The sequence below is a fragment of the Pogoniulus pusillus genome, chromosome 25 (genome assembly GCF_015220805.1).
Source record: "Pogoniulus pusillus isolate bPogPus1 chromosome 25, bPogPus1.pri, whole genome shotgun sequence".
NCBI lineage: Eukaryota > Metazoa > Chordata > Aves > Piciformes > Lybiidae > Pogoniulus > Pogoniulus pusillus.
Window position 1 is genome coordinate 16,547,765 of NC_087288.1, and position 121,896 is coordinate 16,669,660.

The window sequence follows — 121,896 nt, forward strand, 5'->3', positions numbered from 1 at the left end:
CAGATAGCCGAACCTCCAGACATTTCTCTTGTCCCTAGAAGCACTCACAAATCTAATCCCTACATTTCACTTTAAACTGATGGAGAAATCCTTCAACCAAGAAATACTAGTAAAACAAATACATGAAATGCAAACAGTCTTCAGTTGGTAACTGCCATTGTACTCAGCTTTTGAAGTGCCAAACCTGGCTCTCAGTTTCATAAAGACTGAAGGGGGATGGGGAGGGGGCATAAAATACAACAAAATTGAAGCAACAATTAGATGCACAAGTAGTTTTGGGACAAAAGTACTTACAGAGATATTGCTGTTACCCACAAACCCAGGTACTCAGGGTTAAAACAAGGCATTCAGGAAAAAAAGTAAGGGGAAAATACACATGTAAGGCAGCAGCACAACCTGAAGTTCACTGTGCTATTCTGTACTTCAGCTAAATGATTTTAGTGGCTTTGATCCCAGCTGACATTAAAGTGATTTAAAGATGCATGAGAAGTTTGCCCTCTTTCATCATTGGCGAGGAATGCATGAGCAAGCCCAGCAGTCAGCCAAGCCCGGCATCAGCTGTGTCTGCAGGTGGATTTTGTTTGTATTCAGCCTTTGTTCCTGAGGATGATGCTTCCCCAACTCTGCTCTTCCACGAGCAGAGTGGGAGTGCTTTGATCACAACCAAGCTCTCTTCTTATGTCACCAAAACATACACTTTCCTTTCACTTACACATCCTTACTTGTAACATCCCAACAAAGCCCCAGGCGTCCGGAGTGCTCATCACTGCTGTCCTGCATGCATCACAAAGCATAAGTTGAAGATCAGCATCACACCAAGAGTGCAGAGGAGCAAGTTCTGCTGCCTTGCAGCTGCAGAAGCAAACAGTCAGCCTGATGCTGTTAGAAAGTGGCTTTTATACGCCCTCCCTGTCCCACTCCTCCCTTCTTTCCATACAAAAGAGCATCTTAGTGAGCAAGGCTTTGTGAGCTGTTCTATTGCTTCTGAAACATCAGAACAAAGTAATTTAAAAGGAAAAAGAGAAAGACTATCAGATACCTCCTCTCATTCCCACAAATCCTAGGAGAAACTATTACAGCCAATGCAGAGGTATCCTATCTGCTGCTTTTTGCAGCTCCCTACTTACTGCATTACCACCCTTGGACACAGGCAGAGCAGGGAACAGGAAGCTGCAGGGATAATCTCACACATAGGCATGCTTCTGCTCATAGAAAACTCATCTGTCTTTCCCCACACGTCATTATTTCCTTAGAGGATTTCACTGCATGTGGCTCATGGAGAAGCCAAAAGCTCCCAGCCCTAACTTCTCAATAAAACCATGAGTGTAACATGACAGCTGAGAATTCCTTGCAGCTATATGGATCTCCTCAGAGTCTTTACTGGGAAATGGTTGTTGTCAAAAAAATACCCCCCCCACACACACACCAAACTCCCCCCACAAACAGAAAAACAAAACAACCAAGCACCAAACAATCTCCAGTTTTTTTAGAGTCTTAGAGGTCCTTTCCAACCAAAACACTTCTAAGATCATAGAGTCTGATCATCAGCCTAGGACCACCATGGCCATTAAACCATACCCCAAAGTGCCATGTCCACAAATTTCTTCAACACCTCCAGGGATGATGACTCCACCACCTCTCTGGGCAGTCTGTTTCAATGCCTGGACACTCTTGCAGGAAAGAAAGTTTTCCTAACATCCAAACTACAGCTCCCTTGCCACAGTTTCAGTCCATTTCCCCTCACTCTATCACCTTATATTAGAGAGGAGACTCATCTGAACCTCACTCCAACCTCCTTTCAGGTAGTTGTATAGAGAAATGAAATCTACCCTCAGCCTCCTCTTCTCTAGACTAAACAATTCCATTTCCCTCAGCTGCTCCTCAAAACTTGTTCTCCAGACCCTTCATCAGCTTTGTTGCCCTTCTCTGAACACACTTCAGCACCTCAATATCTTTCTTGTAGTGAGGGCCCCAAAACTGAACCCAGCATTCAAGATGTGACCTCAACAATGCTGAGTACAGGGTCAAGATCACTTCTCCTGCACTTGTTTTGCCATGGCTCTAACTTGGGGTACCTTGGCCATCCAGCAGCTTGCCAATAAACATATCTGTTTGGCTCTCAATGAACTGGAAATGTGCCAGTTGCTAGAGTCAGCAGTATCAGAGGATCACAGGATTTTAGGAGTTGGAAGGGACCCGAGAAGATCGAGTCCAACTCCCCTGCCAGAGCAGGAGATGAGATAAAAGACTTTAAATCCAAGTACTTAAATCTGCTGAACTATCATTTTCCCTCAGTTATTCCTCCCAAACATTGTGGACAAGCACAGAAATTAGGGCATTACTTGGCAATTAGCCTTACCTTGAATCCACAAGCAGCAGGGGTATGGGGATACCAGCACACTCTGCATTTCTACCTACTGTCCTCTTGATTCCTTAGCCTTTTCTGAGCTCTTTAGGGTAAAACTATCTACCACTAAGATGCCTCTCTCCCTTTCCTAGAAACATAACCACTTTGCAGGCAAAACCACAGAGTATTTACTGACACTTCAGCTCAGGAAACAAGGACACTCCTTGTTGCCCTCTGATGAGGACAGAAAAGCTTGAGTAGCTTCACTTGTTTTCAGCCTAGGAGAGAGTACACAACCTCCCACAGAGCTTACTGCTCACTTTCCCCAAGGACTCAGCAGTGGACAGTCTGGGTTATTTTGCCCAACACACCACCCTCAAATGCAGCACATAAGGCAGAGAAGAACCTTCCATTAACCACTGCAGGTGAGAACACCACTCACAGAAAGCCATGAAGAGCTGTAAATTCGAGCCAGTACACAACACATCAATCCTCCAGTTCTGCAGGACTGCTCCAAGGGGAAGGTATGGGCTTGTTCACTGATAATGGTATGCTTATGCTGCTCTGAAAGCTAAACCAAGTCCTGCTAAGGCTTCCAGAATGAGAGAGCTGCTCAGAATACAGAGAACCTGGTGTGGAAAACTAAGAACACACAGGGTCAACACACTTTAAGGAGCTGAGACTTCATTACTCCTGTTCAAGAAAAGGAAATTAAAGATTTTCACAATAGGAAAGCACAAGAAAGAGCATCAAAAACATGACTCTAAGAACAGAGAAAGCAAAAGGTAAAGCTGAAGTGATTTGTAGTTGTGCTAGGTTTTAACATTAATAACACCAGAACAAGAGGTGAAATAGCAGAGTCACGGAATCATTGAGGCTGGAAAAGACCTCCCAGATTAAGTCCAGCTTATGACCCAACACCACAACATCAACTAAACCATGCCACCAAGTGCCACATCCAATCTTCTCTTAAAGACACCCAGGGATGGTGACTCCACCTCCATGAGCAGTCCATTCCAGTGCCTAATCACTCTTTCTGTGAGGAAGTGTTTCCTAACCTAAACCTCCCCTGGTGCAGCTTCAGACTGTGCCCTCTTATCCTGTCTCTAGTTGCCTGGGAAACTGCCTTCCCTTTAGGCAGTTGTAGAGAGTAATAAGGTCCCCTCTAAGTCTCCTCTTCTCCAGGCTGAATAATCCTAGCTCTCTCAGCCTCTCCTCATTAAGACTTTCCCTCCAGTCCCTTTCCCAGTCTTGTCACTCTCCTCTGGACCTGCTCCAGAACCTCGATATCCTTCTTGCCCTGAGGGGCCCAGAACTGCACACAGTGCTCAAGGTGAAGCCTTGCCAGTGCCAAATACAGAGGCAAAATCACTTCCCTAGTGCTGCTGGCCACACTACTCTTGATACAAGCCAAGATCCATTTGCCTTCTGTGCCCCCTGGGCACACTGCTGGCTCATGTTCAGTCATTGTCACCCAGCACCCCCAGGTCCCTCTCTGCCAGGTCACTCTCCAGCCACTCATCCCCCAGGCTGTAGAGTGCATGGGGTTACTGTGACCAAATTGCAGGACCCTGCATTTGGGCCTGTTGAATCTCATACCATTGGCCTCAGCCCATTGACCCAGCCTGTCCAGGTCTCTCTGGAACACTGCAGATTCCAACTTTCAGGCAAGACTACAAAAAGATCCCAGAAAAATCTCTTCCACCAGACAGAAGCTCTGAGTAGTTGTGCTTTTGCTCTCGCTACAGCAACCTCTCACTCTCCTACCAACAGCATGAAAGCAACCCCTCAGACGGACACACAGACACCAAGTGTGGCATGTGGAAACACTGTCTTTGGTTGCTGTTGAAGTGCATCATCCAATTAAATGAGCTGCAGTAGATCCTCACAGGTTGTAATTTTTCTCAATACAAAATGTAAACCCATGTCTTGGTTCTAATTTAAATTCCCAGAGACTCAAATATATTTGATAGAACCAAGAACAATTTTTTTAGAGTGCCCTTCCCTCTTCCTCCTTCTTTCCCAAAAGAAAGGAATTAGATGCAGAGAGGAGAAGCTAAGCACACCCAAATAGATAATCTCACTCTGATTTGGAAGTTAGAAAGAAGAAAAGTTTAACAATAAAATAAAATAAAATAAAAAGGTATCTGAGGTAGGGAAGTTACAGAGGTATAGGGAAGGGAAAACAGATACAAAATGTGTAAATACAACCAGATTTTGGTGGTGATAGCTTTGTCCACCTCATGGGTGATGGCCACGTGGTAGAACCAGGAACAGGATGGTGATGCTGGTAAGCAGGGAGGCAGAGAGCACAGAGAGAGAGAACAGGAAGCTCCCCTTGCTTTTATAGACCTTTAGACAGGAGTGGGCTAACCATCACCTGGTGGTGTTCTGACCCTCCCCTGGGGAGAGGTCAAGACCAACTAGGGTCAGGTTCAAGGTCACTCCCCCTGGAGAGTTAACCCTGTACAAACCATGACACATGCCTCTCCATCTTCCACATTCCAGTGTAAGCAGCAAGCTGTGTACCCTTTACAGGTTTGGAATGCATTTTCACAGTGCACCACAAACTGCTCCTAGATTAAGACACAACACCTCTTATGAATGCCACTACAAGTCCTGAATGGATTTTCAACTAACTCCCAGCAGTCATTTAAATCACTACTGACATCTACACACGAGGAGAAACAACCCTACAATACCATCAGTACAGAACTTCCACAGTATAATACTAAGTATTTCTCCAAGGTGTGTCTGAAATCTGCCTGCATGTCACACAGAAACATGAGACTGGTATAAAAGACAATCTTCACTCTTATCAGTTGATTTATATTCATTTCATTACAAAACAAAAACCAAGCAAACCATTGTTACAGAAATGTATAAAAGAGTCTAGTCCTAAGTGAAATGGCTTAGCCTAGAAGTTTTACAAGAAGGATGTGGAGATGCTGGAGTGTGACCAGAGAAGGGCCACTGGGATGCTCAGAGGGCTGGAGCAGCTCTGCTGTGAGCACAGACTGAAAGAGTTGGGGCTGTGCAGTCTGCAGAAGAGGAGGCTCCCAGGTGACCTTCTTGTGGCCTTCCAGGATCTGAAGGGGGCTACAAAAAAGCTGGGGAGGGACTTTTCAGGATATCAGGAAGTGACAGGACTGGGGGGAATGGAGCAAAGCTGGAGATGGGTAGGCTTAGACTGGCAGTAAGGAGGAAGTTGTTCACCATGAGAGTGGTGAGAGGCTGGAATGGGTTGCCCAGGGAGGTGGTTGAGGCCACATCCCTGGAGGTGTTTAAGGCCAGGCTGGATGGGGCTCTGGCCAGCCTGCTCTAGGGTAGGGTGTCCTTGCCCATGGCAGGGGGGTTGGAACTTGAGGATCCTTGTGGTCCCTTCCAACCCTGACTGATTCTATGATTTTAAGACTTGCACCAACACAGGAGCCAGTTTCACAGAGAGGAAGAAGTACAGCAAGAACCTTTATGGATGCCTTCTAAATCAAGGTTGTACAGAGGAATCTGATAGATCAGATATTCTCATGCAGATATGATTGTGTTTATTCACAAATCTCTTCAGCACCCGGAACCTCTTCACCTGTGCTTTGCAGCCTTGGTGTGACACGTGTTTAAAGTACTTGCAACCTAAGCAAACAAAAAGATAAACAAAATACTAAGTTAGACCACGAGAGAAGCAAACACAAAATGCTTTAAGTAACATGCAAAGATCTAAGAAAACTTTCAGTAATGAAAGGTAGTAAAAAAATCCAAGACATCAAAGACACAACCACAGCATTAAATCTGACTTCATTTGACACAGCAAATGTTCTACACGGTATTACTGTGTCTTGCAAAACGTTTCTCTCTTTTGTTTTCCCTCCTCAAACAGACCAGGAAGCAAAATGTCTAGAGTATAAAGCAGCACTGATTTCAGGAATTAACTTACTGCACTGGATAAGGAAAAGAGATGCTCATGCTGACACCAATAAGCACTTAAAAGTCATTAAAAATAACATTCAGAGCTGGAACAATTTTAGCCAGGTGGGGATTGGTCTCTTCTCCCATACAACCAGTAATAGAACAAGGGGACACAGTCTCAAGTTGTGCCAGGGGAGGTCTAGGCTGGATGTTAGGAGGAAGTTGTTGCCAGAGAGAGTGATTGGCATTGGAATGGGCTGCCCAGGGAGGTGCTGGAGTCACCGTCCCTGGAGGTGTTCAAGAAAAGCCTGGATGAGGCCCTTAGTGCCATGGTCTAGTTGACTGGCTAGGGCTGGGTGCTAGGTTGGCCTGGATGATCTTGGAGGTCTCTTCCAACCTGGTTGATTCTATGATTCTATTTGCCATCTGGAAATAAAAGCTGGAAGACATTTGATAACATCTGACTGAATCAAAAAAAGATAAATTGTTTTATGAAGCCCAGAAGATAAAGTTAGAGAAAAATTGATGACACAAGTTGCCTAGCAACCAGTAGTCCAAACCAGTGCAAATCAGCATCTCCACATTATATTCTCATTCTCAATTTAGCAGCTGCTTCTTGGCCTAATATTGCACTTGAGTTTGGTAGTATCTCAAAGAATAGGTCATGACAGGACCTGAAGAGGTCATTGTCATCAGTTTCTTACAAAACTGCTGATGGTTTCTGCTCAATACCCACTTGTGCTGGTTTGAAGCTAGCTAGAATGTTTTAGTGAGAAGAATCAGATTACAGGCTGTGAAAAGGAAACAATGGTGATGTCTGCTGCACTCATAGGCTTGCTGAGATGGATAAAAACAAGAACATAAATATAGATAACAGAGTCTCTCTCTGGGCTTTGTGGGCTGCACCTCTCTCTCTAACTGTATGATTAATCCATCTGCTTCCTAATCCCCCTGGCTGACCCTCCAAGCTACCTTGAGCATAAGACAAAGTCTTGGGTAAGGTAGATGGGTGGAAAGAAGGTAGAAGGGTGGTTGGGAGCCCCTCCTGGGGACTCAGGTTTCTGGGAGGGCTGTTGTGTTTCTGTATTACTTTTTAACTTGTATATTTCTATATACATACTGTAAATCTCTGCTTGTATCTTGTGCTAAGCTGTAAATAATAAGCTTCATTCAAATTCCAGAGCTGCTAAGTCTAGCCTGGGTGATTTTACAAAGGGAGGGGGGCAGGGAACACCCAAAGCATCACACAACTCCCCTCCTCCTCTTTCACATAGAACGGTCTGGGTTGCAAGAGACCTCCAAAGGTCATCTAGTCCAACCCCCTCTGCATTAATCAGGGGCATCCTCGACTAGATCACATTGCCCAGAGCCCTGCATTACCACCAGCTGCTCCCAGGTTATTTGCTGAGACACTGCCTAGGCTGGCATCCAGCAAGCAAATTCTCTGTAGTCCTCACAAGGTTCACTCAGGAGCATGCTGTGCGTTTTGAAAATGGGAGTTTGAAGGTTAAACAAGAAAAACAGTATTGTGACTGCTCAACAAGGCAGGATAAAACAGAATTCTAAAGCAGGGTAAGACAAGCTATGTAAAATAGATCTCCACTTCCAAAAGCAAACAAATGTAAGCATTTTTCTACTGTTCAGCTTCAAAGACAATCTTTCATAGAAGAAAGAAACTGTGCTTGTTCCAAAGTGTAGATCAGCTGGATCCTGTTTAATTCAAGCTAAAACCAGACAGTTGTTGTTCTATATGGTGCAAAGGAAAGAACATTCAGTATTACCCTTTCCCAGCAAGATTCCAGCCACCACAGCTTTTTCATAGGAAAGGCTCTCATTTTCCTGCCAATTCCTTTTTGCTAAGTAACGGCTGAAATGGAAGGCTGGCCACCAGTCCTTTCTGGAGTTCCACTCTTCTTTGATCCACTCCAGATGCTTCTCAGAGCTGGAAGGGGGAAAGAAGATACAGAAAAGCTTATGTAAAGGGTTAACCCTCCTGGGGTTGGATCTGAACCTGATCCCAGGTCCTCCTGATTCTTCTCTGGGGTTGGATATGAACCTGACCCTGCTTCCTGTCTAGGGCCCCTATAAAAACACAGCAACTTCATGCTTCTTGCTCTCTTGCCCTCCCTGCCTGCCAGGTAGCAGCACCCTTGTTCCAGCTGCTCCTGTTTTACCACATGGTCATCCCACGGTAGACAACCCCTTCCTGACTCTACCTCCATTCATTGCCATCAATCTGGTTGTATATATCTATTTTTGCATCTTGTTTCCCTTCCCTGTATCTCTTTGTAACTGCCCTGTCACAGCCTAGCAATTCTCACACCAGCTTCAGGCAATGCATGCACAGTGACAGAGCAGAAGACCCAACAGCTTTTGTTTCCTCTGCCACCCCTCAAAGAGGGGGATCAGTGATGAGCAGTAAATGCTACTCAAACATCTGAATAACTCTTCCTGATGAAGCAGGTAACTTAGTTCAGAAAACAAAACCACACACACAAAAGAACAGCCCAAAACAACAACAACAACCACCCCACAACACTGCCCCTGAAACAACTCACACACATGCCTCAAATCAAGAAACATTTTTTCCAGACAACTACAAAAATGAAAGTTGGAGTTCTCAATGATTTCTGCTTTCCTCCCAGTGAAAGCACTCCCCAGACAAGCGCGGCCACAGGGCAGGGCAGATAATTCTTCCATTGCCCAGCATGAAGAAATAAAGGCTACAACGTAGCAGCAAGAGCAGCATGGCCAGCAGGAAAAAGGAGAGGATTCTCCCCATCTATGCTGCTTTGACCTCACCTGGAGTCCCGAGTACAGTTCTGGAGCCTGCAGCACAAAAAGGATTTCAAACTATTGGAACGAGTTCAGAGGAGGGCCACAAAGATGCTCAGAGGGCTGCAGCAGCTCTGCTATGAGGACAGGCTACAAGAGTTGGGGCTCTGCAGCCTGGAGAAGGCTTTGAGGAGAGCTTATAGTGGCCTTCCAGTATCTGTAGGGGACCTACGGGAAGCCTGGGGAGGGACTATTGACAATGTCTTGTAATGACAGGATGAGGAGGATTGGGTTTAAACTGGCAGAGGGGAGATTCAAACTAGATGCTAGGAAAAAGTTCTTTCCAGGGAGGGTAGTGAGACACTGGCACAGGTTGCCCAGAGAGGTTGTGGATGCTCCCTCCCTGGAGGTGTTCAAGGCCAGGTTAGATGAGGCCTTGAATGACCTGTTGTAGTGGGAGGTGTCCCTGCCTGTGGCAGGGGGTTGGAACTGGATGATCTTTCAGGTCACTTCCAACCTAACCCAGTCTATGATTCTATAGTGTCAGTTGCCCAAAGGTGGAGACTGGACACATTTGTTTTTAGCACAGTTCATCATTGATACTTACATGATAATTTGTTTCACCTGCCTGGCCAAACAGCTCCAGGCTTTCACATTCTCCTTCCAGGCAGCGTAATCCAAGGCTGCAAAAATAACTTCAAGTCCCAGACGCTGATTTTTTCTTTTCTCTGGGAAAAAAAGATTAGGCTGCTAAATATCTTAGATTAGGCTGAACTCCTCAGTAAGCAACAAGACAGTTTTCCATCCTGCCAAACACTGTTCCTTTCCATATTACTGAGGGCTTCTCTCACTGCCTTCTGCCTCTTCCAAGAGATATGGGTCCCTGGCTCCAGAGCACAACTCATACCAGAAACACTTTCCCTACTCCCACCCTGCTCAAGAACTGCTGGCTTGAGAAGCACATACAGGACTGCTCTCTTATCCCACACTGCCATGCTTACAGTAGCTGCTGTTTCCAGAGATCACTAATCAATACTTCTAATTGGCTGTACTGATCAACATGCTCTTCCCACAGGAAGGGCACACAGTGCCTCTGGAGCACTTCAAATCCTGAGATGCTACCAAAGAAAAAGAGAAAAGAATCAAATCTGGGACTGATAGGAACAAAATAGACATTTCAAGTCAGCAGTTACCTGTCAGCAGGCTTCTGCAAATAATTGCTTTTTCTCCTTCACAAGATTGTCCTCATTAGCTAAAAACTGTTCACAAGTGCCATGCATGAACAGAAAAAAGAAGCTCTCAGCCAAGAGGTTGTTTCCCCCTCCCCCCCAAAGAGAGTAAGCAAGAGAGGACAGTCTTGTTTCAAAGACATTTCACCATCTGCTGATTTGCTGGAACATATCAGGTCACAGGAAGAAAGACAGCTTGGAATGGAATTGATTAGCACAGGGAAAAGAGTCTCCAAATTGGAAGATGTTACCAGCTTGAGGACAAAACTGCCTCCAACAACAGGAAGTTGTTCTTTGGTTAGTAACAATGAAGTAAAAGCACAGACCCATCTCCATTCTTCCAGAAGAGGAAGACTAAATAACAACAGACCCCAAAATGGGAATGGGGACTCATAGGTTGGACTCAATCTTAGAGGTCTGTTCCAACCTGATTAATTCTGTGGCATTCAGAGTAGGATATCTTGTAACAACACATTATGTTTGAGATCCTGGCTGTGCCTTACACCAGTTTGCTTTGATAAGCCTTTAAAATGAGAATGAGATTTGTTTCTAGAAGTTTGTAAATGGCTGCTCACACATCCAGGTTAAAGGTTCCTGTGACAGGGGCTGTTGGGCTTTTTCATTCACAAAAATCACTTTCAAAAGCCTCAAGAATGCTGAAGAACAATTTGAGAATATTATTCTAGAACAACAAAGAGCAAAGATATTTAAAGACTTACTTGATTTTTGAAGCATAGCACTAAAATCTATCATCAGTTGATGAGAAGGAACAATATCATGCAAGATCTGAAATAATAAAGATTAAAAATAAACCCACAAACTCCACATGGTTTTAATTTAAAACACTTCCTGAAGACTTCTGCCTGATCAAGAGCAGCACAGGCTGCAGAGGTTTCAGGGCTTTAGTTTGGAAGGTTAAGCAATCTGGTACTAAGGTGCCTTAATAGTGACTATTTAGGTCCATTTTGCACATCTGCCACTCTACTCTGTGGCACAATGGGTGAAATACCTTCATGGCTGCTGAGAAACACTGCTTGGGACAAATAAGACATTCCCAAGGAGCAGCTCAAATCCATATTCAGTGTCCCTTGTTAAGATGGCAACACTGTTTTCTTTCTAGGCCAGTTCTAGCTCCCATCTGCACAGTGAATCTTGGTTTCTGGACACAAACCAGTTCTTTGAGTCATCACTATCTTGTAAGTGGCTAGAGCCTAAAGCTACTGCTAAAAAGCACTGATAAGATGGAATCTTATACATATAAGCTACACTTTAAGCCTAAACTCTAGGAAGCACACAACTTGCAAGCACATGAGTGCCATCAAGTGGCAAAATAGACTGCAAAACATCGATCTTGGTATCTTCCTGTAAAGGTGTGCTAGTCTGAAGCTAGCTAGAATGTTTTGGTGAGAAGGAATAGCTCACAGGCTGTGAAAGAGACACAATGGTGATGTCTGCTTCACTCACAGGCTTGCTGAGATGTATAAGAACAAGAGTATAAACATTGATAAGGCAGTTCGGGCACTGCCTGAGCTCTGGGCTGCATTTCTCTCTAACCTCACATTCCATCCCTCTGATTAATCCACCTGCTTCCTAACCCCCCTGGCTGACCCTCCATTACTTTAAGAGTGGCAGAGAACTGGAATAGGCTCCCTTAGAGGCAGAGGTGTCCCAAGACTCTGAAGACTTTCAAGGCCTGTGTGGATGCGTTGTTACGTGATCTTGCTCTGGCAGAGGGGATGGAGTTAATGATCTTCAGAGGTCCCTTTCAATCCCTACTGTTCTGTGACAAAAATCTGTTTGCCTCTCATTCACATCCCTCCCACTAACTTTCCTCTAATCCTCTGCTTTCCTCAAGGAATACAATAGGGTATATAATATTAAGAGCAGAGTGCAGGCGACCCAAATTGTCTGACCACCACACAACATGAATGACCACAGACTGTATTGACTATAAACTGTGTACCTTCAGTGCAGATATGAGTGATTTCTTGGATGCACCATGTCTCTTCAGGAACTGGTAGAGGTAAACATGAGCATTTGGATTTGCAGGAAACTTTGAGTTGTAGGCATATTCATTTAAGACTTGGCGGGCTTCATTATGGTCTCCATAGAACTCCAACAACTAAGAGAATTTAAGCCTGACATTAGTATCCCACATACTGGCAATCAAAGCCTTACAATTCATTATGGGCTGCCACAGAACTATCCAATAGTACAGGCTGTTATCTTAGAGTGCACCATATTGGCCAAGACTAAGCTGCCAATATTTTCCTGGCCACTCTCATCACAGATAGGCAAAAAAATCACACATACAAGCTGCTACAGGAAAAAAAAACCTTAACAATTGTCAAAGAGCTACCAGCACTTGCTCACTGGAAAAAGACACCATCAGGTCTTTCAAAGGAGAGGCTTCATGAAGGAATTGGGTGGTGCTGATTGATACCCACCTGAACATGAGCCAGCAGTGTGCCCAGGTGGCCAAGAGAGCCAGTGGCATCCTGGCCTGCATCAAGAATGGTGTGGTCAGCAGGAGCAGGGAGGTCATTCTGCCCCTGTACTCTGCACTGCTTAGACCACACCTTGAGTCCTGTGTTCAGTTCTGGGCCCCCCAGTTTAGGAGGGACATTGAGATGCTTGAGCGTGTCCAGAGAAGGGCGACGAGGCTGGGGAGAGGCCTTGAGCACAGCCCTACGAGGAGAGGCTGAGGGAGCTGGGATTGGTTAGCCTGGAGAAGAGGAGGCTCAGGGCAGACCTTATTGCTGTCTACAACTACCTGAGGGGTGGTTGTGGCCAGGAGGAGGTTGCTCTCTTCTCTCAGGTGGCCAGCACCAGAACAAGAGGACACAGCCTCAGGCTGCACCAGGGGAAATTTAGGCTGGAGATGAGGAGAAAGTTCTTCACTGAGAGAGTCATTGGACACTGGAATGGGCTGCCCGGGGAGGTGGTGGAGTTGCCGTCCCTGGAGCTGTTCAAGGCAGGATTGGACGTGGCACTTGGTGCCATGGTCTGGCCTTGAGCTCTGTGGTAAAGGGTTGGACTTGATGATCTGTGAGATCTTTTCCAACCCTGATGATACTGTGTGATACTGTGTAACTTGGCAGCTGTCAACACCAAAAACCCATAAAGGTGTACATAGAGAAGTCAGCACTTATAGAAGCAAATCACTGAAAAACTGTTTTAAGAAATACAAGTTTCTGAACTCAATTATAAATTCTAAGCAGATGTTAAAAACAAATAACACACAACACAAAAGCCAACCAAACAAAAGCACCAAACCATCAGAACAGAGGGGCTGCCTATGCGGTACCTTGAGCCTTATCCTTGCCAAAAAGAGAAATGGTTTTCAGGAATTTAAGCAAAGCAGCTGTGCTCCAATTTCTGTCCTATCTCCATGAAAACAAAACATACAAGCTGTTTGTCCAGCTCATTTCCTTCGTGATGCACAAAGAAGTCTGGTTTTGTGCTCTGTGCAGGCTCTTTAGTTCTACCGGGAGCAAAAGTGTGCCTGTGAGACACACACATAGGTGTTGTTTTAACAGTACTTTGTTGTCACCCAGAGAGAGATAAAAAAAACCCTGCAGACAGACATCTCAATGAAAATTAGACAGGTGAACACAAGAGAAAGGTGTCTGTAAAACATGCCCTTACATCCACATAGCATTTCACAAAGCTGTCCCAGACTCCAGGTATTTTAATGATCTCCTGTAAGTTCACTGCTGCCTTCCGAAAGCAACTGTGCATTTCTTGCTCAACAGACAAGTCTTCAAAGCCAGCCTGGCCTACCAAAACATGAAACACAGACACAAAATTAGCTACAAGTGGCACATCCAAGAGCAGATCATGTTTTACTAAGCAAGGAACTCAGTCAGCAGACAAGCTTGTAAAAAGAGAGGCCTTGGTTTCCTCAGTACTGGAACCACTCCTGTTTAGATTTATCATCATACAATTTCAACTGAGAGAATGGGGCCAGTCCTGTTCAACATCTTCACCAATGACACTGATGAGGGCACAGAGCCTGCTCAGCAAGTTTGCTGATGACACCAAGCTGGGAGGCTTGGCTGAGACAGCTGCAGGCTGTGCTGCCATCCACAGAGACCTGGACAGACAGAGAGCTGGGCACAGAGGAACCAGAGGAGGTTCAACAAGGACAAGTGCAGAGTCCTGCATCTGGGGAGGAATAATAAACTGCAGCAGTACAGGCTGGGAGGTGATCTGCTGGAGAGCAGCCCTGTGGAGAGGGAGCTGGGGGTCCTGGTGGCTAACAAGTTCCCCATGGCACAGCAATGTGCCCTTGTGGCCAAGAAGGCCAATGGGATCCTGGGGTGTATTAGGAGGAGTGTGTCCAGCAGATCAAGGGAGGTTCTCCTCCCCCTCTACTCTGCCCTGCTGAGACCTCATCCTGAATACTGTGTTCAGTTTTGGGCTCCCCAGTTGAAGAGGGACAGGGATCTGCTGGAGAGGGTTCAGTGGAGGGCTAGGAGGATGATGAGGGGACAGGAGGACATGGCTTATGAGAAGAGGCTGAGGGACCTGGGACTTTTTACCCTGGGGAAAAGAAGACTGAGAGGGGATTTGATAAAATATTTAAAAATATCTGAGGGCTGCCAGGAGTGGGGGGACAGGCTCTGCTCACTGCTCCCTGGGATAGGACAAGGAGCAATGGGTGTAAGTTGCAGCACAGGAGGTTCTGCCTCAACACAAGGGGGAACTTCTTTACTGTAAGGGTCACAGAGCACTGGAACAAGCTCCCCAGGGAGGTTGTGGAGTCTCCTTCTCTGGAGGCTTTCAAGGCCTGTCTGGATGTGTTCCTGTGTGATCTGTGTTAGATAGGATTGTCCTGCTCTGGCAGGGGAGTTGGACTCGATGATATCCTTGCGTCCCTTCCAATCCCTAACATCCTGTGAGCCTTAGAGAAGATGCTACCAGCACAAGGTTGAGTTTTAATCTCCTGCTATTCATACCAGCCTGCCTCATCTCAGCTTCAAAATGGAAGCACTGGCTGGAGCAAAGTATTATGGGGCTTGAAGTTCAAATTTTACCATGGAAGTCTTCCTGTTCTGGTAACAGCTTTTGTATTCTGGGATTTTGGGTGTTGGCTCTTTTCTGCTGAGATGGCAGTGGAGTATGGAGTAGTTCCCTGGTTCAGGTTGTTATCTCTCTTGGTTCCGAGTGCTAGTTTCTAGCTAGCTAGAATGTTTTGGTGAGAAGTACACTACAGGCTGTGAAAAGGAGACAACAGTGATGGCTACTGCACTCATAGGCTTGCTGAGATGTGTAAGAAGAAGAACATAGATAACACAGTCACTGTCTGGGCTTTGACCTAACTTCTCTCTTCTCTCTAACCTAACCTGCCATCTGTGAGGCTAATCCACCTGCTTCCTAACCCCCCTGGCCGTCCCTCCATACTAACTTAGATGCAAGGCAAGATCTGGAGTAAGGTAGAGGGGTGGTAGAAGGGTGGTTGAGAGCCTCTCCTGGGGACTCAGGTTTCTGAGAGGGCTGTTGTGTTTCTGTGTTACCTTTTACCTTGTATATTTCTGTATCTATTGTACATCTCTGCTTGTACCTTGTGCTTAGCTGTAAACATAAAGCTTCATTCAATTTCCAGAGCCACTGAGTCTAGTCTGGGTGATTTTCCAAAGTGTGGGGGGTGGAGAACACCCAAACCATCACATTCTGCTTGCTGATGCTTTCTGCCCCACTTTTCCTGCAAATAATCTAAGGTAATTGTGCACTGTATTATTATGACCATCATCTCATTGATCCATTAAACTTTTATTTCAACCATGAGTTCCTTTGTGTGTTACTTCTCCCTCACTTGTGGTGTTGTAAGGAAAAGGCTGTGTTAAATTAGTACAGTCCCTAAAACAAATTCTGTAAGTTTTCACAGAAACAAGGAGAGATCCAAGCTAGCTGAAAGCACAGCCAGAGAGTATATGCAGAAGTAGATGCCACACACAAGCAGCAACTTACCTATTAGTAATTATGGCATTGTCAGGCCTGGAAGGCACCCGATGGATCATGTAGCTCCACCTCCCAGCTCAATCACCCTGCCATGTCTACCTGACACTAGATCAGGTTGTTCAGAGCCACATCCAGCCTGGCCTTAAAAACTTCCAGGGATGGGGCTTCTACCACCTCTCTTGGCAACCTGTGCCAGTGTCTCACCACCCTCACAATGCAGAGCTTCTTCCCAACATCCAATCTGAATCTACCCACTTCTAGTTTTGTTTCATTCTCCCTGTCACTGCCTGACATCCTAAAAAGTCCCTCATCAGCTTTCTTGTAGGCCCCCTTCAGATACTGGAAGGCCACAATAAGGTCTCCTCAGAGCCTTCTGTTTTCCAGACTGAACAACCCCAACTCTCCCAGTCTATCTTCAGAGGAGAGGTGCTCCAGCCTCTGATAATCCTTGTGGCCCTTCTCTGGACACATTCCAGCATGTCCATATCCTTCCTGTAATAGCAGTTCCAGAATGGGATGCAGTACTGCAGGTGGGATCTCACCAGAGTGGAATGAAGAGAGAGAATCACTTGCCTTGACCTGCTGGCCACAATTCTTTTCCTGCATCCCAGGACACAGTTGGCTTTCTGGGCTGCAAGTGCACGCTGACAGCTCCTATGGAGCTTCACATCCACCAGCACCACCAAGTCCCTTTCCTCAGGGCTGCTCTCAAGACAATTGCTGCCCAGTCTATATTGATGCCTGAGATTTCCCCAGTCCAGATGCAGGACCTTGCACTTGGTCTTGTTGAACCTCATGAGGCTGGCTTGTGCCCATCTCTCCAGCCTGTCCATGTCCTTCTGGATGGCATCCTTTCACTCCAGCATGTCAGCCACACCACAGAGCTTGGTGTCACTGGGGAACTTGCTGACAGTACACTCAATGCCACTGTCCATAGCAGAGCTTACATCAGAACAAAACTGGTTAAACCAAGCCAGCAAGATAACCTATTTTCCCAACACAGAAGTGCAGGAGAAGTAACACACAAGAACTTGGAATTGAGAGGGGAAAAAAAAGAGTGCTCTAAGAATAGTGTTTACTGAGCAAATTCAGTCTAGTTGACTGGATAGGGCTGGGGGATAGGTTGGACTGGATGACCTTGGAGGTCTCTTCCAATCTGGTTGACTCTATGATTCTGTGAAATATAGTACAAAATGCACAATTACCTTAGCCTATTTGCATAAAAAGCACAGCACAAAGTAGCAGCAAGCAGAAGCATGCAAGGCAAAAGCCCATGCCAGAAACTACTTCCCCATCCCTACTTGTCCTACCCAGTGGAAGAGACAACAGCCAAAAAAAACAGAACCAGCAATTGGAACAGGAAGCCTCTCATGTTGCAATCTGAACTTCAAGCCCCATAATACTTTGCTCCAGTTAGCACTTTAATTTTTGAAGCTGTCATGACTGCAACATGGTATGAATAACAGAAGCAGATTCAACTCAATCCAAGACACTATCTTTAAAGAAACTGAAATGAAACAAGTTTTGGAGGGCTTTTGCCACCTCCCCAAATTCTGGCAGCAGTCAAATGCTTCCACACTGCTTAAGTCATTGCTGTAAGTGAATAAATTCCTTTGATCATTATTTCAGCTGTTGCAGGCTGGATAGAAGAAATGTTTCATTAAGAGGATCTCAGGTCACTTTGAAGAGCTGCTGGTCAGTGTGCTATTCTGGCACCACCACTGCTGTTGATACAGACCTTTGTACCACCTGTATCATCAAATCCTGAGAGTAAAGGTGTCATTGCAAACCATGGTATCTGCAGAAGCAAGCTGGAGTCTGCAACTCCATACAAATCACTTACCATGCTCTAATAGGATGTTCTTCTGCTTACACCAGCTGTAGTAGTCCAACAGTCCCCTGTAAGCCTGAATCAGTTTCTTTTCTTTATCCTGAACAGCTGAGTATTCTCCAAACCTCCAACTTTCTGCCATGGACAGGTTTTGGTAAGCTTCATCTATTAGTCCATTACACAGGAGATGAAAGGTGTGCTCCAGGCAAATCTGCAGTTCAAATAGTCCAGACCACAGAGTTTCAGATCACAAATGAAGAGATGTGCAGCAATATAGGAGAGATTCACTACTCAGATGCATATGAAATACAGCCAACAGTTACTAGAGCATTTAAAGTACAAGTGTAAAATGCCCTTTTTTTATCCAACCAGTATCTGTACAAGGAATTTTGGAGACAAATTCAGGACTGCACAGGGAGGTGTCACTGTCCCTAGAGGAGTGTTCAAGGAACACAGGGACATGGCTTAATGGCCATGGTGGTCTTAAGTTTAAATGATCTTAAAGGTGTCTGACAACTGAAACAATTCTGTGACTGGTAGAACACAAGGGGCAGAGAGATGAGCCACAAATCTAAGTATTTTTTCCCTGACTGAAGATGCTGGAGACCTTGGTAATTAAAAGCATACATAAAGAAGCATCCCTGGGAAGGAAAAGGGGATCTTGGAATACATGGAACAGAAAGTCACACATCCAGTGTTAGCCTGTATCTGTATATACAGATTAGCTACTGGAAAAGTGAGCAGGTAATGAGGACAATATTTAATTACAACTCTGCACCACAACAGAGTCCCTCTTTTGCTTTCTTTGCTCCTGAGTACTGGATCTATTCACTGCTCTCTAAGCTTTCCACTGACCTTGGCTAACAGATAACAAGTAGGCTATGCTACTTGTTTTATTTCCTCTCTGGGAAAGAAAGAGAGGGAGGGAGGGTGGCTTTGAGTCCCTTCTGGGCAGTTTCTTTGTCCAGGAGGCAATCTGGATTTATGTATTATTTCTGATTTGGCTATAACTGTAAATACATGTAAACTTGGCCACAATAACCCCAAGCAGCACTATAGGCTGGGGACTGAGTGGCTGGAGAGCAGCCAGGAGGAAAGGGACCTGGGGGTACTGATAGACAGTAAGCTGAAGATGAGCCAGCAGTGTGCCCAGGTGGCCAAGAGAGCCAATGGCATCCTGGCCTGCATCAGGAACAGTGTGGCTAGTAGGACAAGGGAGGTTATTCTGCCCCTGTACTCAGCACTGGTCAGACCACACCTTGAGTACTGTGTCCAGTTCTGGGCCCCTCAATTCAAGAAGGATGTTGAGGTGCTGGAACATGTCCAGAGAAGGGCAACAAAGCTGGTGAGGGGCCTGGAGCACAAATCCTATGAGAAGAGGTTGAGGGAGCTGGGCCTGTTTAGCCTGGAGAAGAGGAGGCTCAGGGGTGATCTTATTACTGTCTGCAACTACCTGAAGGGGCATTGTAGCCAGGTGGGGGGTGGCCTCTTCTCCCAGTTAACCAGCAATAGAACAAGGGGACACAGTCTCAAGTTGTGCCAGGGTAGGTATAGGCTGGATATTAGGAAGAAGTTCTTCACAGAGAGAGTGATTTCCCATTGGAATGGGCTGCCCAGGGAGGTGGTGGAGGCACCGTCCCTGGGGGTCTTCAAGAAAAGACTGGATGAGGCACTTAGTGCCATGGTCTAGTTGATTGGTTAGGGCTGGGTGCTAGGTTGGACTGGATGATCTTGGAGGTCTCTTCCAACCTGGTTGATTCTATGATTCTATGAAATATATTGTGTATCTATGCTGGTAAATTTAGCTTTGCTGTAAATAAAGCTTTATCTTCCTTCCAATCTGTCTGAGCTGGTCTGGTAAATGTCAATAGTGGGAGGGTAGTTCCCTAACCCACCACATATGCAATCCCTAACTCAGATGTTTTGGGGTTTTTTTTACATCCCTTTCAGTAAAGCATTTCAGAAAAAAATAAGAAGCTAGTCCTTAAGGAAGCATTCAGGTAAACATGGATAATCATCAAGACTGCATTAAGTACACTCACCTTCAAATACCTTTTTAATCCTAAAGTTTTCATCTGTTCTATGAAAGAGTTGAACTCTTTAATGTTGCTCTGGGGATGATGGCTCAAAATTTCAGCTCCCATTCTCCAAATAATCTGTTCACAGGGAGAAAGGTTAAAAAATAACCTTAATACAAAACCAGCAAGTCACCACACATGCAGTTTTATCAAACTTACTGCAACATATGAAATAAACCCACAATTGAATTGCCAATCAAAAACTAATAATAAGTGTTACCTACTACTATTGCAATCGACATGATCACCAAGACTTTCACAGTCAGTGGGCACTTCATAGTTACTTTGCACTCCAGCAAAGCTTGTGACAACTGCATTTGTCAAAAGGTTCCTCCTCCTTGTACTGATGAAATGTTTTCCTTTGCTATGCTCTCACTGAGACACAAGGTACATATAATTCTTTCTGAAGAATTAACTTAGTAATGAAGACTACTTCCAACGAGATCTACATACACTTGTTGTCAAGATCTGCCTACACTGTGTGACCAAATATTCCAGCAGGCTAAGCCATGGTCAAGCTCTCCATTTAACAGTTCTGACCCCTTCCTCCTGCTTCTAGCTTAGTACCTGCCAGGAGTTTTTGCAAGTACTGAAGGAGCTGGTAAAAAAAATAAACAGGCCACTAACTTTCAAACAGGATCTGAGTGATGGGAGGCCACTAACAAATCATTACAGCTCTTCCATTTCAGTAAATTACTTCACAATGACTTTTCACAGATGTAACTCTTACACTAAGCCAAGTGTTCATTTGCTGTGTTGTGCTAGTTTGAAGCTAGCTGGAATGTTTTGATGAGAAGAATTAGATTATAGGCTGTGAGAAGGAGACAATGGTGATGTCTACTTGATTCATAGGCTTGCTGAGATGCATAAAAACAAGAACATAAATATAAACACAGTTGCTCTCTCTGGCTCTGGCTGCCTCCCTTCTCTCCCTAACCTGCTGTATAACTAACCCATCTGCTTCCTAACCCCCCTGACCAATTTTCCAAACTCACCTTGAACGTAAGGCAAAGTCTGGGATAAGGTAGAGGGGTGGAAAGGAGGTGGAAGGGTGGTTGGGAGCCCCTCCTGGGGACTCTGGTTTCTGTATCATAGAATCATAGAATCAACCAGGTTGGAAGAGACCTCCAAGATTATCCAGTCCAACCTATCCCCCAGCCCTAGCCAGTCAACTACACCATGGCACCAAGTGCCTCATGCAGTCTTTTCTTGAACACCTCCAGGGACAGTGACTCCATCACCTCCCTGGGCAGCCCATTCCAATGCCAATCACTCTCTCTGTGAAGAACTTCATCCTAACATCCAGCCTATACTTTCCCCAGCACAACTTGAGCTGTGTCCCCCCTGTATTACTTTTTACCTTGCATATTTCTGATATAGCTGTATATATTGTAAATACCTGCTTGTATAATGTGCTAAGCTATAAATATAAAGCTTCATTCTAATTTCCAGCTCAGCTGAATCTAGTCTGAGTGATTTTCATAGGAGTAGAGGGGTTGGTAACACCCAAACCATCCCATGTGTCAAGGGCCTATGTAGAAAACAAATCAGCAAAACAACAACAATGTAACACCAACAAAACTAACAAGCAAACAAAAACATACACCCACAACATACCAGACAACCAAACAAAACAAACCCCCACCACAAGAACAGCCTGCAAGACCAGAGAACCTTTCAGGAGCACTGAACGCTGTCAGGAGAAACAGCAGACAACACTGCAGTTTCCCAGCATCCCTGAAAGCAAGATCTCAGCAGAACCCAAGCTCTGTCAAGACTTAAACCCAAGGAAAGGCAAACTTTTGTTGCATACTTGGATAGTGTGCTGCCTTAAGCACTACTACTTATAAGGTCTGGTGTATTTTCTGTAGCCTGCCATTCAAAGGGTTTTTACATCAGCACCTGAGCAGCTGCCTGTTTGCTTTGGAAGTGTCAATCTCTTAGGTTTTTTTTTTTAATGAAAGTAATTTAAGAAAGTTACTTAACATTTCAGGTCTTAGCTCTGACTTCTTTTTTATAACTGGAAAAAAATAAGTCATGGCTGTAATTAAGACAAATCATAGAACGGTCTAGGTTGAAAGGGACCTCAAAGACCATCCAGTTCCAAACCCCTGCCACAGGCAGGGACACCTCCTACTAGAGCAGGTTGCTCAAGGCCTCATCCAACCTGGCCTTAAACATCTCACAGAATCACAGAATCAATCAGGTTGGAAGAGACCTCCAAGATCATCCAGGCCAACCTAGCACCCAGCCCTATCCAATCAACCAGATCATGGCACTAAGGGCCTCATCCAGGCTTTTCTTGAACACCTCCAGGGATGATGCTTCCACCACCTCCCTGGGCAGCCCATTCCAATGCCAATCACTCTCTCTGTGAAGAACTTCCTCCTAACATCCAGCCTATACCTACCGTGGCACAACTTGAGACCTCCAGGGAGAAAGCAATCACAACCTCCCCGGGCAACCCATTCCAGTGTCTCACCACCTTCACTGGTAAGAGCTTCCTCCTAACATCTAGTCTAAATCTACCCTCTACCAGTTTAAACCCATTACGCCTTGTTCTGTCCTTACAAGACTTTGTAAATAGTCCCTTCATGTTGCTCATGAAGAATTATACTTCTCGGAAGTAACTTTTTCAACTACAAAATAATTCTTTAAGGGACATTGGCTTACCTCTGATGGACCCACAGATTTTCTGGAAAAGTCTTTCTCTAGTGACTCAACATAGCAGGCCAGGAACTCTGCAGCCCTTTCCCACTGCTTCTGTAGCATGGCATCTTGAATGTAACTCAAACACGCCTCCTTGCTCTTGCTGAAGTCTAACTTCTGTTTCTCAGAAGACACTAGACAAACAAAACAAAAGGCCACATCTGTCACAGCCCTTATTCAGATTATGTGCCTATTATTTCAGTATCTCTCTTGCATGGTCTTCCTCAGGCACTGTGGAAAGTGATGTTAAGCTATATGGGTTTGAAGTTAAACACCCTACTGCCCTGTAGGGAAGCAAAGCTGTGGAAACAGCTGGAAATATAATATGAAATAGTGTTTTCCACAAGGAGTACACAGATGCAGACATTTGAAACAGTGAAAAAAACCCACCATTATACACTATTGCTCTACAACAATTAGACCAGGGTGCTTTGGTCACTTCACAGTACATTGTTACATTTCGAGGACAGCTCTCTTGCCTTATTAATCATCATCCAAGGCTGTGTAACTGTTATGGTGAAGATCTGCAAACATACAAACAGGCTATTCCAGTATGAAAGCAATCCCTGCTATGAACAAGGATAAAGGTGACCTTATTGTGGCCTTTAAGTATCTGAAGAGGGACTACAAAAAAGCTGAAGAAGGACTTTTCAGGATATCAGGGAGTGACAGGACTGGGGGGAAAGGGAGCAAAGTTGGAGATGGGTAGGTTCAGGCTGGACGTGAGGAGGAAGTTGTTGAGCATGAGAGTGGTGAGAGCCTGGAATAGGTTGCCCAGGGAGGTGGTTGAGGCCTCCTCCCTGGAGGTGTTTAAGGCCAGGCTGGATGATGCTCTGGGTAGTCTGATCTAGGGAGGTGTCCCTGCCCATGGCAGGGGGGTTGGAACTGGCTGATCCTTGTGGTTCCTTCCAACTCTGACTGATTCTATGAAACATAGGGAATTATTCTAAGCACATGACTGGAGAGCCACTTACCCTTCCAACATGGATACTGGTTCAGCTCCTGTTAGAGCACAGATGTGAAGCCTCATTTCCACGTTTGTTTAAAGCTGACCATTATATGCCATTGCCACAGCATCAGGGAATTTTAGTTGGAGACCTCTGCGCTCATCGAGTCCAACCCTCAAACTCGTCCCTACAATGCCCATAAGAGCCCTCTGCAAAGGACATGCAGACCTCACCAAACCACCTCCTACCTGACTGCAGCAGGCAAAGTAACAACTCAATTAGTAGTTTGGAAGCAATTTTATTACAGCACATTCTATAAAGTTACCTCTAACCAGTCTACTTACAGTCTAACCTCAGGGCTAGATCCAGTATGAAAACCAAACTCCCAGTGAACACGAGCTTAAACAAAAGGGACATGGCTAAATGTAGTTAACTCACAGGATGTTAGGGGTTGGAAGGGACCCAAGGAGATCATCGAGTTCAACCCCCCTGACACAGCAGGACAATCCTATCTAACACAGATCACACAGGAACACATCCAGAGAGGCCTTCGAAGTCTCCACAGAAAGAGACTCCACAACCTCCCTGGGGAGCCTGTGCCAGTGCTCTGGGACCCTTACAGTAAAGAAGTTCCCCCTTGTGTTGAGGCAGAACCTCCTGTGCTGCAACTTACACCCATTGCTGCTTGTCCTATCCCAGGGAGCGGTGAGCAGAGCCTGTCCCCCACTCCTGGCAGCCTTCAGATACTTAGAAACATTTATCAAATCCCTTCTCAGTCTTCTCTTCTCCAGACTAAGCAGCCCCAGGTCCCTCAGCCTCTCCTCATCAGCCATGCCCTCCAGTCCCCTCATCATCCTCCTAGCCCTCCACTGGACCCTCTCCAGCAAATCCCTGTCCCTCTGCAACTGGGGAGCCCAAAACTGAACACAGTATTCAAGATGAGGTCTCAGCAGGGCAGAGTAGAGGGGGAGGAGAACCTCCCTTGATCTGCTGGACACACTCCTCCTAAGACACCCCAGGACCCCATTGGCCTTCTTGGCCACAAGGGCACATTGCTGTGCCATGGGGAACTAGTTAGCCACCAGGACCCCCACGTCCCTCTGCACAGGGCTGCTCTCCAGCAGGTCACCTCCCAAAGTCCTCTCAAGTCATACTAAGCAAGTTACTGATAAGTTATCTGACATGGCCAGCGCGTTTCGCTGTGAAGCTGTTTTGAAGCGGCTTCACCAGAGCGTTTCCAGTCACCCTCACCCACAGCGCCTTCGCTGCCGGCCGCCTCATGGGCCCTTACTTGACGCGCACCAGCCGCCTCCAGACTCCTCACACGCTGCCGGGCGGCCCCCACACTGCAGGGATGTGGCACCGGGACCCCAACCACCCCAACTCGGAGGCAGACAGGCGGCGAAGCGCGAAAGGAAGGGGGAGGCCAGGCAGGCAGCGGCCGAGAACAGAGGAACGGCGCCGCCAGGAGCCCCGGTAACGGAGCGAGAGCGAGCAGGAAGGGCCCGAGCCGGACCCGCCGGGCCGATGTACTCTTACCCACTTGGCTGAGGTGCGGCGGTAGGAACGGCAGGTACATGGCTGGAAGCAGGGCGCTCCTCGCCCGAGCAGCAGGACTCTTCCCCGCCGTCGGCGCCGCCGCCACTTCCTCCTCCTCCTCCTCCATAGAGCTGTCCATCGCGCTACGAACCCGCACTAATGGTGCCTCACCGCCCGGCTTCGGCGGGCAGCGCGCCTCTCTGGCTCCGGGAGGCGATTCTGCTGCAGGGAGTCCTCACGAACCAACGGCCGCGCCAAGCTAATCCAGCTCAACTCTACTTCGGCATCAGTCTGCGCCGTGAACGGCAGCGGAGACGGTTCGGGGAGAGCCGAGTCCAGGAACAACCGACTCCCGCAGCGCGGCGGCAAGCGCATGCGTGCTGGGAAACGTGGCGCGGCCGTGCCACGCTGGGGGCATGGGAGGCAGAGGACGCCCGTGGGCATGCGGGCTGGGGAAGGGGACGCCGCCGCCACGCTGGGGGCGTGGGAAGCAGAGGACTCCCGTGGGCATGCGGGCTGGGGAAGGGGACGCCGCCGCACGCTGGGGGCGTGGGAGGCAGAGGACGCCCGTGGGCATGCGGGCTGGGGAAGGGGGCGCCGCCGCCACGCTGGGGGCGTGGGAGGCAGAGGACGCCCGTGGGCATGCGGGCTGCGGAAGGGGACGACGCCGCGTCGCCATCATGGGAGAGGCAACTGGCCCGCACGCCTGCGCGGTGAGCGGGCGGGGACGAGAACTGGCAGGCTTGGGGGCGTCGGTGGGGTCGCGTTGGCTGAGGCCGGGCCAGGCGAGGTGGTGCTCCCGCCTCTGCTTTGAATTCATCCTGTGCAAGCGTCCGTTTCCCGGGGTGCTCGGCATTCCTCAGCTACGGGCGCCGGGAGCTGCCCGGAAAGCGGTGCAGGCCTCGGGGGAATCCCTGGTGCCAGCGACCCTGCGCCCGGACCGACAATTGCCCGGGCGCTGTCAGGTTCGGTGGTGAGCCGAGCGGCTGGCCAAGCTGGGGTTTGCTTCCACCCGAAATAAACCCGAAATTAATAGAGAATACGGATCTATAGGCTAGAGCAGGGGGTGCAAGGATGGTATACGGATCTATAGGCTGGAGCAAGGGGTGCAAGGATGGTATACGGATGTATAGGCTGGAGCAGGGGATGCAAGGATGGTATACGGATCTATAGGCTAGAGCAGGGGGTGCAAGGATGGTATACGGATGTATAGGCTAGAGCAGGGGGTGCAAGGATGATATACGGATGTATAGGCTGGAGCAGGGGATGCAAGGATGGTATACGGATCTATAGGCTAGAGCAGGGGGTGCAAGGATGGTATACGGATCTATAGGCTGGAGCAGGGGATGCAAGGATGGTATACGGATCTATAGGCTAGAGCAGGGGGTGCAAGGATGGTATACGGATCTATAGGCTGGAGCAGGGGATGCAAGGATGGTATACGGATCTATAGGCTAGAGCAGGGGGTGCAAGGATGGTATACGGATCTATAGGCTGGAGCAGGGGATGCAAGGATGGTATACGGATCTATAGGCTGGAGCAGGGGATGCAAGAATGGTATACGGATCTATAGGCTGGAGCAGGGGGTACAAGGATGGTATAAACCGTGGAGATGCAGAGGTCAGGGCGCTGCCAGTGCAGCGGGTCGTGGCAGGGTTGCCAGCAGATCAAGGCTTCCCGAGGCCTTGCCAAGAAAGGGCAGCAGGCAGCCCAGGAGCCAGCCGCACGGTCTGTGCAGCTGCCCAGGCATGGCATGCTGGCTTTATTCTGCTTGGAGCCAGAGAAGGAGGAGCAGGAGGGATCCGAAGGAGCATGGGAGGCTGCCTCGGTGTGTTCAGTCGTGTGGCAGAGGGATGTTTAGATCTACGGGTAGCACATTCAGTTCATTAATGCAGCTGGGGCTAATTCAGTGGTTACTCTGAAAACTGCAAATAACTAGATCCTGTTGTCGCTTTGTCCATTAGCTGTGCTGGTACTTTTTCTGTTAGTTTATCATTTAAAACATCGTGTTATAGAGAAGAAAATGATTTCAATTCATAATCTTTTTCTATTGCAGAGCACTAATGTTGTCTGTGCTCCTGTAGAGTACCTGGATTCTAGAAATCTTCCTGCCTCAACCACAGAATCTCCTTTGTACACATTTTTACTGGGCCTTGTTTCTTTATATCACTTTTGCCAGCTGACATTGCCATGGAGTGTTTTGATGTGTGTAAAGTCCAGTCCTCCGAGTAAGAATTTGCAGATCTTTTTCAGAAGGGCTTTGCCATGTGAAGGTGAGTAAATAATAAACTGGCTCAGATTAAAGGTCCATGTCATTCAGTACCCTGGTTCAGCCGTGGTCAACAACAAAGTGTCAAGGCAATAGCACAAGGCAGAACAGTTGTTTGTAGCATTTGAACGTGAAACCTCAATGTGACATTTTATAAATCCATGTGAGGATAACAGAAGTCTCAGTTCTTTTTTAGCCCTGTATTCTTCTAAGATGTGACCAGCATTTCAGTTCCTAAGTATTCTGTATTATTGATAGTTAGCTCACTCGAGTAGCTTGACAATAATCTCTTATTTAGCACCACTTCTTTAACAGTGTCTACTACTTTATCTTTTATAATTTGTGCCTCGTGTGAATGTCTCATTGATTATTTGCATTCTTCAAGTGTGGTATCACTTTCTGCAACGTTTCTGAACTTCTGTTATGTCAGTGCCCTAATTTCACTGTCCAACTTGCTACATTTCTCTTTACTATAAAACTCCACTTTTAGTTCTTAACATTCTTAGCTTTAGAAGCATGTTCACATTTTGCTTGTTACTTTTATCTTCCTGTGTTGTACATGAGTGAGAATCTTTGCTGATTCTTATGTAAACTTAACCAACTGATCTTGCTAATGGATATTAGTTACTCTATAGATACGTCAGTGCAGGAGAGGTGGGAGAACTGTTTTGTAACTGTAGACACACATAAACTGTTAGCTTTCTCATGTACAGCAGGACTGTTCTCACACTTCAGTTTAGATATTTGGAATCATTAAGGTTGGAAAAGACCTCTTAAGACCAAGACCAACCTTTTAGCAGAGAAAGGTGACAAGGCTGGTGAGAGGCCTTGAGCACAGGCCCTACGAGGAGAGGCTGAGGGAGCTGGGATTGGTTAGCCTGGAGAAGAGGAGGCTCAGGGGAGACCTTATTGCTGTCTACAACTACCTGAGGGGTGGTTGTGGCCAAGAGGAGGTTGCTCTCTTCTCTCAGGTGGCCAGCACCAGAACAAGAGGACACAGCCTCAGGCTGTGCCAGGGGAAATTTAGGCTGGAGGTGAGGAGAAAGTTCTTCCCTGAGAGAGTCATTGGACACTGGAATGGGCTGCCCGGGGAGGTGGTGGAGTCGCCGTCCCTGGAGCTGTTCAAGGCAGGACTGGACGTGGCACTTAGTGCCATGGTCTAGCCTTGAGCTCTGTGGTAATGGGTTGGACTTGATGATCTATGAGGTCTCTTCCAACCTTGATGATACTTTGATACTGTGATTTCTATGACCACTAGACCATGTCCTGAAGTGCCACATGTGCTGATTTTTTAATACTTCCAAAATACTCTTTTGTCTTTAACCCTAAGTGAAATATTTCTCCTTTCTGTCATATTCTCCTTTCTGTATGTTACTAAGTGGGTAGATTAGCTCTATGAAATACTTGCAATTCTAGGGAATGCTAGACAGTTGCAGTGGTAAACTTGAGTATACATATTGGCTGCAGGCGACTTACTACCACCCAATAAGGGCAATGACGTATGCAAGAAGTGTGTGATATTGTTTCTCTTCACATCTCCCTCTCTTGCCTTTGTTTTTATGACCATAGTCACTGTTACCTTTTATGTTGGTCTTCTAATAAATATAACCTTGATGACCTTGTAGTGATGATAAATTACCAAGCAGCTTTGTCTTCACAAACACCTGGACTACTGTGTGCAGTTCTGGAACCCCCAGCACAAGAAGGACATCGAACTGTTGGAGCCAGTCCAGAGGAGGGCCACGAAGATGCTCAGAAGGCTGCAGCAGCTTTGCTATGAGGACAGGCTGCAAGAGTTGGGGGTCTTCAGCCTGGAGAAGAGAAGGCTTTGAGGAGACCTTATAGTGGCCTTCCAGTATCTGAAAGGGGCCTACAGGAGGGCTGGGGAGGAACTATTCACAAGGTCTTGTAATGAGAGGATAAGAGGTAATGGGTTTAAACTGGCAGAGGGGAGATTCAAAGTAGATGTTAGGAAAGGGTTCTTTGCAGTGAGGGTGGTGAGACACTGGCACAGGTTGCCCAGGGAAGCTGTGACTGCTCCCTCCCCGGAGGTGTTGAAGACCTTGAGCAACCTGTTCTAGTGGGAGGTGTCCCTGCCTGTGGCTTGGGGGTGGAACTGGATGATCGTTGAGGTCCCTTCCAACCTAAACCATTCTATAAATCAGTGCACAATGGATGGATGTTTTCTCAACCTCAGGATGGACTGGACTGTAAGAACTTATAAGATATCCAAGGTATGTTGGGCAAAGAGATGCCAAAGCTGTTCATTGCAGTACTATGGAAGAAGCCTGTTTCTGACCTGATGTCCTTTCATAATGTGATGAAAATATTAAACTGCTCTAGATTGGGGCTGAAAGTTAAAAGCTTGCATATTTTTCAGAGATTACTCATCAGTAACTAAGCTTGGATCTCAGGCCTGATATGATGAGGCTGTGGAAACGAGGATACAGAGAGTAAAAGTCAGTAATCATGAAGATATGATAATATAATCAATGCCTCTAATGCAGCTAGCAGTGATGATTGCTAACTCTTGTGATATATCAATTAAAAGAGGTCTTTAAAAGAAATCTCAGCTATCCAGAGTTGTCCTTTGACATGCACAAAAATAGCAAAGTCCTTCCCCTTGACTGTTGGTTCTACAAGGCACCTATTCATTTTGGGAGCAGCTTCAGTATTTTCCCCCCTTTAAAAAATCAAAACTAAAAAAAAAAAAAGGCCATTTGCTAAACCAACAAGAAGACTCTCTTATGTTACCTATCCCTTCTTAACTGCATATTTTGTCTTTTATCACTGAGAGGCTGTGCTGAACAAATAAGGTGGGTCTGAAAAGCAGAAGAGAGAAAAGTTCTATTTGCATTTCTCCTGTACATGATCATTGTGACTTCTGCTGTTACTCTGCCATTTAGATCTCTGAAACTATAAACGTGATGGATGTGAAGAAGGGGCAATACTAAGTGCAAGGCAGGCTTCTGAGCAGGGCATAGTTTGCTTTGCAGACAGCTGTAGTTAAAATGTAGCAGCAAGTGAAAGCTGAAGGTATGGAAGAGCATGAATAGGCTACATTTTTAGCAGTTTGGTGTGAAACTCCTGATTTGCCTGTGCTTTCCTTAGCGGGACTATGGGTGAGCGAGCTTACCGCAGGTTCAACCTCAAACTCTCAGGAGGTCACAGAAATGACAGGCTCGCTTGGTGACATTCACTTCTCCCAAGTAGAGATGTGAATTTAGTGGGGCAGGAGGCAGAGCAGCAAGGTGGAGGTTCGGATTTGTTACATCCTCACCCATATCGGGGTGTGGGAGTTGATAACACGGTCAATTACACCTTTTGTGCGCTGTGGTACAATCGTTTGCTAGGGAAAACAACCACTTAATAAGCACAGAGTACTGGGTCCAGCTCTGGAGTTCTCAGCACAAGAGAGACGTTGACCTGTTGGAGCTGGTACAGAAGAAGGCCACAAAAACGATCAGGTTAGAATATGAAGATGGGCTGACAGTTTTGGAGTTCAGCCTGGATAAAAGAAGACACTGTGGAGATCTTAATATGATTTTCCAGTCCTTAAAGATGAGGACAGACTTTTAGGCAGGGGCCGTTGTAACAAGACAACGGGTAAAGGTTTTAAACTAAAATACGGCAGACTTAGAGATATAGATATAGATATATTTACAACGGGGGTGGTGAAACACTGGGATGGGTTGCCCAAAGAGGTGGTGGAGGCCCTATCCCTGGAAACGTTCAAGGTCAGACCGGATAGGGCTTTCGGCAGTCCGGTTTAGTTGAAGATGCCCCTGCACACTGCAGGGGAATTGGACTAGATGACCTTCCAGCTCAGGACGTTCTATGAAATAAGGAGCAGGGACCTCCCGTCTTACCCCTCCAGGACGGAGGGAGGCCACTCTTAAGAGGGAGCCGGAAAGGAGCCGAACTCGCAGCCGGCTGGGGGTCTCCTGTGCGCGGGGACGGGATGGGGATCAGGCTTAGGATCGGGATGCCGCCGGGAGAGAGGGAGGGTCCGGGCGCTGCTCTCCTCCCGCCGCCGCGGCGGGGCCGGGCTCGACCGGTCCCTCCCCCGCCACATCGCCCTCCCGCCGGCGCTGCTGACGTGTCTGCTCCCTCCCCGCCGCCGGCGCCCGCCAACATGGCCGCAGCCCCGCCGCCGGACCCCCGGCTGCTCCTTGCCCTGCTGCTGCTCCTGCCCCCGCCGCCCTCCCTCCTATCCGCCGCCGCCGGGCCCGACTTGAGCCGCCGCTTCGCCGAGCGCAAGCGCTGCGCCGACCCCGACTGCAGCAGTGAGTGGGGGGCGGCGGGGCCGTGCCGAGCCCCGCCCGGGGAGCTGAGGGTGGCGAGAGACCCCTGCCAGGGAGTTGGGCTGGGTGCGCGGGGAAACCCGCCCGTCCTCCGGCCTTCGGCACAGTCGGGAGGCCGCCTAGCTGCTGCGGGAAGTTGCTGCGGGAAGATGCAGGCGCCGCATGTCTCACGGGCGCATTTCCCGAAGTCCTCCCCGCACCCCGGGCTCTGGCACCGAACCCGGGCAGGATCGGCAAAACGGGAACCCGGCGCCGGCCTGCGTCGCTCCCAGCTTCTCGACCAAGTTTTCGGAGCTCCCACAGCTCCTCCGGGATTTTCTGTCCTTCAAAAATCCTCCCGTAATCCACCCGCTCTCCGGGTGCTGTTTGTTCGTTAGCGTGCGGTGTCATCTCCTCGGCTCGCTTAATGCCCACGATTAGCTTCATAGCATACTTCGGAACTGTAATTGGCGAGGGCTTTGCCGAACGCTCGCCGTGATCCCTGAGCTTGGGATTTGTTTCGGTTTGTTTTCTTCTTAAATACTTCATTTTTTTTCTTTTTGGTTATACTTTCACTTAAAGTTACTATCTCTTGACTCGATCAGCAAAATAAGCTGATGCGCAGCCGGGGTGAAGGTGTTGGGTTTTTTCGCTGCCGGTTAGTAAGGATTCCTTTCGTGAACCGGTTTTATTATCTCTTTTTAAAGCGATAATGGTTTTGTTCTCTTTGGACAGTGTTGATGTGCCGGGGGAAGGCGATGCGGGACTTTAAGGGTCCTGATTGTCGCTTTGTGAATTTCAAGAAGGGAGAAGCGGTGTACGTATATCACAAACTAATAGGAAAATCAACCGAGCTCTGGGCTGGAAGTGTAAGTACTGCGAAGCGTTTCTTCTGCTTGCTCTTCTTAGTGTTTTCTGTCGGTAAGCTTTTCTCTTCCCTTTTGCCTCCTAGGAGAATGCTTAAGGGTTTGAACATAGCTAAGTAGCATGCTGAATGCCATTTTGTCCTCCTGAGATCAGCTGGAAATGGGATGTGGTTCGATCAAACCTAAGGCATTATTAAGTGCTGTGCAAAAAAAGGCAGTGCTAATGTGTGCTTGAACTGTTAGAAAACTGCCTTTCTCATGCCAACCTCCAGTTGCTGCACTGGGAGTGCTGGCCTGTGAGCCTGCCTGGAAGCCGAACTTCCTTTCCCCATCTAGGGAGGCTTAAGTTTACCCTTTACGTGCCCCTACGTTTACTCCTGACATGGTCTCCTCCTGCACTCTGTGTAATCCCACGGAAGATTGATTCATGTATCTGTTTTAAGTGCATTTCCTTGCTCAATATTCAGTTGTTGTCTTCCCCTTTTTATCTGAGATGCATGCAGAATTGAAAGGGGGAAAAATGAAAAAAGAATGAAGGCATTTTTTTTTAAGGGTCCATCTCTCTTTGAGCTGTAGTGACATGCTGGAGCAGCCTGTGGAGTAGTGACCTTCTCCAAGTTGTTGTCTGCTTTGGGCAATCAAAGAGGGTGAGAAAAGAAGGTTCCCATAATTGCAGTTGTTTGACAGAAGACTCTTAGTGCCTTTCATGATAAACCCCTTGTTTGCCTGACAGAAGAACTCAGATACCCTAGAGGATGAGCAATTTTTGTGCACCTCCCCTTGAAAATGTGGGCAGTGTGTAGATTGCTTAGAACTGAGCCCTGTGGCCCATGCTTTCCCTACGTACCTTTTTATGTCCAAATAATCAACACCATTTCTTACTCTGGGGATAGACAACTGCCTTCCACAGTGGTCTAGGCTAGTTGATGCAACACCTGGGTGTTGGCTGTGGGACTAGTGGTTGAAGTGAAAAGCAGGATGCATCACTTTCTCTAACCTGTTCAGGCTGGGTGTGGACAATCAAGCTTTCAGAAGGAGCTGAATCCAATTAGAACAATACAGAACAGAGCAGAAAACTGCAGCACGTGGTTAAAGAGGAGTTCATAAATGTGTCACGCTGGTAATTCCCTTAGAATCATAGAATCAACCAGGTTGGAAGAGACCTCCAAGATCATCCAGTCCAACCTAGCACCCAGCCCTATCCAATCAACTAGACCATGGCACTAAGTGCCTCATCCAGTCTTTTCTTGAAGACCCCCAGGGACGGTGCCTCCACCACCTCCCTGGGCAGCCCATTCCAATGCCAATCACTCTCTCTGTGAAGAACTTCTTCCTAACATCCAGCCTAGACCTACCCTGGCACAACTTGAGACTGTGTCCCCTTGTTCTATTGCTGGTTACCTGGGAGAAGAGGCCAACCCCCCACCTGGCTACAATGCCCCTTCAGGTAGTTGTAGACAGTAATAAGATCACCCCTGAGCCTCCTCTTCTCCAGGCTAAACAGGCCCAGCTCCCTCAACCTCTCCTCATAGGATTTGTGCTCCAGGCCCCTCACCAGCTTTGTTGCCCTTCTCTGGACATATTCCAGCACCTCAACATCCTTCTTGAATTGAGGGGCCCAGAACTGGACACAGCACTCAAGGTGTGGTCTGACCAGTGCTGAGTACAGGGGCAGAATAACCTCCCTTGTCCTACTGGCCACACTGTTCCTGATGCAGGCCAGGATGCCATTGGCTCTCTTGGCCACCTGGGCACACCGCTGGCTCATCTTCAGCTTACTGTCTATCTTCTGACATGTATTGTGCCATAAATAATCTGGTTCATTAGCCAGTACAGGTTTCCAGGGCTGCCAGTTGTTGGGACACAGAGTAGCAGCGTGGGGCCAGTTTTGCATCTTGTAACAAAGCGTAACGCAGGCTGCAAGATGAGACAGCAGGTGTAAGGTAATTGCTGAGTTAATATTCAGTTTATTCTCTGATAGGAAGCTCATGCAACAGTTAGGTGTGTCTTGAAGTTAAAAGGATGTTTGCTTTGAGTTTAATAAGTTGGCAGGTCTGAAAGAACTACAAAACTCCATGTTATTTGCTGTCGTTTTAAAACCCTGTTACACTGTTTTCTGTGTCCCTTTTAAGGCAGTGATGACACACTGACTCGGTGCCCCCAAGTTTGATTTGCTGCTTCTGCATTAATTGTAACACTGCAGCACCCAGTGTGCCAACACTGCAGCAGGGTCAGAGGTGCACACCCTTGTGTGTTGAGCAGGGCACTAGCACGTCTGACCCTATCTGTGCTGGGGGCTCTCCTGCAGTGTGACTTCCCACTCATGCCAGTGAGTTGATTTATGCAGAGCAGCCGTGCCTGCTGCGTGCAGCTGTGGAGCTAGTGGGAGGCTGCTGCTTGCTAATTAAAACCAGGCTACCTAGTGAGGTCTGTGAGCAAGCAGATTCCAGTGCAAAGCTTGTTACCTTCTGCCCCAGCCCTTTTGGGACCTTGTAGTGTGACTGTGTGTGCTCATGTGTAGCGACTGATCCTGTGCATCTACCCAACAGACTTGTTCCATTCTCCAGAGTTTTGGGCCAAAGTATTTATTAGGGCAGAATGGAAACTTAACAACTCAAGGGGTAATTGATGTTCTGATCTTCAGGTGTGGGCAGAGGTTAGAGGAATGAGGGACTGAGGAGGAGATCTCATAGATGCTTGTAAATACTTAAAGGGCGGATATCAGGAGGATGGAACCAGTCTTTTTTCAGTAGTGCCCAGTGACAGGACAAGGGGTGACAGGCACAAATCCATTCAAACTTGAGGAGGAAATTCTTTAAGGGTGGCAGAGCACTGGAACAGGCTGCCCAGAGAAGTGGTGCAGTCTCATCTCTGGAGACATTAAAAACCTGCCTGGATGTGTTGCTGTGTAACCTTCTTTAGATGAATCTGTCTTGGCAGGGGTGTTTCGACTTGATGATCTCCAAAGCTTCCTTCCAACCCCTACTATTCTGCGTGGTTCTGTGTATGAGAAGCTTCAACTACAGCAACCTGGGGCTTATTTCAAACAAGTTGTACATGCAGGCTCTAATGCTGAAATCAATTTTGAGGAAAAATACAATAGCATTTCTCACCTGAAGGGAGATGATCTGATAGGGAAGGAGCTAAGAAAAATTCATAGCAGTTTGGTCCTGTTTTTATTTGCCTTTGCTTTTCCAATTCACTCCACCTTCTTAAAGCTATTGTTGATTTTTATTTCCCTGTGCCAACAGATGTGCTGTATTTTAACAGATATTTTTTTTTATAACCCCAGTCTTGTATTCTGCATTGCTTGCAGAGCTCCCATGGAGCTGAGTAAGCATTCAGCACATGAATAAAAATCTAGATTTGAGTAATAATATATATTTCATCTATTATATGGCATGTAGGTTTTAGCAGAGCTTCGAAACTTCAGTAATAAAGCAAAGCCAAATGCTTGGACAGTATGCTGTGATCATGATTTAGTAGTGATTTTCTGTTGTGAATTTCACAAATACATCAATTTCAGGAAAATACTTGGTTGGTTTTTTTTCTCCTCCCCCCTCCAAACCAAAAAGTGCAGCAGACCTGGTACTCTCACAGTCCACTGCACTGTGTCTTGCTATAAAAGTTGTCTCTCCTGCATCTACATCACATTGTTTACACCATCAAGTTGTGTTATGTAGACTTCCCTGCTATGCATTTCTCCTGCCTTCATCTTTAGCAGGGCCCAGAACTCTAAAACTGCTTCAGATAATCCAGGAAAAAGCCTGCTGCTTTTAGCATTATGTTCCAGCAAAGCCACTTTAAATTATTGCTGCAGGAGACTGTTGCTTTATTGTATGGCTTCATTCAAGGCTGGGAAGACTACTTCTGGCCTCACGTTACAAGAAATGGACTTGGCTGCTGTTTGAATCATGGCTGCTTTGGCTTTATTGTTTTGTTGGGTTTTTTTTTTTGGGGGGGTTTAAAAAAGAATCTTAGGGTAATAACAGAGAAGATATGAAGGGTAAAATAAAGGGATAAGATAGAAGACAGGGTATATCTAGAAGACCCAGAAGATCAGGGATTTTTTTTCCCCCCCATTGTTTCTTAACAGTGCTTTCAGCAAGAACAGACCAAACCAACTCTTTTTTTGATCACAGATTCATAGAATGGTTTAGGTTGGAAGGTTCTGTAAAGATCATCTACTCTGCCCTGGTGAGACCCCCATCTTGAGTACTGTGTTCAGCTTTGGGCTCCCCAGTTGAAGAGGGACAGGGATCTGCTGGAGAGGGTCCAGCAGAGGGCTAAAAGGATGGTTAGGGGACTGGAGCACTGCCTGATGAGGAGAGGCTGAGGGACCTGGGGCTTTTTAGTCTGGAGAAAAGAAGACTGAGAGGGGATTTAATAAATGGTTATAAATATCTGAGGACTGGGAGTCAGGAGGAGGGGGACAGGCTCTGCTCACTTGCTCCCTGTGATAGGACAAGGAGCAATAGATGCAAGCTGCAGCACAGGAGGTTCCACCTCAACACAAGGGGGAACTTCTTTACTGCAAAGGTCACAGAGCACAGAAATGGGGTCCCCAGAGGTGGTGTGGAGTCTCCTTCTCTGGAGACTTTCAAGGCCCATCTGGATGCATTCCGCTGTGATCTATACTAGATTGTATGGTCCTGCCCATGGTAGGGTGGTTGGACTACATGATCTCTTTGGGTCCCTTCCAACCCTTGACATCCTGTGATCTAGTTCCAACCCCCCTGCCATGGGCAGGGACACTCCACTATACCAGGTCACTCAAGGCTTCATCCAACCTGGCCCTGAACACCTCCAGGGAGGGAGCATCCACAGCCTCCCTGGGCAACCTGTTCCAGCATCTCACCACCCTCACTGTAAAGAATCTTGCCTCAAGCTTAAATACATTCCCACTCTTGTAAAAAGTCCCACCCCAGATTTCTTGTAGGCCCCCTTCAGGTACTGGAAGGCTGTTCTAAGGCCTCCGTGAAGCCTTCTCTAGGCTGAACAGCCCAAACTCTTGCAGCCTGTCTCCATAGGGGAGGTGCTCCAGCCCTCTGATCATCTTTGTGATCTTCTTCTGGACTGGTTCTGGCAGTTCCAGGTCCTTCTTATGCTGCAGGCCCCAGAAATGAACACAATACTCCAGGTGGGGTCTTAGAGAGGCAGAATAGCCTCTCTTGTTCTGCTGGTCAGACTTTTGATCCAGCCCAGGACACAGGCTGTATTCTTTGTTCTACAGTTTTAGGTACCTGTGGATGAGGGCTTTACGATCAAAAACATTTGAACATCTTTCCTAGCTATGAGTTTTCTGACACTGAACCAGGTTGTATGAAGGTCTGACTTCTCAGTCAGTAGTGGTTGTCACGTATGCCTCAGCTGGCTGCCACACTGGTGGGGAAAGATGCTGTACACGTGGCTACATGTTTCATCCTCCTACAGCATTTTGGCTAGGGAGGGAGTAAAAATGAAAGATGTATGTTTTCTCTCTTATTTACTTGGCATTTGTAGTGCCTTTCCTCTGTTGTGTCTGTAGAGACTGAAGAATGTTTCCTTTATTTGCACAATTAGGCATTTTCTCCCTTACAAGAGAGGAACTGCAGGGAGAGGAGCAGAAGAAATTTTGGGCATGCAGATCCCATATGGCTCATAAACCACCTAAGTGGCAAACTGGGTCACTGCAGAGGACTTGTACAGTCAGCAAGTTGGACTGCACTAAGTGACTTTCAAATTGTGATGTAGAATTATAATAGGAGTCACAGAGATTAATGTCTGTAAGGATGCTACCTGGAAGCTGTGGCTTTTGGTTTTGTTTTCATTTACAACCGAGATCGAAATGTGTAGAGAGAAAGAGGCCAACTTAGAATAAAACTGCAGTACACAGAACAAGGACAAGATAGGAATTGGTCTAGTTTAATTTGCCATTCCTAATAACAAACCTGCTTACATATCTCTTTTCCATATGACTCTGTCTCTGTGTTTACAAAAGGTGAGGCGGAAATAGATTGGTTTTTGTTTTATACCAACTTCAGAGATCCCAACTATGGAAGGTAACATTTGAATGAGAAAGAGTTTAAAAAAAGGAAACCCTATCATGTACTTCTAAAAAGTTATTTACTGGGTACAATTTTCTTTTTCTATGCCATTGTAAATCCAGAAAGCTTCTGCTCAGGTTAACTTGTGGCAGTGACATCAGTATAAGAATACATATAAAGATATGTCCTTAATTGTTTTGCCATAACTGGTTTCCTTTTTAATTTGTTCTTGGAATGCTCTTTCCAAACCAACTCTTCAAGAAAACTGGCAGCTGTCATCTTCCTCTTAGAAGAATACATTGAGGAAATGACAACACTTTTTTGGTTGTCTAGGAAGTCTCTACCTTTCTAGGTGTGTCCACCAGGTCTAATTGCCTGGATTATCTAATCTGCATAGTGATAGCATGCTAATAATATTGGCTTCTTGACAGCTGCTGTCACAATTCATGAGCAAAAGCATTACTATGTAGATCTTACCTGGTGAATGATAAGAGATTCTTGTCTTCTGCTGTTTGGCTTGGCTTAGCACCTTGACTTGCTTGAAAACAGCAACTGATTTTTTGCTTGTACTAATCACTGAAGTGCAACAGTGCATTTGCAGAGGGGGGTATACTTGCCACACAGGTTTTAAAATAGATCATTACCTCAGGTACAGTCTTCCTTTTCCTAAAATCTGCTCTAAGATATTTTTTCCTTAAGTGCATTTCAGGGTACAATCCCTGTGCAGGGATGTAAATCTTATTAGTGAAAGATCCTCTTCTGCTCACTACTTGAGGAAACGTTTGAAGCATAAGTGGTGCCAACAAGAGTGTACAGTAGTTAAAGCAGATGAGCCACAATACCTGGGCTTCACTCCCAACCTTCCTGATAATTCTTTGCAAATCAGGCTTTGAAACATGAAGACAAAAACTTAGCAACTTCACAGATGTGTTGTGAAGTCTTAAGCACAAAACCTCAATGAAAACTCCTGAGTAAACAAGGTATTGCTATTATTTTTCTTCTATTCACGGTGTTAGCCTTAATTAAGAAATCCTTTGTGTTATGTCTGTAGTTAGGATTTTAACAGTCACATGATTTTAAAAGCTTATTTACTGTCTTTTGTTTGCTTGTGTTTGTTTTCTGGCAGGTTGGAAGTGATTTTGGATATTTTCCAAAGGATTTACTAGAAATAAATCATAATTATTCCAATGAGGAGCTAGAATTACCAACAGATGTAAGTCTTGTTTGTTAGTTTTTAATTGGGCTTCTTAGTGTTTCTTACCTCAGCATTCAGTGAAATCCCTGAGGTGGAGAATGGGACTATCAGGGATCCTTAGTTACCTTTTGTTAGTAAGCAGCTGCGTATGTGTAGAGATACACATGCATGTTGGGGAGTGGAGTGTTTGTACAGCTGCATATGTGGATGGGTGTGTGATCATCACTGCAAAGTGTGAGCATCTATCTTTCTTTTCTTGAGTATTATGCTTTTCTTCTAACCAAACCTGTTTGGCTTGAGCTCTAGAAATGCTGCTAGCCAGTTTGCACATAAACTGTTCGGTATGTATTCAGAATTGTTTCATTTCCTAAACTTTTTGAAGTTTCAAGCATTATCAGTAACAATCAAAACCTGATACATTTAGCCCTGTGATTCTAGAACTGGCCCTTCAACCCTTACACATACACACGGCTTTAACATGCACTAGGAGCTGGTAACCTCAGCGGTGTGAGTGAGGTCTGTTTGTGGATGCAGCTTTCAGAACCCTATAGAATTTTCATTTGGAAAAGACCTTTAAGGTCATTGAGTCCAACCATTCTCTAACTCCACCAAGTCTAGTGCTAAACCGTGTCACTTAGCACCACATCTCTATGTCTTTGAAGCCCTTCAGGGATGGGGATTCAGCTGGGGACCCTCTTGCAGAGTTTGAGAACCCTTTCAGTGAAAAATTTCTTCTAATATCCAACCTAAACCTCTAGTGCAACTTGAGGCCATTTCCTCTCATAATTTGTTACTAAGGAGAAGAGACCAATACCCACCTTGCTACACCCTCCTTTCAGGTAGTTACACAGCGTGAGAAGGTCTCTCCTCAGTTCCTTTTTTTCTAGACTAAAGAACCCTTCACTGTCCTTCTCTGGACCTCCGTAGTAAGGGGCCCAAAAGCAAACACAGTACTGAAGGTGTGGCTTCACCAGTGCTGAGTAGAGGGGGACAATTGCTTCCCTTCACCTTCTGGCCACACCATTCCTGATATGAGCCAGGGTGCTGTTGTCTTTGTTGACCACCTGGGCACACTGCTGGCTCACGTTCAGCTGCTGTCAGCCAGCACCCACGGGTCCTTTTCTGCTGCACAGCTTTGCAGCCATTCTGCCCCAGGCCTGGAGCACTGCATGGGGTCGTTGTGACCCAAGTACAACACCCAGCACCTGGCCTTCTTAAACCTCAAACAATTCACCTTTGCCCATTGATCTATCCTGTCCAAGTCCCTCTCTACAGCACTTCATCCCAACTTAGGGTCACCTGCAAACTTAGGGTCACCAGTAAACTCAGTCTTCTAGTCCAGATCATATCAGATGATATCATTATCAATAACAGATAAAGATATTGAAGAGAACTGGCTCAAATACTGAGCCCTGAGGAAAACAAAGTGGCTTGTGCTACTGTTTATTTTTTGGCAGGCACCTCCTGCTTGGAAGACTTGATCACTTGAGGACAGACAATCACAGATTGTGCCAGACAAGCTTAGTGATTGTTTTCACTAGCATTCAGCAATAGCCTTGTTCTTAACTCGGTATATGTGATGAGTAAACTGTAATACTGTCAACTCCAATGCTGACTTCCAGTTTGTTCCTTATTAGAAGATCTTTGATGGGGCTAAGTCATAAACTTTTTATTCGGGTTTCTAAGAGTCATTGGGTAAAACTTCCACTAAAGAACCAGAGGTTTAATTCTGCACAATTAACAGAATTTACTTTGCTGTTCCAACTAAATGGATTAGGTCTCCTCACTGTAATCAAGAAAACAGTATTTGTGACTATATGCTTGTTTTTATTTCAGGACACAGACTTTGTTTGCTTTGATGGTGGAAGGGATGATTTTGATAACTATAACGTGGATGACCTTTTGAAGCCATTGCAAGAGACAATAGCAAATGAAGGGGAAACTGAGTCAAGTGATTCAGGGACGAAACCAGCTGAAGCAACTGAAAGGAGTAAGGAGATTGAACAGGCTGATGCAGTGGAGATGGACAATCTTGAGCTAAGCACAGAGGACAAGGAAGTCCTCACCGTGACAGAGGAAGCTGACAGTTCTCTTGAAAAAGGAACTGAAAATACTGGGGGAGACCCCACTGTCAGTAGTCACGAAGAAAACTCTCAGGGAGATGAAATTGCACATGAGCACTTGAAAGGAACGCTACATGGGAAACTAAAAGGGCTAGAAAGTGAAAATACCAAAAACACTAGTGTTCCTCAGGGTGAAACCAGTCAACTTGACCACGAGAATGAAGAAGTGGATGCCTATACACTTTTAAATAGAGAACTCTCTGTGAACTTGAAAACAAAGTTTGGCTCAACTGCTGATGCCGTTGTATCAGATGACGAAGTGACTCGCCTTGTTACGTCACTGGAAGATGATCTGAATGAAGGTTTGAGCATTGATGCTCATGATGCAGAGGAAGAGACAGACTTTGCAGATCAGTCTGCAGAAATTCCTTTGCTGTCTTTTACAGCAGAGGAAGATGTTACATCCCCAGTGGGTTTAGAAGATGATGAGAACGATGACACTGAGTCACAAAGTTATGAACCTGATAAATATGCAAAGGGTGCTACAGAGCTAAAGAACCAAAGAGACAATGAGGAAGAACGTGATTCAGATGCATTAATTCCTAAGGATGCCTTCAGTAAGAGCAAGAAGTCCACTGATGGTTTAAATGTGGACAGGTCAGAATCTAAACAAACAAAAGAGAATAGGGATGATGTGAAACTAATTAGTAAAAGAGAAGAATTAGCAACAACTCAACCTGAAGAACTCCTTAGAAAGGAACTTGTAGGTACAGGAGATCTGGGTTCAAAAGAAAAAACAAACAGAACTGAACAGTTTGAAGGGCAGCTCAGAACTGAATCACTTACTGAAGAGCAGAAGAGTACAGCTGTGCCTGATCCTCACACTTTGCCTCCTCCAGGAGATGATCTGGAGTCCAAATCATTTATTCAAAGCAGGCAAGATGCTTTAAGACAATCTGTTGGTGATATCAACAGAACTCCAGAAAAAGTGCCACCTTCTCAAATAGAAAAATATGAGAAAAAGTTGGAGGATGACATCTTGGAAGAGGTCTTGGAAAGTGATTTAAAACACAAAAAACCATGGGAGAAAACAAAGGAGAAAAGAAGAGCTGTGAACAATCCTTCTGTTGATGTTCCAGCTAAACCAGTGGAAGAGGTAAAAAATGCATCTCAGAGTGACTTAGGAGATAATGACCTCTTGAAAGAGAAACTGGAGCGTGGAATTCCTGCTGTGGAGAAAGAAATGCTAAGACATGAAGAAGATTTGAAACAAACAGGGGAGATCAATCATGAAAATCAAAACCCTACCTCTCTTAGCAAGGAACCTGAAATGGAAATGAAAAACATGAAAAAAACCCCCACAGGGGAGGCACACTTGAGCCATAGAGGAGCTATTGAGCAACCTGGGCCATGGGAAAATGCGACTGAGTATTCAGAGGCAGATGTGAATGAAGAGCTTTCAAGAAATCTTGGCAAGGTGACAGCATTTGATGAAAACACTGAAAAAAGTTCCTCAGAAGAAAAATCGAAAAGCACTAAGCAGAATACTGGTACAGAGAATCTTACTCTGCAAGGAACTGAGGATGCAGATCCAGACAGAAATCTTGGCACAAGTTTACTGAAAGAAAGAACATTAAGAGCAGAATTGTCATCTGAAGAGCCAGAAGATGACCCTGGCTTGAAACAAGCAGAGGAAGAGCTGCTGGAAGATGAGAACGCTGCAAGTGCAAAGCTGTCACAAGCAAGGGCTGCAAATGTACTGGGTGACACCCTAAATGTTAAAAGGTCAAACCCTGAATTAGAAGCACTAAGTGAAGCTGTTCCCAGAGCTGCAAATCCTACTTATGAAACAGGAGAAGAAACAAACTCATTTTCCAAGGAGGCTAAAAAAATCATCCACATGCAAGATGCAAATGAGACTGGGAACAAAGAAGTTGAGGTACCAGTGAGAAAAGATGCTGAAGAGGATGAGATAGAACATGTCATGGAAAATGAAGATGATGATGATGATGAGTCTTCTGAAGCTGAGGAACCACCAGCTGTGGAAGAATATATCCACTCTCCTGACACACAATCTCCTGACACAAAACCCAATGATCTTAACCAAAGGGAGGATCATCTTCCAGAGGGGGTTTCACAGAAAGACTCAAAAGAGGTGCAAATCTTAGAGCATACAAGAAATGACCACGGGCAATCTGCCCATTCCCCCAGTCCTGCAGACAGCTCAGCAGCCACCAATGACACTGTAACAGACTTCAGCGAGTCTGTGAAGCGGCTTGCAATCATGAGAGAGTTTCTGGATGAAAAACGTGTGACACGCTTGCAGAAATACCTTGGGCTTCAGCATACACAAAGGATAGAAGCCATGATCCATGACATGAAGGTAGAGATGGAGCTTGCTCGGAAGGCAAGCCATAATAACGAAGAGATAGAGAAAGCTTTGGACCAGATACTTGAGTTTTCAGAATCCAGCATTATGGATGTTGTAGGAAAAGTTCTGGATTCCAGAGTGGCAGAAAATAAAGAGGAGGTGGTGAAAGAAATGGATTTGTATGATGAGGAGAGTGCCCTGATGGATGACATTCAAGAATTAATATATACTTTAAGGAGTAAATACTCATCTGCAAGTGAGAGTGTCCCACTTGCATCTATTCCAGAACAGGAAGACGATGAGCTGCATGTTCAAGGTAGGATGTTAAATTCAATAAGAAGATGAAGAGGTAGTAAAACCCTCTCCTAGATAATACTGTGCAAACCAGAGAAGCTTTACTGAAAGAAGCCCTGTGGAATCTGCTAGGATTTTTACTTATTTTCAAGGCATGTTTGTGGCATTGTGATGGGTGGGCCCAGGGACAAATCCTGAGAGAAAACGTTGAGCTCAGCATGTCTGTTCTTATGGGCCATGCTTTGTGTAAGGTGGGATCTGTGCATGGATATGGATAGAAAGAGCCTTACTCAGGTCATTCCTTCTCAAGATACACTAATGTCAGCACTGAATTTTCTGGAGGGTTCAGAGCAGTCTTCTTTGCTGAACTAGCTAGCACCTAATTAGGAGAGACCAATGATGCATGCAAAATTCAGGCACTAAATCCACACACCTAAAATCTCAAGTGTCCCTGTTGTATATTTGCCCACATTCATAGAAGTGCATAAGTAGAAATACTGAACTGACAGATCTTTTGATGGGGGAAGAACCAGTGGCAGAGTCTGCTAAAAGCTTCCTATTTTTTTTTCTAATTAATGTGAGAAAAGCCTGGATGAGGCACTTAGTGCCATGGTCTAGTTGACTAGCTAGGCCTGGGGGATAGGTTGGACTGGATGAGCTTGGAGGTCTCTTCCAACCTGGTTGATTCTATGATTCTAAGGGGGTAAGATGCAGTCTCACCAAGGCTCTTTTCACAGTAGTAAATGTCAACTCTGCCATTTTTTGATAGCTGTGGAAGATGACAATACTTCTCAATGTTTCACTGCAAGGTCAGCTGTTGCTACTTTGCATGAATTCCATATAAACACTTAATTACTTGTTATTAAAAGGTGATTTGAGAATATACTGGAAACAATACACCAGGTGAAGTGCTGAAAAAAGTTATCAAGAAATTTGTGTGAAATGCAGTGTAAATGCTGTAAAAAACACACCTTAGCTCAGTGTTTCGTTCATGTATTCCTGTCTGTCACAGATGGTGCAAAAGAAGCTGAATATAATAGAGTATCTGTCACAAATTCAAATGCCATTGGTGAGAGCAATGAGGAATTTCAGCAGCTTGAAGATAAAAGGCCAGAACAGCCTATTCAGGAGGAGGAAGAGGAAGAAGAGGCTGATGACATTTCACCTGAACATGAAGAGGTCAACTTACCAGACATTAGAGAAGCTGAAGAACAGTATGACAGCGGAAAAGAATCATTGCTGGGAAATACTGCCTCTGGGTCAGTGAATTCAGGACAGAGCGCCAGCGAAGATACTGCTGCAGGTAACCTTTTGGAATTGGGTTGTACTGTTCCCTGAAAGGGGAGCACGCTTGAATGCCAAGGCTTGTCACTAACAGTCACTGTATGTTGCTGTAGTGCCAATGGCTTCCACTCACCCGTGACAATCCCTCTAGTGGCAGTGTTGTCTCACTACCACTCATCTCCCAAGAGTGTTTCTTCTGCTACCTCTTTGCACTCTGTAGAAGTGAGAATCATGTGCTCTCTCCTCTTGCCCTTTTTAACCTGTGCCTTTGGGCTATATTCCTCTCCAAGAAAAATGGAGCATAGCTTCTCTCAAGCAGTTCATTAATTTCTGGCTAAGGTGTTTGTTGGAGTAGGAGCAATGCATGACTCTGCTCTGTGCTCTGCTGAGGTCTCCCTCTGGAGCAAGTGTGCTGAGCTGTGCCAACTGCTGATTGTGTCAAGGAAGAAACCTATTACCATCATCTTCACCAGCTTTTGTTTTTATATCAATCTACCTTTTACTTCATTCTCAGAGCTAAGCTCAGCTTTTTTTATCTCAGATTACACTTCAATTTTCCTTACCCTTCCCAGAACCAAGCACTTACGAGCAGCTTCTAAGTTTTAAGGGAAACTCTTTAAGTTGAATGCAAAAGTACCTAATGGATTTTAAATGTCTGGTGGATTACTTACGTGGTTAAGCAGTTCAGTTGTGCTTTAGACCATCTTCCATTCCTTCCTTAATGATGGATAGATATTGTCTGCCAGGAATTCCCACGAGGACTGCTCAAAGTGCTGAGAAGAAACAGGGTAGAGGCTTGTAGAACCACTGGTCACAGGAGTTGTTCCACAGTGTAACAACAGACTGGGCAGGCAACACTAATAGAGAGCAGAGGCAGCAGGCCTCAGAGCAAGGTAGAAAGAGAGCTGGTTCAAAGCTTACGTTGTATCACTACTCATGCTGTAAAATTATCAGATGATGCAGATTTATTGATTAGGAATCGATTTGCTGTTGATTAGGAATTGCTTTGCTGTGGACTTGCTGCTGAAGTTCTACGTGCGCTGTCTGAGGCAGGCTTGACAGAGTGGCTTTGTCTATCTGCAGGCCTTTTTCCAACATCAGTGTCCTTTCTAAGGGCTTTTGCCTCTGTCTAAGGCACCAGTGTCCTTTCTAAGGGCTTTTGCCTCTGTCTAAGGCACCAGTGTCCTTTCTAAGGGCTTTTGCCTCTGTCTAAGGCACCAGTGTCCTTTCTGAGGGCTTTTGCCTCTTTCTAAGGCACCAGTGTCCTTTCTGAGGGCTTTTGCCTCTGTCTAAGGCACCAGTGTCCTTTCTGAGGGCTTTTGCCTCTTTCTAAGGCACCAGTGTCCTTTCTAAGGGCTTTTGCCTCTGTCTAAGGCACCAGTGTCCTTTCTAAGGGCTTTTGCCTCTTTCTAAGGCACCAGTGTCCTTTCTAAGGGCTTTTGCCTCTTTCTAAGGCATCAGCGTCCTTTCTAAGGGCTTTTGCCTCTTTCTAAGGCATCAGCGTCCTTTCTGAGGGCTTTTGCCTCTTTCTAAGGCATCAGCGTCCTTTCTGAGGGCTTTTGCCTCTTTCTAAGGCACCAGCGTCCTTTCTGAGGGCTTTTGCCTCTTTCTAAGGCACCAGCGTCCTTTCTGAGGGCTTTTGCCTCTTTCTAAGGCATCAGTGTCCTTTCTGAGGGCTTTTGCCTCTTTCTAAGGCATCAGCGTCCTTTTTAAGGACTTTGCCTCTTAAAGTATCAAGACGCTGCCCAAACTGGGTGTGTGTGGGCTGCCCGCAGCAGCTCTTCCCCGCCTGCTGGCGACGACTGCGGGCGCGGCCCCCCCATGAGGTAACATCTCTCTCCTCTCCTCTCCAGACTCCGCCGAAGGCGCCAGGCGGCGCGCAGGACGCGGGCCCGAGGCAGGCACCGCCGCTTCTCCACAGGGCAGGCTCGGCGAGGCGCTGCCCGCAGCGCGCCAGCTCCTGCGGCAGGTGAGCGGCGGCGAGGGCGGCTGCGCGGGCGGGCGGCGGGCGGAGCGCGGCGGCGCTCGGCGGCGCTCGGCGATGACGCGGGAGGGCGGGCCGGGGTCCCGGAGGGCTGACGTGTGCCGGGAAGTTGGGCTGGCGCCGCCATGGAGCCCGCGGGCGGCGGCGGTGCCGGTAGCGGTGCGCGCCCCGTGGAGCCCCCCGCGCGGCCGCTGCCGCAGGTGCGAGGGGAACGGGTGGGGAGGAGGAGGAGGAGGAGGGAGCGGCGGTGCAGTGGCCCCCGCCGGGCAGGGCCGCCCCCCGCAGCCCTCGCCGGCTGGTTGGCGGGCAACGGGCGAGTGCCACACGGCGGAGGGGCTCTGCCGTTCCAAACCGCCGCGGCGGGTGGGGGTGTCAGCGCTCCGAGTGCGGTCCCGGGGAGGATGGGCTGAGGCGGTTGTCGTTCCGCGTCCCCGCGGGGGTCACCTCTGCGTCCCCCTGCCCCGCTCCCTTCGTGGAGGGGCTGCTTTCCCTCGCCCCCGCTCTGACGTGTGGGGCAAGCCTGCGGGAGGGCGCGGAGGCGTCTGCTGGCGTCAACGCGAGCAGGGATCCCTGCTTTGCTCCCGGCGCTCGCTGAGGGGAGAGGGTGTCTCGGCCCGGGGTGGGCTGTACAGGGGCAGGTGCGTGCTTGTGTCACCTGGGGACAGGCAAATGGCAGCGATTGCGGTGCGGCTAGGGCCGGCTGTTCTCCGAGCGCCATGTCAGCCCTGTGCAGAGCTGTACCAGGTACTCGCACCTTTCTCAGCCAGTCGGTGCTCTCTGGCCTTCGAGATAGGCAGGCGTATGACGAGACACATGACCCCGTGGCCAGCGTGATAGCGGGGAAGAGGTCTGAGCTGTTGCTGTTGGACTGTTAGGTCCAGATGCAAAGCTAGGAGGCTCTCTCTATTTTCTCATCCTCGTAGCACTGTTTGGAAATGGATCGAGTAGCTCCTAGTGCTCTGTCATGCAGAATCTGTGCACCAGCTCATTCTGGAGTAGCAGGTTTTCCCCAGCAGGTTGTCACTGCCAGGTGTCCTCTAGATGCTTGCACTTCTGAACTGAAACGCAGCTGTCAAACTACTCTGTGGTTTTCTTCGTTTTCAGTTCACAGAAGAACTGCAAGAAAGCTCTAGATGGTTCTCTGGCTTTGTGAGAGGAATAAAAGCATTTGGCAGGTGGCTTATTTTGCCTGGTTAATGATAACATATTCATAGTTGTCCATGCTGTCGGTTTGCAGTTGGTTGCTACCCTGCCTGAGGAAATTCGCCCTGGGCCTGATTTCCATGGACTTCCATGGGAGCCTGTTATCATCACTGCCTTAGTGGGAATTGCCACACTTGCTATAATTTTCTGGAGAACCTGCCTTTCAGTGAGTATACTTCACATCTGCAAGCCTGCTGCTGTCTTGTTTGCTGCTCGGTCTCTTGTATGGGTAAACTCTTTCAGCATTACTGAGATCAAAGCAATATGCAGTCTTTTGTGTCTTTACCTTTTCCATTTAGAGCAGTAATATGAAGGCTCAATAGCTAAAGTAAGTTGTACTTTTCTTCAAGCTAAGAAGTGTTTCCTTTAAGCTGTTTATTGATACCCGCCTGAACATGAGCCAGCAGTGTGCCCAGGTGGCCAAGAGAGCCAGTGGCATCCTGGCCTGCATCAGGAATGGTGTGGCCAGCAGGAGCAGGGAGGTCATTCTGCCCCTGTACTCTGCACTGCTTAGACCACACCTCGAGTACTGTGTTCAGTTCTGGGCCCCCCAGTTTAGGAGGGACATTGAGATGCTTGAGCGTGTCCAGAGAAGGGCGACGAGGCTGGGGAGAGGCCTTGAGCACAGCCCTACGAGGAGAGGCTGAGGGAGCTGGGATTGGTTAGCCTGGAGAAGAGGAGGCTCAGGGGAGACCTTATTGCTGTCTACAACTACCTGAGGGGTGGTTGTGGCCAGGAGGAGGTTGCTCTCTTCTCTCAGGTGGCCAGCACCAGAACAAGAGGACACAGCCTAAGGCTGCGCCAGGGGAAATTTAGGCTGGAGGTGAGGAGAAAGTTCTTCCCTGAGAGAGTCATTGGACACTGGAATGGGCTGCCCGGGGAGGTGGTGGAGTCGCCGTCCCTGGAGCTGTTCAAGGCAGGATTGGACGTGGCACTTGGTGCCATGGTCTGGCCTTGAGCTCTGTGGTAAAGGGTTGGGCTTGATGATCTGTGAGATCTCTTCCAACCCTGATAATACTGTGATACTGTGAAGTTGTTTTTTCAGTAACAGACAGTTTCAAAGGCAAAATAGGGGAGTATTATATAAGTCAAGAAGGCTGAGGAAAGGGTCAGCATATCTTTGAAGTGAGAAGCCTTCTATGTGCTTGAGCCTGTTGGTGGCTATTTCTGAAACAAGCAGTTAATCCCCTCTTCTTCATCTTGCCCAACTGCTTGCAAGCACTGTGTTTAGCAATGTAAACACCTGATCCTAATTCTCACTGGAGAGCCCCTTCCTCACTTTCCTCCTCACTTGGCATTTGTCCTCCTCTTTTCCTACATGGGTAATTTTCTGTGCAAGAGAAGTGCACTCAAGTATACCAGTACATCTCCTTGGGAAAACCAAAGAGGGTAGTTTGTTTCAAGCTGTCTAGTTCAGTGATGATGCACTCTGGAAGTCTGTGGAATACTTTACATGACAAAAGGAAATAAAAAGTGACTGTTAGCAGTGTTAGTACTTTTTTTTCCTTGCTTAGTTTTGGTACTGAGTACACTAGGTCAGTTTCAAATACAAAATAGTCTTAATAGGGGAGCATAAGAATCATAGAATCAACCAGGTTGGAAGAGAGACCTCCAACATCATCCAGTCTAACCTAGCCCTAGCCAGTCAGCTAGACCATGGCACTAAATGCCTCATCCAGGCTTTTCCTGAACACCTCCAGGGACAGTGACTCCACCACCTCTCTGGGCAGCCCATTCCAATGGCAAATGAAAGCTTCTAAATTCTTCTTTAATGGTGTTAATTTTCAAGTGAGCAACTGTCACATAAAAACAACATTGCTTTAAAAGGATCAGAACGGGGATGTAAATTTGTTTGTGTGTTTGCAAGTTTATGACTGGTGTTTTATGCAAAATGGCTTCACTCCTTCTGTTGCAAATTGGATGTGGGCAATTTCTGCTATCCTTTTAGTGACTGAGTAAACAGGCATTTACTAAGGCTCTAGGACCAGGGCATTAACCTAGGAGCTTTTATTAGAAAACAGCTTAAGCTTGTTTGTAGTGTTATTCAACACTCTTCTTGGCAGTGATAGATGTACTTTCCATGTGCTTCTTTAATCTGCATGTAAGTGGTGGCCTTTTTCTTAAGGGAAAATGATACAGTTTTTCACTTTTTTAATGGCTGTTTTTTCTTCTGTAGGTAAAAAGTAGAATATATCAAGGTAAGTTTCTCTATGCTTTTCAGTGTACTTAATACTTAAGCATTTAAAAGTTCTGAAGGTTTCTTCAGAGGACCAAGTACTTACTATTCATCTTCACTCCCTTTCAAAGGGAACAGTAAGTTTAAGGATATGGTGTAAGCTGTGGGCATCTTCACTCCTTTTCAAAGAGAACACTAAGTTTAAGGTTATGGTGTAAGCTGTGGGCATCTTCACTCCTTTTCAAAGAGAACACTAAGGTTATGGTGCAAACTGTGGGTATCTTCACTCTTTTTCAAAGAGAACACTAAGGTTATGGTGCAAACTGTGGGTATCTTCACTCCTTTTCAAAGAGAACACTAAATTTAAGGTTATGGAGTAAGCTGTAGGCATCTTCACTCCTTTTCAAAGAGAACACTAAGTTGAAGGTTATGGTGTAAGCTGTGGGTATCTTCACTCCTTTTCAAAGAGAACACTAAGGTTATGGTGTAAACTGTGGGTATCTTCACTCCTTTTCAAAGAGAACACTAAATTTAAGGTTATGGAGTAAGCTGTAGGCATCTTCACTCCTTTTCAAAGAGAACACTAAGTTGAAGGTTATGGTGTAAGCTGTGGGTATCTTCACTCCTTTTCAAAGAGCACACTAAGTTTAAGGTTATGGTGTAAGCTGTGGGCCAGTAGCTGGTATTTACTTGAATCTGAAGATGTCAGTTTTGCTTTTGGTAGTCTGATTAGGAGAAACACTGTAGCCTACACCTGCAAATTAAAGGGTAAAGAAAAGTTCCACTTTGTTCAATGTAAATATGATCCATTGGCCTGCTGGTGAGATAGCAATGAGGCAGAGTTTGGTTTTGTTTTCTAACTGGCGGTGGAGTTGCTTTTGCTTGTCATGTCTCACAAAAAGCAGCAGTTTAGTTCCTCTTGCCTGTTTGGATTAAGGGGAGTCTGAATCTCCTGTGGAGTTGCAAAGAGACCTTCTCTATGTAGAGCTAAACATGCAGATAGGATATTTCTGTGACCAGCACCTTGCTTTTTGCAAGAGCATTTCTCCAGCTTCGAGCCTATAAAATCTAAGTTTACTTAATGGGAAATAAATAGAGATGATAAATGAAATTAATAATTGTATACAAAACAAAAATAGAAAGTAATTAGCTTCACATGAACTCTCTACTTCTTTCTTTCTCAAACTACCAGTGATTAATCATTCCTCACTGGTTTCTTCGTCGCTACGCTGCAGTTTCCTTCTATACAATTAATGCAGAATTGATAAGCTGAAAAAGATCCATCTTAGATCTGCAAGGTGATTCCTATAATTGGAGGGGAGAAAACACTGGTGTTGGCAGGGTAGAAATATCTTAGCCTCCCACTCTGGGGGAAAAAACAGGAGCATAGATCTAATTTTTCATTCTTTTTTTCTTTCCCCCATCTCCTCCCAAAATAGGGTTATTTTTGGGTGACAGCATATAGAAACAAGCTAAGAACAATAGATGTTCTTCAAGCATGGTGAAGGTCATGTTGCTATTAAAATCTTTATCCAAAATAGAGGAAAAATAAGAGTGACCAAAATGCTTTGGAAGGTGGATTGCATTTGAAGTTCCAAAGATAAAATCTATTATTTGTTCTTCATGACAGTATTAAAATTGGAAGAGATAGCTAATGAGGGATTCTTGCCCTCTTTAGACTGCTGAGGGCTGCCTTGGACCTCAGCACTCCTTGTTGGCTCTCCTCAACAGAGCAGGACTCTGTGGCCTGGAATTCTGCATGTGGGTGGGGAAGGAGGAGTGAGCAGTTGCCACTGCACCCTGTGGGATGAGATTAGAGCAACCAGTGCTTCCTGTTTGTGCCGCAGGATTTGCTGAGAGGCAATTGGGGCTTGAGGTGGTTCAGGATTTGAAAAAGAAGGGCAATTGGACACTCTTTAATTTGCAGTAGAATAAGTATGTCTTGGTTGAATCCTAAGAGTTAGTTAGCTGTTTGGGTTGATAAATAAATGCATGCCTAAAGAACTGTCACAGCCCTTTGGAGGTCTGTTAGAAAGTAGTGCAGTTCCCTGAGGCTTTCTGATGCTGTCTCCTAGCTGACAGTTTCTTTCCTGTTCCCTGTAGGTCTTCCAGGGCTTTCAGCCTATTGTCTTTGCTAACTAAATACTTGGTTTCAACATAGTAGAAAATGGTGGTTGTTAAGGAAGGTGTTGCATTTCCCCCTGATTGTTAGAGCAGCAGTATGAGCTTGCTCTGGCATCCTCGCTGCCACTTCTTCCCCTGAACTCCTTCCTCTGCTCCACTGTGTGTTCCAGGTACGGCTTCTGTGAAATGGACTCAAGAGCTGTATGCTTTGTGTCTGTGTCCCACTTTTAAATGAAGCCTGAAGATACTTAGACTCCTGCAAAAAGGGCTGCCTGCCAGGGAATTGGCACTGCCCTGATTTATGCTTTAGTCCTTACTCAGAAATGTTCCCTGAAGCTGTAGTAATGGTAGCGCTGATTCCCTGCCACCCGCCTGCATGTGAACTGCAGTCACTGTAAGCTTGCCTTTTCTTTTTCCCTAGTGACTGAGAAGCAACTTGCTGAAAAGATTAAAAACCTTCTGCAGGAAAAAACAGAAATCTTAGAGAAGATCTCAGAATATGATCAAAAGGTATCATCCTAGCCTTTGTTTCCTAATTTTCTGTTTCTCATTTAGCAACACGGTCACAGCAACAGCTACTATTGTTGTTTTCTGTGCTGGCTGAGTATTATGTTGACAGTTTTCTCAATTCTGTTGGGTTATTTCTGTGCTCAGATAAAGGAAGCAAAGGAATCTGTGAAAGTGGCCCAAGAACAAAAAGACATTCTCTCTGATGAAACTGCAGGGCTTAAGGTAAGAAACAGTTACTTGTCTATAATGAAAGCAAAAACATCAGTGAACTGATTTGCTTTAATTGATCTTGAAGCCTTGAGCTTCCTGGTCTAGGTGAGGCCTTGAGCAACTTGGTCTAGGGAATGATACCCCTGCCCATGGCATGGGGGTTGGAACCAGATGATCTTCAAGGTCCCTTTCAACCTAAACCATCTGCGAATCTTTTATGCTTTCTGGTTTGTTTGTTTGTTTTCAAGGACACTGTCAAAGAACTGGAAGAAGCAAATCATCACCTAGATGACAAAGTAAAAAATCTGCACAAAATGCTTGAAACAGAGAGAAAAAAGAATGAGAAGAAACAGAACAAAGTAAGTGCAATCACACTTATGTCCTGTAATGTTCTTAATGTCCCCTAAAAGCTGGTTGGTCTCTTCTCCCAGGCAACCAGCAACAGAACAAGAGGACACAGTCTCAAGTTGTGCCAGGGGAGGTCTAGGCTGGATGTTAGGAGGAAGCTGTTGGCAGAGAGAGTGATTGGCATTGGAATGGGCTGCCCAGGGAGGTGGTGGAGTGGCTGTGGCTGGAGGTGTTGAAGCCGTGGCTGGAGGTGTTGAAGCCAAGCCTGGCTGGGGCACTTAGTGCCATGGTCTGGTTGACTGGATAGGGCTGGGTGCTAGGTTGGCCTGGATGATCTTGGAGGTCTTTTCCAACCTGGTTGATTCTATGATACATAATCTGATGGTAACCAGATAGAAACAGAACAAATTAGATGAACTGATGTGAAATTTCAGGTTCATCCCAAGCTTGAAGAGGGGAATCTCTTTGTATTTTGTTGTTGATAATGGTAGATTATTTTGATGGACTTGTATGGTTATGTGCTTTCACACACAAACCAATGCATTCAAGTCATGGACTAGTATAGTATGTCCTAGCTGGAGCCAGGAAGTTCCCTGATGTCTCAGTTCTAATTTAAATTCCCAGAGACTCAAATATATTTCATAGAGCCAATAACAATTTATAGAGTGTCCTTCCCTCTCCCCCCTTCTTTCCCAAAAGAAAGGAATTAGATGTAGAGAGAGGAGAAGCTAAGCACATCCAAATAAATAATCTCACTCTGCTTTGGAAGTTAAAAAGAAGAAAAGTTTAACAACAAAATAAAAAGATATCTGAGGTAGGGAAGTTACAGAGGTATAGGGAAGGGAAAACAAATAAAAATTGTGTAAATACAACCAGATTTTGATGGTAATGGCTTTGTCCACCTCGAGGGTGATGGCCACGTGGTGAAAACCAGGAACATGATGATGATGATGGTAAGCAGGGAGCACAGAGAGAGAGAACAGGAAGCTCCCCCTGCTTTTACGGATCTTTGGACAGGCAGGGGGAGTGGGATAACCATGAATCCCCTGGTGGTGTTCAGACCCACCCCTGGGGAGGGGTCAAGACCACCTAGGGTCAGGTTCAGAGTCACTCCCCCTGGAGGGTTAACCGTGTACACCTAACAATATGAGCTTGTACGTGAAGGAAGGATTTAGTTCTACAGTGAGTGTGAGGATCTTTAATTCTTGAGGTACTTAGGATTTTTTTCTTTCTTTTGTTTGTTTTAATTCCCTCTCTCCTTTGTAAAGCCTGATTTTCTGTATTAGTGGTAAGCTCTAGCAAGGCCTTTGGTCTTGTTTTGATCCAGACAGCAGCACGTGTTGCTTTCATTCTAGACTGTTGCAGGTGCACAGGGAAGTTTCTTAGCCACAAATGGGCAAAGTCATGGGAGATACTGATTCCAACATGCTGTGTGTTTCATTTTCTTACCTTGCTGACAAGGTAGCACTGTGTTGCTCCTAGTTTAAATGACTGCTTTAAGTGGAAATGCATTGGTGGTTTCCATGTATCAAAGGGAACTTCAGTTACACAGGTAAAATAATGAGACTATGCCATGTGTGAGGCTAACACAAAGTCGTGGCTTATCATTTTCTTGTTTAGATCTCTGAAACCCAGAAGTCCTTGGAGAAACTTCAAGAGGCTGTCAGTGTACATTCTGCAGAGCTTTCAGAGGTAAAGCATTCCCTACACCCTCTCTTGCAGTCACACTTCATACCTAGGGTGTAACAGAAAATGGTAGCTTATGCACATAGTCCTTTTAATATGTAGCTCTTGCTCCATTACAGTTTGACTTCACATCTTTCTGTTCCTTTTTGCTTCCTATGTAGGTGCAGGTAGCCCTTAATGAAGCTAAACTAAGTGAAGAAAAGGTGAAGGCTGAGCTTCATCGTGTGCAGGAAGAGAATGCTCAGCTGAAAAAGAGCAAGGAGCAAGTAAGTTATGCTCAGGCTATCCAACTTTGGTTTTTGTGTGAAGAAAATATGAAGGCTTTGTTCCTAGTTTTCTTGAGTACAGTTTCAACATGTATCTGTTTAATTTATGTCAGAATTTCACATTTTGTACTATCAAGATAAAATTCAAACCCATTACACCTGCCTGCAGAGGCTTTTTTATGCAGGTGAGCCACATCTCTTCAGTAGGAAGGCTTTTCCAGTTCCTGTGCTCTGAGTTTTTGTCAGCAGCTTCACAGAAAGTCTGTACAGATGTGGCAGTCGTTGCATGATCAGCACTAAAGGAAGTCATGATGAAGAACTGGCAGAAAGCAATTCTGAAGCTAAGCTAAATGAGGAGGGCCTTTAGCCCTGAAATGTCACAACAGTTCTTTTACAAATCATTGCAAATATCTGTGTGCTTTCTTTGTATATTAAGCAGATGGCCTTTTAAGGAGTGTGGTTTGATTACCCCTGCACTGCAATTACTTCCTTCTGTTTTGAAGTATATGAGCAGTTAGGTTGTGATATGGGCTGAGAAAATACCAAACTAGTAAAACCATATAATAATACAGAGAGATTCCCAGCATCCAGTTCTACCAATGGACTAATTCCTTTCTTTTGGGAAAGGGGGAGAGGGAAGGGCACTCTAAAAAAATTGTAATTGGCTCTAACCTCTGGGGACAGAGTGGCTGGAAAGCAGCCAGGAAGAAAGGGACCTGGGGATACTGATAGATAGTAGGCTGAAGATGAGGCAGCAGTGTGCCCAGGTGGCCAAGAGAGCCAATGGCATCCTGGCCTGTATCAGGAACAGTGAGGCCAGCAGGACAAGGGAGGTTATTCTGGCCCTGTACTCAGCACTGGTGAGGCCACACCTTGAGTACTGTGTCCAGTTCTGGGCCCCTCAATTCAAGGGAGATGTTGAGGTACTGGAATGTGTCCAGAGAAGGGTGACAAAGCTGGTGAGGGGCCTGGAACACAAAGCCTATGAGGAGAGGCTGAGGGAGCTGGGGGTGTTTAGCCTGGAGAAGAGGAGGCTCAGGGGTGACCTCATTGCTGTCTACAACTCCCTGAAGGGAGGCTGTAGCCAGGTGGGGTTGGTCTCTTCTGCCAGGCAACCAGCAATAGAACAAGGGGACACAGTCTCAAGTTGTGCTGGGGGAAGTACAGGCTGGATGTTAGGAGGAAGTTCTTCACAGAGTGAGTGATTGACATTGGAATGGGCTGCCCAGGGAGGTGGTGGAGTCACTGTCCCTGGAGGTGTTCAAGAAGAGACTGGATGAGGCACTTAGTGCCATGGTCTGGTTGACTGGATAGGGCTGGGTGCTAGGTTGGACTGGATGATGTTGGAGGTCTCTTCCAACCTGGTTGATCCTATGACTAGTGCTGGCTGTGGTAACTGTAAAACTGACCCTTTATCTGAGACCTGTGGTGATCAGTTCTCACCAGAGCTGCCAATGAAGTAGATTTTTGTTACATATACCCTGTCCTAAAAATAAATGATCTTCTTGCCTTGGTGCTTTGTACAGCTGCTGAAAGAAGCTGAAGGTTGGAGTGAGAGGCATACTGAGCTCAGTGAGCAGATCAAACTGTATCAGAAAACTCAGAAAGACATAGAAGAAGCACTTGCCTACAAGGAAAATGAAATTGAAGTAGGTTCACACTACTACAAGCTTGCTTTTGAATATAAAATGCTTACAAAGACTTGACAAAACATAGAGCAGTTCTGCCTCAGTGAACCTTTTATTTCATTCCCAGGTTTTAACTAACTGCATTATGCAACTGAAACAGCTTGACATGGATTCAGCAGCTGAGGCCAGGAAGGAGGAGGAAGGGCGTGAGTGGAGCCCAGGAGAAGATCTGGCCAATGGAGAGTTGCCAGGTACAATAATCCCACCTGCTGCTGCTAGGCCAGTGGCTGAAGCATGTGCAGTGCAATGTTTCTGTCCTGTCATATGGGGAACAGGAGGAGTCCTTGCCTGTAGCTGCCTGTGAGTTCAGAGACTACCAGCTTGAACCCTCGAACACAAAATACCTCCTGACTGAAGGGAGAAACCATTAAGAGGTCCAATGACTGCTTTTAGGTTACCTTTTAGAAATATCATAGATGTAATGAGACAGTTTTAAAGATGGAGTATAAAGGTTAGTAACTAAGAAGGTAACAAAAGCTGAGTATCTCAGCTTTGTTCTTATGCCACATTTCTTTTGCATATGAATCACATTGTAGCCAGGTAGGGGGTGGCCTCTTCTCCCAGGCAACCAGCAATAGAACAAGGGGACACAGTCTCAAGTTGTGCCAGGGAAAGTATAGGCTGGAATGTTAGGAGGAAGTTTTTCACAGAGAGAGTGATTGGCATTGGAATGGGCTGCCCAGGGAGGTGGTGGAGTCACCATCCCTGGAGGTGTTGAAGAAAAGACTGGATGAGGCACTCGGTGCCATGGTCTGGTTGACTGGCGAGGGCTGGGTGATAGGTTGGACTGGATGATGTTGGAGGTCTCTTCCAACCTGGTTGATTCTAAGATTCACATTGAGCATTGTGCTTACCTCTAGATAGATAACTACCTCAGGTAATCACACATTTTACATCTGAAAGATCAAAATAGACCTTTCCAAAACCACTCAGGCAGTTTGCCATTCCTTGTGTTGCATAGGTATTTGCTGCATGCCTTTGGAGCTTTTATTGTCCTCTCTCTTTTTCTTTGGCCCCCTTTTTTTCCAGCCATATGGTATATGTGGGCTGGAAATGTCCACTTTTTGTGTTTTCAGATAGTATGTCCAATAACAGCTCTGCATTCACATTAACACTAGCATGGTGGCTTGCAGAACTGACTAGAAGGAACCTTCTGAAAGCCTTTTGGAATAAATCTAGCAGATTTTTTGTGCTGGTCATGAAATTGGTGTTGAATTTTTCCCCCACCTCCCCCTCTTGTGTTACTGTTTGGGTTTTGTTCTTGTTGTGGGGTTTTCTTTCTTTGTTGTAGTGGGAGTTGGGTTTTTTTTGTTTGTGTTAAAAATCTTTTTGGTGCTTTTGTTTGGCAGTTTTGTTTTGTTATTTTGGGGTGGTTTTGGTGTTTTGTTGCTTAGGCTCTTTTTACCATTTAAGAAGATGGGAAGAGTATTATTTTTAACAGCTATAAAGTCCAGGGACTTGAGGTTAAAGACAGAGGGAAAACAACTGTATTTTTCTCTTCTAGACAATGAGAGTGAGAAGATGAAGACTCAGATTAAGCAGATGATGGATGTCTCCAGGGTATGCTACACAATGTATCTAATAAGTGCCACCACATGACTGCTCTGCCTAAGATCATAAACATTCTGCTCTTCTTTTCAGGTAAAAACCATGTTATCCTTAGTGGAGGAAGACAGAAACGTCCTGCAATCCAAACTGAGTGATGAAGTAGCAGCAAGACATGAACTGGAAGGTAAGCTTGGCAAAAGAATTGCTTAGGATGAATTTGAATTTGGTTCCAAACCAGAGCATTTAAGTGTCATTACAGTTTTCATCACAGCTTCTTACAACTTCCTCACCTACCTTTGCTTCTCCAACAGAGCAAATCAAAAAATTAGAGCACGACTCTGGTTCGCTTCAGTCGGCCAAAGCTCGGCTGGAAAATGAATGCAAAACTCTACAGCAGAAAGTGGAGATTCTTGGTGAACTTTACCAACAGAAGGAGATGGCACTGCAGAAGTAAGCCTTCCTTTGCCTTGCTTTTTGACAGCACAGCATACTGTATCATAGGCACTGGCCAAATGCTCTTTGCTCAGGAGGATCAAGTAATTTGAAGATGTATTTGGAATGAGAGTTGGTGACTGCTGGTTTAGTATGGCTGAAGCTAGCAACTTTGGTTCTTTAGTATTTCCATCATTCACAGACCCTAAAGAGACTCTCACCAGGCACAATGTTGCATTATATGAAATATGATATTTAGTTATTATTAATTAGTAAATAATCTTAAAAGATAAAAACCAAATGAGTGACTTTTGGAGGAGGGAGATAGATGGCTTTCAGAGAATCATAGAATCAACCAGGTTGGAAGAGACCTCCAAGATCATCCAGTCCAACCTATTCCCCAGCCGTATCCAGTCAACTAGACCATGGCACTAAGTGCCTCAGCCAGTCTTTTCTTGAAGACCTCCAGGGACAGTGACTCTACCACCTCCCTGGGCAGCCCATTCCAATGCCAATCACTCTCTCTGTGAAGAACTTCCTCCTAACATCCAGCCTAGATCTTGATATCACTGTGGGTAGGAGAGGAACTTTGTATTTGAGTTGTAGGTGGAGAATGGTACATGCTGCTTCTTTTTTTTCCTGATGCAGAAAACTAACCCAGGAGGAATATGAGCGCCAGGAGAAGGAGCAGAAGTTGTCTGCAGCAGATGAAAAAGCTGTGCTGGCCATCGAGGAAGTCAAAGTTTACAAGTAACCTCGGTTTCTGAAGGCTGTTGCTTTCCTTTATTTCAGTTATTGAACAATATTCATTTAAACTTCTCTCTTTCCCCTCTTTTCTTTGTTTTGGTACAGGCAAAGGATCCAAGAAATGGAAGAAGAATTGCAAAAAACAGAGAGATCTTACAAAAACCAGGTACACTTCTTGCTTGCTGCTCCTTGTGTCACCTACTGCGCCCTGCTGCTGCTGGGTAGTGATTACTGGAGACACACAAAACACACTAACCTGCTCCTTTTCTTCTCAGATTGCTGCTCATGAGAAAAAGGCACATGACAATTGGGTAAGAATGCTCTTCCTTTTCTGAAGCAAAGAGTTGGTATTTGACCTCAGGTTGGTGCAGCTAATGCAGTTGGCAAACTTTTCCCTGACAGCTCATTGCCCGCTCTGCTGAGAGAGCTCTGGCTGAAGAAAAACGAGAAGCAGCCAACTTGAGACAGAAGTGAGTGTGGTACAGACTGGTTTTATGGCTTTGAATGTGCTGTGTGATGACTGGAATGGTGTGGTCAGCAGGAGCAGGGAGGTCATTCTGCCCCTGTACTCTGCACTGGTTAGACCACACCTCGAGTACTGTGTTCAGTTCTGGGCCCCCCAGTTTAGGAGGGACATTGAGATGCTTGAGCGTGTCCAGAGAAGGGCAATGAGGCTGGGGAGAGGCCTTGAGCACAGCCCTACGAGGAGAGGCTGAGGGAGCTGGGATTGGTTAGCCTGGAGAAGAGGAGGCTCAGGGGAGACCTTATTGCTGTCTACAACTACCTGAGGGGTGGTTGTAGCCAGAGGGAGGTTGCTGTCTTCTCTCAGGTGGCCAGCACCAGAACAAGAGGACACAGCCTCAAGCTGTGCCAGGGGAAATTCAGGCTTGAGGTGAGGAGAAAGTTCTTCCCTGAGAGAGTCATTGGACACTGGAATGGGCTGCCCGGGGAGGTGGTGGAGTCGCTGTCCCTGGAGCTGTTCAAGGCAGGATTGGATGTGGCACTTGGTGCCATGGTCTGGCCTTGAGCTCTGTGGTAAAGGGTTGGACTTGATGATCTGTGAGGTCTCTTCCCACCTTGGTGATACTGTGATACTGTGTGACTGGAAGAGAAGGAGCTGAAGTGGGGTGAGCCTGTGTGCTCTAAGTCATAGTATGGTCTGGGTTGGAAGAGACCTCTAAGATCATCAAGTCGTCAACCTAAGACTGCCATGGCCATTAAACCATGTCCCAAAGTGTTCACACGTTTCTTGAACACCTCCAGGGATGGTGACTCCTCCACCTCCCTGGGCAGCCTGTTCCAATGCCTGACCACTCTTCCAGTCAGAAAATGTTTCCTAATATCCAATCTAAACCTCCCCTGGCACAATTTCTGGCCATTTCCTCTTCGTTTGATGTGCAGGATGTGTGCCAGTTAGGGGTTTTAAACTCCTATTAAACAGTTTTGATGATTAAAATGAGATTTCTTGGTGAAAGCTGCAAAGTTTTATAATGCACTTTGCATTATTGCATTTTTATAACCAATGTAACTTACATGTATGATATGAATGATGAAAAAACCCAAACCTTTTTCTTTTTTTCATTAGATTAATAGAAGTAAACCAAAAAATTGCTATGCTTCAAAGACCATTAATTGTAAAGCCAACTCCAGGCAGACCCAATCGCCAAGTCCCACCCCGACGAGGTAAGTGCTGCCTTTTCTCTCAGATCTTTGGTCTTTGAGTCAGTAAATCCTGAAAAAAAAATAAGGCTTTGATAAATTGTAGATAACTAAATCAAGTGCTTTTTCCTCCTTGGCACAGGGCCCTTGAGCAGGGATGGCTCTTTTGGCCCCTCACCTGTGAGCGGAGGAAATCCATCACCCACGCAGATGATAGAAGCTCCTGCTCGGCCCCTTTCTGCTCCTCGAAGGGAAGGCTCAAGAGGTGAATTTGGTAAGCAGCAAAGCTTCCCTTCTGTGATGACCATCTCTTATGCTCTTCACTGACAGAGTCATTGGACACTGGAATGGGCTGCCCGGGGAGGTGGTGGAGTCGCCGTCCCTGGAGCTGTTCAAGGCAGGATTGGACGTGGCACTTGGTGCCATGGTCTAGCCTTGAGCTCTGTGGTAAAGGGTTGGACTTGATGATCTGTGAGGTCTCTTCCAACCTTGGTGATACTGTGATACTGTGAAACCCAGGAGCACTGAGCTTCTAAGGACAGTGCTAGGTATTGATAGCAGCTTTATTAATACACAGGGGTGTCACTGTTCTTAAGAAAACTAGGGATAGCTCAGGCCTGTGTTGATGGGAGTCTGTGGGGTTCTTGTTTTCCCCTAGGTTCAGTGGTAGATGGTCCCCCTGCTCCACGAAGGCCACCAGAGTTACCTGGAAGGATGTCTGTCCCTGGTAAGTTATGTGGACTGCAGCCTGCTGCAGCTTACTCAGTTTTGCTTTCACTTCAGCAATGCAACGCAAAAGCCATCTTCCATACCCTGGGCATGGCTAAGACTTGGCATTTGTGGCTCTCTTTCCAGACCTGGGGCCTGCTGTAGCATCCCTGATTGTGCCAAGAACCTCCTCCCCTTCCACAGCAGTGGATGGAGCGGTAAGCTGAGAAAACCCCAACCTTCAGGAATCATTTAGAGTACATGATTCACTGTATTTCCACTTGCTTCTTTAACTGTATCGTGTTCTGTCTTGTCTACATCCTCTCACTACCCTTATTTGCTGTCAAAAAAACCAACCCCCAAACCAAAGCAGCCCTCCCCCCAAGAGTCTGAAGCCTCTTGTGTAGCCACTGCTGCTTCACCTTCTGTTGAACCAGCTACAGTGAGTATTCAGAGGCTGCGTATGGTGTTAGTCTGCTTTGATGGAGCGGAGTAACAAGCTGGGTGCTCTGAGCTGCTAAGTAACAAACTGCAACACTAACCAAGGACTTGGACCTTTGCCTCGCAAGGGTTCTCTAACAGTTGCTGTCTGGGTTTTGTGGAACTAAGGAAACAAGATCTTTTGGGTTAAGGACTGCAGGCAAAGAGCTTTGAGCAACTACAGCGCTAATCCCCAGATGCTGCCTTACCTGTGGTGTTACAGCACAATTCCATCTGCAACTCAGGGTGCCAGACCCTTTACCAAAGGGGTGGTTCACTCCTGGCTACTGCAGGTGGTGCTCTGGGTGACAGTGCAGTAACTTTTCCCTTTTCTCCCTGGGTGAGCTGTTTTTGAAGGTATTGTTGCATCTTGGGTGTGTGGTTTTTGACTCTTCCACCTCTTGGTCTTTGGGTGAGTGGTTGTGACGTGCAGCAGTGTCAGTACTTCTCTGATGCAGTGAGTAACACTGAAAATAACCTATCTCCCACAGGCTAATGCTATTCCCAAAGGCCCTCCTTCTTTCCCTGGAACACCTATCATGACCTCCCCAGCAATGGGACCTCCACCTCCACCACCACTTCGCTACGGTCCGCCGCCAGCTGCTCTCCGTGGGCACTTTGGGCCTCGACCTCTTCCTGTGCCCCTAGGTACAGTTGCATTGCCGTGTGCTGAATCTGCCCCCCTGTGGTTCTCATCAGCCTGCTGCAGAAACAAGATCTGCCACCTGTTAGCATGGCAGATGCTTCCCCAGGCTTCCTGGCGTCTGTCTTGCTCAGTAAGCTTGGACAGGTGGCATTTTTCAAGCCTCTTTCATGCTAAGCTATTTAGGAGGCATTTTTCCTTGTTTAGTCTAAACGAACCCAGCAGCCAAGACTGAGGCCTGTATGTGACACTGACCTACACCAGGGCTGCTCCAAAAAATGAAGAACATGTCTTCACCATTTAGGTTGAAGCAATATTTCCTTTAACTCCCTGTTTTCCTTTCCTTCTAGTTCGTGGTGCTCCCTTGCCACCTCCAGCCGCAAGAGATTTCTTACCCGGCCCACCCTTAGGAATGAGAGATCTGCCTCCTGGCCCACTGCCACCTCCTCCAGATCCAAGAGGCTATGGACGTGGGCACCCACCTTTTCAACCCCTAGGTCCTCCTGGCCCAAGAGATTATCCTCCAGGCCCACGGCTACCCCCACCTGGTGCCAGAGACTATACACCTTCTCCTAACAGAGACTTGCCTCCATCAGGCCCTAGGGACTACCCCCCAGGCCCACCACCGCCAGCCTCAAAGGACTACACACAGCCACCCGTGCAGAAACCCTAACTGCAGCCTCTGGTCAGCAGCTCAAGGGAATGGACCTCAGTGCACTTCCTGCAGTCAGGATTGTAGGAAATGGCTCTCTCCTTGAAGCCACTTGTCTCATTTCAGTATATTTCAGCTTTTGCAGGATTAATTTTTACCCAGTTGCTACAGACATCTTATGTGCATTTATGAATCACCTTAAACTCATCCATCCTCTTGGGCTGCAAGAACCTCCTTCTTGGGATGGACTTGAACCTTCTCTAAACGTGCAATAGAAAGGAAGTACCTGTGTGGCTAGTTTTAATTCAATGTAGCCTCTGTAACCAGTTGGTGAATGAAACTAATTTCGTGGAAAAAAATGTAAATCAAATCATTTCCTGTGGAAATAATTTTTAAGTAAAATGTTCTCTTACTTGCCTTCTCCATCACATCATTGAGCTGCAGTGACTGTAGGCCAGGGCTTTGGGTGAGGACTGGGAGGTAGTTTGGTCTTTGGTTTGGTTTTTTAAAGGTCTGGTCAAGAGATCAGGAGCACAAAGGACACTGTACTCAAAGGAGACTTAGAATAAAAAGCAAACCTCCTTTTGCACAACCCTGAAGGCTTTGCTTCAGTTGTCACCTCTTGTTCAGAAAGGACAGGGGTTGGGTGACTGCATCAGGGAAAGCCAGGGCCAGGCCTGAGGATGGGAATTGAGGTTAACTTGCAACATCAGGTTACCTTCATGCTTCACATCATGAGGATGAGGGGGGGTGGATGTAGAGAGCCTTTGAGAAGTGAATGCCTTGGGAATCTGAGGTCTAAGACATTGCATCATCTGTTTCTTGCAGCATGAACTAAGGTTTAAGAGCTGTTTGTCTCAGCCTTGAAGACTGGTTTAGCTTCCTTAGCAGTAAGGAAGCTGTATTGTGACAACCTGTGTCACCTGGAAGCAGAGCAGGGGTGTGTATCCCCTATAAACCAGTAGTGCTTTAACTCCCTTTGCAGACACAAGACCGCAGGGAGTTTTAGAAGCAGCTCTGCCCTCAGCTGCTCGGGGAAGGCTGAGTGCAAGTGCTGGCACAGGGCATTGGCAGAGCAGGCCCCTGACCTAGACAAAGCTTTTCCAGAAGTGCTCTGTACACTGAGTGAAAGAAAAAAGGGATAATTAGGACTAATTAAAAAAAAACCTACAGCAAGGCCATTACAGCTTTACTGCCAGAGGACAAGCAGCCATGAAACTCGCCCTCTAGGTGTTACAGTCTCGCAGTGCAAGCATCAAGCTTTAGCTTTTAGAGGAAAGACAAAGATGGAACATCACTGAAGCATGAAACAATACATTGAGCTTCTGGTGGGGAAAACAGTCCAGTGAAAGAGAGAGCACATTAAAAAACAGCAAAGGAGAGAAGCAACTTTAAAAATGGTATTTCACACTCCACAGACATTGAGGCACAATTTGTTAAATACAAAGCTCCACTTGCATATTTAACCAAAACTACTCCAAAGTTGACATTTCATAGCACTGGAGTTCAGAGAGACAGGGACAGGCTGGGGAGGAGGCAAAGCAGCTGACACAATGGGACTGTAGTTGATGTGGAAGTGTTCCATTTGGGTAGCAACCAATGACATACACAACAAGGAACATTCGAGTTCTCCAAGCTCAGGTTTTTCCCCAGCACCAGGCTCTGCAATGTTTGGTGTCTTCTCCCTCCCCACCCCTGCAGCCAGCATTTTAACAACTTGAAGCCAGCTAAGCTAGCAGGACCAGGCAGAGGGCTTGAGTGCCATGAGGCACAGGGGCCACGTTGATGCCAGCACACACAGGAGGATGGCAGAGCTGGTGCAAGGCCCCAACACTGTCTTCTGCTGATCAAAGCCAGCTGCTGCAGTGGTGCTGGGTACTATGGATTTTAAGATCAGCCAGACTTGCACCAACTAGGGACCACCAGCAGCTGACAACTATTGACTCAGCTTGGATTGATTAGCAGCTGTAAAGCTTTGCTCCATCCTTTGGCACAGGTCAAAGGATGGTTGATTTAAGAATGTGTGTGTTTGTCCTCTTTTGGTCTGGCAGCCAGAAGGCTGCATTCCAAGGTATTCCCCTAACTTGCAGTGATACCTTTTCAGGCTTGATATTGACTGTAGCAGATGTAATACCCCCAGGGTAGCAAAAAGATCTGTAAACAGGAAAATTGCACTTTTCCCTCCTCCCCTTCCAACAGGTAGTGCAATTTGAGGAAGTGATGTGGTAACACTTAAGTAATATCATCTCCAGTTGCACCAGAACAGAGGGAAGGTGTGCAGATTAGGACATTCCAAAACAGCTTATCCTAATCAGTGTGGGAAAGCCAACAATGCTGAACTCCTGCCTCTGGACAGACAAATATCATGAGGAACAGTAGCCTTCCCCTTCCCTTAAAGCCTAAATTAACATCTTGGGGTTACACTACAGAAAAGAGGAACTGGTGATAAGCTGTACCCAGCCTGCTTAAAATAAACCTAACATTGACACTATTTTGGGAGCTGGGTCTTGTTATTTAGGCACTAGTTTAGATATGCAAGAAGTGTTCTCAAACTTACTGTATTAAATAGCCACACAAATATAGGAAAGATTTGACTGGGTTCTATTTCTGTCCCTTTATTAGGTCAAAAGATGAATGCAAGTGTGTCATAAGCCAATGTCCTGCAGCTTATTACACACCAAATAAAAAAACATAGAAAATAAAGGATAATCCTATCTACTTACATAAAAAAGAAGTAATTTTTAGAGTAAGTTTCCAGACTTGCACAAAACATGCAGAGAACTGCAGACAATCAGTTTCCCTAAGAACAGCAGTTTCATGTGAAAGGTGGGTCCAACCTGCTAGCCAGATGTACTTGACCAAAAGCTCTGGAAAATTGATGCTTAAATGCTGAGGGGTGTGCCCCTTTGCTGTCACTAAAATGGCACAGCATCCTTCATGGATGAAGCCCTGAAGGAAGCCTCTCTTGCATCCCCCTCCCACCCTTGCAAATCACTCTGGGACAAGGTACAGGAAACCAATCAGCTCTATTGAGGAATAACAGGACTGTAACAGGCATTGTGTCCAACACTCAGTACGAGTGGATCAGGCAAGGCTGTTAAAAGCATAGTTCAAGGTTCTCATCTGCACTTGTCCTCCTCCTGGCCTGACCAAAGCAGAACAGCTGACTGAGGAGCTCTTCTGTGGCCATCCTACTTGACCCAGCACCCCACTCCCTTCTCTCTCTTTAAATCACTTGCAGCTCTTCAAGCTTCTTCTCATCCCACTTCATCTTTCTTCTGCTACCCTGCCCACTGGAGAGGACTCTGAAAGGCAGATGAGAGGAACTAGACTAGCACAGCAAGCATAGAGACCTAGTAGGCCTGCCATGTCTTTATTGCTACAGGTCTGGCAAAGGGGCAGTCTCCATCCTTGGGTGAAGCCCAAGGCAAAAGGGTAGGAACAGTTAAGAGAAAAACAAGTGATGAACAGCAAAACTAGGAAAAGCAGTCAACATATTTCAGGGCTCTCAGAAAAAAACCTCTAGCTGGAAGGTACTGAAACAATCTTGCACTTGACTACTAAGAGGCTTGCCTCTGACCCCGGAGCAGTGTGATGGTCGCGTCTGACCTACTGGCACCAATGCAGATGTTCTCCCGTCCCTCGAAGGCTAAGGCTGCTACACACAGCTACCATGAGTGGTGGTTCAGTTCACAGACAACTCACAGCTAGGGTCATTCCTTGTGCAGCGTTTGATGGAGGTGAAGGTAAAGTGGTTTCTTGGTCAAGAGCTGCAGTTTCTTCCTTTTGAAGTCGGTGGGTTTTTTGTACCTGGAACCAGCAGACAGTAAGTTACTCTGCATGCCAGCTAACGGTGGAGCAGGAAGATGGAAGCCAGCTACAAAGCTTGTCCTGATGGCCATCCTCTTTAGAATACTTCTGCCAAGACTCACTGGAGACAACAATAATGAGCAGCTCAAGAGGAAGAAAGTCAACCCCCTGCTTTCTCTGGATTGTTATTTTAACAAAGGTTTGCATTTACACATGCATGCAGGGTTTCTGCAAGGAGAATTCCCAGTACTATGCTCTGGATTGCAGGAAAGGCACTACCAGCTACTCACTACTCCAGAAACACTCCAGCTAGCACAGACTGAGCATTCTTCCTAGTGATGCCCAGAACTGCAAGGTTCACCCTCGTCCTGAAAACAAAACCTCACAAGCCTCACTCATAGCTTCAGCCTCACAGCGAGGGTAGGTGCACATCATAACCACTGCAGTGTGACTGCCTCAGCAATTTCAAGCAGTAAAACCCACAACCACCCAACAGCACTTGGAAATGTTCACAACATCCAGCTGCAGATCAGTACCCATGGGTAGCTTCAGACTGGAGGTGAGGAGGAAGTTCTTCACTATGAGAGTGGTGAGGGCCTGAATGGGTTGCTCAGGGAGGCAGTGGAGGCCTCATCCCTGGAGGTGTTTAAGGCCAGGCTGGATGGGGCTCTGGCCAGCCTGCTCTAGGGTAGGGTGTCCCGTGCCTATGGCAGGGAGGTTGGAACTGGCTGATCCTTGTGGTCCCTTCCAACCCTGCATGATTCTATGATTTCCTCTGCCACTGACATAATTGCAAGTCACTTACAGTTCTATGACAATTGCCCCAGGTTTAATTTCATCCATCTCCATGAAAGCAAAGCACTTGGTGCTAGTAAACCTCTTCTTAGGCTTGTAGTGTTTGAATTCAAAGAAAATAGCTGCACCTAGAGCAGAAAATGGTTTAGCAGAAACGTTAGCAATGACAGGCAGCAGTTATCTGAAAACTTCTCTGCCATTAAGATGCTCTACAGACTTAGGAGGGAATTGTCTCCATCACATCCTGGTAGGAAGTTCAGGAAGTGTGGGTTAGATGAGCAGACAGTGAGGTGGATTGAGAACTGGCTGAAAAACAGGGCTCAGAGGGTTGTGATCAGCAGGGCACTTTAGTTGGAGCCCTGTAGCTAGTGATACTCCCAGGGGTCAGTACTGGATCCAGTCTTGTTCAACATACTCATCAGTGACCTGTGTGAGGGACTGAGTGTCCCCTCTGCAAGTTTGCTGATGACACACAACTGAGAGGAGAGGCTGACACAGCAGAAGGCTGTGCTGCCACTCAGTGAGACCTGGATAGGCTGGAGAGTGGGGTGATCCCCACAAAGATCAACAAGGGCAGCTGTAGAGTCCTGCACCTGGGGAGGAGTAGCCTCATGCACCAGTACAGGTTAGGAGACCATCTGCTGGCAAACAAATCAGAGAACAGCCTGGGAGGAAGTTCTAGCGGGCAACAAGATCACCACGAGCTAGCAATGTGCTCTTGTGGCCACCAAGGCCACTAGGTCTCCTGTGGTGTGTTCAGAAGTGTGGCCAGCAAGCCAAGGGAGGTTTTCCTCCTCTTCTACTTTGCCCTAGTGAGACCACATGTGGAATATCGTGTCCATTTCTAAATTCCCTAGTTCAAGAGACCAGGAATCACTGGAGAAAGTCTAATGGAAGACCACAAAGTTGATTAGGGGACTTGGAGCATCTCTCTTATGAGGAGAGGCTGAGACCTAGGGCTGTTTAACCTGGAGGAGACTGAGAGGATCATACCAATGCTTATGAATCTCCAAATGGTAGAGGTAAGGAGGATGGGGCCAGACTCTTTTTACTGCTCCCCAGTGACAGGACCAAGGGCAGTGGGTACAAACTACAACACAGGAGGTTTCACTTGAACTTTAGGAAACATTTCTTTACTGTGAGGGTGCCAGAGCACTGGTCCAGGCTGTCCAGAAAGGTTGTGCAGTCTCCTTCTCTGAAGACTTGCAATACTTGTCTGAATGTTCTCCTGTGCAACCTGCTTTGGCAGGGAGGCTGGACTCGATTTCTGGGGGTCCCTTCCAGCCCCTACCATTCAGTGACTGTGATCTCCAGCGTGTCTGTTACTCAAAAGCTACACCACGTTCTTACAATGCTCACCACACTCAGAGGAGCTTGTAGCCTTCACTCAATTATTCACATGCAGGTAACAGTTTGCCCAGTGACTATGAAGGTGATAAAGCAGCTCAGTACCTCTGTAGTAGACCAAACTGCTGCATTTTTCTCTCTCTTCACTCCTCTCTTGTCTGCAAGTCATTGTAATGACTGATTTGAGGGACACAGGGTGCAAGCCTTCTTTTTAATCCTTGTCTAGATCTTGAGCCCTGCAGCAGCAGCTCAGGCACAGCCCATTTCTTAGATGAGGAGCAGCCTAGTGCTGACACTTGCAAAGCTCCTGGGCCCTGCTTCAGGTCTTTGCCACCACATACCTTTAGTTAGTTTTTCAATGTGTTTCTGAATCTCAATGTCCACATTAAAATGGACATATGTGTCCTCCTTCCTCAAAGCCACAGGAGTATCTTGCACAGGAGTCAGATCTATTCCATTCAAATCTGCAGGCAAACAAACAAACAAATCACATGAGAAGGGCAAAAGCTTCTTTAAGGGATTTATGGCACACTCCTAACACTGCCCCAACACCAAGTATTTTATCTCTGTGTTAGGTATCCAGTAGCACATGGGCAAGGGCTCTGTCATACCTGAAAGCCACTGAAGGCTGTTGGCTCAGCTATACATTTTCATCTGACAAACAACACAAACACCACATACCCCAAAAGACTGCAAAAGCAGATTAAGAGTAAGAAATTCTGACTACAAGAGCCTCCTGCTAAGACATGAAAGGTGAGGGAGAGGCAGATGCTCCCACCAGAAAGTCTGAATACCAAAAATCTCTGCCTCAAGCCATCTGAAAGGAGAAATCCTGGACTGACCAGCAAAGAGGTTCTTACAGATCCATGGAGGCTTTCAGAGGGCAAGGCTCACAGCCCACCAGCCTTTGGCAGAAATATTTCATTACCAAGGCTAGAACATGTTTTATTTTACTTGCAAGCTTTACTATCCAGCTTCATACCCATTCTTCTAAAGAGTAATCCCTGGTAAAATGATCTTTTAGTAAAACCTTAGTTTAGTGATAGGACAAGAATGGAGTCAGTGGACTGTGGCTCATCTCCAGAAAGTCCAGAGACTGCTCTGTTAGGGAGTCCAGACAGATCTGTACCCTCTACAGCTGAAGCAGCTGGAATAGAGAAGTGCAGTCCTTCAAGTCACAGGTACTCAGCTCCCAGCATGTCTTCTCCAGTGATTCACTTCCCAATTACCTCCCAGACACAGAATTTTCCCAGCCTTGATTAAAGCAGAAGCCTTAAATCCACCACAGGAAATGCAAGTAGCAACAAGGATTTTTAGGCAGCAGGTTGGAGAAGAAAAAGAATCAATAAAGTTTTCAGAGAACACACTCTCTCCACCGATTAGAAGTGAGGAGCCAGGAAGAGAAAGCATTACCCTTTACACTGACTGTGATGTAAGGATCAATGCACTGCCCAGCATCTTTCAGACCAATTTTCTCTATGGTGATGGTGAGTAATGTCATCCCGGGTTCAGATGGCAATCTGGGTAATAAAGTACCTGGAAGAAGTAAAGCACATGGTTCAGCCCTTGTGTCACCTTGCAGCAGTATCCCACATCAGCTCTCAAAGATGTGGATCTCCTCAGGATGTTCAAAGCCCAAGGACTCCTATCCCAGCAGCCCACGAGGAAGTCTGTGTGCACAGACACCACTTGACACATTTCAAAGCCCACACCAAAAAATAAACCCAGAAGTGCCTCAAGAGAAGTGAATCCCTAAGGAAAAAAAAGAAGCCATAAGAAAAGAGCTTTGTTTAAAGGGCTCTTTCTTGCTCTCATGCAGAGTAACTCACTCAAGGAACTCACTTTATATCAGTTTTAAGGATTAAAGTTGGAAGGCTGGATTCAATCTGCAGCTGCAAGACATTCAGATACTTTCAGGAGTCCCACCCCATTGAACATGACTTGGCTTCATGTTGAACATTTAGACAGAGAGAATAGGGAGGAAAAGAGCATTGCTGTTAATCCCAGTGGACATCAGGGAACCAGAAGAGAGATTTTTAAGTATCTAAGTTCTACTTGACCTCTATGTAAAGGGAAAAGAAATAAATAGTGTTTGCATCCCCTAAATTCCTTTCTGCATTAAGGAAGGAGTTCCCAGCTCTATATCAATGCTACCTTTAGCATTGAAAGCTCACTGTCAGTGTGAATAAACGAATCCTCACAGTGCTGAGGAAGACAGTGCAGCAAGAAATCCAAGAGAAAGCTAAACTGTTCAAATTCTGCATCCAGTTCTGGAGCCCCCATTACAAGAAGGATGTGGAGATGCTGGAGCATATCCAGAGAAAGGCCACTGGGATGCTCAGAGGGCTGCAGCAGCTCTGCTGTGAGCACAGACTGAAAGAGTTGAGGCTGTGCAGTCTGGAATAGAGGAGGCTCCCAGGTGACCTTCCAGTATCTAAAAGGGGCCTACAAAACAGCTGGGGAGGGACTTTTCAGGCTCTCAGAGAGTGACAGGGCTCAGGGGAATGGAGCAAAGCTGGAGATGGGTAGGTTCAGAGTGGAGGTGAGGAGGAAGTTGTTGAGCATTAGAGTGGTGAAGGGCTGGAATGGGTTGCCCAGGGAGGTGGTTGAGGCTCCATCCCTGGAGGTGTTTAAGGCCAGGCTGGCTGAGGCTGTGGACAGCCTGCTCTGGGGTAGGGTGTCCCTGCCCATGGCAGGGGGATTGGAACTGGCTGATCCTTGCGGTCCCTTTCAACCCTGACTGATCCTATTCTATAAATTCACTAAACTCATGAGATTCTGTCACCAACAATGGAGTAGGCTTCCTCATGCTGATTTCAGTGAAAACTTGGAGGCTTCAAGCCTCTTTCCAGCATTAGATGACTAAGCACCAAGACAGAAAATGTTTAGACCCAGGGGCAGGTTTGATTTAAAGCTTTGATTTTCTAGTTTAAAAACAGAAGATGTTGTTCCAACGCTCGAGGTGCAAACAAAGTAACTCTTTAATTGCACAAGTCCAGTATAGGTGCTCCTCAATATGTTTTTTCCTCTTGATCTGCTTGAGGAGCTGGAGAACCAGGATGGTTCTGTCCTATTGGAGAATCTGGGTTTGCAAGAGGCAACCACACACTGTGCTCTTGGAGCTAGAGCCACAGCTCCAGCAAGATTTCATGAGCATTCTCACACCCAGTCCCTCTTTCAGGACCATCAGCAAGACTGAATTCACATCTATGATGCAGTATGCTTCTGGACTCCCTGTCCTGGCTGCTAGCAGACTCGTGGCCTCCCATGTGCTCATCTGCAGACACTTCACAACGTGGCACAGCAGACCTCGACCCACCATTCTGCAGTAATGGCTTCTGAGCGTGGGGTGAGCAATGTTGCCAGCACTCATTTCTGCAGAGCAGCACACATGCTCTACACAACCTTGCTGTCTCTTGAGCAGACATCCAAAGAGAGTTCTTATTTTGCTCCAAGCCACGTTAGAAGCATGCCTGCCTCCTCTTTGGCACAAAACCTTAGCTCTGCCATCTTTCAGTTCCCTGCCAAAGCAGCAGGGTGCTCAAGAGCAAAGAACAACTCTGAAGTCCATGGGTCAGAAGGACTAAGTGAGAGCACACTTGACAGGAAAAGAAGATCTCAAAGAGGAGCTTTTCTCTTCTTGGAAAACACTTTCCAGAACGCATGCAATTGCAGACTTGCAATGACAGAAAAGTCAGCAGGGAAGTAGGGCAGATGGGCTCCAAGAACACTGTTTCCTTTCTGCCTCAGCAGGAGTAACAGCCAAGCCAGTGGACTAAAGCAGCTGACTGTAACTGTTTAGTGTGAGCCAGAGCCATCCAAGCATGTCTGTTGCTGAAGCCTCAGTAGTTGGTTCACAGAGAAGCCACCAGCTGACAGAAACATCTCTAGGGTGTAACTTAACTAGAGCTGGGCATCACACTGCCAGTCCACAGCCACACCTTGGGCCTGTCAGCCTTCAGCAGGCTCACACTGAGGCTTTTCATGAGAAAACTGCCAGTCATTTCAGACACAACCACAGGACATCCTTGCCAGAGGGGGAAGGGAGCATCTACAAGTAAAATAAGTGTCCTCCTACAAGCACAATTCAGACATTCAAAGGCAAACCAACCCAACAGCTTACTGCTACCAAGACACAGGCATTCAGTCTCTCCATTCCCAAACTCCAGTTCAGAGGAAGGGGGAAAAGTGACACATCTTCAGCTGGGTTCACAAGTGGAAATGGTTCACAGAAGAACCCACTGCCAACACATCACTGGAATAAAGTAGTATATGACCAGGAGAAAGGCAGGAAACTTTTGGTATTAGCAGCAACAAGGCACTGGTTAGTTCAGCTCCATGCAGCAGAGAAGTCTAACTACAGAAGTGCTTTTTCTATAAGTTTTTTTCCCATAAAGTCTGTATTTTACTGAAGAAAATCTATCTACACCTGCCTTTGGCTACGCTACAAGCCAGCATGTCCTCACTAGCACAGCAGAACTTCTACAAAGCTATTTAAGGTACATCACCAAATACAGCCTCCTGTTTTCCTGGTACTGAAGGTCAATGAAGACCAACCCAGAGATGCCCAGGACTAGGATTGTTACCAGAGGTTGTTATTTTGAGGACTGAAACTAGAAGCTGAATGAAGAACATCACAGTCATGTGAATATGATCAAAGAAGTAACAGTACATACTTAAAGGTTCTCATACCTTCATTGGCTCCTGGGTTAGATGAATGGTGCAATGTGATAACGATGAAGCCATGCATGTAGAAGACAAGACCATGATCAGTTAGACAACACAGTTAAGCACTACAGATTAAAGGCATACAGAAGAAAGAGTGCAACACAGTACTATCAATTCAATAGGGAAAGTCCACTTGACTTAGGATGCACACTCAAGAAGGCTGCAAGCTGCTTTCCTTTAAGCCTTGTTGCCCAGAGAAAGACCACCAGGACCAACCTCCAAGCAAGTAAGACACACCACACTAATTTACACTCAATGGGGAAACAACATGTGTCTTCCAGTAGCACAACAACACCTTGAGGGCTTACACTATTGTAGCTGTGGGGAAGTTTAACTGACTGCAAAAACTCCAATCAGAAAAGTCAGATATGCTGTTTATTAAATAGATGGCAGTGTAAAGCATCAGTAAGCTCAGGAGTGGCTCTCACCTCCTCTTAAAAGCAAGGTCTTACTGAGGAATAACTCTATAAGAAAGTTTATGTCCCAAACTTTTACATTTTCCACTTCCTTACAAGTGATTTAACTGCAAGTTCCAACTGTTTGTCATCAGCCTGGGTTCTTTCCTAAGCACATACACAGCTTCTATGTCCACTATGTGCACACAGCTCTGGGGGCTGCACAGAGGCCACTTAGCACTATGGCCATGGCCTTACTGATTCACCATCATACCAAGAGCTACTCCCTTCAGGTAGTTGTAGACAGCAATGAGGTCACCCCTGAGCCTCCTCTTCTCCAGGCTGCACACCCCCAGCTCCCTCAGCCTCTCCTTATAAGCTTTGTGTTCCAGGCCCCTCACCAGCTTTGTCACCCTTCTCTGGACACCTTCCAGTACCTCAACATCTCTCTTGAATTGAGGGGCCCAGAACTGGACACAGCACTCAAGGTGTGCCCTGACCAGTGCTGAGTACAGGGGTAGAATAACCTCCCTTGTCCTACTGGCCACACTGCTCCTGAGTCAGCCCAGGATGCCATTGGCTCTCTTGGCCACCTGGGCACACTGCTGGCTGATGTTCAACCTACTACCTACCAGCACCCCCTGGTATGTAATGCCCCAGCTTTTTTGACCTATGGACTACTATTGACTACTCCAGGACTAGTAGCTCCGATTGCCATTTCCTTCTTGAAATACCAAGTTTGCCAACCTGCTCTGAAACTAGGAACTTATGTCTTCCACAAAGAAATTACACCAGGAACCAAAAGATCCTCTGTTGGAGCATCCTATTCCTTTACCAGTGAATTGTCACATGCTGACATCCCCAGTAGGCCTGTTTAGAACCTGTAGGTACATCCAGTTCTGCTAGTGCTTTCACATAAGACAGGGAATTCACCTATCAAAACCAAAGCTACTCCTTTATGCTCTCAGAGCTGGACTTGTGTCTATGCCATCATCTCACTAGACAATGCAATACATACAAAAATCACCAGCAGCAACTTCTCACATCTCTAGGAGGATATTAATGCTCCCTGCAGGAGAAACATTGCCACAATTTACTTATGAATGTGTTTGAGACACTTCAGGTAGTAAAGAAAGTGCAAGGAATGAAGCTACTGAGTTTGAACAAGAAATAAAGGTTAATTATTTGAGGTAAGTGGTACCACCCTCACAGGTTATCCAAACAACTCTTTTGCAGTAAGATACAGTTCACTGACAAAAATAATCTACTGGTCACCCCTTTGGTTCTCCAGTACAGCATCAGAGTTTGTGTTAGCCTGTTGCTTCCCACCCAAACCTTTCAAATCACAGAGGAAGTGGCTTCTCAGAGGCAGAATTTACACAAGCTACATAGGCTGGCATGGCAAGGCCAGTGTCCCCACCTGGAACTCTAGCAGGAAAAGAGTCTGGAGACCCTGCTCCAGCTCCTCCTTCCTCATCATCCTCCTCAAACTCCAAATGTTCCTCTTCTCCAGGTGCTAAAATCTTCCTGAAAAACATGAGAAAGAAGAATGAAGCAAAAAAGCATTCATCACGTGGCTTTCAACTTGCATGTCATCATCTGGAGTACAGAGCAGGGTCAACATGCCTCAATGCCATTTCATACTTCCCAGTAACTACTACCACCTGTAGCTATAGACTCTGACAGAGATTGCAGGAGCTCAGGCCAATAGAAAGCAGAAAGCCCCAAACCAGGAGACAATACTGGCACTTCCAGAGAGATGCAGGGATGCATCAAGCTCCAATTTTAACAGAATTGATTTTTTAGTGGTACCTAGACAGCAAAACCTCAAAAGTTCTTATTAAGCAGTTTACTCAAATCAGTACAGCAAATGTTTAGTGTGAGGAGTACTCTAGGTCCCAGACTACACTTGCTTCCAGATGCCTATCTACAAACCAGTCTCAGACTGACCACAAGCACTAACTCACACTTGAAAAATCTTGTGTTTAAATCAATGAGGAGATTGCCTGTTAGTTGATAATTTATGCATATCAAATGGTCAGCCACTGCCTTCCACCCTCCTTTTTCTTGCCACTCTAAAGTTTTCAGTCATTTCCTTTCATTACTGCTCTTAGTGACAGGAATGTCTCTTCAAGGACACACCAGCACATGCAGACAACATCTCCAGAATGAGAATAAAGTTATGTCACATGAAACTAGATCTGTTCCCCTTGTGAACTACACAGTGATGCTTTTTCCTGTCTCTTCCCCACTGTGTCCCTTCTCAGCTGTAAACCAGTGATGTCTGAGCCATCTCTCCACTCCCAGGCAGAAGCAAAGGAGCAGGAGAGATGGTGGCAAGACATAACCCTCATTGCCTTCCCCAGCCACCTGTGTTCTGCTCTACAGCACAACTGGCTCATCAGCATCCTTGTCCTTAACATATTTTTGATCTAGACAAATATGGACTGATTTAATGTTAATTTTTAATGAAATTATCAACTCCCATTAGATCATTCACTTGCCCTGTTTACTTCAGCAGGGTCAGACTAGATGACTTTTAAAGGCTCCTTCCAACCCAATGATTTTATAGATGAAGCAACCCAGCTCTCTCTCTTACCTGAGTGGGACAGGCTGAACATCAAAGGGGAACTCCTTATTGTAAGTGAGGATATTCTTTAAGACTGCAGAGAAAGGAAAAACAGTAAGCATCCAAACCCATAAACACTTAAGCATGAATTCTACTGCTTTGCACAGCTATGTCCATTCTCACACAAATAAGAGCAACACTGAAAAACTGAGCAGAGCATACAAAAAAACCCAGCTCTCCTCTCATTGTAAACACCAGTGCAGTCCTGACCAGAGTCTGAAGAAGAGAAGATTCCAGGGAGCCTTTCAGTACTTAAAGGAGGCCTACAAGAAGGCTGGAGAGGGACTGTTTAGAAAAGTCTGTAGGGATAGGACATGTGGGAGATGGTTTGAAATTAGAGAAGATTTAGGCTGGCCATTAAAAGGAAGTTCTTTACTCTGAGGGTGGTGGAACACTGGAACAGGTTGCCCAGGAAGGTGGCTGAGGGCCCATCCTTGGAGATATTTAAGGTCAGGCTCAACAGGACTCTGGGCAACCTGATCTAATGCAGGGTGTTCCCTGCAGGGGGGCTGGACTAGACCTTTGGAGGTTCCTTCCAACCCAAACTATTCTGTGATTCCATATCACTGTAACAATCAGACAGGCTAACTGCAACTCCAGCATATAATGACCACCACACTTATGTGGAGACAGGGAAGATCAACATGGCAATAACCAAAAGTATCATGAGACAAAGCTACAGGACCTGAGTAACCACAGCAATCTTTGGTGGCTATTGGGTAGTGCTGTTACTGCCATCAGAAACAGCACTACCCATAGTAACTAAATAGTAACAGCACTACCCAATAGTAATTAAAGTCTCTAGAATCATAGAATGGTTTAGGTTGGAAGGGACCTCAAGGGACACCTTTCATTAGAACTGTTTGCCTCATCCAACCTGGCCTTGAACACCTTCATGGGAGGGGTATCCACAAACTCCCATGGCAACCTGTTCCAGTGTCTCACCACCTTCACTGGAAAAGAATTTCTTCCCAGTAGCCTGTCTAAATCTACCCTCCTCAAGCTTCAATCCATTCCCCTCTTGTCCTATCACTACAAGTCCTTGTAAAAAGTCCCCTCACAGATTTCTTGCAGGCTCCTCTCAGGTACTGCTCTGTCACTGGAGATGTGACAGACAAAACTGATGCCAAGTCTCTCTCTCTCTCCAAAGACTTCTGCTCTGAGCCCTCAGTAATGCTGATCCTAACGTGGTGGCAAAGAATGGCAGCCACTTCCCAAGGGAAAAGCAGCTGATTCATACCAGTCACCTCCCAGCACAGCAGAGGCTTGGGAAAGGAAGGGGTTTTTTATCACTCTCAGAACTCCCCAGCCCTTTGGAGAGCTGCATCATCCTGGAGACAGAAAGTGAAAGTGACCCAGGCAGGAGAATCTCAGTGCAGTGAGATTTTTTGGGATCACAGGCACGTCATGCAGAAGCCATGGGGATTACAGGAGTTCTCCTCCCATCGTCCAAAGGATGGCAAGCACTAGTTTTCTCCCTTTCCCCAGCAACCTCTTTCTTTCACTAGGTGGAGGAACGACCCCTGCACAAAACCCTTCTAGCATTGCATTTCAGCCATCACTAGAGGGCACAAAACGGTCCACTGGCACAAGCGCAGGGAGAAGGCACTTCACAGGGCCTGAAATCGTGGTGCAGAGCTGAGCAGGCAGCCTCCTGCCACAGAGCAGCAGCCACACGCACAGGCGTTGGTACCAGACCTGCCCAGGGCAGTCCTCTGCTTTCAGACACATCCTGGCAGGGCAGGTGGCAAAGTTGATGCTGAACGTTTAGCTCAGGAAGCCTTCCAGAAACACCATTCACAGTATCCTGCTTTTTGCCACCTAAATTTGTCATAGAATTTCTCGTAGAATTAACCAGGTTGGAAGAGACCTCCAAGATCATCCAGGCCAACCTAGCACCCAGTCCTAGCCAGTCAACCAGACCATGGCACTAAGTGCCTCAGCCAGGCTTTGCTTGAACACCTCCAGGGATGGTGACTCCACCACCTCCCTGGGCAGCCCATTCCAATGCCAATCACTCTCTCTGCCAACAACTTCCTCCTAACATCCAGCCTGTACTTCCCCCAGCACAACTTGAGACTGTGTCCCCTTGTTCTGTTGCTGATTGCCTGGCAAAAGAGGCCACCCCCCACCTGGCTACCCTTCAGGTAGTTGTAGACAGCAATGAGGTCACCCCTGAGCCTCCTCTTCTCCATTTGTATTTCAAAGGCCTCTGTCTCATCACTGAGAGCAACTCATCTTGTGAAGTTGTAACAGGCCAACTGGCACAAATGCTCCTCTGAATATCCTCAGGATAAGAAGTGGATACTTATCCAGAGTCACTAGGAATCACAGAATCACAGAATCGAGCAGGTTGGAAGAGACCTCCAAGATCATCCAGGCCAACCTAGCACCCAGCCCTAGCCAGTCAACCAGACCATGGCACTAAGTGCCTCAGCCAGGCTTTTACTGAACTGAGGTTGAGAGAACTGGGCCTGTTTAGCCTGGAGAAGAGGAGGCTCAGGGGTGATCTTATTACTGTCTACAACTACCTGAAGGGACATTGTAGCCAGGTGGGGGTTGGCCTCTTCTCCCAGTTAACCAGCAATAGAACAAGGGGACACAGTCTCAAGTTGTGCCAGGGTAGGTATAGGCTGGATGTTAGGAAGAAGTTTTTCACAGAGAGAGTGATTTCCCATTGGAATGGGCTGCCCAGGGAGGTGGTGGAGGCACCGTCCCTGGGGGTCTTCAAGAAAAGACTGGATGAGGCACTCAGTGCCATGGTCTAGTTGACTGGCTAGGGCTGGGTGATAGGTTGGACTGGATGATCTTTGAGGTCTCTTCCAACCTGGTTGATTCTATGATAACACTTCTATGATGAAGTTCTATGATAACCTCCAGGGATGGTGACTCCACCACCTCCCTGGGCAGCCCATTCCAATGCCAATCACTCTCTCTGCCAACAACTTCCTCCTAACATCCAGCCTAGACCTCCCCCACCACAACTTGAGACTGTGTCCCCTTGTTCTATTGCTGGTTGCCTGGCAGAAGAGACCAACCCCACCTGGCTACAGCCTCCCTTCAGGTAGTTGTAGACAGCAATGAGGTCTGCCCTGAGCCTCCTCTTCTGCAGGCTGCACACCCCCAGCTCCCTCAGCCTCTCCTCATAGGCTTTGTGTTCCAGGCCCCTCACCAGCTTTGTTGCCCTTCTCTGGACAACAAAGCTGTTGTGGTCCCTTTTAACCCTGACTGATTCTATGACATCAAAACATTATTTCTGGATTGACATATTGAAAACTGACCCAGCTTCAGTTGGGGAAAAAGCAGCATCACACAAAACTCTTCAAAGACTGACTCACATCCTCACTTTGACTCTTAACTTTGTTTATCTAGTAGCATTACAGTGGTAGGTGACAGGTGGTTGGCAACCATGAACACAAGCTAAATGTTTTCAGAAGAAATAAATTTCAGGCTGCAAGGAGGAAGCCCACAAAGTGCTGATATTCAGTTCAAGTAAGAAATGTGCAGGCAAATTTGCCAGCTGATGATAAACTGCACAACTCATAGCTGAAATTACTACTCTGGGCAAAAAAGAGCAGCACCCAGAGAATTGCTTAAAGATAAAGATTAATACATTATCTGAAGCATTAGGACTACTGTACTGTGATGTTACCCACATTCCAGTTCTTAAGACACATCAAGTTTTGTCTAAGTGATAAGAGAGGTCTTGGAAGAACCACCCAACCCCAGCATTGCTGTCCAAGCACACAGTGATCAGTGTTGATGCTGCTGTCATAGCTTCCACTGTAATGACAAATGTCACTCAAAATACAAAGACACTACTTACTTGGTTCCAACTTCTTCAGATCCTCAAGCTTAAATTCATCCTGTGCTTGGGTGGACTAGGACATGACAAAGAAGAGTTAGATCTTAGCATGCACCTTCTCCTCAGAAGGTGCTACTATAACTTAGGGTAAACATACGAGGTGCTTCTTTTATTGAAGGTTACTTCAATGCTGTAGCCTACATAACCTCAACCAAAACCTCCCCAAGAGAGGTTGGGAGCACAGGTGAGGCACAAAGTACATTACTGCTCCTTTACTGAGGGAAAAAAAAACCCACAACTTACCATATGCTCAAAAGTCTAATGCAAGAGAAATATGTTTTGAAGCAACCAGTTGCTCTTTCATACTTAGTACACACAGGAACACCAATACAGAAGGACTTGTTTTAATTCAAGCTGTTCTGAAGCAAGGTGAGCTGCAAAACTGCAATGCAGAGTAATGCTTCAATAGCAGCACTCACAGGTCAAGAGACACATCCAACATTGTAACCCTGGCAGAAATTACAGCCTACAGAGTGAGCCTGGCACAACGCTCAGCTGAAAGCTGGCTGCAAATGGCAGAGGAATTCCCATCTCTCTATTCTCCAGCTCCTCTCCTGTCTATAGCACATCTTCTTCCCAGTAAGCCTGCCTGACTTACTCAATGGAAAAGTTTGTAGAACTGGCCTGTTCTGAGAAGACAAGTGGCAGAGCTGGCATGAGAAAAGTGGTGCATGAGAGGATTGGCACAAGACATTTTCTTTTAGACAGGGAATCAGGTCTCACTTATTTTGCCATTGCACTCCTGGCATCTCTTCAGATTGCTCTTTTTTTAACATTTCTTTAAGGCCTGATGAGATTTCCCCCCCCCCAATTTTGACAATGTGCCAACAGGGACCACATTCATTATCTGCTTTAATGTCTGCTAGTAGCCATAACAAAAGGCTTAAAGGGAACAAAGCTGGTGAAAAGTCTTTAGAACAAGTCTTATGAGGGAACTGGCATTGTTTGGTCTGGTGAAAAAGGATGCTGAGGGGAGACCTCATTGCTCTCTACAACTTCCTGAAAGGAGGATGAGGTGAGGGTTGGTCTCTTCTCTGTAGTATCAGGTGATAGAAAGCAACAAAATAGCCTGAAATTGTGATAGGGCAGGGTTAGGATGGGTATCAGGAAAGACTTCTTTACTGGAGCGTGGTCAGGCATCGGAATAGGCTGCCCAGGGAGGTGGCAGAGTCACCATTCCTGGAGGCACTCAAGAAACGTGGACATGGCACTTTGGGGCACGGTTTAATGTCCTTGGTTGTCTTAGGCTGACAGCCAGACTATGACCTTTTAAGTCTTTTCCAACCAAAACAATTCCATGATTCTAAACTTGCAGCAAGTAAAACACTCCACAAAATGAAAAGGATTAGAAGCTCTAATACCCTCACACAGGGTTATGAAGTCCTTGAGTTATTGTTGAGGAACCACAAGCAAGGCAAGCTGCTCTTGCAACACTTCATCTCTTCAATCTGGCAGGTGATGGCATTGCTTCACGTTCTGCTGCTGCTCTGAGATGTCACCCAGGAAGCTATCCCACAGTGGAACACGCCTGCCCTTGTCACAAAGTCACAGTGACTCATAACAAGCAAAATGCTGTTTAAACACCTTGGGTTAGCCCAAAATAGAAAGACAGGTAGAGCTAACCAAGTAATTCTTCAAACACGAGATTGGTCAGCCCCCACCTCATAAAACCAGCTCCAGCATACTGCCTAAAATCCCAGCTTCTCAATGGAGCTGCTGCACCTTCTAAAGCAACATGAAGTGCTCAGAGGCACTGTTGTGAGTTACTTGATGCAAAATTCGCCTGTCACCACTTTGTTGATGAAGAGGTAATCCAATAATCCAAACTTTCCTTCAGATAACTCATCTCTCCCCCATCCACACTCTCTTGGAAATTTCTCTCACTTTCTTTTTTGTTTTGGGGATAAGATTGTGCTGAGAGAAAAATAAATTAACTTCCATAGTATTTGAGTCCAGAAAAAAGAAGTAGCTCCTAAGCCATTATTTTCACACATTTCCCTAGAGCATTGCCAGTTCTCATGACTATTTTTGAAGTCATTTTCATTCTACACACAGCCTTCTTCAGGCTTTATGATCATTTGTGAAGCTGTTGAATTACTGCAAGGGTCACTCAGAGCCCAGAACTCCTGGGCTCAAGAGGTCCAGCGAACTCAGCCTCTCTAGTAGCTGGGACTACAGGTGTGAGCCACTGCGCCTGGCACAAACTCAGTCATCAATATGGTGAGCCTCGGGGAGCTGGGGCACACCAGGTTGACTAAGGAGGAGCCTACTATCTTCCTGGTTCCTGGTAAGAGGCAGGGCTGCCCTAATGCTGACCATTACAAGTACAATTGGCACAGTGTTTAATGGTATCAGCTGAATCACTGCCAGAACTGTGGGGAAACTGAGGCAACTACTCTTTTAGTCTTCTCATTTTGCAACTCTCTCACTCTTTTCAGAAGAAGTGAGGTAGGTTTCCCATCCCATTTATCCATGTTTTGACCAAATTGGTCACCTAAGATCACCCAAAGAGCCCCATGTGTCTGTTGTTGTCTATTTCTGAGCAAGTTAGTTTGAATTGGTCTTCAGGGAGGTTGCCTATCTCTGATGGCCAAGACATGTACCCCTCTGATGGTGAAGAGGAAAGGTCATCGTCCCTTGCCAACTGGGATACAGAGGTTTTAAATTCCTCCTTCAGTGAATGGGATGGAGCAGGACTCTCAGCACTCACAGGGTTCATGCTCGTGTATGGTGGATTCTTCATGAGGTTTATGGGCACCACAATTATGTAGCTTTGCACATAGGTAACCGAGACAAACAAATCAGAGCTGAAGAAGGAAAAGTGAGGCCAAGAATAAAAGATGCAAACCCTGCAGCTAAATTCTTGTAGAAGCCCTAATATGTGGTCACATAAGCAGCTAAAAGTGTTTTAAGACAGCCACTTGGGGCATCACTGACAAACTGGAAAGTCTAAATGTCAAGGGTTTGTTCACTCTGTTTTCAGAAGTTGTGACTACCCCTGAAGACACCAAACAAGCTTTAAAAAGCACTGAGGTTCCCTATCACTGAAGTACAAAGACACAGGGGAGAAGAGCTATACCTGTAATGCTGCACTTCTCAGTTCCAAGCATGTTGCAATTTTAGCTATGGTTTTCTGAAAGGGAAAAAAAGGAAACAAAATCAGTACTGAAACTGCATCCATTTATGTTCACATTGGAAATATAAACACAATTGATTTCCCTTGCAAAGATTTCAGATCTATTACTCAGTACCAGGTTACTCAGCATCAAGAGCTTTTCTCATGCACAAGCAAGATTTTCTGAAAGCCAACAGATGAAACTGGCATCTGCCACTTAACTCCATTCCCACACTTCATCAACACAAAGCAGGGTCATTTACTAATAATGCCAACCACACCACAAATTGTGAACTCAACTGCCTTGAAGTGACAGGGCAGAAGAAAAAGAAACAATCCAAACCAGCCACTCTGTTACCTTCTGAGAACTTGAGTCATTTGTTCTGATTTGCCCCTTTTAGGATTCATTCCTACAGTTCCTTTATCAGGCTTCCAAGGTAACCTTCCTCAGAAGCTCAGTATTTCAGTACTGAAAAACTGTGTTGGTGAGAGGGGAATTATAAAGGTGGATTCTTTTACTAACTTGGTAGTTTTGAAATGGTAAGATATTTAAACTCCAAGTAAAGTATGAAATGGATTCTTTGATTCCAACTTGTCAACTGTATAAAATCCCTTTTTCCATTTTAAAATTTCCCTTTTTCATTAGAAAATGTACAAGAAAGGAAAGAGCTTCAAAACAGTACAGTGTTAGCAGTCTTACTTTGAAGACAGTTCTATTTCATTGAATCATAGAACCAACCAGGTTGGAAGAGACCTCCAAGATCATCCAGGCCAACCTAGCACCCAGCCCCAGCCAGTCAACTAGACCATGGCACTAAGTGCCTCATCCAGGCTTTTCCTGAACACCTTGAAAGGCAGCAACTCCACCACCTCCCTGGGCAGCCCATTCCAATGCCAATCACTCTCTCTGAGAAGAACTTCCTCCTAACATCCAGCCTAGAGCTCCCCCAGCACAACTTGAGACTGTGTCCCCTTCCCCAGCCATCTGCTCTGACTCTCCTACAAAAGGATGTCAAAACTTCTCATGCAGCTCCTGGACCCCACTGTTAGTTTCAACAGGCTGGGCAAAACCCAAGTGGATCCAGTTTCAGTTCACCTTAAAACACATAATGTTAAGAGATCAGGAGCTGAATCTTATGCAGATTAGACACCTCAAGGGCAGAGCCAACAGCTGGGGTGTGTAAAAGCCTCAGTTATCTGACTTTCATTTGCCACCGCAGGTTCCTCAAAGCTTTCAATGTTTTCTCCCCACCTGGTATCTCCTTTCATCTTAAACGTCTACATCACGGCATCAGTCCAGTCACATTCTCATAGTTTATATTAGTCCTCATTGTATGCAGGTTTTAGAAGAAATTCACTTTCCAGAAAAGCAGTGAGTGATGCACATGAGCACAGGATACACATTGTTCTCTTCTCTGCCTAGGATGCAGCACACACAGCAGAAACCACGTGTTTGCAAGTGAGATGGCAGAATAAAAATGTTAGAGCTCCACTTCTGTGGAGATTCATTTTGTGGTCTAAAACTTCTGCTTCCTTGAAATGTTTTGTTGCGTTACAGAGATCCAGAGCTGGGCCTCCAAGATTACAGAGAACCATAGCTGGACCTCCAACATAGCTTGGGAAAACAGGATTTTGGATAGGAGGACAGCAGATATTACTATGGAAGCAGAGCCTCAGTCCCCAGGGTGAGGCTGCGTGACATCCATCTCAACAGCTGCAGCGTGACAAAAGGAATTCTTTCTTGAGAACATCTGGAAAGATACATTTGCAAAGGTAGAATCTTAAAAAGGAAGGTGTGAAGTAATGGGTAAAAGAAAGGAATGTAGAGGTTCCCAAGGGAAGGGAGGGGAAATCTCCCAAGGTTTGACCTACAGCTTGAACACTTGCAAAAGCCCAGCTGTTCTGAGGGACGGTTTGGGTGTCAGCTGCCGAGCAAAGAACATGTCCATTCCGTGTTGGATCAAAACCCCTCCAACTGCAACACAGAAAGAGGGTCACTGGTTGGCAGGGTGCCAGCTTCTGTGCCTCTCTGTGGAGTCAGAACTTGACAACATTTTCCCACAGCTCTTCCCCTCCCAGTCTCAAGTGCAGGGCATTAAGCTCACACCACAGACGAGGTCTCCAGAAGCATCTCTCAACCTCTGCCTCCTTTGTCAATTCACTGAGATAAGCTCAGCACCACTCCTGTTCCCTAGCCTGCAGATTCACTACTGTGGGCTCTTCAAATTGCCTCCTCACAGAATAAACAGCGTTACAAAATGTGTGTCCTCAGGCTTCTGGGGGCTGGAGGGCAATAATGGCTCTAGAAACAGATTATCTGAAGAGAGTTGGGGAGTCTTAAAATAGTAAAGAATAGGTTTTATATGGAATCTATTGAAATATGGCAAGCTCCCAGCAGGCATTATTCATAACTATTTTTTTAAGGGACCACACCCAACCCAAAAGTTGAAAATGCAGCTAAACACTGCTATCATTTTCAGCTGCTACTATGCCATGCAAAGGCTCTCTTTTTTGCAGCAGGGAAAGCATTCTACATCTCATTAAAAATCCTGAACCATAATGAACTTGGCTACTTTAAAATAGTAAAGATTCAGTTTTATGTAAACTTCTGCTTAGAAATGAGAAAAAAAAAAACCAGTTGATCTCATAGTGAAAGTTTCTTCAGTGCAGTTGTGAGTAATGACTCTGCTCACTGTAATGCAGTCAAAGATGTTTGCATAAATACAGAGCCAGAGCAGAGTTTGGCTTTCAGGAGAGGTCTAGGCTGTTAGGAGACCAGTAGTTTAGTGAATCATGCAAAGACTCTTCAACAGCACTCTTATTTCAGCATTAAAAAAATGCATGATTTTCTAATACTGAAGAAAACTCAGCCTAGCACAAAAACAGTTACACAAGAAGCAATGACTGTGGTTAGAAGAGGGCTTTAAAGGTCAAATTTATTGCAGAGAGAACTGGGTGAGAGTAACTATCGCTGGAGGCAAGCTGACAACCATGGCCAAACCCAATTGGGACAATTCATGTAGCAAAACACAGTGGCTGATCATGAATGAAGGCAGATTGTTTGAGAATGAAGATAAAACAACAACAGCATGCAAAGGCTTAGACCAAGGTAAATCCACCAGTAACTGTTAATAATCCTGTTAATTAAAACTGCTAATATCCCACATGCACAGCATCTAGGTGATGAAATGGTTGCACAGCCTACTTAAAGTCTTTGCAGGATGACAAGGTTTAAACACAACCATTTTTTGATCACAGTGTTTATCTCAAGAGAAATTCAACAGAATTCACAATCACTAATGAAGACTTTAGCACTGTCAATTATTCAAGTCAAAACAGAGCCTTCCTTAATGACTGTAACACCAGAATTCTGTCCAGCCATAGATAAAAAGACCACAACCCCTTGGAAGCTGAAAATCTGAACATCAAATTCAGGAGCTTGGTCTGCTTTATCAAGGAAAGTAGCCTATTCTATTTCAGAACTTGACTCTTCAGATCAAGAGCAAAAAGGCAAGATATGAATACTTAAAAGTCTGAATCCTTACCATAAAGAATCCATTTATTACAAGTTAAACAATAACTGGATCACACTATGCCTAGGAAAGAAATTGATGGTATCTGTCAAGTGCTATTAGATTAACAGATTGGATGATTACATTGGCAAGTAATGCTCCATCAATTATGGTGTGCCCATTTCTGCACTGTACCACCACCTGGGATGCAGGAAATAAACCCAAACACAGTAAAAGTTTATACAGACAGATGGGGTGGAGGATTTGAACCTAACCTTGTCCTTTCCCTGGAAGTGTAAAGTTAGTAGTTTTCCCTTGGTGCAGAGGAACTGCTGCTGAAATTCATCTTCCCCATAAAGTATAACAATTAAGAAACGATGACAGCTCCACAGTAATTCTCAGCAGTACAAAGGGTCCTTGGGAAAACAGCTAACTCTAAATCTAAACAAAGACTAAAGAGAGGGTGGATCAAGCAACTGGAAATCATGATTAGCTTCATAGCCCTGCCTTTTCCAGCCTATAAAATACTGCATGAAGCCTTGGCCAGTAGTGTCAGGTAAGTCAAACCTGAAGAATAGACACTTTTCTACACGCAGAAAAAGACAAAGAGGTGACTCCTCAATGACTGTTACAGATTTAAGACTAGTGTTTTAAATGTAAATAGTAAATAAAAGTTTTCCAGAGAATCTGAGACAAAGTCTAAGGGGATGGACTCTCAAAGAAGCTGAACAAGACGTAACAGATGTCTGTCTCATTCCATTGGTCTAAAAATCCTAGGTAGTTGGAAGTACAGCTTGTTCTGGGCTCACTTCCTGCTTCTCTTTCCCCCTTTCTCTCCTTCTGCCCTTGCTTGACTGTCCTCCTCACCACTGGTAAGAACACTGAGTGGGAGCAGGCAGAGATAACATTGTGTTAGTAAGTAACAGCTCCTGGCCTTTGTACCAGTGTACAGGGAGCATACAAGGTAGCTGAGCTATTGCCTAGTTGTATAGGTAGATATGTACTTGTATACATTTATTACCTGTTATATTTGACCTATTTTTTGTAAACAACTATCTCATTTTACTTCCAAATTCTGAGAAAGCATGGTAATTTACCCTTAGAGGGTAAATCCCAAATTCTGTGTGGTGCAAAACCACCACCATGGCACACAGACCCTCAGAAAGACATGATATGAGGGCAAGAAACTTTCTAGCCCTACCAGGAAACGGCATGCTGGTTGATGCACTGACAGCTGAGCACAAGTAGCTTTTTTGGCACCTAGATTTTTAGGGAGAAGATACATTTCCATTTAACCAAAGTGCTCCAAAACCCAGAAGCACACCAAACTCTACCCTAGCATGCCAAATGAATGATACTAGTGATGACAGCAATTGGTCACAATCACTAGATTATACTGGTTGAACTCCTGCAGAAATTGGGAAGACCAGACCAGCAAGGAGCTGAACACCACACTTCAAGATTTTGCTGTACAGAGGTTTAAGTGCTTCTTCCAAAGCAACAGCAAGATTTTTGCTGTGACTAGCATTCCTCATAGTAGAGGAAGGAACAAGATGTCAGGGACATTAAGCTGTATATGTGGCTAATGAGACAGGCACCACCATTTGATGAACCAGCTTAAAGTTTCAGTGCATCAGCCCCTTACCTACAAAAAAAAAGAGTGATAGAAATGTCACTTTTTTCTGTAAGTTATATCAGCTTTAGAAACAGGTATGCCTCTGAAATGACTCCAAACAGCCACTCATTTCTTCTTTTCAGAAGGCTGTTGCCTTAAGACATGATGGTAGTTGTGCATCTAACATTTGAGGCCAGTTATCTCTGCTTCCTGAGCCCCCCGGCCTTCCCTCATGGCTGACCTCACTCACTTCCACATTCTGGTCCAAGGTTCTTTCCACAAGCTTCAGGGAACATCTGGAAGCAAAGCCCTCTGTGGTTCTTGTTCCCATACTCACAGGAGATGATGCCTCCAGAAGTGAGATTAACAGCTTTACATTCATGAAGTAACCACGTTTTCAGAAGTATCTCCCCAAGTGAAACACGCAGTAAAGAAGACTACAGCTGAGGAGGATGGAGAAAGCTACCGGCACAGGATCAAGAGCAGATGTGATCAAAGAGTAACAGCTGTCCAACAGTTAACAAGGCTCCCAAGCCTCCAGTTCAGGAGAGGTGGACCAAATCCTTCTCCAAGATTAGGACTCCATGTAAGGTGATCACAAGCCTTATCCTCTTCATTGCATAAAGAGAACAGAACATGGAAGAGCAGGTCTCTGCTCCAGCGAGGGAACAGTCACAAAGCTCTGTCAGACTCTACATAAAGGTGTAGTTTTCTTTGTGTTTAAAGGAACAGTTTAGGAGGGACATTGAGAGGCTTGAACATGTCCAGAGAAGGGCAACGAGGCTGGGGAGAGGCCTTGAGCACAGCCCTACAAGGAGAGGCTGAGGGAGCTGGGATTGGTTAGCCTGGAGAAGAGGAGGCTCAGGGGTGACCTTATTGCTGTCTACAACTACCTGAGGGGAGGTTGTGGCCAGGAGGAGGTTGCTCTCTTCTCTCAGGTGGCCAGCACCAGAACAAGAGGACACAGCCTCAGGCTACGCCAGGGGAAATTTAGGCTTGAGGTGAGGAGAAAGTTCTTCCCTGAGAGAGTCATTGGACACTGGAATGGGCTGCCCGGGGAGGTGGTGGAGTCGCCGTCCCTGGAGCTGTTCAAGGCAGGATTGGACGTGGCACTTGGTGCCATGGTCTGGCCTTGAGCTCTGTGGTAAAGGGTTGGACTTGATCTGTGAGGTCTCTTCCAACCTTGGTGATACTGTGAACTCATTATACCAAGTTAAGCTCTAATTGCTGCAGCTAAGACATGTTTTCAGGGCCAGCATCTCCAAAGACAGATTCCATTACCCTAGCACTTTATTATCATAAATGAGATTCTGGGCTATCAAGTGTAAATTTCAGGCAAGCCCATTGCTCAAACCAGTGATCTTATGACTTGGAAGTCTGGGAATACAGGAGTTCTTGAGCTTTTTGGTCCCAAGAAAAAGCATGCCTTTATACAAGATGCAAAAACTGAGCAGCATCTAATATCTGAAATAATTTATTATGCTGAAAACGCTTGAGTGCATGAGCCTCAGCTAGCAGATTCCTCTTTAACCCTGTCAGGCAATTGCATTAATGTGATGTTAAGACAAGAAACAGCCTTTTTAACTGAAAAGAGGCAGGAAGGATTAATGTAATTTCAGTAAAGATTATAAAGAAGTAACATTCTGAGAGACTACTAGGGAGAATTCTGCCAGGACCCTTCCCAGTCAGGTGTTACATGTTAAACTAACATCCTCCTCACACACCCCTCATGTCTGCAGTTCAAGATAGTTCATATTCAAACTACACAACACTGCATAAACAAGTTGTCAAAAGGTCACCCAAAATAAGAAACATCCAGGTTATGGAGGACTCTGGCCAGCATGCATGACATTCAATATTGCACAGCAGAGCATCTGTCACATCTAATGACAGTAACTCTGTTAGCTGTGCTGGGCTCTGTGGCTGTTCACATCTATTTGGGGTGGGGAATAAAAAAGGTCTCATAAGGCTTTGGTCTGGGAGAGAAAAAAAATAAACCAAACACAACCCACATCCACACCTATGAGCCAAGCTCCTTGACTGAGCAAACAGCAATACTCACCTTTTGATCTTCTGTGAATTCTGAGTTGTTGTGCTGAGACTGTGCCTCTTTCTGTAGGTGCCTTGCTAATCTGGATGGAGGGAAAGAAAATTGTAGAGTGGGAACACAACATAAAAACACCTCCCCTCCAGTAAACAAGTCAGCCAAGAGGTCCACAGGCTGCTGCTCCCAAAAGCTTTTGGGGCTGATGTATTTTTTAACACAGATTTCTAATGGTCAGGCACTGGAACATGCTCAGGGAGGTGGTGGAGTCACTGTCCCTGGAGGTGTTCAATAAACTTGTGGATGTGGCACTTTGGGACATGGTTTAATGGCCACGGTGGTCTTGGCTGAAGGTTGGTCTTGATGATCTTAGGAGTCACAGTATCACACAGTATCACAGTATCATCAGGGTTGGAAGAGACCTCACAGATCATCAAATCCAACCCTTTACCACAGAGCTCAAGGCTAGACCATGAGCCAGCAGTGTGCCCAGGTGGCCAAGAGAGCCAGTGGCATCCTGGCCTGCATCAGGAATGGTGTGGTCAGCAGGAGCAGGGAGGTCATTCTGCCCCTGTACTCTGCACTGGTTAGACCACACCTTGAGTACTGTGTTCAGTTCTGGGTCCCCCAGTTTAGAAGGGACATCGAGATGCTTGAGCGTGTCCAGAGTCTTTTCCAACCAAAGCCATTCCATGATTCTCAGCTCGATAATCTCAGAATATGGACAAAGTATGCAACTACATTAGGCAGAGAAGACTACACACATGTATCACAAAGAGAGACCAGGTAAGAAGGTTCCTCTAGACAACAGCCCCATTTATAAGCACAGACCTTTTACCTCACCCCACCCTCTCATTTTCTAACAGACCACACATCCTGTGAAGATCCACCGTGGTACAAGCACATGTGTATTTCACAGGGAGAGCTGGATTGCCTGTGTAGGCATCCCAGACCATGGCAGCACGCACTTCCAGTGCTGGAAGCCAGGTGCAGGGTGGCGTGGCTTGGCCTGGGCTGCACCAGCTCACATTTGTGCCTGTCAGCATCGCATGCGGAGCGGAGACCTCACCCCTTGTCACCACGGAGACAGCAGTACCAAGGGGTTTGGAAAGTAACAGCAAGCAAACAGCTCCAGAAAGCGAAAGGAAGCTGGAGAAGGAAGCTATGGGAAGAGTTACAGTTTCCGTCCCGGGAGGAAGGAGAACATTAAACAACCCAAACCTCTGGGCAATTGTTGCCATGCCCTGTAAATAATTTTATCTAAAAGAGCAGTGGGGGAAGGGCACAGAGAGTTTAGGGGAAGCCCAGGGACAGCAGCAGTACTCTGGATATCATGGTACTCTTCACTCTTGAATCTTACAAGTTTGACTTGTTAAAGAGATTCATCTTCTTGCCACCACTCCAGAGAGCATTAGTCTGCTTTTCAGGGGAGGTTAGAATACACCAAAAGAGATTAGCACAAAAGCCTGTGTCAGAAACAAAAGAAAAAATGGAATGTGACTCAACTTGGTGGCCATGTAAAGGGGGAAAGCTGGTATCTGAGAAAAGACAAGAAGCACAAACATACCTGAACTCAAATGCATGCTCCTTCCCTACCACCCTGCCAATACGATACACAGGGCATACAGAAAGGACATTTAAGGACAACAAGGTAAGAAAATATATCACCATAGCAGCAATGTGCCACCCACAACAGGCAGCATCACACTCTGCAAGCATCAGTAAAAAAAGCTCTTTTTCCATTTGTCACCCTAATCCAAATAAATGCACCTGGCATCCCATTAGAAGCCTGTTCAAAGTTGGATCAGTTCCACAGATGGGGAGATTCAAGGAGGAAAGCACTGCTGGCAGCTCAGAGGGCTCTCACGTGAGTAAGCACATGAGCAAACAAGCCTCCTGCACTTCCAGAAGACAGACCTGAGTAGATGTTTGTCTCTCGTGTCCAGGGGACCCACAATTGTGTTTTACATCATAGATTCGTAGAACGGTTTGGATTGGAAAGGACCTTTAATATCATCTAGTTTCAGCCCCACCACTGCGGGCAGAGACACACTCCACTAGAACAGGTCACTCACGGTCTGATCCAGCCTGACCTTCAACACCTCCAGGAAGGGGGCACGCACAACCCTCCTGAGAAACCTGTTCCAGTGTCTCATCACCCCCACTGGAAAGAATTTCTCCCTAATATCCAGTCTAAATCTCCCCTCCTCCACCTTAAAGCCACTGCTCCTCATCCTATCACTAGAAGCCCTTGTGAAGAGTCCCTCCCCAGCTTGCCTGTAGCCCCCTTCAGGTACTGGAAGGCTGCTGTAAGATCTCCCTGGAGCCTTCTCCTGGCCAAACAGCCCCAACTCTTGTAGATTGGCTGCCACCAAATTCGTGGTTTGAAGTAGCTCAGATTTGGGGGAAAGTAAAAAAAAAAACACCACCAAAAAAAATACCAACAAGACAAACACATACAAAGAAACAAACAAAAAAAACCCCAACTTTTAGTGCCAGCAAGCTCACCAGCTTAGAATCAGTCAGGGTTGGAAGGTACCACAAGGGTCATCTAGTTCCAACCCCCCTGCCATGGGCAGGGACACCCTACCCTAGAGCAGGCTGGCCACAGCCCCATCCAGCCTGGCCTTAAACACCTCCAGGGTCTCAACCACCTCCCTGGGCAACCCATTCCAGGGTTTCACCACTCTCATGGTGAGAGCCTCCTTATGCTAATGAGTACAGACATGGCCATCAGCAGCACCAGACCAACTACAGCATCCCATCTCAGACTGCCATTTGAGAAGGCAACAATACAAAGCCATGATGTTATGTCTGCCCAGAGCCACAAGTAGGTATCTTGCCCTGTGTTGTTTATTTGCAGCTTCTACACTACAGACTGGAAGATAAATACACTAAAAAGTTTCTGGCTCCTCCCTAGGAGATATCTCTCTGTAATCCTTTGATCTTCTCTCTCCTTTCTTCTCCCTCCTGGAACCAGAGTTCATCTACTGGTAACTACTCTGTTCAGCAGAAACTCCCTGATAAGGCTAGGCAGAGCAGCTTACAGTACTATTACTCAAGAGGAGCTTTCTTACAAAGCCAGGATGAAACACGAGCACAGAGATCACTACGGTTCTCATCAGATGCAAGTGATGCTGGGAGGAAGGGAACAAAAGTTATACTTCGACTCTCAAACTGGACTGTCTGCCAGTGTTTAGTGACCTTACTTCTCAATGGAGTGAGCTCAGAATGAGAAGCCTGTGGACTTTTCCTTCTGAAGAAAGGTCATTAAATGAAACTGCAAAGCCTGCTAAGACAATTTAAAGCATTAGGATCCTACTGGACTCCTTGTAGATGTCCACACAAGACACTAAAAATGTCTTCTTTTTTTTCTTTCATTTTCCAATGATTTTTTTTTTTCTTCTCAGATACAGATCTGGAAGATAACTTCTTTTTATCCCTGTGCCAAGGTTTGTAGTAACAGCCTGCCCTGCTCTAAAGGCCATCAGCAAACTGCAAATAACTGAACTTGCATCATCTCGTCTGGTGAGAGAATGAAATGATGAGATGATAGCATCTCATGACTATGCTGTAAGTGGCCAGCAGGCTAGTTACTCTGAATGGCAACTGAACCAGTAGCCAGCGAGGCTACAGCCCATAACTTGAATAGCCCTGAGTAATACTGGAAGATGTCTCTGAGAGCATCTCTTCAGCTGACTTTCACTTGGGGAACATGTGCAAACACTCTGGACTGCTTCCAGAAAACTCACCGTAAGAAACTCAGCCTGCAGAAATTAGATCACAAAAGAGTAACTTCCACCTTCACGGTGAACAGAGCAGTAGAGGAGAGCGTTTGGCTAAAGCTACCAGATGTGTCTCTAAGACTACCGCCATCAGTGCCCTGCAGTGCCACTACTCCCCCTCTGATGCCAAAGGACTCGTAGGTGGCGCAGTCACACCCAGTGCAAGCCGACCTAAGCGGGGCTGCCAGGTTCGCCCCTCTCCCACCCAAGCTTCATCAGTGGAACAGTTTTTACCCTGATGGGTTGCGTGAGGGGTTTTGGAGCAAGGCTAATGCCTCGGCAGCCCGTTTGGCTGAGCAGAGCGTGGTGCCAGGAGACGGAACGATGGGCTGGGAGTACCCTGGCCCAGCGCTGCCCATACCAGGCACTTCGATGCCCCACGCCTAAGGGGAGCCTAGCAGCTCCAGGCCAGCCGACTGCCACCCTCCCAGGAGAGGCCGGCTCCCGCCTCGACCCCCGCCGAGGGGGCAGCGCCCAGCCCAGCCCCCGTCACCGACCGCTGCTCTCGACGGGGCGGCTCCCGGCGGGTCGACCAACCGCGCCCCCCCCTTGCCTCAGAGCACGGCCCGACGCCCTCGACACCCAACACTACAGTACAGGACCCGCCGCCGGGGCCTGAGGGGTGAGGGGACGGCGGCCTAGGCCCCGCGGGGATCCCCCTTGCCCTACCCCACCCAGGAGCCGCTCCCTCCTCCGGCCCCTCGCACGGGGCTCTGAGGCCATGCCGGGGAACCAGCGGGGCAGCGGCGGGAGCCGCCCGCCCCCGCACTCACATCTGGTACTCGTCGATCGCCTCCACCAGCTGCCCCCAGGAGTCAAAGTCGGTGCCCTTCCTGAAGCTGGCGCCCCAGCGCTGCAGGAGGCTCCGGGCCGCCTCCGACATAGCCCCAGCACTAGGGCACCATGCTCACCCCGGGCCGGGGCACCGCGCCGGCCGCCGGCCCAGCCCAGCCGCCGCGACAACCAAACGCGGCGAGCGCCTCCTGCCAGAGCCGCCCAGCGAGGTAGGCTGCGCGGCCACGCCCGCCCGCGCCATCGCTGCCGAGGCAGCGGAGCGGAGCAGCCGCGGCCGCCTCGGTATGTGTCATGGCGGCTGTCACGTGGCTGCCGGGGGCCCGCCCTCCCGGCTGGGTCGCGGCGGCCGCGGGCCGGGCGGGGACGGGTCCGCTCCTCCCCTTCGCTGCGCTCCCGGCCCTACCGTCGCCGGACATCTCCCGTAGGTAAGCAGCGCGACTCTGCGCGATGCTGCGGACGGGTGACCCGTCCGGGAGGGCCGATGTCATCACCGGCCCGCGGTATCCTCCCCTCTTTGTTTGTGCTGCTGAGGGGTCCCTACCGGGGAAGGGCTGAGGGCCCTGACCATGCCTCCATCGGTTGTCCTGGCGGGAAGACCCCAACCACAGCGTTGGTGCCAGTGTCCCAGGGGCAGCCGGCGAGGGGGATTGTGTCCGCCGCGGTCGATGCGTTGGGGCCGCCGTTCTGCGCGGCACGAAGTTATCGGCTCTCTGCCGGTGCTGCCTGCGGGGTTGACGCACGGCCAGGAGCCGCGGCGGGGCCGGGCGGAAGCGGCTGCTACCGGGAGGCTGCCGGCGTCTGCGAGGGTCGCCTGTGCCCGAGTCGCTGGTGTCGGCGGGGCTCGGGGAGCCGGCCAGCACTGCGGATACTGCTGTGACAGGGGCTGCACGCCGGGGCGGGCGTCGGTCGGTACGTGCCGTCAGCCCCGGACAGGCTTCGGCGAGGCCTAAGGCGGCCGGCAGCGGACAGGCTCCCGCCGAACAAACCTTTCAGTGGGGGCTAAGGTGGTTTGGGGCGGCAGATCTCCGTGCCTGTCACAGGGTCTGAGGCGTGTGACGGCACCGCTCCGCTCTGCGCACCGCCGCGCAGGTGGGTCAGGATGTCGTGAGAGGCGGTGACAGATTAAATCGTGGTCTGGGTCTGCAAGACCTGGACGGCAGCAGGTCATTGTTGTTGCTGTTGTTTTATTTTCAGCCAAGCTGCAGAGTGTTTTACAGCAATGAACTCTGAGGTTCAAAAATGCATCCTTAGGTGATGGAGGCCTTGGAGAGTCTCCAGAGTCCTGCTATGTATCCTTAGGTGATGGAGGTCTTGGAGAGTCTCCAGAGTCCTGCTATGTATCCTTAGGTGATGGAGGTCTTGGAGAGTCTCCAGAGTCCTGCTATGTATCCTTAGGTGATGGAGGTCTTGGAGAGTCTCCAGAGTCCTGCTATGTATCCTTAGGTGATGGAGGTCTTGGAGAGTCTCCAGAGTCCTGCTATGTATCCTTAGGTGATGGAGGTCTTGGAGAGTCTCCAGAGTCCTGCTATGTATCCTTAGGTGATGGAGGTCTTGGAGAGTCTCCAGAGTCCTGCTATGTATCCTTAGGTGATGGAGGTCTTGGAGAGTCTCCAGAGTCCTGCTATGTATCGTTAGGTGATGGAGGTCTTGGAGAGTCCCCAGAGTCCTGCTATGTATCCTTAGGTGATGGAGGTCTTGGAGAGTCTCCAGAGTCCTGCTATGTATCCTTAGGTGATGGAGGTCTTGGAGAGTCTCCAGAGTCCTGCTATGTATCGTTAGGTGATGGAGGTCTTGGAGAGTCTCCAGAGTCCTGCTATGTATCGTTAGGTGATGGAGGTCTTGGAGAGTCTCCAGAGTCCTGCTATGCATCCTTAGGTGATGGAGGTCTTGGAGAGTCTCCAGAGTCCTGCTATGTATTGTTAGGTGATGGAGGTCTTGGAGAGTCTCCAGAGTCCTGCTATGTATCCTTAGGTGATGGAGGTCTTGGAGAGTCTCCAGAGTCCTGCTATGTATCCTTAGGTGATGGAGGTCTTGGAGAGTCTCCAGAGTCCTGCTATGCATCCTTAGGTGATGGAGGTCTTGGAGAGTCTCCAGAGTCCTGCTATGCATCCTTAGGTGATGGAGGTCTTGGAGAGTCTCCAGAGTCCTACTCAGAAAGTGTATCTTTTCCAAGAGAGTAAGGTTCTTGAGCTAAGCACATGGACAAGGTGTCTGGAAATGGTGTTTGGAATGGAAAATCAGACATCTGCTTCCTTCTGATAACATACAGATTTGCAGACTTACTTCTTCCCTAAGAATTTACATCTGAAATAGATTTTTTATGAGCTGAGGTGCATGACTGATACACCATCTTAGGTGTACCTGTTCCTGCATCTGTTCATTTCTTTCCCCACTTTAGATCTGGTGTAAACAGCAAGCCAGAAAGAAAATGACCCACTGGTTTCATCGCAACCCTTTGAAGGCTACAGCTCCTGTTGCATTCAATTTTTATGGGGTAGCTACCAGTCCTGCTGCAGGAAAAGTTTGCAAGTAAGTGTTCTTGTGATTGACTTCACTTTGCCTCTCAGATTTTGCAGGACATCTGTAGGAGTAATGGATGGTCTTCACTTTTGGTTCTGAAGAACACAGGATCACAGGATATTAAGGGTTGGAAGGGACCCAAGGGAATCATTGAGTCCAACCCCCATGCCAGAGCAGGACCACACAATCTAGCACAGATCACAGAGGAACACATCCAGACAGGCCTTGAAAGTCTCCACGGAAGGAGACTCCAAAACCTCTCTGAGGAGTCTGTTCCAGTGCTCTGTGACCCTTACAGTAAAGAAGTTCTCCCTTGTGTTGAGGTGGAACCTCCTGTGCTGCAACTCCTTGTCCTATCCCAGGGAGCAAGTGAGCAGAGGCTGTCCTCTTGCTCCTGACCAGTCCTCAGGTGTTTATCAACATTTATTAAATCCCCTCTGAGTCTTCTCCAGACTGAGCAGCCCCAGGTCCCTCAGCCTCTCCTCATCAGCCATGCCCTCCTGTCCCCTCATCATCCTCATAGCTCTCCGCTGGACTCTCTCCAACTGATCTCTGTCTCTCTTATACTGGGGAGCCCAAAACTGAACACAGTATTCAAGATGAGGTCTCAGCAGGGCAGAGTAGAGGGGGAGGAGAACCTCCCTTGATCTGCTGGACACACTCTTCCTAATACACCCCAGGATCCCATTGGCCTTCTTGGCCACAAGGGCACATTGCTGTGCCATGGGGAACTTGTTAGCCACCAGGACCCCCAGCTCCCTCTCCACAGGGCTTCCCTCCAGCAGATCACCTCCCAGCCTGCACTGGTGCAGTTTATTGTTCCTCCCCAGGTGCAGGACTCTGCACTTGTCCTTGTTGAACCTCATCTGGTTCCTCTGTGCTCAGCTCTCAGTCTGCCCAGGTCTCTCTGGATAGCCACACAGCCTGCAGCTGTCTCAGCCAAGCCTCCCAGCTTGGTGTTGTCAGCAAACTTGCTGAGCAGACGCTCTGTGCCCTCATCAATGCCATTGATGAAGACGCTGAACAGAACTGGACCCAGCACTGATCCCTGGGGAACTCCTCTGGCTACAGCTCTCCAGCTGGACCAAGATGACTAGAGAAGTGTAGGCTGAGGCAGTATGACACTGACAGCACCCGAGTGTTTAGTTACAGAGAATGAATTATCCAGTTTTCAAGTCACTGAGTGTCTGGCAAAGCCTATTATAATAATGCAGAGGCAAAGGACTAAGCATTTCATTGTCTTCATGGTGACTGTGTGTTCTTCTGCAAGAGATTGCTTAAAGCAATTTCCATAAGTGACTAAGCATGAATGTTCTATTGTAGATGCCAGTGTAATAAAAAAAATCTCAGCTTATTTAGCAGATCTGTTCTTACCTCTTCATGTGCTCAGATTATATTGCTGAAGAATGTGCCTGCTTAGTACCTCCCTTCCCTCTGTCTACACTGAGCCTCTTTCTAGTTAAAGACATCATTATTTTAGTTGGTGGTAGAATAACAGATTAATAATGGGTCTGATTATCCATTGCTATCTGGCAAAAATGGATGGTGCTTGAAAGAGGCAATCCTGTGTATCCAGAGCAGAAGGGATCTTCCTCTTAAGATTCTTTGCCTTGCCTTCAGATAACTCAGAGAGCCAATGGCATCCTGGCCTGTACCAGGAACAGTGTGGCCAGTAGGATGAGGGAGGTTATTCTGTCCCTGTACTCAGCACTGGTCAGGCCACACCTTGAGTGCTGTGTCCAGTTCTGGGCCCCTCAATTCAAGAGAGATGTTGAGGTGCTGGAAGGTGTTCAGAGAAGGGCGACAAAGCTGGTGAGGGGCCTGGAACACAAAGCCTATGAGGAGGGGCTGAGGGAGCTGGAGGTGTGCACCCTGGAGAAGAGGAGGCTCAGGGCAGACCTCATTGCTGTCTACAACTACTTGAAGGGAGGCTGTAGCCAGGTGGGGGTTGGTCTCTTCTGCCAGGCAAGCAGCAACAGAACAAGGGGACACAGTCTCAAGTTGTGCCAGGGGAGGTCTAGGAGGAAGTTGTTGTCAGAGAGAGTGATTGGCATTGGAATGGGCTGCCCAGGGAGGTGGTGGAGTCACTGTCCCTGGAGGTCTTCAAGAAAAGCCTGGCTGAGGCACTTAGTGCCATGGTCTAGATGACTGGCTAGGGCTGGGTGCTAGGTTGGACTGGATGATCTTGGAGGTCTCTTCCAACCTTGTTGATTCTATGATTCTATAACTCAATCTAGTGCTTACTTTCACTTTCTTAGCCCAAAGGAGAGTGGTATCTGTGGGTGGCCACATTCTTAATAGTACATTGTGGGGTAAAACTTCATAGATTTTTTTTTCTACTTGCCCCCTCCCCTCCATGCAGTGATTTGAGGTTATCTCGAACACGACTGTTGGAGCTCTTCACAGACTCGAGTTGTAATCCAGAAATGATGAAGAATGCAACTGACTTGTACTTCTCACTCTTGCAAGGTAGGAGCATTTCTTAGCAATACTACAGAGTTTGAGGCTTAATGATGCTTCTCAGAAGGTGTCATGTGCTGATTTTCTGTAAAGAAGCTTGTCACTTCTTGGGAAAGAGAGTATCTTTATGCCTTCTATTGCTTCATACCAGTAATGGGTATTCACCAAGACCTTTCTACAAGTCTCAGTGCACTTTGTGACCCTGTCAGTACTAAGTGTTAGCAGGCCTGGCCTCTTGCTTTTAACCTCATTCTGCTCCCTCATGGAGGAGAAAATGTTTGTCTGCCTCTTAGATTAAGCAGCAATTCACCATAAGGATAACTTGAGTCTCTCAATTAGTTGATAGGAGTCACTTTTTGATGTAAAATTCTGTTTTGCTTAATGCTAGATGATAGATCTGTTGCCAGGTTACACTTCTGCTGCTGCTTGTCCTGGATATATTGCCAACGGCTGAATGCCATAGGCATCAGAAGAGATGAGGAGATGCTCATCAGCACAGTGTCTGTATTTCAATAGTTGGTCACATCTGATGATGTACTCCCTCAAAACCTTTCTCCTACCAACATTGTGCTAACTCTGTCTTAGCAATCAGGTGCTCGGGACTGAGTTCACAGTATCACAGTATCATCAGGGTTGGAAGAGACCTCACAGATCATCAAGTCCAACCCTTTACCACAGAGCTCAAGGCTAGACCATGGCACCAAGTGCCACGTCCAATCCTGCCTTGAACAGCTCCAGGGACGGCGACTCCACCACCTCCCCGGGCAGCCCATTCCAGTGTCCAATGACTCTCTCAGGGAAGAACTTTCTCCCCACCTCAAGCCTAAATTTCCCCTGGTGCAGCCTGAGGCTGTGTCCTCTTGTTCTGGTGCTGGCCACCTGAGAGAAGAGAGCAACCTCCTTTTGGCCACAACCACCCTTCAGGTAGCTGTAGACAGTTTTCAGGACTCAGGTGGTTCCTGCAAACTGTGAGCTTTCAGCCTGTGGGAAGTGAAGCAGCTCAAACTGGTTTAGTTCCCTCAGTCTCTGGAAGGGTGTAAGAGATTGTTCAGTTGCCATTGGAATGGGCTGCCCAGGGAGGTGGTGGAGGCACTGTCCCTGGAGGTGTTCAAGCAAAGCCTGGATGAGGCACTTAGTGCCATGGTCTTGTTGACTGGATGGGGCTGGGGGATAGGTTGGACTGGATGATCTTGGAGGTCTCTTCCAGCCTGGTGGATTCTATGATCTAATGCAGCAGCCTAGATATGAAGTTAAAATAATCAGTCCATGTTGCTGCAGACAAGATTTGGAGAGGTTTTTTCAAGAAAGTCTCAGTCTTGGTCACTGAAATCTTTTGCATGTGAAAGGGAAAGTGTTTTCTGTCTTCATAAACACATGACAGCACCTAGAGCTATAACCTCAATAGCTGCTGTTGCTAGTTTTCACTTTTTGAAGTCTCGAAGTGCTGACCTGACCAAAGCCCACCTTACTTCTCCCTGAAAAATTTCTTGGGCTTGCATAGTATGAATTTCATCCCATTGACTGCTGGGTTGCTGGACCCAAAGAACCAATTTCATGTAGTCCTGGAAACAAAAGATATGACTACTACGTGAGTACATACTTACAAGTCCTTTTCCCTCTCCCTGTTGACCAGGCAGCTTTTCTTGGAATTTCCCCATCATCACTATGGTGGCAGGGACAGTCACTCACTCATCTTATCCAGCCTTATCCACCCTGTGCCTGGGTCAGTCCTAACTCCTAGCTGGTCACCCTATGGGACGTGCAGATGTCCGCAAGGTTTTCCTTGAGCCATCAAGACTCGCAGGGTCGAGTTGATAACCTGCTGAGCAAGGAGATTCTTGTAGTAACCAGATTGATTTTTTTCACATCTTGTTCTCAGGATACCAAGGAATCCAATAAAAGCCTAAGGATGTAACCTGGCTTTATTGAGGGGCACAGTGAGAAGCATTTTATTCTCATTGATCCCCATTCCTTTGTTATTTGGTTCTGTTTCTTTGAGGCTACCTGTTGGCACATTTTTTTTTTGTTCTACAGGTTTTATCCTTTCACCAGATGAATCTTCCCAAGACTGCAAGTTGAGATACATTCAGAATTTCAAGTGGACAGACACATTACAAGGACAAGTTCCAAGGTGGGTGTGCCATAGTGATGATATAATATGCAGCTCTTCTCTTCTGATCCATTATGTGTCTGCACATGCACCAGCACGAGTGTCAAGGAAGATGTCAAAGTGTAGCAAAATATTGAACACAAAGTAGTTTCTAAAAGGTTGTTGCTTTGTGTTTTGGTAATTGTTGTACTGCATCAGGTGTGCTGCCTTTATCATAGGATCACAGAGTGTTAGGGACCTTGAGTGATGATTGAGTCCAGCCTCCCTGACAGAGCAGGATCACCTAGAGCACAGGAAAGCGTCTAGGTGGGTTTTCAGTGTCTCTGGAGAAAGAGTCTCCACAGCCTCACTGTTCCAGTGCTCTCTCACCCTCACAGTGAAAAAACCTTTTCCTTATGTTTGTGTGGAGCCTCCTCTGCTCCAGCTTGCACTCACTGCCTCTTGTCTATTGCTGGACATCACTGAGCAGAGCCTGGTTCTATCATTCTGACACTCACCCTTTGCACATTTATAAACATGAATAAGGTCACCTTTCAGTTTCCTCTTCTCCAAGCCCCAGCTCCCTCAGCCTTTCCTCATAAGGGAGATGTTCCACTTCCTTCAGCATCTTTGTGAAGATGATTAATCATTTTTAAGTAAAGATGCTAGGAGGATTCATTGGGACTTAGTTGATCTACAAACTATATCTACAGTTGGCTAAGGCAGTAGTACAAAGAAGAGCCTTGACAGTGTTGGTGTAATTGACTATGGTAAGATAGTTTCCTACACTTTAAAACATTTTCATTTGGCACTATTGCCTGAACAATATCTTCTGAGTTTTCTGAAGTACAAATGTTCATATAGTCACAGAATGGTTTAGGTTGAAAGGGAACTTAGAGATCATCTAATTCCAAACCTCCCACCAAAGGCAGGGACACCTGTCCACCAGGTCACTCAAGGCCTAGAATACAATAAGAATCATAGAATCAGTCAGGTTTGGAAAGGACCACAAGGATCATCTAGTTCCAGCCCCCCTGTCATGGGCAAGGACACCCTACCCTAGATCAGGCTGGCCACAGCCCCATCCAGCCTGGCCTCCAGAGACAGGGCCTCAACCACCTCCCTGGGCAGCCCATTCCAGCCTCTCACCACTCTCATGCTGAACAACTTCCTCCTCGCCTCCAGCCTCAACCTACCCATCTCCAGCTTTGCTCCATTCCCCCCAGTCCTGTCACTCCCTGAGAGCCTGAAAAGTCCTTCCTCAGTTTTTTGTAGGCCCCTTCAGATCCTGGAAGGCCACAAGAAGGTCACCTGGGAGCTTCCTCTTCTCCGGCCTGCACAGCCCCAACTCTTTCAGTCTGTGCTCACAGCAGAGCTGCTGCAGCCCTCTGAGCATCCCAGTGGCCCTGCTCTGGACACACTCCAGCATCTCCACATCCTTCTTGTAATGGGGGCTCCAGAACTGGATGCAGTACTCCAGGTGGGGTCTCAGCAGAGCACAGCAGAGGGGGAGAATCACCTCCCTGGTTCTGCTGGCCACACTTCTCCTGATGCAGCCCAGGCTCTGGTTGTCCCTCCAGGCTGCAAGTGCACACTGCTGGCTCATGTTGACCTTCTTATTCAGCAGCATCCCCAAGTCCCTCTCCTCAGGGCTGCTCTCCAGCCACTCACTGCCCAGCCTGGATTTGTGCTTGGGATTGCCACGACCTAGATGCAGGACCCTGCACTTGGTCTTGTTGAACCTCATGAGGTTGCCTTGTGCCCACCTCTGCAGCCTGTCCAGGTCCCTCTGGATGGATCCCTTCCCTCCAGCTGGGCTGCTGCACCACATAGCTTAGCTTGGTGTCATCAGCAAACTTGCTGAGGCTGCACTCAATGCCTCTCTCCATGGCACCGACAAAGATGTTGGAACAAAGCTGGTCCCAGGACTGATCCCTGAGGGACTCTGCCTCAACCAGCCTAGCCTTGAACAGCTCCAGGGAGGGAGCATTCACCGCCTCCCTGGGCAGCCTGTTCCACTGTCTCACCACCCTCACTGTGGAGCATTTCTTCCTAATCTTCAGTCTAAATCTGCCCTCTTCCAGCTCAAAGCCATTTCCTATCAGTACAAGCCCTTGTAAAAAGTCCCTCTCCAGCTTTGCTGTAGCCCACTTCAAGTATTGGAAGAACACTATAAGGTCTCCCTTGAATGTTTCTTTTTTCCAGGCTGAATGTTAGTGAATATTTGAAGCTGCTAGTATATGTACTGCTGGTGCAAACACAGTTTGTGTTTTAAGTAGGAGTATAGACCTGTAGCCTTTTGGTTCATTCAATTGTCTCTTGCTATGGTAATTAATTGTGTTGTACAACCACACATACAAATTTATCAAGTTTTTATCTAGAAGTACTCAGAATCAGAATCATAGAATCATAGAATCTATCAGATTGGAAGAGACCTCCAAGATCATCCAGTCCAACCTACTCAGCTTCCTCAAAGCTTTTATTCCTCTTGGAAAAGAGTCTCTTGATTAGGACTCACTTCTAATCTTCTCATGGTCATGCTCATTTGTACTTGTGCCAGTAGGTTTTTTTTCTCACTCCCACACCTTTCTTGTTAAAGTTTGCTGGTTCCTAGGCTGTGCTGAGCTTGTGATTGCAAACTGACTCTTTGCAAACACCACAGTTTTATTGTCTGAACTTTCCTGCTGTTTGTACATGCTGTTTGTCTACAGTTACATAAACAGTTGCAATAGCATTCATTTGAGAGAGATGTAATAGACTCTGACTTATGAACTTAACAGCTACAGCTCTAAAGCAGACATTCCAGAGGAAGGCTTTCCACAAAATGTGCAATTAAAAAACAAAAAGGCCAAGTAAAAAAAAGATGGAAAAATGTCAGCCACACCCAAAGCTAAACAAATCTCAAGTTACTGCTTTAAAATAAAAGCTCCCAAATGAGGAGAGTAGGCATCTGAATGTGGGAGAGTGTAATGAAGAGCTCTTAAAGGGAGTGAGTAAAAATTGAAGTATCTTTTAGGCACTTCAGCATGTAGGAGCTACTCAATTAGAAATTGTTCACTTCTTAAATGGGAAATATTTATTTTATGGAGAGAAATGTCTGTTATTATCATCTGTCAGCAGAGAGAGCTTGTTAGAACAAAATGTAAAGCATTAAATTGCTTTGGGGGGGTTTTGTCTGTCTTTCTGTAGCGCCCAGCAGGATGCAGTGTTTGAACTGGTTTCCATGGGATTTAATGTTGCCCTGTGGTACACAAAATATGCATCTAGACTCGCTGGAAAAGAAGAGTAAGTGTTTTTCTTCTCTTAGTAATTCCATTGCAGTGATATTCCACTAAAAAATTCATTGGGTTGTGGAGTTTTGTCTGCTGCAGTGCATGTCCAGCTGACACAGTAGGAGTTCTAGGTGGCACTTGGCTTTCATTCGTGTGCTGGAATGTCCAAGTGCACTTCAGCTCCTTCTGGCATCCATGCACAAAGTGTACTAGGCCCATGTGACTGTGTTATGGAGGAGGTGTCAGGTATGAGTAAACCTTTCATCAGTCCTGCTCTAAATGTTCAGGTACAAAATTCAAACTCTCAAAGTAACAGCTCTGCTGACTTTTTGGTCAGAGATCTAAAGCTTTGGCTTTTAACACTGAGGTTACTTTCTACTTGAAAGTTGCTACAACATCTCATGTTTCTTTTTTCAAGTGAGTTCTATTTGATTATTTAATTGTTGGACACTGTAAGAAACTCGTTCACCATGAGGGTAGCACAGCAGGTTACTTAGAGAGTTGATAGACTCTCCATTCTTGAGGGATTCATCTAGACAAAGATGTCCAGAGCACCTGATTGCTAAGACAGAGTTAGTACAACATTGGTAGGAGACAGGTTTTGAGGGAGTACACCATCAGAGGTGAGCATCTATTGAAACACAGGCACTGTGCTAATGAGCACATATATATCCAGGACAAGCAGCAGCAGAAGTGTAACCTGGCAACAGATCTATCATCTAGCATTAAGCCAAACAGGATTTTACACCAAAAAGTGACTCCTATCAACTAATTGAGAGACTCAAGTTATCCTTATGGAGAATTGCTGCTTAATCTAAGAGGCAGACAAACATTTTCTCCATCAGGGAGCAGAATGAGGTTAAAAGCAAGAGGCCAGGCCTGCTAACACTTAGTACTGACAGGGTCACAAAGTGCACTGAGACTTGTAGAAAGGTCTTGGTGACTACCCATTACTGGTATCTATTGTTGCTGATAGTCCTTCTCCAAAGCAGAAGGTAGGACTCAGTGGCACCTAGAGGTCTTTTCTAACTGAAATTTCATTGTTTGCTTCTATATTCATAGTATAACAGAAGATGAAGCAAAAGATGTTCACAGAAGCCTGAAGATAGCAGCTGGGATTTTTAAACACTTGAAGGTAGGAAAACTCTTTGCTGTCTGTTCTTGGCCTCCAACTTTTTGTCTTAGTAAATCCTTCAAACTACCTGAATGAAACAGGACAAAGAGTATGGAAGATGTTGTGCTACGACTCAATCCCTGCTACCATCTCCCAGTGGCAGTGGAAGAGTAATCTGTTTGTTTGGCCAGTGGTGTATGCCACAGTGCAGTCAGCTATCTTGGGACCTTCACTAGGTGTCCCACCCAGTTAGGAATAAAGGTCTTGCATTTCAGTGGCAGCAGTGGTATTAAGCCTAAACTAACTCTGAGACTTGCTTTGTGCTTAGGAAAGTCACATTCCCAAACTGATTACGCCTGTAGAAAAGGGAAGAGATTTAGAAGCTCGACTTATAGACTCTTACATCATCCAGTGCCAAGCTGAAGCTCAAGAAGGTATCTTCAAATACACTTTTGTTGGGTTTGGGTAATGACAGTCTTTGTGGGTTACTCTTGTCTCATGAAGTCTGCTTTGCAGCAATGTCATTGTTTTTTTCTCTCCTGAAGTATTGTGGTTTAGTGGGGCAGGTTGCTTTTAAAGAAAATTAAGTTACAGTTATAGGAGGATGCCAAAAATTAGTCTGATCATAGAATCATAGAATCAACCAGGTTGGAAGAGACCTCCAAGATCATCCAGTCTAACCTATCACCCTGCCCTATCCAATCAACCAGACCATGGCACTAAGTGCCTCATCCAGTCTTTTCTTGAAGACCCCCAGGGACAGTGCCTCCACCACCTCCCTGGGCAGCCCATTCCAATGGGAAATCACTCTCTCTGTGAAGAACTTCTTCCTAATATCCAGCCTATACCTACCCTGGCACAACTTGAGACTGTGTCCCCTTGTTCTATTGCTGGTTACCTGGCAGAAGAGGCCACCCCCCACCTGGCTACAATGCCCTTTCAGGTAGTTGTAGACAGTAATAAGATCACCCCTGAGCCTTCTCTTCTCCAGGCTAAACAGGCCCAGCTCCCTCAACCTCTCCTCATAGGATTTGTGCTCCAGGCCCCTCACCAGCTTAGTTGCCCTTCCCTGGACATGTTCCAGCACCTCAACATCCTTCTTGAATTGAGGGGCCCAGAACTGGACACAGCACTCAAGGTGTGGTCTGACCAGTGCTGAGTACAGGGGCAGAATAACCTCCCTTGTCCTACTGGCCACACTGTTCCTGATGCAGGCCAGGATGCCATTGGCTCTCTTGGCCACCTGGGCACACTGCTGCCTCATCTTCAGCTTACTATCTATCAGTACCCCCAGGTCCCTTTCCTCCTGACTGCTCTCCAGCCACTCAGTCCCCAGCCTATAGCGCTGCTTGGGGTTGTTGTGGCCGAAGTGCAGAACCCTGCACTTGGCCTTGTTACAAATGGAACCACTCTGGAAGAACTCATATGTGACATTCTTCCCCTCTTCTTTTTTCATCTTTCATGCAGTCTTTTGACCACCAATCTCACCTAACATAAGTTCCCATTTTGCAGAACTACACAATGCATCTGTGCACCTAAAAGGTCATTGTGTCCAAGCCCCCACAGTCAATAAAGATATCCCCAACTAGATCAGGTTGCTCAGGGCTCTATCATATTTGACCTCCAGGGATGGAGCCTCAAACACATCCCTGGGCAACCTGTTCCAGTATTTCACTACTCTCATTGTAAGGAACTTCCTCCTTATATCCAACCTAAATCTACCCTGCTCCAGTTTAAAACCACTGCCCCTCATCCTATCACTACAAGCCCTTCTAAACAGTCCCTCCCCAGCTTTCCTATAGTCTCCTTCAGATATTGAAATTCAGCTATAAAGGTCTCCCTGAATCCTTTTCTTCTCCAGACTGAACAACCGAAACTCTTTCAGCCTCTTCTCACAGGAGAGGTGCTCCAGCCCTCTGAGCGTCTTTGTGGTGCTCACTGGACATGCTCCAGCAGGTCCATGTCCTTGTGTTGGGGACCCCAGAGCTGGGCACAGTACTCTGGGTAAGGTCTCACAAGAGCAGAGTGACAGAATCACCTCTCTCAGCCTGCTGGCCACACTTCTTTTGATGCAGCCCAGAATGCACCAAGTTTACAAGCTCACAGGATATTAGGGGTTGGAAAAGACCCAAGGAGATCAAGTCCAACCTCCCTGCCAGAGCAGGACAATCCTATCTAACACAGATCACACAGAAACACATCCAGACAGGCCTTGAAAGCCTCCAGAGAAGGAGACTCCACAACCTCTCTGGGAAACCTGTTCCAGTGCTCTGTGACCCTTACAGTCAAGAAGTTCCCCCTTGTGTTGAGGCAGAACCTCCTGTGCTGCAACTTACACCCATTGCTCCTTGTCCTATCCCAGGGAGCAGTGAGCAGAGCCTGTCCCCTCCACTCCTGGCAGCCTGCAGATACTTAGAAACATTTATCAGATCCCCTCTGAGTCTTCTCCAGACTAAACAGCCCCAGGTCCTCATCAGCCATGCCCTCCAGTCCCCTAATCATCCTCATAGCCCTCTGCTGGACCCTCTCCAACAGATCCCTGTCCCTCTTCAACTGGGGAGCCCAAAACTGAAGTCAGTATTCAAAATGAGGTCTCACCAGGGCAGAGCCTTGACTTTAAAATATCTGCAGCTTCTGTTTACTACCCTGAGTTCAGACTGAACTTCCTTCAGCTTTCCTATTAATTTGTACTGATCCTATCCAAGAAACAATCCATCTTTAGCCTGCAGTTGAACTGCACAATACCTGTTTTCTGCTCACACCGTGGGGTTTTTAAAATGCTGAATGCCTCTGCTGATTGGATCTGACATTCCAATTAAACCTGAACGCTGTGGTGTGGAATTTCTTTTTCAGTGACAATTGCTCGGGCTATTGAGCTGAAACACAATCCAGGGCTAATAGCTGCTCTTGCTTATGAAACAGCTAACTTCTACCAAAAAGCTGGTAAGTGACTTGTTTTGTATCCTTGGTGACCTGGTCTATGCTTCCTTGCCAGCAGACATGCTTCACCCACCCATCAGCTGTGATATCACCACTGTCTCTCAGTGGATGTACTTTGTGTATTTAGCTTCTATTTAGTGTATTTAAAGCCTCAGTTATCAGTGTCACAGATATATTTTGGTAAGGCCTCTTTTATCTTGTGGGAATTTTTTCTTCAAACTAGTGGTGGGAAACGTTAGTGAGGGGGGACAGGGCAGAGTAATGTCTTGAGAACGTGGCTTGATGTGAATGGGAATATGTTTTAGCTGCCTTTGGGCAGAAGATTATGATGCAGACTGTAAAGTGTGTAGCAGGTTAGTTATGTACATCCTTCCAGATGAGAAGGCTGGGCTGTGAGCTTACTGAGGCAAGTGCAATCAGTGCAATAATATGGGAGTCACTACAGGAGATAGACTATTGTAGTGTACATAGGCTTTTATAGAACATAGATTCATTCCCATTGGAAAAGCCCTTTAAGAGTCATAGAATCAACCAGGTTGGAAGAGACCTCCAAGATCATGCAGGCCAACCTAGCACCCAGCCCTAGCCAGTCAACCAGACCATGGCACTAAGTGCCTCAGCCAGGCTTTGCTTCAACACCTCCAGGGACGGTGCCTCCACCACCTCCCTGGGCAGCCCATTCCAATGCCAATCACTCTCTCTGCCAACAACTTCTTCCTAATATCCAGCCTAGGCCTCCCCTGGCACAACTTGAGACTGTGTCCCCTTGTTCTGTTGCTGCTTGCCTGGCAGAAGAGACCAACCCCACCTGGCTACAACCTCCCTTCAGGTAGTTGTAGACAGCAATGAGGTCACCCCTGAGCCTCCTCTTCTCTAGGCTAAACACCCCCAGCTCCCTCAGCCTCTCTTCATAGGCTTTGTGTTCCAGGCCCCTCACCAGCTTTGTTGCTCTTCTCTGGACACCTTCCAGCACCTCAGCATCTCTCTTGAATTGAGGGGCCCAGAACTGGACACAGTACTCAAGGTGTGGCCTGACCAGTGCTGAGTACAGGGGCAGAATAACCTCCCTTGTCCTACTGGCCACACTGTTCCTGATGCAGGCAAGGATGCCATTGGCTCTCTTGGCCACCTGGGCACACTGCTGGCTCATGTGCAGCTACTCTCTTTCAGTACCCCCAAGCCCATTTCTTCCTGGCTGCTCTCAGCCACTCTGTCCCCAGCCTGTAGTGCTGCTTGGGGTTGTTGTGGCCAAAGTGCAAAACCCTGTGCTTGGCCTTGTTAAATCTCATCCCAAAGAGCATTGATCCCAACCATGATGTAACTCTGCCATGTCTTCTGCTAAACCATGTTCCTTAGCATCACACTTATGCATTTTTTAAACACCTCCAGGGATGGAGATTCAGTCACCTCTCTGGGGAGTGTGCTCCTGTGTTTGAGAATCCTTTCAGTCAAGAAGTTTCTTCTAATATCCAATCTAAACTTCCCCTCATGCAATTTGAGGCTATTTCCTCTTATCCTATCACTTACTACTAAGGAGATGAGATTAACCCCTACCTCACTAAAGCCTCCTTTCAGGTTGTTATAGAGAACAATGAGGTCTGCCCTAAGTCTCATCTTCTTCAGATTAAACAACCCAAGTCCTCTCAGCTGTTCTGCAGACCCTTCACCTGCTTTGTTGCCCTTCTCTGGACACACTCCAGCACCTCAATATCTTTCTTCTAGTGAGGGATCTTGAAACTGAACACAGTACTGAAGGTGTAGTCTCACCAGTGCTGAGTACAGGGGGACAATCACTTCCCTGGTCCTGCTGGAAAGGACTTTGTGGCTGTAAACTAGGAATGAGCTTTGAAATGCTGCTTAAAAATACTTAAAAGCATTATCATAAAACCATAGATTGGTTTAGGTTGGAAGGGACCTCAAAGATCATCCAGTTCCAACCCCCTGCCACAGGCAGGGACACCTCCCACTAGAACAGGTTGCTCAAGGTCTCATCCAGCCTGGCCTTGAACACCTCCAGGAAGGAAGCAGCCACAACCTTGCTGGGCAACCTGTGCCAGTGTTTCACCACCCTCACTGCAAAGAACTTCCTCCTAACATCTAGTTTGAATCTCCCCTCTGCCAGTTTAAACCCATTACTCCTCTTCCTATCATTACAAGACCTTGTCAATAGTCCCTCCCCGGCCTTCCTGTAGGCCCCCTTCAGATACTGGAAGGCCACTCCAAGGTCTCCTCAAAGCCTTCTCTTCTCCAGTCTGAAGAGCCCCAACTCTCATAGCCTGTCTTCAGAGCAGAGCTGCTGCAGCCCTCTGAGCATCTTCATGGCCCTCCTTTGGACTCACTCCAACAGTTCCATGTCCTTCTTGTGCTGGGGGCTCCAGAACTGCACACAGTACTGCAGGTGGGGTCTGAGGTGAGCAGAGTAAAGGAGCAGAATCCCCTCCCTTGCCCTGCTGCCCACACTGCTCTTGCTGCAGCCCAGCACACAGTTGCTGTCTGGGCTGTGCTCACACTGCAGGCTCATATTGAACTTTTCATCACCCCAGATCTCCAGGTCCTTTTTCTCTGGGTTGCTCTCAGCCATTTGCCACTCAGCCTGGCGTTGTGCTTGGAACTGTGCTGACCCAGGTGCAGAACCTTACACTTGGCCCTTTTGGATGTCACGAGGTTAGCCTGGGCCCTCCTCTCCAGCCTGTCCAGGTCCCTCTAGATGGATCCCTGCCCTCTAGCAAGTTGACTGTGCCACACAGCTTGGTGTCATCTGCAAACTTGCTGAGGGTGCACTGATTCCTCTGGCCATATCATTGACAAAGATGTTAAAGAGCACTGGGCCCATTGCTGTTTAATCTTCCAAACTTAGTGGACAGCAGTGTCAGGGGCTCTAGAGACAACTGCTCAATAAACTGGATTCTTATTTTGCTCACAGTTTCTCTGTGCCTTCTCAGGATTAGTTTGTCCCTTCTTTTCTGGCTGTGTTATGGTTAATATCTATCACTAAGCATACAAATTCTGGTCTTTGAGTGTGGGAGTAGGGCTTTTTTTCAGTGGAAATGTCTTAAAGAACAACTTTACATATGTCTTCATAGATCAAACATTATCCAGTTTGGATCCAGCCTATGCAGGTAAATGGAGGAAGTACTTAAACTTGAAGACCTGTTTCTATATGGCTTATGTAAGTACTTCATCTGACAGCAGTTTTTTCATGCTTTTAATGTTTCAGCCTTTTTTAATGTTGTTTAAGGGTTAGTTAGGGAAGGGGGATTAAGTACTGCCTTGACTTTCTATTTTGGGAAGAGCAACTGTGCATCAGTGGCATTGGGGATGTTTTTCTTGAGCCAAGTGAAATGACTTCAGTAATTCAGTGTGGCATTTATTGTGATCACATATTGTTAAATGCAGCAACTGAAGGTGAGCATTAAGTCTTACCTTCCATTGTCTGCACTGCAATCTGGCACAGTCCAGAGCTGATCATCTTTCTGAAGCCCCTGAATGAAAATGCATCAAGTAATGTTGGACACTGTTCCAAGTGCTGTCCCTTTTTGCATGACTGATCTCTTAGTAAGTGCAGAGGTCCTCCTGGGATCATCAGCTGCTCAAACTGTTTGTTTTTATTCTTGTAGCTTGCCACAGGCTGTCTCTTGGCTCTTCCACAGTGCCAAAAAGGCCCAAACTAAGCATTAAACACACTTGTCTTTCTCTTACATTAAAGCTGTATCTAAAAGCATGTCCCTGGAGCTGTTCAAGGCAGGATTGGACGTGGCACTAGGTGCCATGGTCTAGCCTTGAGCTCTGTGGTAAAGGGTTGGACTTGATGATCTATGAGGTCTCTTCCAACCTTGGTGATACTGTGAAACTGTGAAAAGCAACTTGCCTTATTATATGTGTGAGAGCTGAGGGAGAGTCAGAGCTGTGCTATTTTTTCTTGTTTGTTTTTGGGTTGTTTGGGTTTTTTTTTGATAGTTTTTTGATTGTTTGTTTAATTTGTGTCATTGCAAGAAGGGCAATGGTAGCTTTAGGTAATACTTGCTATCCTGTGAGACCAAACATCAAAGGAAGGTATGCAAGGTAGACATCAGTTCATGGAATTGTTCCTGCACTTATGGAATTTAGTATTTAAACTCCACAACTGATAATAAAAAAGAAGCAATTTTGTTCTCACTAGAATACTGTCTTTAAGCATAAGTGAGACATAATGGGACTTTTTGGGGTGGGAGTTATCTGGAGTATAGCAAAATATCTCAAGCAGCAGAAGACATCTTCTGGATTCAGTGGTGTTTGTTGCAGTTTCAGTTCTTGAGTGTTCAGGTCTTTGCTTTGTAAACTTGACTGAGGTTTGTCCTCCTTCTCTGATGGGACTTAATGCTGCACATCTGATACAGTGAGAGAGAGAGGATTGAACTAGACTGTGTTACAGTGCTTTTGGTACAACAGTCTCCATGATGCTCAAAGTTACTCTTGGTTAGACTTGAGACAGCTTGTTTCATATCTGCCTCGAGGTGCTGATGTTGAACTGCGTTGTTCAACAATGCTGCTTTTGACCTGCCTTCCCAAGTTGTCAGTATCTGCAGGGAACAGCAACTTCAGAGAAATCAACTCTGATGTAAGAAAGAGGAGAGAACTGGTGTAGGAAGTGCCCAATGGTTTTGGTAATGATTTTGTCCTCTCCCATCAGGCATACTGTTACCACGGTCAGACTTTACTGGCAAGTGATAAATGTGGGGAAGCAATCAGATCTCTGCAGGAATCAGAAAAATGTAAGTACAATTCAGACTGGGTCACAGGGTCTGATCACGGCATGCCTGTTCTGTTTTACTATCCTGTGTGGCATCCTGGCCTGGATCAGGAAGCGTGGCCAGTAGGATGAGGGAGTGTACTCAACACTGGTCAGGCCACACCTTGAGTGCTGTGTCCAGTTCTGGGCCCCTCAATTCAAGAGAGATGTTGAGGTGCTGGAAGGTGTCCAGAGAAGGGCAACAAAGCTGGTGAGGGGCCTGGAACACAAAGCCTATGTGGAGAGGCTGAGGGAGCTGGGGGTGTGCAGCCTAGAGAAGAGGAGGCTCAGTGGGGACCTCATTGCTGTCTTCAACTACCTGGAAGGGAGGTTGTAACCAGGTGGGGTTGGTCTCTTCTCCCAGACAACCAGCAACAGAACAAGGGGACACAGTCTCAAGTTGTGCCAGGGGAGGTCTAGGCTGGATGTCAGGAGGAAGTTGTTGGCAGAGAGAGTGATTGGCATTGGAATGGGCTGCCCAGGGAGGTGGTGGAGTCACCATCCCTGGAGGTGTTCAAGCAAAGCCTGGCTGAGGCACTTAGTGCCATGGTCTGGTTGATTGGTTAGGTCTGGGGGATAGGTTGGACTGGATGATCTTGGAGGTCTCTTCCAACCTGCTTGATTCTACGATTCTATGATTGTTTGGCTTCCCATAAAGGTAAGATTTTATCTGTCATCTGATGATAGTCCAGCACACTTTTGCATACAGGCAATATAGCCTTTTTTTTTTTTTTTCAATCTTACCAAATAATGTCTTTCATAACAGTGCTGCAGAAAATTTCATCCTCACCTCTCAGCCTGTTCAAGACTGGCTTTGAGCTGCCTGCAGTACAGTGTTAAAATCAATTGCGTGGTCATGATGTTTTCTGGCCTGTCTGTTAAGTTACTGCAGCCTTTTCTGCTTTGGAGGTCATGCTGGTTTATGTTAAACAGTAAATCTAGACCACATGCATTTATTCATAAACAGCTCTCAGTAACCTATCTCCCTTTTCATTCATTTGAAAGGTAGATTAAGGGAAGTTTGCAGTAGTTCATGGCCTTCTGCCTATCCTTCTCAAAGCTGTTGCTACCCCAACAATCTGCACTGTTTAACTACCACAATGTGTGAAACATGCTTAAAGAATCAGTAAAAAGTAAATAACAGTAGAAGTAACAGTAAATAATCAGTAAATAACAGTAAATAACAGTAAAAGTAACAGTAAATAACAGTAAATAATCAGTAAAAGTAAATAACAAGGATTTATTAAGCACAAAATTGTTTCACTTGCAGTAAAACAAATAGTGCCTGCTATTCAGAGTGCTCCTTTTCCCACTCCATTCTAAGTGTTCATTTTTGGGCATCAACCCTGTATCAATTTTTGGGCATCATCTATATACTCTTTCTTTTTTCCAGCCACGTGGCACAGTTTTTGTGGTGGTTGTTAATTTTGGCTGATGCATAAAAGTGCTTGGAGGTGGTGGAGTCACCATCCCTGGAGGTGTTCAAGGAAAGCCTGGATGAGGCACTTAGTGCCATGGTCTGGTTGACTGGCTAGGGCTGGGTGCTAGGTTGGACTGGATGATCTTGGAGGTCTCTTCCAACCTGCTTGATTCTATGATTCTAAAAAGCTTTCTTTTTTCTTCACCTGATCCTAGACACTTTTTCAGTGCAGTAAATCTTGGCTGGAAGTACTACCTTAGAACAAGCTTATTTTTGTTTGACAGAAGGCAGAAGCCAGAATAGATTCTGATACCTCCTTAAACTGAAACACTGTAGATCAGAACCACAATTTAGCAGAATCATGTAAATGATTTTTATTACTTTTCTTTCTTGCAAAGTTTTTGCCAAGGCTGAAGCACTGTGCAAAGAATATGGAGAAACTAAAGGGCCTGGAACTACTGCCAAACCTTCTGGACATCTCTTCTTTAGGAAGTTGGGAAGTTTGATTAAGAACACACTAGAAAAATGCCAGAGAGAGAATGGATTCATGTAAGTAGTTTGTGGTTGGTTTCAGTACTCTATATGAACTGGTACTGCATTTATTTCAAGATGAGATGGTAAACTTTACTCTCCAGTTCTTACAGTCTTGTAGGGCAGGGCTGTAACTTGAAGAGAAATTTGCAATCCTGTCATTATCCCTTAGCAGATTGGCTGTGGGTCTGTGCTATCACACTCTGTGTTCTGTGCCAGTTAGCAGAGTAGGTTGGACTGTCATGCTGGAGAAAGTTAAGTATTCTTCAGCCACTTTGTTTCTTTTCCTTCTGCACAACTGAAAGTCCTGCAGAGGTTGCTGTGTAGCTCTGAGGCCTTCTTCCCAGCTGCTGGGATCTGGTAGGCAAGAGGACAGAGGGGAGATGGAGAAGCTGATTGTGCTTTGCTAGCAAGGAAGGTGAAACACAATCATGCCTTCATTGGAGAATATGCTTAGGGTGCTAGGACCTTTACCAGTGTAGTTACTATTATGAGCAAGGCTTTCTCTTAGTAAATGACCCTTCCAAAAAGAGTTTGGAAACAATTTAAAACAGCAATAGTAGTTTGGCTTTAAAGTTCTTTTGCACATTTCTTTCTCCTCTCCCCTCCTCTTAAACCATAGTATTCCTTAATAGATTTGTTATTTCCCTTTATATGATATTTAAAGACCTGCATGGCAAGAAAAGAATTGTCAAATGCATCAAGCTGAACTGCAAACAGGAAAACCAATTCTCTACTCTGCTTTGGCTCCAATAACCATTGTCATAGTTTACAACAACAGCATACAGGAGATTTCAACAATCCATGTCCCTCTAGAAACAAACTTTGAAAGAGAAACCAGATAACCAATGACTGTTTTGGGAGATGTGCCTGCCACAGAGCTCTGCTGCAGCACAGGAAATAAGGTAGCATGTGTCAGTATTTGTCAGTTTTCAGCTCTTACTGGTTTGCTGAGAGTAGATTAATACCTTCATTCAGGCTTTGTGTTGTAACAAGTCTTTGTGGATGGTGCAGTGTCATTGCTTTTACTCCCTGTGGCACAGTAAGACTGATTCAGGAAAAGAGCTGTCCTCTGTCTTTCTTGGGAAGCATTTTAATTCTTCATTTGGATTTTGAAGGTCTTTCTGGACAAAAAGTGCTCTTCTCATTGAAGCACTGGAATAATGGTTATCAAGTAGGAAAAAAACTCACCTAGCAAGTAGGGGATGAACAATACCAAGAAGGAATTGCTTTTGTTCTTGTGAGTGTTGCTGAGAGAATGCATGTTGGAGGGTGCCTTAATGACAAGAAAGAGAGCAGCAGTGATTGCCACTGTAAAAACCCAGATAGTTTCTCTTTAGAATTGCAAGCCAGACTTGCAGAGAGAGTGCAGTGTATTTTAAATACATTGCTGTCTTCTCTTACAGCTATTTTCAGAAGGTGCCAGCAGAGGCTCCCCAGCTGGAACTGAAAGCAAACTATGGCTTAGTAGAGCCTGTTCCCTTTGAATTCCCTGCCTTGAACGCACACTGGACTCCTGAAACACTTGCAGCATTTGATCTCACCAAGAGGCCAAAGGATGACACTGTAAGGAATCTCATGTACTCTTCTTTCTCATTAGCCTTATTCTGCCTAGAATATGGAGTTGCTCTTCTGTCCTGCTCCCCATCTCAGTGTAGACATGTGGCTACGACCTGAGCTCACATTTCATAGTATCATAGTATCATAGTATCATCAGGGTTGGAAGAGACCTCACAGATCATCAAGTCCAACCCTTTACCACAGAGCTCAAGGCTAGACCATGGCACCAAGTGCCACGTCCAACCCTGCCTTGAACAGCTCCAGGGACGGCGACTCCACCACCTCCCCGGGCAGCCCATTCCAGTGTCCAATGACTCTCTCAGTGAACTTTCTCCTCACCTCCAGCCTAAATCTCCCCTGGTGCAGCCTAAGGCTGTGTCCTCTTGTTCTGGTGCTGGCCACCTGAGAGAAGAGAGCAATCTCCTCCTGGCCACAACCACCCCTCAGGTAGTTGTAGACAACAATAAGGTCACCCCTGAGCCTCCTCTTCTCCAGGCTAAACAATCCCAGCTCCTATCATTTCTGCTGTGATAGGAGGCAAGTTGGTTCACCTCTCTGCCACATTGGCAGCATCTGCAAATTAAGAGTATTTGTTCCTAAGTCCTGGTTAGGAGGAAATTCTTCAATGTGTATAAGCTGCTGAAATATTACAGGAGCAAAATTATTTTTAGAAAAGGATTAATTTAAGGATGCTGAAGTAAGTAGAGAATATTTGGCCTTTCCCCTTTACCTAAGGCTTGCTCCAAGTCTTCAGCCTTGAAAAGAGAGGGGACTGTGAGACTGGAATATGTAAAGTTAGCACTGTGCAGACACAGTGTTTTGTACTTGTGGTATTTAGTTGTTTCTTTTTGTTTGCAGGCTAAACCAAAACCAGATGAAGAAGTAAAACCTCTGAAGGAACCAGATATAAAGCCTCAAAAAGACAGTGGATGTCAGATTTCTTAAGTGCCATTAAGTGCTTTGAATTCACTTTGTATTAAGTGGACTTTGGGGCTTTGGTTTTGATCTCACTTTTCCTAATTCTTCTTTTTTGTTTTTAATTTAGAAGACTAATTTAATTTAGTTAGGATGCATCCATCTTGCTTGAGAATGTGGTGGATTTCTAGCAGTTTATTTATACCTGAATCATTTGGAGGGTTTAGTGGGATATTGTAGGATGAGTGGGCTTAAATGTTCCTATTGTGCCTCTAGAGGGTTGCTTTTTTTGTGGGGCTTTAGTTTCTACCCACAAATAGCAAAGGAAGTAGCCTGATTGTAAGGTATGAGGATTTTTCTATTAAATTATATGCTCTGTAATGGCAAATTCTGCAAACAAAAGCTTGCAGGAGCGATTCTATTCATTCAGGTTTTGTCACTGAGGCTTAACACCCTGTCGTGTTCTGCTCACTTCATTGTAGGAGTGAGCCAAAAGAGAGAAATCAATCTGAGTTTGGTGTGTAACACCCCCATGGTATTTCACAGAACCTGGAAAAACCTTCAGTTCTGCATAACTAGAGCACAACTTATATCCTGAAAACATTAGCTTGTCTCCTCTATTGACAAGGGTTCTTGGATTAGGATGTGTAATAAGGTACTTTAGCTTGTCTGTTCTGCAATTCAAGTCTTATAATTGAAATCATTTAGAGATTTAGTTTAGAAAAAGAATGCATCACAGTGTCAGTCACTCCAAGTTTTGCAAGCTGAGTTTGAGAGAGTGATTTGCCATTGGAGTGGGCTGCCCAGGGAGGTGGTGGAGTCACCGTCCCTGGTG

General features: G+C 46.4%; 4 protein-coding genes across 8 annotated transcripts; 2 read left to right on the plus strand and 2 right to left on the minus strand.

Moving 5' to 3' along the window:
- Nucleotides 1-5,783: 5,783 nt before the first annotated feature.
- TAF1A (TATA-box binding protein associated factor, RNA polymerase I subunit A) lies at nucleotides 5,784-25,699 on the minus strand. Its single transcript, XM_064164560.1, has 10 exons — nucleotides 25,323-25,699; nucleotides 22,801-22,970; nucleotides 20,092-20,205; nucleotides 18,062-18,260; nucleotides 13,903-14,033; nucleotides 12,218-12,376; nucleotides 10,974-11,040; nucleotides 9,633-9,753; nucleotides 8,032-8,192; nucleotides 5,784-5,977 (listed from the first exon to the last, which is right to left on the minus strand). The coding sequence occupies exons 1-10, from the start codon at nucleotides 25,459-25,461 to the stop codon at nucleotides 5,835-5,837; spliced, it is 1,404 nt and encodes a 467-aa protein (XP_064020630.1). The 5' UTR covers nucleotides 25,462-25,699; the 3' UTR covers nucleotides 5,784-5,834.
- Nucleotides 25,700-31,702: 6,003 nt separating this feature from the next.
- Nucleotides 31,703-65,636, plus strand: MIA3 (MIA SH3 domain ER export factor 3). Of its 2 annotated transcripts, XM_064164558.1 has the most exons (29): nucleotides 31,703-31,877; nucleotides 32,610-32,743; nucleotides 39,893-39,979; nucleotides 41,798-44,711; nucleotides 45,702-45,992; nucleotides 47,827-47,942; nucleotides 49,195-49,326; nucleotides 51,337-51,358; nucleotides 53,882-53,970; nucleotides 54,115-54,192; nucleotides 54,429-54,539; nucleotides 56,149-56,220; nucleotides 56,376-56,480; nucleotides 58,007-58,129; nucleotides 58,236-58,359; nucleotides 59,673-59,728; nucleotides 59,810-59,900; nucleotides 60,028-60,166; nucleotides 60,797-60,898; nucleotides 61,001-61,061; nucleotides 61,171-61,206; nucleotides 61,298-61,365; nucleotides 62,481-62,578; nucleotides 62,697-62,828; nucleotides 63,213-63,281; nucleotides 63,410-63,480; nucleotides 63,636-63,704; nucleotides 64,234-64,390; nucleotides 64,736-65,636. In XM_064164558.1, the coding sequence occupies exons 1-29, from the start codon at nucleotides 31,727-31,729 to the stop codon at nucleotides 65,056-65,058; spliced, it is 6,021 nt and encodes a 2,006-aa protein (XP_064020628.1). In that variant the 5' UTR covers nucleotides 31,703-31,726; the 3' UTR covers nucleotides 65,059-65,636. The 2 variants fall into 2 exon arrangements, with proteins under 2 accessions (XP_064020628.1, XP_064020629.1); XM_064164559.1 differs by lacking the exon at nucleotides 63,636-63,704.
- A 1,996-nt stretch (nucleotides 65,637-67,632) lies between these two features.
- Nucleotides 67,633-97,671, minus strand: AIDA (axin interactor, dorsalization associated). 3 transcript variants are annotated; one of them, XM_064164561.1, is made up of 11 exons: nucleotides 97,451-97,671; nucleotides 92,911-92,980; nucleotides 85,686-85,739; nucleotides 82,568-82,622; nucleotides 78,712-78,775; nucleotides 77,533-77,639; nucleotides 75,682-75,693; nucleotides 72,403-72,525; nucleotides 71,331-71,453; nucleotides 69,653-69,770; nucleotides 67,633-68,847 (listed from the first exon to the last, which is right to left on the minus strand). In XM_064164561.1, the coding sequence occupies exons 1-11, from the start codon at nucleotides 97,558-97,560 to the stop codon at nucleotides 68,751-68,753; spliced, it is 933 nt and encodes a 310-aa protein (XP_064020631.1). In that variant the 5' UTR covers nucleotides 97,561-97,671; the 3' UTR covers nucleotides 67,633-68,750. The 3 variants fall into 3 exon arrangements, with proteins under 3 accessions (XP_064020631.1, XP_064020633.1, XP_064020632.1); XM_064164563.1 differs by lacking the exon at nucleotides 97,451-97,671 and adding an exon at nucleotides 89,267-89,317 and having other exon boundaries at nucleotides 92,911-92,951; XM_064164562.1 differs by lacking the exon at nucleotides 75,682-75,693 and having other exon boundaries at nucleotides 97,451-97,669.
- A 530-nt stretch (nucleotides 97,672-98,201) lies between these two features.
- Nucleotides 98,202-121,463, plus strand: BROX (BRO1 domain and CAAX motif containing). 2 transcript variants are annotated; one of them, XM_064164571.1, is made up of 13 exons: nucleotides 98,202-98,561; nucleotides 99,871-100,001; nucleotides 102,355-102,461; nucleotides 104,487-104,583; nucleotides 107,731-107,826; nucleotides 108,876-108,948; nucleotides 109,256-109,361; nucleotides 111,781-111,870; nucleotides 114,951-115,036; nucleotides 116,537-116,618; nucleotides 118,454-118,604; nucleotides 119,993-120,152; nucleotides 121,005-121,463. In XM_064164571.1, exons 2-13 carry the CDS (start codon nucleotides 99,901-99,903, stop codon nucleotides 121,089-121,091), a joined length of 1,236 nt encoding a protein of 411 aa, XP_064020641.1. In that variant the 5' UTR covers nucleotides 98,202-98,561; nucleotides 99,871-99,900; the 3' UTR covers nucleotides 121,092-121,463. The 2 variants fall into 2 exon arrangements, with proteins under 2 accessions (XP_064020641.1, XP_064020642.1); XM_064164572.1 differs by having other exon boundaries at nucleotides 98,202-98,381.
- Nucleotides 121,464-121,896: the final 433 nt, after the last annotated feature.

What these genes read in the sequence shown, in the direction of transcription:
- MIA3 (XM_064164558.1), top strand. Translation starts at nt 31,727, where the DNA reads ATGGCCGCAGCCCCGCCGCCGGACCCCCGGCTGCTCCTTGCCCTGCTG. An exon ending in CCGAGCTCTGGGCTGGAAGT is followed by an intron (nt 32,744 to 39,892) that starts GTAAGTACTGCG and finishes GTTTTCTGGCAG; the next exon opens with GTTGGAAGTGATTTTGGATA. An exon ending in TGGAAGGATGTCTGTCCCTG is followed by an intron (nt 63,282 to 63,409) that starts GTAAGTTATGTG and finishes CTCTCTTTCCAG; the next exon opens with ACCTGGGGCCTGCTGTAGCA.
- BROX (XM_064164571.1), top strand. Translation starts at nt 99,901, where the DNA reads ATGACCCACTGGTTTCATCGCAACCCTTTGAAGGCTACAGCTCCTGTT. An exon ending in CAGAGAGAGAATGGATTCAT is followed by an intron (nt 118,605 to 119,992) that starts GTAAGTAGTTTG and finishes CTTCTCTTACAG; the next exon opens with CTATTTTCAGAAGGTGCCAG. An exon ending in AGAGGCCAAAGGATGACACT is followed by an intron (nt 120,153 to 121,004) that starts GTAAGGAATCTC and finishes TTTTGTTTGCAG; the next exon opens with GCTAAACCAAAACCAGATGA.
- TAF1A (XM_064164560.1), bottom strand. Translation starts at nt 25,461, where the DNA reads ATGGACAGCTCTATGGAGGAGGAGGAGGAGGAAGTGGCGGCGGCGCCG. An exon ending in GATTAAAAAGGTATTTGAAG is followed by an intron (nt 18,261 to 20,091) that starts GTGAGTGTACTT and finishes TTTGAACTGCAG; the next exon opens with ATTTGCCTGGAGCACACCTT. An exon ending in CAGGTGAAACAAATTATCAT is followed by an intron (nt 8,193 to 9,632) that starts GTAAGTATCAAT and finishes TCCCCCTTCCAG; the next exon opens with CTCTGAGAAGCATCTGGAGT.
- AIDA (XM_064164561.1), bottom strand. Translation starts at nt 97,560, where the DNA reads ATGTCGGAGGCGGCCCGGAGCCTCCTGCAGCGCTGGGGCGCCAGCTTC. An exon ending in TGAGAAGTGCAGCATTACAG is followed by an intron (nt 82,623 to 85,685) that starts GTATAGCTCTTC and finishes GTCATGTCCTAG; the next exon opens with TCCACCCAAGCACAGGATGA. An exon ending in TCTGAAGAAGTTGGAACCAA is followed by an intron (nt 78,776 to 82,567) that starts GTAAGTAGTGTC and finishes CTTTCTCTGCAG; the next exon opens with TCTTAAAGAATATCCTCACT.